The sequence below is a fragment of the Musca domestica genome, unplaced genomic scaffold (genome assembly GCF_030504385.1).
Source record: "Musca domestica strain aabys unplaced genomic scaffold, Musca_domestica.polishedcontigs.V.1.1 39, whole genome shotgun sequence".
In the NCBI taxonomy this organism is placed as follows: Eukaryota; Metazoa; Arthropoda; class Insecta; order Diptera; family Muscidae; genus Musca; species Musca domestica.
The window spans coordinates 8,038,898-8,183,076 of NW_026712326.1; positions in this window are offsets into that span (position 1 = coordinate 8,038,898).

The window sequence follows — 144,179 nt, forward strand, 5'->3', positions numbered from 1 at the left end:
ATAGTGCAAAAACGTGCAACCAAATTTGTACGTGTTTAAGTTTTCAAGTTATTGATTCCCCTTCTGACCCGATATGCCGATGCTTCAGCAATGACATAGATACATCCATACATAGGTTTTGTCTTCTTTAGCATTATTTGTCTCATGTAAGAACTATGGCGTTTGGTAGATGTTGTCTTATATTTATATTTCCATATGTGTATCTATGATTGTATTTTCGATAGTAGTCCGATACAGAGTTCGGCTAATGAATTGTGTAGACATTAATTTGTAAAGTAACAAAAATATACAAATCTGATCAGGTAAGGTAATTGGGACCTAAATGCTGGATGAGTAAGATAAGCATTTGAGGAAGGTGGTAAAGGTCTTAAAAAATATCCATTTTAAATATGTGGGAATTTTCTGTCAAAATAAGGCCGGATTTGTAAATTCCTGAAGAAAAGACAATCGAAATAGCAATGTTTATGTTATCTTACTCTCTTTTTTCAACTTGAAGTAGGAAACCAGTTCACGGAACTCTTTCAAAAGTCGGCAGTTTTCCATTAACATATTACAGTTGAGGGAAACAGTAGCGCATTTCACTCTTCTTAAAAAATGTAATGATAAACAATTAAAGGTATCGAATTAAAAAAAAAAAAAAAACCAGTAAGGAAAGCTCAAAAGTCGGGCGGGGCCGACTATATGATACCCTACACCACTATGCATATTTAGTAGAGCTCTCGTAAAAAGGTTTATACAGAGCATTTCAGAGCTCTATGAGATATTTGGTACAAAATCAAAATCTATCTAATTCTATCGTGCATTTTACGAACTATAGCTATATCTGAATCGATTTTCACCAAGTTTGATGTATTTGATTCTAGGCTGAATTCGGTCAGATTTGCCAAAACCCAGGACATTTGGGCTGATATTGGACATTTGGTGCGCAATCAACACGAAATTGGATGAAGATATATATAGGAGGTATATCCAAATCTGAACCGATATTTGTAAAACTGGAAAAGAAGATATTTCTTGGCTGCATCTGATACCAAATATTATTCTTGTATCGTACATTTTTCGAATTTGAGGGACTTAAAGTACAAATCGGATGAAAGGTATATATAGGAGCTATAGCTGTATCCGACCGATTTTCACTAAATTTGATGTACCAATATTAGCCATTTGCTGCACATTTAATCCGAAATCGGATGAAGATATATTTGGGAGCTATAGCTATATCTGAAACGACTTTTACTAAAATTGGTGTCCTTGCTTCTAGGCTGAATTTGGCCAGATATGCCAAAATTCATGCCATTTCGGTTGATATTGGCCATTTGTTGCACAATTAACTCGAAATCGAATGAAGATACATATGGGTGCTATATCCAAATCTGAACAGATTTTGAGAAAATTAAAAGCGACTACTTTTGGGCTTTATCTGATATCTGGTACCAAATATCATTCCTGCGAAGAGTATGCTATGCTATACTATATCCAAATCTGAACAGATTTTTATAAAATCAAAATCGACTATTTTGGGCTTTATCTGATATCTGGTACCAACTATCATTCCTGTGAGGAGTATATTACGAATGTAAGGGACTTAAAGAGCAAATCGGATGAAACATATATATGGAGCTAGAGCTATATCTGAACCGATTTTTACTAAAATGTGTGTACTTGCTTATAGGCTGGTTTCGGTCGGATTTGCCAAAATTCATGCCATTTGGGCTGATATTGGCCATTTGATGCACAATTAACACGAAATCGGATGAGGAGGCATATCCAAATGGGAGGCATATCCAAATCGGAACAGATTTTAATAAAATTAAAATCAACTATTTTTGGGCTTTATCTGATAACTGGTACCAAATATCATTTCTGTGGAGTGCATATTACGAATGTGAGGGATTTAAAGACGAAATCGGATGAAACATATATATGGGAGCTATAGCTATATCTGAACCGATTTTTACTAAAATTGGTGTACTTGCTTCTAAGCTGGTTTCGGTCGGATTTGCCAAAATTGATGCTATTACGGCCATTTGGTGGTCAATAACCCGAAATCGGATGAAGATATATATGGGAGCTATATCCAAATCTGAACCGATTTCGATAAAATTTAAAACAGCTATTCCTGTGCTCCATCTAATACCTGGTACCAAATATCACGGTTGTGGAGTGAACATTACGAATGTAAGGGACTAAAACACTAAATCGGATGAAACATATATATGGTTGCTATATCTATATCTGAACCGATTTTCACTAAATTTGATATACTTGCTTCTAGGCTGAATTTGGTCCGATGTACTAAAATTCAGTCCATTTGGGCTTATATCGGCCATTTGGAGCACAATTAACCCGAAATCGGATGAAGATATATATGGGAGCTATATCCAAATCTGAACCGATTATCTCCAAATTTGTTGTATTTACTTTAAGGCTAATCTCGGTCACATGTGCCAAAATTCGGGCCATTTGGGCTGATATTGGCCATTTGGTGGTCAATTAACCCGAAATCGGATGAAGATATATATGGGAGCTATGTCCAAATCTGAACCGATTTCGATAAAATTTAAAACAGCTATTTCTGTGCTCCATCTAATACCTGGTACCAAATATCACGGTTGTGGAGTGCATAGTAGGAATGTGAGGGACTTAAAGATCAAATCGGATGAAAGATATATATGGGAGCTATAGCTATATCTGAACCGATTTTCTCCAAATTTGATATACTTGCTTCTAGGCCGAACCCGGTTGGGTGTGCCAAAATTCAGGTCATTTGGACTGATAGTGGACATTTGGTGCTCATTTAACCCGAAATATATATATATATATATATGGGAGCTATATCTAAATTTGATCCGATTCTCACCAATTTCAATAGGGTTCGTCCTTGGGCCAAAAAAATATTGTTTGGAAAATTTCATCTCAATCGGATAATAAATGCGACCTGCATTTTGTTCACAAGAATACATGGACAGACGGACGGACATGCATAAATCGACTCAGAAAGTGATTCTATGAAGGTTCTCAAAAGTAACTATAGGTCTATCTCGTTTCCTTCTCCATGTTACAAACAAATGCACAAAGACATAATACCCTTACCACTATGTGGTGTAGGGTATAAATACAAAAACTACTTTTATAAGGAACATTCAACGAGTTTTTTATACCCTACGAAGCTATGTGTGGGGTTTATTATAGTTTGATTGGACCAAATATTATGTAACACTTAGAAATATTGGTCCAATACATAGGGTATTATATATGGATCTTCCTATCTCGCCGAGCTGAGTCGCGATTGTGGTCCGATCCTAACTAAATGCAGGTGGGGTTAAGGTCAAAATGGAAGCTTATTGTTCGTGGATCGCAAAATATTTAGGGGTTGAAATAGGCCAAAAACAAATTTGTTATACCTTACACCACATAATGGTAAGGGTTTTATGTCTTTGTGCATTTGTTTGTAACATGGAGAAGGAAGCGAGATAGACCCACAGTTACTTTTGAGGATCTCCATAGAATCACTTTCTAAGTTGATTTATGCATGTCAGTCCGTCTGTCCGTCCGTCCGTCTGTCCATGTATTCTTGTGAACAAAATGGAGGTCGCATTTATTATCCCACTGAGATGAAATTTTCCAAACAACATTTGTTTGGCCCAAGGACGAACCCTATTGAATTTGGAGATAATCGGTAAAAATTTAGATATAGCTCCCATATATATCTTCGTCCGATTTTCCTTTTATTGTGCACCAAACCATATATATTGTTCATCCGATTTGTTGTATTTTGTTACCCACAGTCCTTTGAACTGTAAATTATACTTATAATCATAGCATGTATTATTGAATTCTCCCATAAAAACTTTTAATTGTTATGTGGAGCTCAAGTAAATTAGCAAAGTGGTGTAGGGTATCACAAAATTGGCCCCGCCCGACTTTAGGACTTTCTTTACTGGTTTGTATTTTGCAGTTGCTCTAGATGACAGGATTATAGACCTCTTCACTCGGAACTTTGAATGGGGCTACAGTTTAGGGCAGGGCAGGAGCCTACCAACTTGGATAGAAGAAAGAATAAAATCTCACATAAGAAGATGTTAATAAAAATTACAATATTTTTCTGTTTATTTTTAATTTTTTTGTCATATTTTGGCAATATTCTTTAACGGATTTTGTTTTAAATTTTCCATTTCCTTCCATATGTTGGAGGTTATTAAAACTTCGTCCCGACCCAACTTACTTGTTAAAAAATGTCCCTTATAAAACGGGATATTAGTCCATGATTTATCTAAAGCTTTGCATATCCCTCACATGCGTATAATGCACTCCACAACAATGATTTTTGGTAACAGATATCAGATACCGGTCCGGTCGATCTTTAAGCTTTTTAATTGCTTTTTATGTATCTTTAAAAACAAAATATAAACCCGTACTTGTCGTTCCAATACTCTTACAAGTCTATACTTATATCAAGTCAATAGCGATGTTCGTCGATCCGTTTGTCTTTTATAATCACGCTATCTTTCGAACGAAATGAGATTTTACAATATTTGGTTAAGTTCGAAAATGGTCATGTCGGTCCACTTTTTTGTATAGCCGGAATTGTTCGCAATTTCGTATTGGAAGATTTGAATAGGTACCGAAACATATGACAAAAAATTACTTATGCAGTCCACTCCTTCCTATAGCCCCTATATAACAGTACCTCCCTATATACGTTGTTTTGATGAATTTTGACATTATTCACAGGAATTGTTTCAAATTTCGTATTTGAAAGTCCTAATGGGTACTAACGCCTATGACAAAAAATTGTGTATACCGGTCCACGTATTCGTATAAACACCACATTTGTAACATGGAGAAGGAAACGAGATAGACCCATAGTTACTTTTGAGAACCTTCATAGAATCACTTTCTGAGTCGATTTATGCATGTCCGTCCGTCTGTCCGTCCGTCCGTCCGTCTGTCCATGTATTCTTGTGAACAAAATGCAGGTCGCATTTATTATCCGATTGAGATGAAATTTTCCAAACAATATTTTTTTGTCCCAAGGACGAACCCTATTGAAATTGGTGAGAATCGGATAAAATTTAGATATAGCTCCCATATATATCTTCATCCGATTTCGGGTTAAATGAGCACCAAATGTCAACTATCAGTCCAAATTACCTGAATTTTGGCACACCCAACCGACTTCGGCCTAGAAGCAAGTATATCAAAATTTGAGAAAATCGGTTCAGATATAGCTATAGCTCCAATATATATCTTTCATCCGATTTGATCTTTAAGTCCCTCACATTCCTACTATGCACTCCACAACCGTGATATTTGGTACCAGGTATTAGATGGAGCACAGAAATAGCTGTTTTAAATTTTATCGAAATCGGTTCAGATTTGGATATAGCTCCCATATATATCTTCATCCGATTTCGGGTTAATTGACCACCAAATGGCCAATATCAGCCCAAATGGCCCGAATTTTGGCACATGTGACCGAGATTAGCCTTAAAGTAAATACAACAAATTTGGAGAAAATCGGTTCAGATTTGGATATAGCTCCCATATATATCTTCATCCGATTTCGGGTTAATTGTGCTCCAAATGGCCAATATCAGCCTAAATGGACTAAATTTTAGTACATCGGACCAAATTCAGCCTAGAAGCAAGTATATCAAATTTAGTGAAAATCGGTTCAGATATAGATATAGCAAGCATATATATGTTTCATCCGATTTAGTGTTTTAGTCCCTTACATTCGTAATGTTCACTCCACAACCGTGATATTTGGTACCAGATATAAGGTACAGCCCAGAAATAGCTGTTTGTAATTTTATCGAAATCGGTTCAGATTTGGATATAGCTCCCATATATATCTTCATCCGATTTCGGGTTAATTGTGCACCAAATGTCCGATATAAGTCCAAATGGACTGAATTTTAGTACATCGGACCAAATTCAGCCTAGAAGCAAGTATATCAAATTTAGTGAAAATCGGTTCAGATATAGATATAGCAACCATATATATGTTTCATCCGATTTAGTGTTTTAGTCCATTACATTCGTAATGTTCACTCCACAACCGTGATATTTGGTACCAGGTATTAGATGGAGCACAGGAATAGCTGTTTTAAATTTTATCGAAATCGGTTCAGATTTGGATATAGCTCCCATATATATCTTCGTCCGATTTCGGGTTATTGACCACCAAATGGCCGTAATAGCATCAATTTTGGCAAATCCGACCGAAACCAGCTTAGAAGCAAGTACACCAATTTTAGTAAAAATCGGTTCAGATATAGCTATAGTCCTCATATATATGTTTCATCCGATTTCGTCTTTAAATCCCTCACATTCGTAATATGCACTCCACAGAAATGATATTTGGTACTAGTTATCAGATAAAGCCCAAAAATAGTTGATTTTAATATTATTAAAATCTGTTCCGATTTGGATATGCCTCCCATATATATCTTCATCCGATTTCGTGATAATTGTGCATCAAATGGCCAATATCAGCCCAATTGGGATGAATTTTGGCAAATCCGACCGAAACCAGCCTATAGGCAAGTACACACATTTTAGTAAAAATCGGTTCAGATATAGCTCTAGCTCCATATATATGTTTCATCCGATTTGCTCTTTAAGTCCCTTACATTCGTAATATACTCTTCACAGGAATGATATTTGGTACCAGATATCAGATAAAGCCCAAAAATGGTCGATTTTGATTTTATAAAAATTGGTACATCAAATTTAGTGAAAATCGGTCGGATACAGCTATAGCTCCTATATATACCTTTCATCCGATTTGTACTTTAAGTCCCTCAAATTCGAAAAATGTACGATACAAGAATAATATTTGGTATCAGATGCAGCCAAGAAATATCTTCTTTTTCAGTTTTACAAATATCGGTTCAGATGTGGATATACCTCCTATATATATATCTTCATCCAATTTCGTGTTGATTGCGCACCAAATGTCCAATATCAGCCCAAATGTCCTGGGTTTTGGCAAATCTGACCGAATTCAGCCTAGAATCAAATACATCAATCTTGGTGAAAATCGGTTCAGATATAGCTATAGTTCGTAAAATGCACGATAGAATTAGATAGATTTTGATTTTGTACCAAATATCTCATAGAGCTCTGAAATGCTCTGTATAAACCTTTTACGAGAGCTCTACTAAATATGCATAGTGGTGTAGGGTATCATATAGTCGGCCCCGCCCGACTTTTGAGCTTTCCTTACTGGTTTTAGTATGGATTTCCACAAATATCACATTACCTAATATTTCGCACCAATAGTGGTCTACATGGAAACTTAAGAATTTTTATCAAAATAGGCATCGTTTCTAGTACATCGTTTAGTACGAATCTCCAAAAACGTCACCCTATCTAATGTCACGTATCAAGAATGATCTATATGCGAAATTATATTTCTAACTTTCATAAACATCGCCAAAATATCTCAGTCTGAAGATACAAAATATAATATTAACACAATTTCAATTCACCGGCCCTTTATCGTATGTCTCATCACCTTGTCAATCTATTTTTGGCATTTCTCAGTTGCTGTTTCTATTGAAACTGTTGCCACAGGTAGGAGGTCCATATTTTAACAAGTTGCATTTTTGCTGTTATTCAGTACTTGGTTCGAAAGGAAGGCGGAGGTGGTGGCGGTGGTGGTACATGTCATATTAGCGATGGTGCAAAGCCTCTTCTGACAAAACGAACATCATCTACATTTTTGCCATCATCAATGACTGGCGTTGTTGTTGCTGTTATTTTTGTATTCCTCATCGACACTACATGCTTTAATTTTACATTTAATATTCGACCTGTTGTCGAAGTCAACCGACATTAGTGCAACACCAGATTACAGGTACAACAAATAAGTTAGTCAAACATCAAATAAAATTCACAAAATGTGTTTATAATGGAGTTGGGCCAGTGTTGCTGCTTCTCGGTTGGTTGCCAAAAACAAAAAGAAAAAAACTCGGTCTAAGCATTGGCAGTATTTATTTGGTTGTTGCTTGGAATTTGTTGCATGATTTCAATTTGTTTAACTTGTTATTGTAAATTCGTTGTACTTGTGAAGACGATGGAATACTGGGTCTTCACTGGAACGTTATCTATCTAAGGAGGAAGTACCCTACAATTAACGACTGAGTTTTACAATTACATTTGCAATTTCATGGAAAAAATTAAAGAAAATTAAATAAATTCAATAGTGATAAATTAATATGAAGTAAAGAGACAAGACGGACTAAAATCAAACTAGCAGAAAAAGGCCAAAAGTCGGGCGGGTCCATAACCAAACAATTTTATATTGGGAATTTATGTGATGTAGATCATAGCAACTATAAACCAAATAAGAACATAAAGTCGGGCGGGATACTTCAAAAAGAATAATAAAACAATAAATCGTTCTCGATAAAATTTGACAAATTCATTTCCGAGCTCTATAAGATATCTGATACCAAACATCATTGTTGTCGAATGCCAATTACGAATGTGATGGACTTAAACACCAAATCGGATGAAACATTTATATGAGAGCTATAGCTATATCTGAATCAATTTTTAATGTACTTGCTTCTACACTGAATTCGGCCGGATGTATCAAAATTCAGGACTTTCTGACATTATTGGTCATTTGTTGAACAATTAACCCGAAATCGGCTAAAGAAATATATAAGAGCTATATCTTAATCTGAACCGATCTTGATAATATTTGGCAGAGGTATTTTTGGGATGTATCTGATATCTGGTACCAGAGATTATTGTTGAGCAGTACATATTATGCATGTGAGGGACTTCAACACCAAATCGGATAAAACATATATGGGAGCTACAGCTATATCGGAACCGATTTTCACAGGATGAGAAAAAACCAGTAAAGAAAGTCTTAAAGTCGGGCGGGGACCACTTTATGATACCCTACACCACTTTACTAATTTAGTAGAGCTCCGCATAACAATTAAAAGTTTTTATGGGAGAATTCAATAATACACGGTATGATTATAATTATAGTTTAAATTTCAAGGGACTAAATATGCCGAAGCATTTGTGTCTTTTAAATTCGGACTTGTATTGCCCATTTGGTGCTCAATTAATTTGAAATCGGATAAAGATATATATGGGAGCTATATCCAAATCGGAACCGATCTCGATAAAATTTAGCAAATATATTTCTAAGCTGTATTTGATATATTTCCCTGAATATCGTTGTTGCGGAGTGTATATTACGGCTGTGGGTAACAAATATAACAAATCGGATGAACAGTATATATGAGAGCTTTAGCTATATCTGAACCGATCTTCACCAAATTTGACATACCAGCTTCTAGACTCAATTCGGTCGTAAGTGCCATACTCCATCCCATTTAGACAAATATTAGACGTTTGGTGCACAATAAAAGGTAAATCGGACGAAGTTATATATGGGAGCTATATCCAAATCTGAACCGATCTCGATAAAATTTAGCAAAGATATTTCTGAGCTGTATTTTATATATTTCCCCAAATATTATTGTTACAGAGTGCATATTACGGCTGCGGAGGTCAGCTTTGCCGTATTTTGGACCATTCCCGGCGAAGCGCTTGCTTGATGTGATCGGCACTTTGGTATTTTTTAGTACCATCCTTGCTTTCCAAAATACTCCAGACACAATAGTCTAACGGATTGGTATCCGGCGATTTTGGTGGCCATTGTGCGCTGGAAATGAAGCGAGGGCCCTCATATTGTAACCATTCTTGGGTGGCGAGTGCTGAGTGCGATGGTACTGACTCCTGTTAGAATGTCCAAGGTCTGCGGTCAAAATGTTTGCGTGCCCAAGGCTTTAATACACCCTCCAGAATATTTTCGCGATAATATTCGGTATTTATTCTGATGCCACGGTCGATTAATACGAGCGGAGAGCTACCATCGGCTGTTATGGCGGCCCACACTATCACTATGGCCGGCGCTTGAGCTCTGGAGGCCAACCGAAAGTGCACATTTTCAGCTTACCTCTTTGACAAGTAAACACGATCATTTTGTTTGTTTACAAACTGCTGGACAACGAATGTTTTCTCATCGGAACAAAACCAAACTCGGCAGTTCACCACTTTCGGCCAAGCGAAGCAACTCTTTAACTCTTTGTTGCGGTGTAAGTTCTTGCACTTTTTGGAATATCAATAGCTGGTCATCTTTGGCACAAGCCATTTTTCGGCTACTGCGAGGCGGGTTTCTATCAAGGCGCTTCTTAACTTTTCGAACCATTTCTGCTGATGTTGTTGTTTTCTTCCATCCACATCCTTGACGTCGGGCTACGCTACCAGCATCGCGGTAACGATTGATGGTACGATACACCAAAGAGTTATTCACATTTAAATGCTGGAGTGCTCTAACGCTAGCCACTTGGGGTTTTCCAGCCAAATATAAGTGAATCACACTATTGCGCTTGAATTCCATCATGAATAACTTTTTTTCTGGAAAATTCTCCCCAAATTGCTTTTGTGCGCTTGTAAACAATATAATGAGCTGTCACTGGAATAATTTTAATAGCTGTCGGACGAGTGGCTTAGAAATGACAACAGTCTAAAGTTGGTTGCAGTGTTTTCATCTCACCCTGTATATGTGAGCTATAGCTTTATCTGAACCGGTTTTCAGCAAATTTGATGAATATACTTGTTTCTAGGATGAATTTGATGGGATATGCCAAATTTAGGTCATTTGGACTAATATTGGCCATTTGGTGTACAACTAACCCGAAAGCTGTTGAAAATATATGTGGGAGTTATATCTAATTTTCTAACGATTCTCGCCGATTTCAATATGGTACATCCTTGAACCAAACAAATATTGTTTGGAAAATTTCATCGTAGTTGGATAATAAATCGACTCAGAAAGTGATTCTATGAAGATCCTCAAAAGTATATATGGGTTTATCTCGCTTCCTTCTCATGGTACAAACAAATGCACTAATACATAATACTCTTACCACTATATCTTGTAGGGTATGAAAAGCTTAGGCGGTCATCATTGCCCACTGTGCCATAAAGTTCATGACTAGGAAGACAAAAATATTAAAAACTGTAATTTTTGTTATTATGGGGATGAGGTAGAAACTGACGACCAAATCTCTTGTTGTTATCTCCATCTTTTAAACAAGAGAAGAAGTATATAAGATCCTCCAGCCCTGAAAGATTTTCAAAAGCCTTCAATAGCTCTGCATTTCTTTTCTCTTACTCAGTTACTCAGGAGTTACTCACTCTTTAACAGTTTCTTTTAGTCTGCGATAACTGTTCCACTGGACCCTTTCACTATTTTTCTGTATATCAGAGCTACAGTTCCTTGCCTTGCAGATCCTCTTGATATACATACAGTAAAGCGTGAGCCTTTTTGTAACTATTAGAGACAAACTCGTAAGAATTGGTCATATATCCCTTATTTCCCTCGCTGCGAAGGGAATCAAACGTTCGACTAGTCCCGGACCTAAAACCAATTGTACTTGTTAGTTTTTCTTCTGAATTTTCCTGCTCATCATCATCATCGTAGTTGTCGTCGTCATCAATGAGGTTCGTCAATGCAATGTCTGCTCATGTCAGAACGTGTGCTTGTTTTGCATTTTGTTGTTGGTTTGTTTTTGTTTTGAATGTTTTGTTTTTCTGTAGCAGGAAAAACGATTTTTCAAATTCAAACATTTTGTTCATTTCAATTCATTTCGGTTTGTAATTCTGTTAAATTTGTTCGGTTGCCGTGGCTTATGGGGTGCACAATTGCGCCATCTTTCAGTAGTAGTTTGTAGCCGTTTTGTTTTCTGGTGTCGTACGAATTTTATTTATTTATTGGTAAGTTGTTGTTGTTATTGCTGATGTTGCGGCTGCTGCCGTTATTGTTGCTGTTCGTTTTGAACCTGTCGGGTCTTCATTTCAAAATTTGACATACATACATGCAGACGATGAACATATTCACGAGCATGTTTAAATATGTACATATGTTTGTAAGTATGTATGTAGGTCTGTCTGTCTGCCTGCCAGCCTGTGTGAAAGTATGTGCATGCATAAAATATATGCTCACTTTTGCTCAGCGGACAAATGGATGGATGCCTCGAGTCGTTTGGTGTTGCATGTTGCAATATTTGTTTATTTTTAAATAATTTTTTAAAACATTACAAACTGTGCCGTTTACGTGTTGCAACTCTGACAGGGATGTTGTTTCGTTTTTTTTTTAGGACAGAATTTCGAAATTTGCACAAAAACTAAGCGGTAGTTATAAGATTATTAATATATCCTATCAAATAATATGAAAAATACTTGAAAAATTCAATAGGAAACAAATTATATAAGGCACTGAAAAAGAATTGACAATTTAAGCTTGTTCAAGTACTTAATTTCGAAATCAGATGAAATATAAACTTTATTTCATGTAATTAGCGGAAGATGGAATTCAGTTGTGTGGTAAGAATTCAGAACAGATGAAGCATTAATCATTACGCGGGAGCTAAAAATGTCCTCTGTGGGGTATTAAACGAGCAGTAATAGCAAATGCTACCCAAATGCTATTCCTATCCTGCAATCACCATCGGTTAAATGTGCAACGGTCAGCAATTCCAGCCACATAATGTGGAATAATTCTTATTCCATTGTACCAACTGCATTTTGAAGAGTAGTTTGCAAGGAGTTTGGCGTTACAAGTGGCAGAAGAATATAACCAAGTACTATCTTCTAACGACCAAGCATTCGATCAAACCCTGATAGCTCTCAAAATTTCATTATGCTCGGTTTGATGTCACGGCTTGGATTTAGTTACCATTTACAAATGAACACTTTAAAAATTAAAAAACTGTAGGTTCAGACGGGCCGAACTTTGAATAACCTCCAACATTTGCAACGAATTTAACAATTTTCAAAAAAATAAAATCCGTTAAAAATTCTGTTAAAATCTTAAAAATACCGAATGTAGCCGTTATATAAGGGTCTATGCGACGATCATTACAATATTCAAATGCGAAACTTAAGAAACAATTTCGGTGAATGATGTAGCTAATGTCATCAAAATACCGAATATCGGGAGGTACCGTTATATGGGGGCTATATGAAAACGTGGACCAACATGGCCCATTTACGAACTTAACCTGCCTACTGGTAAACTATGCATGTATGAAAAATTTTAGCTTTCTATCTTAATTTGTTCGAAAGATAGCGTGATTACAACAGACAGACGAACAGAAAGGCGAATAGACATGCATCGCTTGACCGTCTTAGAATTTTACGCTGATCCGCTGGCTTTGTAGGGTCTATTTTGAATATTTCGAGGAATGACAAAGGTAATATACCCTCCATAATGGTGGAACGTATAGAAACGTAGGCTTTGTTCCTGTAATGATGGGAATCATTTTCGGATGGGAAAAAAAATCTATTACCCATTGATAAGGCACAAAATCTTCCTTGGTAAGTAGTTCTATATAAATAAAATTTCAAAGTCTATTCAGTAGCATCGCGGGTTTTTAAGTATTTGTTGTAGAACATCTCCCTTATTCTTCCCTTAGTAGTCCAAGCGATGTTGTGTACCCAAACATATGGGCTAAAGCTAGAATCTTGAAATTTTGCGCGAAAAACAGTCTTGGTGCATAGGCGTTTAAGAAAGCTGGCTTTTTGGAAATTCTTACTTAAAGGGATATGAAAAATACTATAATGTACTAAAAATAGAATACTTTTAACTATTGAACAAACGGAATGAGGTGGAATCGTGAAATTTGGAATGCGGGTCACTGATGGAGTGCAGGGTAGATGTACCAAATTGCTTTTGGAAATTAAGGGTTTGGAATAAATGGTACTAAACTTTTAAAATGGTACAGTTTGGTATTTTGTAAACGGTTAGAGCTGGAAGCATGCAATTTTGTAAGAAAATCAAGCTTGGAAAGGAAGTTTGATATATGAATGTGGCCTTGGAAATCTGTACTAAGTATGGTCCTAGATTTGAAACAGTTTAGTTTAGGGTGAACGGATGGAGTTGAAATTTTGAAATCTTGTATTGGTACTAAATTGGATATTGAGTGAAGGGATAAAGTTGGAATTCGGAAATTTAATCTTGATATAATTGTATGAGAAGTAATAAATTCGGTATTGGGTGAAGGAATAGAGCTGAAATACTGATATTTGATATGTATGTCACTGTTGGTGTCTGTGTTAAAATTAACCATTAAAGAAGGCCTTAAAGTCGGGCGGGGCCGACTTTATGATACCCTACACCACTTTGCTAATTTAGTAGAGCTGCGCATAACAATTAAAAATTTTTATGGAAGAATTCAATCATACACGCTATGATTATAATTATAATTTAAAGTTCAAAGGACTATATATGCCGAAGCATTTGTATCATTTAAATTCGGAATTGTATTGCCCATTTGGTGCACAATTAATTTAAAATCGGATAAATATATATATGGGAGCTATATCCAAATCTGAACCGATCTCAATAAAATTTAACAAAGATATTTCTGAGCTGTATTTGAAATATTTCCCTGCATATCGTTGTTACGGAGTGCATATTACGGCTGTGGGTAACAAATATGACAAATCTAATGAACAGTATATATGGGAGCTATAGCTATATAGCTAAATCCAAATCTGAACCGATTTCGATAAAATTTAAAACAGCTACTCCTGTGCTCCATCTAATACCTGGTACCAAATATCACGGTTGTGGAGTGAATATTACGAATGTAAGGGACTAAAACACTAAATCGGATGAAACATATATATGGTTGCTATATCTATATCTGAACCGATTTTCACTAAATTTGATATACTTGCTTCTAGGCTGAATTTGGTCCGAAGTACTAAAATTCAGTCCATTTGGACTTATATCGGCCATTTGGTGCACAATTAACCCGAAATCGGATGAAGATATATATGGGAGCTATATCCAAATCTGAACCGATTTCGATAAAATTTAAAACAGCTGTTTCTGTGCTCCATCTAATACCTGGTACCAAATATCACGGTTGTGGAGTGCATAGTAGGAATGTGAGGGACTTAAAGATCAAATCGGATGAAAGATATATATGGGAGCTATAGCTATATCTGAACCGATTTTCATTTGATATACTTGCTTCTAGGCCGAACTCGGTTGGGTGTGCCAAAATTCAGGTAATTTGGAGCTATATCTAAATTTGATCCGATTCCCACCAATTTCAATAGGGTTCGTCCTTGGGCCAAAAAAATATCGAAAAAATAATCGACTCAGAAAATGATTCTATGAAGGTTCTCAAAAGTAACTATGGGTCTATCTCGTTTCCTTCTCCATGTTACAAACAAATGCACAAAGACATAATACCCTTACCACTATGTGGTGTAGGGTATAAAAAGCTAAAATCCTAAATTTTGATATTGAGATTGATATATGAGGATTGTTTTTAAATGCGGACTTTTGAATTAGGTAATTTGATATTGAGATCAGAGTTGGCTTCTAGGGTCTGCATACAGTAACGTCAAAATACTTTTTGACAGAAAAAATTACATGCGGGTCCCAATGGTGCAATGGTTTTACTGAGCTTTCCAAAAAGAAAAAAACTTGAATTACTTCTACATTACATTACACCTTAAAAATCTGAAAATTTAACACGATGTATGGAGTCTTGATAAATAAAAATTGTGCCAAACAAAACAAATTATGAATTTTGAGTACTAACAAGTAAAAGCAGCTAAATTCGGCCGGGCCAAACTTTTTATACCCTTCAAAATTTGAAAGAAACTTGAAAGATTTCAAAAAAAATTCAGTCGGAAAATTTCTCTCAAATGAAAACTGTTATATGGGGGCTATGCTAAGACGTGGTCCTGCATAAATAATTTGTGTCAAAGGCTGTAGGTACTGCTCCGAACTTTATATACGAAAATTGAAACCATTCCGGTGAATAATGCCACAAAAATCATGAAAATATCGAATATCTGGAGTACCATAAAATAGGTGCTATATTTAACATGGAACTATTTATTTCAAAGTACTCACGAAGAACTTCTCGTGTAAATTTTCAGACAACTCCGTCGAAAAATGTGGCTGAAATGATCAAAATATCGTATATCGGGGTGTACCGTTTTATAAAAGGTATACGATATGGTGAATCTATATAGCCAGTCCTCTTCTAGGGAATAAAGTACTCACAAGAAACTCCTCTTTTTCACACAATTCAGTTGAAAAATGTGGCTAAAATCAGCAAAATACCGAATATAGGGGGGTACCGTTATATGGGGGCTATACGATATTGTGAACCGATTTAACTTCCTGTCTTAACTCGTTTTGACTGTAGAGCGATTACAACAGAAGGACAAGGCTAAATCGTTTTAGAATTTTACGCTTATCAAGAATATATATACTTTTTTGGGTCTAAAATTATTATTTCGGAATGACGAACTTAATATGCCCTCCATACTATGTATGAAGGAGGGTATTAAAATCCATAAAACGAAGTGTTGGAATTAATCTAAAATTTAAAGGTGGAGTTTTCGCTAACGACGTAGCCGGCAATTGCTAGTATGAGATATACTACTCATATATTCATTCGATTTTTATAACCTACACCATACAGTGGTAAGGGTATTATGTCTCTGTGTATTTGATTGTAACATGGAGAAGGAAGCGAGATAGACAATAGTTACTACGAGGATCTTCATAGAATCACTTTCTGAGTCAATTTATGCATGCCAGTCCGTCCGACCGTCGGTCCATGTAATCTTGTGAAGTTCAAATGACCTGAATTTTGGCACATCCAACCGAATTAATACAGAAGCAAGTACATCTTTTTTTTTTTGAAAATCGGTTCAGATATATCTATAGTCCCCATGTATATGCTTCATTCAATTTTGGATTTTAAGTCCCTCACATGCGTAATATACACCCCACAAGAATGAATTTTGGTACCATATGACCTATAGAGCTTAAAATACCTCTATCAAATGATAATGGTGATAATTGTAAATGTCTAATATCAGCCTAAATTGACTGAATTTGAATGGCAATTCGAACGGAATTCATCTCAGAAGCAAGCACTTCAATCGGCCAGATATAGCTATAGCATATATATGTTTCATCTGGTATGTTTCATTTGGTGTTTAAGTCCCTCACATTCGTAATATGCACCCCACAAGAATGATATTTGGTACCGAATAACTTACAGAGCTCAAAAATACTTCTATTAAATCTTATCGACATCTGGTCAGATTTGGATATAGACTATATACATGTTTATCCGACATCAGGTTTATTGTACACCAAATTGGCCAAATGGACTGAATTTTGGCTCAGATATAGCTCCCATATATATATTTTATCCGGTTTGGTGTTTAAGTCCCTCATAAGCGTAATATGCAATGCACAACAATTATATTCGATAGCGGACATCAGATGCAGCTCGAAAATACCTCTGCCAAATTATACATCTTCATCCGATTTTACTGTTATTTTTCACCATATATGTAATATCAGCCAAAATTGAATAGGTGTTTTCATTTTCAACCGATTTTTTTCATTTTGTGAAACTCGATCCGGTACATATATTTCTCCAATAAATATTTTTAATATAATTCTTATCGAACCAATTAAGGTTATCCATTAATTTAGGGGAAATTGTCATCCCAATAATTAATTGGTTGTAATCTGACATTTTGGATGAAAACATTTAACATTTAAAGAAATTATATTCCACATATCTTCAGTATTTTAACATATTGCCAATGTAATAGCTACCCAAAATATTTAGAATTTGGAGGCCAACAGAATAATCCATTTTTTATCCCATTCGATCTTATCGTCACTCTGCTTTGTTGAACATTAATTTCAATCCAATTATTCAGAAGTGCCCATACACAAATATATTGTGTAAAATATTAAAATTGAATTAAACTCAACACATAATGTCGTAAATGACTTTGTGTTGTAAATTGTTGAATACAACACCTAAAGCTTAAGCTCTTGATGTTGGCAAAACAACTAAATTAAAATAAAATGAAATGCAAACGTGGAGCCATGGCTGCATTGATTGATTATTTAAATTGACTTTGACGACAGCGTGGACGTCGTCGTGGAACTAGATCGTTCTCTTTCACCGCACAGCTATAGAAATTACATTGAGAAAAAAATAGAAACAGTAGCGTAGGCTGAGAAATAAAGTTGCAATGGGAAACTGGCACAGCCCACCTTTGCATTAGGAAAGAATCAGTAGATGCAGACGTCTCTATTTTTTTTCCTGAAGGATTAATGAAGATCATATGATAATAATGATGAATATACTTCAGATCCCAACAGAGTGATGAAAATTACCCACACCGACCTCTCTGACATTACTACTAACTCCATATTGATTATACCCGCCACAGCATATAGACTAGCATGATCTTTGTCTTTGCAAGCTAAGCTTTTGCATTAAGAGAACATGGCATCTTTTAAGGTTTCAATTTCAGGTTACCCGGTTAAAAGTAGTTTCTTTTAACAGCAACAATAATGCCAGCCAACATAGATTTTTGATGAATAAATTAGCAAAAATGACACAATAATTAGGCTGGCAATAAATCATCCCCAGGAAAGCAATAAATTATAAATACATTTAAATGTATATCTTATTGGATAGAAAATATCCACCGAAGGGATAGACAATGGGTGGCGTTTTCATTAGAGTATTATGCAAATCCTAAGAAAGTCTCTAGAGATTAAGAAATGAAAATTAAATCATTTTCATAGAATTCTTACGATTTTCTCTAAACTATTGGTTGATCTGTTCATGAATTAGTTGATCACGTGCAAAATGTGCTGAAGAGCATTTTATAGAGACAATATCCTCTAATTTGTTTGAAACACTCAAGGTGTTCAAGACATGGTCCTTTCGGCCGTATGTAACGATCTTTATCCATATGTCAGATTTCAGATATAGATTTTTAAGGCCCCCAAAGCCGTAATATGAGCTCCACAACAATGATATTCTCGCGCCAATTAAAAAAAAAGAAAATCTTCAAAAATTGAGGTTTTTTACTACAAAATTGAACTTTTTTTAACGTCATGACGATGGAGTGGAATTTTAGTATTGAGGGTATATTAAGTTTGCCATTCCGTTTGTAACACCTCGAAATATACGATTTAGCGATGTCAGTCCTTCTATCAATCTGTGGAAATCACTCCAGCTTTTGAACGAAATGAAGTAGGTTGATAAAATTTTACTCAAATGTGTATTGTCTGTAGGACTTTTGGAAATGGAAACTCCCGATATTCGGAATTTTGGTGATTTAAGCAACATTATTCACCGAAAACGTTTCAAATTTGGTATTTGAAGTTCGCAATGAATAGTACAGCCTAAGACAGAAAATTTTCTGTGCAGGTCTACGTCTTCGGTACCTCCCATATTCGGCACTTTGATGATTTTGGCGACAGTATTCACCGGAATTGTTTAAAATTTTTTTATTTTAAGTTCTCAATGAATAGTACAGCCTAAGACAGAAAATTTGTGAGTGCAGGTCTACGTCTTCGTACAAGCCCTAATATAACGGCTATATTTGGTATTTCTAAGATTTTAACACAATTTTTAACCGATTTTTTTTTTTTTTTTTTTTTTTTTTTTTGAAAATGCCTAAATTCGTTCCAAATTGTGGAGGGTATTCAAAGATCGGCCTGGCCGAACTTACAGCATTTTTCTTTGCTTTTATTTTTAACGATTTTTGTCAACTCTCACCCTTAATAAGAGTTTTAGTACATTTTTAGGAAAGGACCTAAAATATATATTTTTCTTGTTGCGATGTATATTTTTGCTTCTTGGAAAATGCTGTAAGATGTCGTCACGCCGGACTCCAGTAATTTGGAGCCGATCAAGAGGTATCCGTCCGTTCGTCTGTATGGCTGGTGCACATTGTGACTATCGAAGGGAGTATCCGAGTTCATGCAAACTAGGTACATCTTAATATTATTGTCAAACTTAGATAGAGTTTTGAGTCAGGCAATATCAGCTCACTCCTTCTGATGTCTCCCCGCAAAACGTATTTTCACGTATTTTTTACAGAAAATATTTAGCCTCATACAACAAGAAAAAAATTTTAATCAAATCAGGTGCAAACAAGTAAAAAAAAAACATTAAGTTCGGCCGGGCCAAACTTTTAATACCCTCCACTTTAGGGTAAAGGAAACATTAGAAGAAATGTGGCAAAAACCATCAAAATACCGAATATCGGGAGGTACCGTTATATGGGGGCTATATCAAATCATGGACCTATACATACAATGTTTCGCCAACGGAGCTAGAACCCATTATGACTACAAATACCAATTTTCAGACAAATCCGTGAAAAAAATGTGGCAAAAATCATCAAATTATAGAATGTCGGTAGGTACCGTTATATGGGGGCTAAACCAAAACGTGGACCTATAATTACAATGACTCGCCACACGAACTGGGACCCATTATGATCTACAACTACCAATTTTTAGACAAATCAGTGAAAAAATGTGGCAAAAAAATTAAAATACCGAATATCGGGAGGTACCTTTATATGGGGGCGATACCAAAACGTGGACCATAGATGCAATGTTTTGCCACACGCACTGGGACCCATTATGACCTACATGTACCAATTTTCAGACAAATCCATGAAAAAATGTGGCATAAATCATCAAAATACCGAATATCGGGAGGTACCGTTATATGGGGACTATACCAGAACGTGGACCGATATATCTCATTTTCAATACCAATCATCCTAGACACAATACAAATAGCTCTGCTAAATTTTGCTCTACGTCAAATAATGTGGACTGTATCGTGATTTCAACAGACAGACAGTCAGACGGGCAGACAGACAGACGGACATCGTTAAATCTACTTAGAATTTTATGCTGATTATGAATATATATACTTTATGGGGGAATGACAAAGTTAATATACACTCCTTTCCAAGGTGGAGTGTATAAAAATGAGCTCCATCCTGTAATATATTTTTAATAATTATAACTCTTATAATATGCGAGATAAGCATTCCATTCTCTTCAATTTTAGCACACTACAATACTTGTACTAACACAAGATCTGGTGAGAAGATGAAATACATCAGCCCCCTCCTTCTGGTACCTCCCCCACAAAGGAATCAACACTTCGAATAACAAAACTTCCATAAAATGCGAAATGAGCAACCGATTATTTTAAAACATGGGACATCCGAAAATTTCTGTCAACACAAGACTAGGTGTGAAGATTGAAAACTTATTCTGTTACCTGCCCCACAAATTTGTATAATTATATCTCTTATAAAATTCGAAATGAGCTTCAGATTATCTTCAAACTTCAGATTATCTTCGGTCCACTCCTTCGGGTACCTCCCCCACAAAGGGATCGATATTTTGATTCACTCTAAATTTGACAAAGTTTAATATTTTTTTTTACAGTATATGGTGTGAAGATCATAGATATCGGCCTACCTCCTCCATAAAATATCAATGTTCATACCTCTCATAACTTGGGAAACAAATCTGTGATTCTATTCAAATGGAATATCTAAATATGTCTCTCAACCAGAGATCTGATGTGCATGTGGAACTTTTCTGCCCACTTCTCCTGGTACTGCTAAAAGTTGCATTTTTATACACTCCACCATACTATGGAGAGTATATTAACTTTGTCATTCCGTTTGTAACTCCTAGAAATACTCATGTCAGACCCAACAAAGTATATATATTTTTGATCAGCGTAAAATTCTAAATTGATTTAGCCATGTCCGTCTGTCTGTTGTAATCACGCTATCTTTCGAACGAATCGAGATAGAAGGCTAAAATTTTGCACGCGTGTTTATTTTTCCAGCAGGCAGGTTAAGTTCGTGAATGGGCCACGTTTTCATATAGCCCCCATATAACGGTACCTTCCGATATTCGGTATTTTGATGATTTTAGTGACATTATTCACCGGAATTGTTTCAACTTTGGTATTTGAAGTTCGAAATAAATACTACAGCCTATGACAGAAAATGATATGGGCAGGTCCACGTCTTCGTATAGCCCCCATATAACTGTACCTCCCGATTTTCGGTATTTTGATGTTTCAAATTTGGTATTTGAGATTCGTAATGGATGCTACAGCCTGTGACAGAAAATTGTCTGTGCAGGTCCACGTCTTCGTATAGCCCACATATAACGGTACCTCCCAAAATTCGGTATTTTGATGATTTTAGCGCCATTTTTCACCGGAATTGTTTCAAATTACGTATTTAGAGTTCGTAATGGGAACTACAGTATCTGAAAAATATGTCTATGCAGGTCCAGGTCTTCGTGTAGGCCCCATATAAGGGTACCTCCCGATATTCGGTACAATACCCACCGAAATTGTTTGAGATATCGTATTTGACGTTAGTAATAGATGCTATAGCCTGTGACAGAAAATTGTCTATGCTGGTCCAGGTCTTCGCACAGCTCCGATATAATGGTACCTCCCTATATATACGATATTTTGGTGATTTTAGCTACATTATTCACCGTTTTACTCAAGTTTCGAATTTGAATATTGTAGTGGCTAGTATAGACCCCAATATAACGGCAATATGCGGTATTTTTAAAATTTAACAGAATTTTTTAAGGATTTATTTATTTTTTTTTTAATTTCCAAATTCGTTCCAAATGGTGGAGGGTGTTCAATGTTTGGCCCGGCCGAACTTACTGCTTTTTAACTTGTTATCTATATGAAATTCACAATTAACCCGAAATCGGTTGAAGATATATGTGAGAAACATCTAAATCTGATCCGATTATCACCAATTTCATTATGCTTGGTCCTTGCGCCAAACAAATATTGTTTGCAAAATTTCATCTCAGTCTGATAATAAATGCGACCTGCATTTTGTTCACAAGAATACATGGACGAACAGACGGACTGACATGCATAAATCGACTCAGAAAGTGATTCTATGAAGATCCTCAAAAGTAACAATGGGTCTATTTCGCTTCCTCCTTCATGTTACAAACAAATGCACGGAGACATAATACCCTTACTACTATGTGGTGTAGGATATAAAAATATAGTCTTCTGAAATCTTCCCTGAATCATTACGCGTAACCCAAAAGCTGTCACCTAAAGGTTGTCTTACGAGGAAACAATGTGGCAATTTGCCCTGGTATAGATATGATGCCCTCGAGTTTTGTACGCAATGCTCAAAGTATATGTAGCCAATTTATATACTATGGAAAACACTTCTTAATACTATCCAAAAAAATTGTCCAATAATGTATGAACCTCAAAATTCGTAGAAAGATTGGGTTACCATTAAAGCCGCTGGCATCAATTATTCCTAACTTTGTGATAATTTATCGCATCTGTTTAAGATTACGATCTCCATTTGATGCTACAATCTGTATGCAATTGCAAACATCTTTTTCCCTACTGCCTTACATTCAAAATCTTTCTTCCCTACTAATCCACTGAACCGTAGGAGACTTCACTAACTTTTTGAAACAAAGTAATAAAATTCTGTCTCTTCTTCTTCGGAAAACAAACATGTAATGTAAACAAAGTCAACCATGATCATGACACAATCTAGTTTCTTATTTTCCTGTAGTTGTCGTTTTTGTATTTTTTTCTCTGCTATCAAAAGAAAATTTATGAAGCCACGATTTGTTGACAAATTTTTAAAACATAATAAATCAACAATTAAACTGTGGTGACCTTTGGCGGGGAGTACTCCATATGAACTTCGTTTAGGTTAACGAAAACAACAAATGCAACACAATGCAATAAACATGATGAATGAAGAGAAATGGAATCATATATTTTTGTGTGGTTGTTGTTGTGTTTGCTTTCTTCACATGCCTTCACATGAATATAAGGATGATGACGATAGCTTCATGCCGATAATTACGTTGATGATTGTAATTCGGATGATGGTGTTTGCATCGGCTGCTGATGATTCAGTTATGCATGGGAAACACAGTGATGAGGTTAAAAATGTATATTCTCAGCCATATGGCTGTGTATATGGGAGGTAGATCAAGTTAGAAGATAGACTACTTTGTTTAATCTTCCTGATACCTCTTCAAAAATCTGGCTTGAAAAATCCAAATCATTATTTGGTTTGGTTTTGATGTGGCCTTAAACAAATCAGCCATCTCTAGTTGGCACTACCACACAAACTGTGGTTGAGATATTAACTCTCTTGGGAAAATTGGGCCTTTATAGTGTCCTGATGAGGTTTTCCATGACATATTCAAATATAAACACACAAATCGCATTAATATAACAATTGTGATTAACTTCATTTTTGACCACAGACATTCTTCAGTTATGACTCAGTATTGAAGGAGCGTCTCGATGTAGTGCTTATTCGAATCAGGTTTTATAATTATTTTAGTGATCAACTTAAAATTCTGATGAAAATTAGCAGCATTTGCATGTTATCGTATAGTCTCCATAAATCGGTACCTACCAAAAATAAATCTTTATTGTGACTTCCGATACAAATACACCAGGTCACACAAATATGCTTTGTCTTGTTTAGAACAACTGATTGCATGAAGTGAAAGCGAGAGAGAGTCAGTTCTAATTTAGAAAATTGACTTATTGGCTTGTTTCGGAAAAATTCGTCTACATGCTACCACAGATCAAAACGCAACAAAAGGCTCCGAACACGTGGTTTTAATTGAAAGCTTTCCCCTTTGTGTTTTGTTAAACTTAAAAGAAAACTAATTTTCTTAGTAGAATAAGAATCCTGTAACAAAAGATCAAATGTCGGACGAGGCGACCATATGATAACCTACACCAGAGCTCCTGTAATAAAAAAGTTTATATTGGGAATTTATTTGAAGAAGATCAGAAGAAGATTTCGATAAAATTTAGCAGAGACATTTTCTAGCAGTATATGATGCCTTGTGTCAAATATCATTGTTGTGGAGTGGATATTACGCATGTGAGGGACTTTAACATCAAATCAGATGAAACATATGGGAGATATGACTATATCTAAAGAGATTTTCACCAAAATTTAGTCCATTTGTGCTGATATTAGCAATTTGGGGCAATTTGGGGCAATTTAGGGAAAAAAAGATGTTATGAAGGAGGCGGGTGGTTTTTTAAAGGTGAAAGTTGTCCAAACTTGAAAAATTGTTCCAGAGCCATAGGCGTGGACTTTAAAAAGATTTTTTTCCAAGCGAATTCCTCATCCAATAGCGCGGATTTCAAAGGATTTTTTCTGAGAGACTCCCAGGGCCATAAACTTGGTTTTTTTTTTTTAAAAGATTTTTCTGAAGGACACCCAGGACTGTAAGCGAAGGTTTCTAAAGAACTTTTTTGAGAGACTCCAGGACCAATAGCGGGAATTTTCAAAGAAATTTTAAAAATAACATTTTTTTGGGGAACTCCAAGAGACATAAGCGTAGATTTTAAAGGATTTTCACTAAGAGACTTCCAAGGCTATAAGAGGACTATTAGCATGGATTTTTTAAGGATTGTTTTCTGAGACGCTCTTTGGACTATATGCGTGAATTTTTAAAGAATTATTGTGGTAGGCAGACCTATACACCTTGGTTTTTAAGGGAAATTTTCTGAGACCCTGTCAAACTAAGGGACTGCCAGGGTTATCAACTTGGACTTTTAACAGAATTTTTCTAAGCGACTTCCAAAGCTAAAATAGTGGATTTTCGCAACAGTTTTTCTGAGGGACTATTCAAATATCAAAAGTTTTTATTCTAAGAGACTCCTAGGGCTATAAGCATTTTTTTTAACGGATCATTCTGAGACATTTACAAAGCTATAAACTCGGGTCTCAATTTTTTTTTTTTTTTTTTTTTTTGTTTCTTTTTTCAGAAACTAATTTACATGGATTTTAAAGGAATTTTCCGAGGGACGGCCAGGTCTATCAATTTTAAATGTGGATTTTTCTGAGCAATTCAAAGAGCTATAAGAATAGACTTTGAATGAGTTTTTCTGAGGAACTTTCAAACATACAAAAACAACGTGTTCTATGTAATTCGCAAAACTATTCACGGCGAGAATTCGACTATATTCAATTCATCGCACACATTACATGTGTATGTATATTTCATTACAAAAATATAAGTAACAAGGCAGCTTAGTTAGGCTGGGCCGAACTTTTAATACCCTCCATCATTTTGAAGGAACTTGAAAGAATTAAAAAAAAACAGTCGAAAAAATTTGTCCGTCATATGGGGGCTACACGAAAACGTGGTTCTGCATATACAATTTTTTTCATAGGCTGTCCGTTAAAACATTTCTCTAATGTCAATAAATTGGAAACAAGTCCGGTGAACAATGCCGCTAATATCATCAAAATACCAACTAAAGGGAGGTGCCCATGTATTTAAGCTATTATATAAAATTTTATCAACCTACTTCCTTTCGTTTGGAATCTAGAGTGATTTCCACAGACAAATAGACGGATGGACACCGCTAAATCGACATAGAATTTTATGCTGATCAAGAATATATATCTAAAATGCATATTTCGAGATGTTACAAACGGAATGACAAACTTTAAATACCCTCCCTACTATGATGGAGGGAATAACAATTTAAAAAAAATCATCAAAATACCGAATATTGGGAGGTACCGTTGTATGGGGGCTATACGAAGACGAGGCCCTGCACAGACAATTTTCTGTCTTAGGCTGTAGTATCCCTTTGGAACTTCAAAAACCAAATTTAAATCACCAAAATACAGAAAATAGGTAGGTACAGTTATATGGGGGCTACATGATGACGTGGACCTGCACAGACAATTTCTGTCATAGGCTGTATTATCCCTTTGGAACTAATACCAAATACCAAATTTGAAACAATTTCGGTAAATAATGTCGCTAAAATCATCAAAATACCGAATATAGGGAGGTACCGTTATATGGGGGCTATATAAAAACGTGAACCTACATGGCCCATTTATGAACTTAACCTGCCTACTGGCAAAATAAACGTGTGTGCAAAATTATAGCCTTCTATCTCAATTCTTTCGAAAGATAGGGTGATTACAACAGACAGACAGAATTTTACGTTGATGAAGAATATATATACTTTGTTGGGTCTGACATGAGTAATTCGAGGAGTTACAAACCCTTCCATAGTATGGTGGAGGGTATTAAAATTAAAAAAAAAAAATTAAGATAAAAATGACCGATCGCAATCAATCGCGAACGCTCGTTGTCATTGGTGGGCGTTTGCCAGAAATTATATCAATCACCAACGCAATGAACGACCGTTGTTGTGAGTGGCGAACTTCGTTTTCTGAAGAATATATCGTGTTAAAATACAATCGCAACATGAGGTCAAGTTAGAAGATCGTATTTTTAATCTTTTTTTAATAGTTCGCGAGCGAAGTTTTGCACATCCTGATTTCTTAAGACTTTTTTCTAGAGATTCCTATATCCATAAGTGTGGATTTTTTAAGAAATTTTTAGATTTTTGGAGAAAATAGCTTGTTAAAATGTTGGACCATGTAGGGTCCATATAATATTTAATTTTCAAATAATTTTAAATGTTTAAATAGAAGGGCTACATTGTTTGAGCAAAATGTTTTTAACGGAATTGTCAAAAACCGGAAATCAGATTGAGTTCAACTTCCAGTGGAAAAACTTAGTATAAAGGTATAATGTTTTTAGGTTCGTGGTTCTTGCTTTCCTTAGGCCCCCATTTAACAACAAATCTCGATAGTCTCTATTGTGATCTTCATACCCACTGTTCGAATTTTTTTTTTTCGTCGAACACATAATAAAACTGTGATTAGTATCACGAACTTTAGGGTCGCCAATTCTCAAGCGACCCTAACAAGACTATATGCTATCAAATACATATTAACAACAATAACAACAACTACAAGTACCCACATAAAAAGTAAGTTATAGCTGAACTGGGATATATAGAAATCCTCCAAAAATAAATGTTGGGAAAAACGTGATTCTTCTGCTTGTCCTGTTCACAGGAGAGACAGAGAAGAAAACCAACAAGAAGTAAAAGAAGAAAACGTGAGTGAGTATGGCAACAAAAACGATATAGTGTCGTCGTTTATTAATTTTACTCTTGTGGCTGTTATTGATTTATATTGTATCACCATACAACAACAACAAAACTGACTCTACAGATACATAATTGATTGCAGATCCTTTAAATTCATTTACACAAAACCTTCAATCTTAATTTTGGCCAAAGCCATTGCCAAGCAATGCCACCACAATACGACACGAAGGTCATCCCAATCCACTCAGATTCGGATATCAACAGCCAGCCAGTCAGCCGGCCGAGGAATACAAGGAATGCATGTATTATGTTTCACGCTCACATATATTTCCGATAAAGGCACACATAAAAACGCATAAAATTCTTGACCTACTAACCACAATTACACGTTTTAGTTTGGGATTTTCTGGCACAGTATTTGGTATTTTGCGCAATGCCAGGGAATGAATGCTTTTTAGATGGGATGAAAACAAAAACTTTCTCTGGAAATGTTGATATCAACGAAAAAAAAATCGTTTACTCATACTCTGCCGAAGAATGCGTCGTCTGTTTTGCCGTTGTGGCAAAGTCTTTTGGCTTGTGATACCTCATGCCGCTTGTGCCGCCGCCGTCGGCGACGACTGTAATACATACATATGAGCAATCGTGCCTTCTGGCAAATAAATTGTGACTTAAGTTGGCAATAAAATTTTATTGGTGACATAAAATTAAAGGAACGCCAAAGTGGAATATTCTTCCCGAAGGAAATGCAAAATGATATGTACCAAGAGGTTATATGTGACGTGATTGAATACGACTTTGAAGTACTTTAAAAATCATTGGGTTTTTATAACAAATATATATGAGAACTCTCGATAAGAACTATATCGAATAATAGGCAAGGTTTATAAGTGATAAATGTATTTTCGAAATTTTTGAACTTTGGTAGGTTATCAGACATGAATCCTAAGGGAATCCAAGAAAACTATATGATGATTGAGAAGAGGCAGAGACGATTGAACGCCTAGTATGCAGATGTCCCATGTTATTCAACAGGAGATAGGCTATTTGGCGGGTGGGAGATAGAAACTCTAACGTTTTTTACTGAGATAAAGATTCCTTCATCATCTAAAAGTTTGTAAAGGCATTACCTGCGAAGCAGACCCACTTGGTAGATATATTTCTCTCCATAAACCCTCTCTTCTCGTTCTTTTCTATATCTTTCGTATCACAAAGAACTATTTTCTGGTCGTATCAAATGATATATATTCTCTAGAGGGGTAAGGCTTAGGGTAAAAAAATGTCCATACACACTGAGTAGATTTATAATGCTGCTTAGCGGTATTGACACATTTCACATTTTAATACGAAAAAATTCTTTATCAATTCTAGAAATTATATAACGGATCCTCGCAAAATACAAACATCCTTCGACTTTCATCCAAAATCTCAGGTAAAAGAATATCTTGAGATCACTAAATATGAAATTTAAAAGTAAAATTATATAAAATCATCAATATTCAGGATGAAGGCGAATCCAGTGAAGGCAGAATATTTTTGTTATTAAAGATTTAATTATTGGTTAATTAATCCAGATAGTTTGGAATATTCGTGCTATAAATATGAAAATTGCCTTATCTGTTTCCACCTCAATGATGCGTTTAGATTCTATGTGCTGCGTTTGGATAATTTGCTCATCACCAGCCTCTTATGTGTCAGTCGGAATAGCACTTTAGGAAGGTTTTTATTGAATTAATTGACAAATTATCGTCATCTCTCCTTATCTTATTCATGGCTTGATTTTAGTTATTATGTATGCTTTCAGGAATTTATTTTTACTTTATAGAAAATTTAAATTTTTTTGAAATATAATTTTCAATTTGAAAACATGCAGGATTTCGATTCAATGAAAACTTGATTCAAACTTTTCAAAATTAAAAATTTTAGAATACGGCCAGAGTAGTTTTCCTACTAATTGTTTAAAATTTATATTTAAGAAAACTACAGAATACAGATAAGTAAGCAAAGGCTATAGTCGTGCGGAGCCAACCATGTGATACCCTACAACACTACAATATGTTAGAAGCCCCCTTTTGTCCAAATCCATTTTTAAAGATCTCGCTTTTAAAATTATAACTCTCTTCTCAGGCGTGTCGATTGGCTTTAATTGTGTGATCAGGAAATTTTTTCTGTTTTTTGGTTTTTTGGCAAGAGGCCCCTCTGTACCTCTAAGTTTACACTCCCAATATTTAGCTATATTCGTCAACGAAATCAGCATAAAAAACCAGAAGTAAGCCTTTTGTGTATTTTGGATATCGCCTGTAAGTTATTTTCAGCGTTTCGGTATTTTTTCACACAAAAGTAGTGGTTCATTCTACCCGCTGTCCTAAACTCTAAATTTGTGCGAAATTTCGTGTCCTTTGGTTTCTATTTGTGACCTTCATAACGGCTAAATCAGGAACATTTTTAGTTGTTGGTCCATTTCAACTCCCAAATATATTGCGGACATCTTTGAAAACAATAGGCCTAGCCCTTCTGAGCCTAACCCTACCATCGTGAAAATTTTCGTGAGGATCCGATCAGTCAATAGGTCTATAATTGCGACCCGTAGAACAACTGCAAAATCATGAAATCTATTCTGGCTCTAGCCCCACCTCCATTTAAAATTTCTTGAAGATCGGGCCAATAGTGATTAAAAATTAACATACACAGACGAACTTACGGACATACATAGCTAGATCGACTCAGCTCGGCGAGATAGGAAGATCCGTATATACTTTCCTATGTGGAAAACCAATACTTCGAGGTATTACATAATTTTTGTCCCAATCAAACTTATAATACCCCTAACCAAAGTGTTGTGAAAAATTCATAAATTGTTATTGTTTTAAACTGAAACTTTCTTACAAGTCATTTTTAGGGTCCCGCTACCGAATATCACATAGCATAGTCTCACATCCTCCGAACCCTAAGTCTACCACCCCAAAGTCAACAGCATACAAACACGGACGAGTCAACAGTGATATCCCGAGTACTCTTCGTAGATTTTTAGTATTATTTGACGTACCACCTTCAATCTCAAACCTATATACTAAAAGTGATTTAAAATGCCAGATTTTAAGCATTAGCAATTTATTATATTCTTACACATTTCCGGAACAACCTCCGATATATCAACTTATACCAAATGTCAAAATTCTACATAAATTCATTCACATAATACCAAATGGTTTTTATATCCTCCACCATAGTATATTAACTTTGTCATGCCGTTTGTAGCACCTCGAAATATACATTTTATACCCCACAAAGTATATAAATTCTTGATCAGCATAAAATTCTATTTCGAATTAGCTATGGCTATCCTATCAGTCTGTAGAAATCACTCTAGCTTCCGAACGAAATTAAGGAAGTTGATAAAAATTTACTCAATTGTGTATTATGTTTACAGTACGCTTGGTATTGGGACATGTAGGTCCACGTCTTCCTATATGATATTTGAAATTCGTAATGGATACTACAGCATAAGAAAGAAAATGGGCAATGTGGGTCCACGTCTTCGTATAGCCCCCATATAACGGTAGCCCCCGATATTCGGTAATTTGATGATTTTAGCGACATTATTTACCGGAATTGTTTTAAATTCCGCATTTGAAGTTCGTAATGGATACTACAGCCTGTGACAGAAAATTGTCTGTGCAGGTCCATGTCTTCGTATAGCCCTCATATAACAGTAGCCCCCGATATTCAGTATTATTTACCGGAATTGTTTTAAATTCCACATTAAAAGTTCGTAATGGATACTACAGCCTATGACAGAAAATTATCTGTGTTGGTCCAATTCTTCGTATAACCCACATATAACGGTATCCCCGATATTCTGTATTTTAATGATTTTAGCGACATTATGTACCGGAATTTGGTATTTGAAGTTTGTAATGGATACTCCGCGTAAGACAGAAAATTGCCTGTGCAGGTCCACGTCTTCGTATAGCCCCCATATAACGGTACGTCCCGATATTAGTTATTTTGATGATTTTAGCTACATTATTCGCCGATATTTTTTAAGTTTCGTATTTGAATATTGTAATGGTTTATGACAAAAGTCTCCCATGCAGGTCCTTGTCGTCGTATAGGCTCCAATGTAACAGCTACATTCGGTATTTTTAAAATTTCAACAGAATTTTTAACAGATTTTATTGTTTTTGAGAATTGTTAAATTCTTTCCAAATGGTGGAGGGTATTCAAAGTTCGGCCCGGCCGAATTACAGCTTTTTTTACTTGTTTCTAATTTTTATTACACTTATGGTTCGATTTCAAGAAAAGCCTTTAGTACAACTTTTTAACACCTCATCAGGGACTTTTATTCCAAATTTTAGAATTCTAACTCCATCCGTTTGCCCAATCCAGTTTAGTACCTTTTGTACGAATTCTTACACTACAAATTTTCAAAATCACAGTCTTATCACACCCTTATTTACCAACATTGACTCAGGTCAAGAATCGAACTTCAGCAGTTTCGCTGGGCCTTGAATCAGTCATTTACTCATTGACTGCTATATTTTCAAATAATATGTTTCGAAATGAACACACCAAAATGCAAACCATGGTATGGACATCACTTTTCGTATTGAGTTTGCACATAGCACGTGAGGTGAATAACACATAGTACATAAATACCCACCCTCCTTTAAGGTTAAACATGTTGAAATATGAAATGTGAAATAAGAATCCGATTGTCTTCATTTTTTTTTATACTTAGTATTAAGATAGGACGGAAGGGACCACTCTGAATTTAGCTTGGAGTAGCACTGGTTGCCATGGTAGCTCAAAAAATAATTCTGCAGCTTTGATCTCGAAGTTACCTCAATTAACTTCCATTAACAAAACCCCCAACCTTAGGAATTTCAGGTGGCCTATTACGGTTACTTATAACAACCGCACCACTCGGAAACAAGCTGATCCCTTGTGTTCATCCCATTGGGCAAAAGGACAGAGACTTGACACAGTCTACAGTATTTAGTATCGTCGCCACCCTACATAGAAATCATGGCCCTTGTAACAGTGACTTGCGATTAATTCCACCACAAGTTTTAGGTCAGATTTCGCTTTGGAAATTACCTTGATCTTTTTTCAGAAATCATCGGCCAAATTTTCTTGGACGCATTGCAACCCCTTCCTTTTAGCCAGTTTTGTTGAAATCTTCCAGAGGTATATTTATGTATTACTCGGAAAAACGGATCCACCGGGCTCTCAACCTCCAGATCAACTGACTCGGATCCACGGCTTGCCAATTCATCTTCTGATTCATTGCCAGAGACGATCTTTGGCCATTTAATTCAGTCGTGGTTTAGTTTGAAGGATTTCCGGATATTCAGGTTTTCGAATAAGACACCAGGATCCGCTTCAATTTCCATCTTTGAACTATCGGTATATCGTATCGTCGCAACTATACCGTTGAAAACTGGGATGCTCTGGGTCCAGATATCCCTGCTAGGTATGTGGATGTCTACTATATAATCACCGGTTATAAACCGACCTTTTATGTTCTCCACATACTTTTAAATGACAGAATGTGCAAAGGACTTGTTGCGACACTGGCAAAGTTTTTTTGAGTTTCATGGTGCACCTAGGGTGTCCAGTGCAGATTGGGGTATGCTCCGAATGCACCTGTAATTAAGTCTTTGGACTTTATCAATGCTTCTGTTGAAGGAAGTTTTTCCTAGAGAATGCCACTAAACTAGCTCTCCATAAGTTAGAATTGGATGGACAATTGACTCATGTATCCATTCTGTGCAGTGTGTGCAAGAGTAGAGCGAGCTCCTTGATATTCCTCATCCAGTTTAATCGTTTGTTGAGGACAGCATCGAGATATTTGGCTTCCGAGGAAAGACTCAACGTGACTCCATCTAGCAAAGAACTCTGGGAGTTTCCGCATCCTCGTGAAGAGAACAAGCTCATTTTTAGAGCTTGTTCACGCAAAGTTCATTTCCGCGTGTCTTGATAGTTTTAAAAAAGATTCATGCATTAGGTCTGAAAGTGTAGGTAACGACTTTAGTTCCGTTTTGTTCAAGAGCTTTGAATAAATTATTTATCACCAAAAGCCAGAGTAGTGGTGACCAATGCTCTTCTTGCAGAGTACCCCTAGTAACTGAATACCTGACGGAGCACTCCCCGATTTTTAAACCCTCCACTATACTATGGAGGGTATATTAACTTTGTCATTCCGTTTGTAACTCCTCGAAGTACTCACGCCAGACCTAACAAGGTATATATATTCTTGATCAGCGTAAAATTCTAAGTCGACTTCGCGTTGTCCGTCTGTCTATTGTAATCAAGCTATCTTTCGAACGAATTGAGAAAGGAGGCTAAAATTTTGCACACATGTTTTTTTCAGTAGGCAGGTTAAGTTCGTAAATGGGCAATTTGGTATCTAAATTCACCGGAATTGTTTCAAATTACGTATTTGAAGTTCGTAATGGGAACTACAGTCTGTGACGGAAAATTGTCTATGCAGGCCCAGGTCTTATAATAGGCCCCGTATACCAGTACCTCCCTATATTCGGTATTTTGACGAGTTTAGGTACAATACCCACTGAAATTGTTTGAGATGTCGTATTTGAAGTTCGTAATGGATTATTTCAAGTTCCGTATTTGAATATGGTAATGACTTATGACAAAAAATGTCTATGTAGGTCCACGTCGTATATACCCCAATATAACGGCTATATTCCGTATTTTTAAAATTTTAACAAAATTTTTTAAGGATTTTATTTTTTAAAAATTTCCAAATTCGTTCAAATGGTGGTTGGTATTCAAAGTTCGGCCCGGAACTTACTACTTTTTAACTAGTTTTTATTCATTTTTCCTTTCAACAAATGCATGAACTTCGCATGCGATATCATCCTTGGCTTGTAGGGCACCCATAAACAATTTAGAAAATTTATTACTTTTAAAATGTACGATGATAAGTATCAAAAGAACACAAATAAATTTCTTCTCATTTCAAACACGGCTGGATAATAAAATTTAAACGATTTACAAAAAAAAAAAAACCGTATTCCATTTCCTGTTCAAAACGAACATATATTTTCGATGATAATGTTTCAGAAAAATGTTGTTTTATGTGGACACAAAACATAAGATGTTCGATTGCATGTTGTAAAACTATTTTTTGGGAAGCGAAACAAAATGCACGAGATGAAATGCTATACAGGCCAGATATACAGCTGCAGACACACAAACACATATACAAACAATATCCTCAGAGTGGCCAATTGTTTAATAACAATTATGTTGCCGTTGATGATGGGGTGTTAAAGGTCATTTCTTTGTTAAATGAAAATGGGATGCATTTTTTGGTAAATCCCTAAAAAAATTACCCTACAAGGCGCATTTTTTGAAATTATGGAAAAAATTAAAAAAAATTAATAAAATTTTTGGGAAAATCCAAATCAAAATACTGTTCAAATTTATGAATTAAATTAAAAAAAAAAAACAATAAATTCTTACAGGTTATGGAACGTTCCGATCCACATTGATAAATATTCAGACCACACCATAATTTAGGCTCATCTTCTCAGGCGAAAGTGTTCCCAGAAAAGCCATAAAGTAGGAAAATGATTTCCTTAAATAAAAAGCTTTTATAAACATTTTAATTCCTATGCAAATAACTCTTCCAAAAGAAAACCGCCATCATCGGCCATAACGTAATTGTTGTTAAGATCCATTGAATTTTTGGCATGTTGCATGTTTAAAATAAATAAATTGTTAAATTTCGGAATTGTTGCAGTAGTCGAAGAGTATGTCCCAACTGCAAACTGTTTGCATCTTCAGTAGCCTCTGTTGTTGTCTGTTTTTTTCTTTTTGTTTTTGAGTGTTGTTGGTGACTCAGTCACTTTTGCTTCCATGTCTGCCACAGATGGGATTTATAATTTATCCCATTGGGCATGCCAAAGTGGTGTCGGCATTTGTCTCTCTGTCTGTCTGTTGGTCTGCCTGTCTGTCTGTCTCCAGCGATTATTTGTTTAGATTACATTGGCAACTTTTATTGAAAGTGAAATTATTGACATAATAGGTTAATGAGAATTTATAGTTACGTTGTTATTATTAATTTTCCTTGAGATGGGATTTACGACGAGATTACGTTTGTGGGGATTGAGGACACGAAAAGGGCGAGTTCAGAAACATTGGATTGTTATGATTACTAATCGAGGAATTGGCTTCGACTGCTTCTTCCTCCTTCTTCGCGGAACTAAACTAATCCGGCTGGTTTTGATGGTAAATTCATCCAGAGACGGGATTAGACTGGATATATGAAAAAGAAGGCAGCCTAAAAAACTAGGTTAAAAATTTAAATTGAGTGGCAAATTAGATATTAAAAATTCTGAAAAAATAATATAAGATAAAGCGTAATTTAGTAAAATTCCTATTTCAAAGGCACGAAAAGTACTAAAAAGAAGGGCGTTCTTATTCAATGAACAGTAAAAGCGAGAAACTTGAGAGTTTGCAAGGCGACCATTCTTGATACTCATGCCGCACTTCAAATTAAGGAAAATACTAGAAGATAGATAATAGATACAGCTTCATTATTGGACAATCTTTAAGAATTATAACTTTGAAATTTGAAGCGATGTCAGCCTGTTTGACAGATAACTTTTAAAGGCAATATCCGAATTGGCTTAAACTTAATGCATCGTAATATTTTTACAAAATTTATATTGAAAGGTCCACTCACATAAAGCAAAACATTTTAATAATAACTCTGGAAATACATGATTCTAGATTTTCTTCTGTCTTCTATGGTATTGCATTTTCATGCCGATCTAAGTTTTTCTGAGAAGCTTCACATTGAGTAAAAAAATTACCAAACCGAATAAAACTACCAAGAAATTGTATTCCATGTTGAGGCATAGTCCCCATATAACCACACCCTCATATTTAAAGAAATTTTAAGATTTAAGGTATTTTAAAAGTTAAGTACCTTTTTATACCCTACACCACAAGATGGTCAGGGTATTATGTCTTTGGCATTTATTTGTAACAGGCAAAAGGAAACGAGATAGGCCCATAGTTCCTTTTAATGATTCCTTTTTGTAAACAAAGTACAGTTCGCATTTGTTTCCCTAACCAGATGAAATTTTGCACAAATCATTTGTTTGGCCCAGGGACGAACGCTATTGAAATTGGAAATAATCGGTCAAAATTTAGATATAGCTCCGATTTGTCCGATTTGTCTTTTATTGGGCACCTAACGTGTAATATCAGCACATACAACCAAATTAGGCCTGAAAATAAGTATGTCAAATTTGATCGAAATTGGTTCAGATATAGCTATAGCTCCCATATATATTGTTCATCCGATTTCTTTTTTTTTTGTCCTCTGCAGCCGCAAATACAGCTCAGAAATACCTTTGCTAAATTTTATCGAGATCGGTTCCGATTTGCATATAGCTCCCATATATATCTTTATCTGATTTCAAATTAATTGTGCACCAAATGGGCAATACAAGTCCGAATTTAAAAGATATAAATGCTTCGGCATATTTAGTCCTTTGAACTTTAAATTATAATTTTAATCAAAGCGTGTATGATTAAATTCTCCCATAAAAACTTTTAATTGTTATGCGGAGCTCTACTAACTTAGCAAAGTGGTGTAGGATATCATAAAGTCGGCCCGCCCGACTTTAAGACTTTCTTTACTGGTTTTGTATTAAAATTGACTTTAATTTGAAATATTTAGTTCTTAATTAGTACCTTATGTCCTTGCACCATAACGTTATTAAACAACTCGATATAGGTCCTAGGTAAACAACTCGATATAGGTCCCATAGAATCCAATCCTCGATTTTAATTCTTGGCGAGATTTTCACCAAATTTTTTAAATCGATTTATCTTAAATTATATTGAAAATTAAAAAGACAACATTGAACATGTTATGGATATAGCCTCCATTCAGCTGTAAGGAATTTTCATGATTTTGACCATTTTGGATTCTGAATATAAAAATTTCCATTGTTTGGCATGCCTCCCATATAAAGGTGCCTCCATATTTGCAGTAATTTAAAGGTATAAGTGGTAGTTTAAAACACGCGTAGGGACCATAAATGAAGATATATACAGCTAAAACAATTCTTTTCGCAATCTAAAGTTTAAATGTTGATATATGCGAAACTTGAAGTTTATCGAAATCCTATTTCAGTTATAATAATTCAGAATGTTGATCCAATGTCGGGGAGGTACACGATGGAGTGGGTCGATGTTGTCTATAAATAAAGATATTCGGATTTGCAAAGTTTGCACAAAACTTTATGACCCTTTCGAGTTCTACGAGGTTAATTATTTTCTGTGAAAATTTTGGAGGAGGCACCAGAATTTATGGAGGAGGCACCAGAAGGAGTGGATCGTTATTGCCCATCTTCGAACTCGATTTAAGTTTGATAATAATAGTATTACGATGTACCAAGGTTGGATCAAATCGGATACCCCCTTCGAGAGTTATCGCGCGTACCAGCCGGTCAAGCAGAGAAACGGACAACCCTATGTCAACTCCAAATGTCCTGAAACGGATTTGGTCTGAAACCGTTATTTCGATTAGGCTAATTTTGGTCGTATCAAATGATATAAGTACCTTCTTTAGCCATATGACTGAGGGTAGAAATAGGGAAATTAATGCCCGATTGTTTTACATCAAAGCTAGTCTGAACATGGAATACATGCGCAAAATCTATATGGTAAAATTAAAATATGTTGCAAAAGAATTAAAATGTAATTTGCCGAATGGAATATCCCGTGTAGTTCCAAATTTACGAAAATTAAGATATAAGTCAGAAACGGGCATTGAACAAACTTTGAGCAATCATTCTTCTTTAACCTTAAGCTATTCGTTGCGGAGATACATGCTTTCCATTTTTATATAACCTTTCACCCGCACAGATTAGTGGCCTGCCGATTCCTTTAATACAAATATAAATATAACTAAAAGATGTACCGAGGAGATATAAATCAGATTTACTTAAAAATTTGCACGTGCCAATACTTTCTTATACCCTTCACCACATTATGGACGCTGAATAATGCACCGCATATTCTTAAAAACCCCTAAAAAATTTCTCCCATACTCCCACTAGGGGTTATGTCCGATTTGGAAGGGGGGAGTGGGAAAATTGTCTTTGACTTAATTTGCAGATTTGCCATGCTTCCCCAAAGAAAAGTTTCTCGTTTTGTTATCTTCTCTGTAAAAATTTTGAAAAATTCTATTAACTGAAAATGTTCTTTAAACTCCTGGGAAATTGTAAATTCCCTTGGCATCTTTTTGATTTAATTATGGCACACCTAAAAAAATACAAAATAGACAACAAAACAAAATAAGAAGGAACTCACTTTTTATATTCTTGTCCATTAATGTCCCAATCGACTATTGTTGTTTTTATTTTTGCTAACTATAAATCTACACACATACATAAACTTCAAAAATATATCCTGACAAGATATTTTATTCACAACTCCTAAAATCACCCTGACCCTTACAACTTAATCATTTGGAAAATTTTCTTGATTGTTGATTTTTCATATTGTCACAGCTGCTGCCGTTGTTGCTTTGAATGTAACGCCGTTCGTTGCCAAAGTCATTTGTTTACATTCAACTTGAACTTAAGCGATCAGCGGGACCAACAAAAAAAAAATTAGATAATTTTTTTTCCACTTTAATGTCCATCGCATTATGTCAAATGGTGTACGAGTATTTGTCAATTCTCTATCAGGCAATGGTGGTGTCTCAAGGCTCTGCTGGACCAAGTCGCCGGTATCGGTGGCTTGCGGCTGACTGGCTGGCTGGCAAAAAAGATAACATTTGTAACCGTAAGACTATACTTTGTAATTAATGAAAATCCCCCGAAATGTGGACACAATAAGGTCAATACTGTGGTTGGGGTATTTTTGCAGTTGCTGCTGCTGCAGCGGCTACCATTACCAGTGGAGTAAACCAATCCAAGTCAAGCCAAAAGGAACAAACATGACGCGCAATGGAAAAGACAGCACACCTGGTTGCAAAATCATTTGTATATGGGGGTCTCTCGTGTTGTTGTTGTTATTATGTTTTCCTTGTGAGGGGCTCACACACACACAACGGCAAAGACTGAGTACCGAGTTTGAGTATTTTTTTTTTTTTTTTTGGAATCATGTTAAAGGCATTGTTTTACAAAACTGGTATCCGGCTGATGTTGCGGACTGGTGTTGTTGTAAAGTTTTTTTTTTCGATTTTTCCCCGACAGAATTTAGTAATAATTTATTTGTGCAACATACCTTAAATAAAGAAATTTATGGGTATTAATGAATCGAATATTGCACAAAATATGATTTAAATTCACATTTGTAGCCTATGAATATTTTCTTCATTTTGGCAATGCATTTTGTACAGAAAAACCAAAAAAAAAAAAATTCGTTCTGGACTTTTGGTCAACTAGTTGAGCCGGACATTTATGGACTCATCAGCCGACGAGTCGGACAATTTAACAACGCACTGTGACAACCAGCATAGATTCAGTGTTAAAAACGTTAATTAAAATTCCCAACATACAGCGTGGCAAGTTTGCCAATCATCAGCCTCATCATTGGTGGCTATCAATCAAAAATGGTTTTAATTAAATTCACGCAGATGACGGACGGCGCATCTTCAAACTCATTAAACACGTCAGAAAACATCAACGGCATACTTCATTCCACAAAAATGTCCATACATGATTTAGAGGCCTCCAATAGGCGTCTGTCAATGGTATTAGCTATCGGAAATAAGCGAATGTAATTATTTGCTAACATAGCCATTATCATGCGATCGGTGATAGTGCGTAGAAAAAAACAAACGAAAGACTTAAGAAACAAACGTAACAAGTAGTTACTTTGCAGACAAGGTTTGAAGATTCCTCAAACGGCAATATTGTGTGATGACAAATATTTTAATTATTTTTGTTATTACCTAACGTATAGGTAATGTGCAGCTTATTTCGAGAAGTATATTAACTTATAAGTGGGGATTACTATAACACAACAATCTCTAAGCAATGGTTAATTTTTTAAACAACAAAATTCAAAAATCTAGCTTCATTTTAAACACAAAGCTCTAGCTCTTTCCGATCACTTGACAAAAATGCCTCTAAGGTATGAGCTTGCAAAAATCCAGTCCTATTTTCCAAATTTGCAGCAAAGGTAACCCTCATGCAAAGCCTTCAAACTTGAAGTTTTCGCATGGAATATAATAAAGGAATGCCAGAGACGCGCTTGAAACCTGCCGTCAGTTTTCTTTATAATTTGATACTAATATGCCTATGCACTCTCACTTTTAGACAACAGAAAGAAAATAGGCTCAACAGAGCTAAAAAATTGCTTCGCTTGGCCGAAAGTGGTGGACTGCCGAATTTGATTTTTTCCGATGAGAAAACATTCGTTGTCCAACAGTTTGCAAACAAACAAATTGATCATGTTTACTTGCCAAAGAGGTCAGATGAAAAACTGCACCTTCGGTTGGTCACCAGAACTCAGGCACCGTCCATGGTGATGGTGTGGGCCGCCATAAGAGCCGATGGTCGGCCTTGAAAGCCTTGGGCACTCAAACATTTTGGCCGCAGCGTACAATGCCGTTTGAGGGCCATAATTCGTGCCAAAGGTAACCAATTCGAACAAATCTTTACTTTTTTCTAAAATTTTATGCTATTTCCGACATTTTTTGCTTCCATAAAGTAAAATTAAAACAAGTAAAAAAACATTAAGATCGGCCGGGCCAAACTTTTAATACCCTCCACCTTAGGGTAAAGGAAACATTAGAAGAAATGTGGCAAAATCCATTAAAATGCCGAATATCTGGAGGTACCGTTATATGGGGGTTATACCAAATCGTGGACCTACACATGCAATGTTTCGTCAAAGGAGCTAGAACCCATTATGACCTACAAATACCAATTTTCAGACAAATCCGTGAAAAAATGTGGCAAAAATCATCTAATTACCGAACATCGGGAGGTACCGTTATATGGGGGCTATACCAAAACGTGGACCTATAATTTCAATGACTCGCCACACTAACTGGGACCCATTATAATCTACATCTACCAATTTTCAGAGAAATTCTTGAAAAAATGTGGCATAAATCATCAAAATAACGAATATCGGGAGGTGCCGTTATATGGGAACTATACCAGAACGTGGAGCGATATGTTTTTTCAATACCAACCATCCTAGACACAATACAAATTGCTGTACTAAATTTTAGCGCTCTCATCAAAAAATGTGGGCTGTATCGTGATTTCAACAGACAGACAGACAGACAGACGGACCTCGTTAAATCGACTTAGAATTTTATACTGATTGGGAATATATATACTTTATAGGGGTCTACGACGAATATTTAAGGATGTTACAAACGGAATGACAAAGTTAATATATCCTCCTTTCCAAGGTGGAGGGTATAAAAATGTAAAAATTATGGCTTTTGACTTTGTTACAAATTTTTTTCTCACCCTGTATGCGGATACCGATTTCGTTCGAAGAGACCTAGAACCAAATTTCACACATCAAAATATTGTTGCTAACGCAGTATCTTTTATGAAGATGACATATATTTGCCAACCCCTTCCGGTACCTCACTCACAAAGGATCACAATTTCCAGTATATATCTATATCTATAAAAGAGGAAAATGTTTGTATGTTTGTTTGTTTGTTTGTTTGTAATTTATGGACTCGAAAACCGCTGAATAGATTTTCCTGAAAATCTCCATATATACTGCAACATCGCCTGAAAGTAACATAGGCTATACACATTTTTGAATTTCCACTTAGAACTGGAGATATAGCATCAGAATCGGAGGTACCTCCCAAAAATTTAGATTTTATATGCACATATCTATTGATCGGTTAAAGATACAGTCTCCAAATTTGGAATGCGTGACGGAATTTGGAACAAAAATAAGTTTGCTAAATTATATTGTAATCGGTTCAGATTTGGATATAGCTCCCATATATATTTTCGACCGATTTCGTTCATTTGATGCCTCAAACACAATATGAATGTTCGATTCCAATGAAATTTGGAATGTGTGACGGGATTTGATCCGAAAATAAATTTGTCAAATTATATTGAAATCGGTTCAGATTTGGATATAGCTCCCATATATATTTTCGGGCGATTTCAAGCATTTGATGCACCAAACACGCTATGAATCCCCAATGTTAATGAAATTTGAAACGTGTGATAGATTTTATCTAAAAAATTGATTTCCCAAATTATATTGAAATCGGTTCAGATTTGGATATAGCTCCCATATACATTTTCGGCCGATTTCATGTATTTGGTGGACCAAACACGATATGTATTTTCAATTTTAATGAAATTTAAAATAAGTAACGGAATTGGGAGCCAAAATGAATTTGTCAAATAAAATTGAAATCGGTTCATATTTAGATATAGCTCCCAAATATATTTTCGACCGATTTAAAGTATTTGATGCACCAAACACGCTATGTATCTCTAATTTCAATGAAATTTTGAATGTGTAGCGGAAATTAAAACAAATATACATTTGTCAAATTATATTAAAATCGGTTCAGATTTGGATATAGCTCTCATATATAGCATTTTCAGATTAAATGAAACCTTTTGCAATTCAAATGAAACTTTTTGCAGCGGAAATGAAACCTTTTGCAGTGGAATTGAAACCTTTTGCAGCGGGAATGAAACCTTTTGCAACCGAAATGAAACCTTTTGCAACCTTATGGAAGCTTTAAGAAAAAAATTTATAAAAACATAGATATTAATAATCAATAAAAATTCCTCTTTAACCATATATTAGTTATAATTAGTTGTTTCATTTCGGTTGCAAAAGGTTTCATTTCGGTTGCAAAGGGTTTCATTTCCGCTGCAAAAGGCTTCATTTCCACTGCAAAAGGTTTCATTTGAATTGAAAAAGGTTTCATTTAATCTGAAAATGCTATATATTTTCGACCGATTTCATGTATTTTATGCACCATACACGATATGTATATTCGATTCCGAAGAAATTTGGGATATGTAACGGGATTTTGATTAGAAAATAAATTAGTCAAATTATATTAAAATCGGTCCAGATTTGGATATAGCTCCCATATATATACTCAGCCGATTTCACATATTTGATGTATCCAAAGCGAGAGAGACGACACCAGAAAAAATTGCCAAATTATATTGAATTCGGATGAGATTTGGGTATAGCTAACATATATATTTCGGCCGATTTCATACATGTTATGCACCAAACATGATATATATGACCGATACCAATGAAATTCAGAATGTGTGGTGGAGTTTGGTTACAATAATAAATGTGACAAATTAATTGGAAATAAGTTAAGATTTGGATATAGCTCCCATATATATATTCTCGGCCGATTTCACATATTTGACGCACCAATTTAAATGAAATATGAAAGGTGTGGCGGAATTTGGTGTAAAAGTAATTTTTTTTTAAATTATATTTAAATCGGATCAGATCGGATCAGATCGGACCAGATGATTTTAATAAGAACCATTGACCCACAACGCCTTAGGCTAACACTAAAAAACAACACAACAATTAATTTGAAATACGCTTATTACGGCGAAGTATGTTGCTATCTCGAATTCACTAATTGCAATAGAAATGCCACTCAACTTCAAAAGATTGCAGTTTACTGCACGCTTGGTATTTGCTATGAAATAAATAAATCCGAAGGACAAACTCTTCGTGTATGTATGTCATGTTACTGCTTTTCTAATGGTTTTGTTTATTTACGCATTAAAGTAGTGCAATATTTTTTTTTTTTTTTTTAATTTTTAAATTTGTTTTTTGTTTTAACCAACATATATTCGTAAATAAAATTTTGAATGCATATAAAATCAAAAGGGGTAGCGAAGCGCACCGGGTTCAGCTAGTATCTGTATATAACTTACGAAACGAGTCGGCGATTCTTTATAACTTGCTTCGTGTAAATATTTCTCTTTACCAGAAATCTGATATGAATATGTAATTTATTGGAATTTCTGATTTCGCATAAAAGTGGGTATATATAGGAAATTCTGCACATACCAATATTTTTATTTGTATTAGGTGAAGTATGCAAAAGGAATACCTCGTTCCGCAATATCTGGTACCTTACGTATAATTCCACATTTCCAAAAAATTGCACATATCTCATATAAAGCCTGCCGGGGAATCGACTGACAATTTTACTTGTTCTCATTTGTTCAGTGACATGTGGGATGAAAAAACTGCAACCAAATTTAGACTGATGTCATTTCAAAGCCACTCGTCCGACAGCTGTTTAAATTATTCCAGTGACAGCTCATTATATTTTTTACAAGCGTACAAAATCATTTGTGTGAGAATTTTCAAGGAAGAAAGTTATTCGTGAAGGAATTCAAGCGTGATAGAGTCATTGCTTTATATTTGACTGGAAAACCACAAGTGGCTACCGTTAGAGCACTCTAGCATTTAAATGTAAATAAACCTTTCGGAAGAAAACAGCAACATCAACAGAAATGGTTCGAAAAGTAAAGAAGCGACTTGATCGAAACCCGCGTAGCAGTGGCCGAAAAATGGCTCCTGAGCTGAACATATTGCAATGTACCATTCGGCAAATATTGAAAAATGAGCTCGGGGTAAAGCCATTGAAATTCAAAAAAGGGCAAGGACTTACATTGCAACAGAAGGAAAATATACTCAAAAGAGCTAAAGAGTTGCTTCGCATGGCCGAAAGCGATGAAATGCCGAATTTGATTTTCTCAAGCATCGGCCATGGTGATGGTGTGGGCCCCCAATAACAGCCGATAGTCACTCTCCGCTCGTTTTAATCGACCATGGCATCAGAATAAATGCCGAATATTATCGCGAAAATATTCTGGAGGGTGTATTAAAGCCTTGCGCACACAAACGTTTGGGCCGCAAACCTTGGACATTCCAACAGTACTCAGCACCATCGCACCCAGTACGCGCCACCCAAGAATTGTTACAAAATGAGGTTCCTCGCTTCATTTCCAGCGCACAATGACGACTATTGTATCTCGAGTATTTTGAAATGCAATGTTGGCACTAAAACATACCAAAGTGTCGATCACCTCAAGCAAGCGCTTCGCCGGGAATGGGCCAAAATATCGCAGAGCAACATTCGGGCAGCGTGTGACGGTTTCATTGGCCGTTTGAAGGTCATAATTCGTGCCAAAGGTGACCAATTCGAACAAATCTAAACTTATTCTAAAGTTTGATGCCATTTTCGACATTTTTTGCTTTCATTCAGTAAAATTTAAAAAAGTCAAAATTATTGCGTTTGACTTTGTTGCAGTTTTTTTTTATCTCACCCTGTATATCATTTGATACGGCCAAAACGTGTCTCATCGAAATAATGATTTTAGAACATATCCGTTCAAGGACATTTGGGGTCGATCTAGCGATATCCGTCGGCTGGTGCGTACGGCTGGTGAGCACGGTAACTCTCGAAGGGAGTATCTGATTTGGTCGAAACTTCAAACATCGAGTTCGTAAATGGGCAATATCGGTCCAATTCTTCCGGTACCTCTCACAAAAAAGGTCAAAATTGTGAATAATTATACCTCGTATAAAATGTGATGTGAGAGTTCAAATGTTCTCAAAGCACACATATTACAATATTTTATTAACCCAAGGTCTGGCGTGAAGATGGAATATATCGGTCAACTCCTTCTGGTACCTCCTTCACAAAGGGTCAAAATTTTGAGTAACCATGAAGCTCACAAAACGCGAAATTAATATCCGATTCCATTCAGACTTGATACATCTCAATATATCCATCAAGACGAGCTCTGTTATAAAGATGTTAGCGATCGGGCTATTTCTTCTGGTACCTCCCCCACATTGGGTTCAAGATTTTGAAAAACAAAACCTTCAAAGAAAACAAAATGAGAAATTTCACACATCCAAATATTTTTTCTAACGCAAGATCTGTTGTAAGATGATATATATTGACATTTATATCAGCCTTAGGTCAGATGCGAATTGGTCAATATTGGCCCCATAAAGGGTCAACAGTTTGAGTAATCATAACTGAAGGCCGGGGGTATACATCTCTCGGAAAAAACCGACTGATACAATTTTACTTGTTCATATTTGTACATTTGTCAAAGTTTTTATAGCAATTTTACGTGTTTTAACTTTGTCATTCCGTTTGTAACTCCTCTAAATATTTATGTCAGACCCAACAAAGTATATATATTCTTCATCAGCATAAAATTCTAAGTAGATTTAGCGATCTCCGTCTGTCTGTTGTAATCACGCTATCTTTCTAACAAATTGAGATAGAAGGCTAAAATTTTGCACACATGTTTATTTTTCCAGTAGGCAGGTTAAGTTCGTAAATGGGCCATGTAGGTCCACGTTTTCATATAGCCCTCATATAACGGTACCTCCCGATATTCGGTATTTTGATGATTTTGGCGACATTATTCACCGGAATTTTTGGTACTTTTCACATTTGGTACTTGAAGTGCGAAAAGGATACTACAGCCTAAGACAGAAAATTGTCTGTGCGAGTCCCCGTCTTCGTATAGCCCCCATATAACTGTACCTGCCTGTATTCGGTATTTTGATGATTTTAGCGATATTATTAACCGGAATTGTTTCAAATTTGGTATTTGAATTTCGTAATGGATACTACAGCCTAAGACAGAAAATTGTCTGTGCAGCCACGCCTTCGCGTAGCCCTCGTATAACGGTACCTCCCTATATTCGGTATTTTGACGAGTTTAGTTACAATACCCACCGAAATTGTCTGAGATGTCGTATTTGAAGTTCGTAATGGATGCTACAGCCTATGACAGAAAATTGTCTATGCTGGTCCAGGTACCTCCCTATATACGATATTTTGTTGATGATTTTAGCTAAATTATTCGCCGTTTATTTCAGGTTTCGAATTTGAATATGAAAATGACTTATGACAAGCAATGCCTATGTAGGTCCACGTCGTATAGACACCAATTTAACGGCTATATTCGGTATTTTTAAAATTTTAAGAGATTTTTTTAAGGATTTTATTTCTAAATTCGTTCCAAATGATGGAGGGTCTTCAAAGTTCGGCCTGGCCGAACTTACTGCGTTTTAACTTGTTTCTTGCTGCTTTTTATACCCTCCGCCATACATAGTATATGGAGTATATTAAGCTTGTCATTCCGTTTGTAACTTATCGAAATAATCATTGCAGACCCAACGAAGCATATATTTTATGAATCACCGCAAAATTCTGTAGGTCATCGTTTTCCTCCCGATATTCATTATTTTGGTGATTTTAGCCACATTGTTTTATAGAATTGTCCAGGCGAACTGAGCTCCTTTTTTACTTGCATGTCTAATCTATTGGGATGAATTTTGGCATTTTAAATTCTCAGGAAACCGAAACATATTTTAGACAGCCTTTAGTCTCATCAAATGTAATTCTGGAACACAACGTTGGGTAAACTAAATTTTTATTTTATTGTGTGATACAAACATATGCACTGTGGCAGTGATTTTGAAAATAAACTGTCTTTAAACATGCACAGCCCGATAACAATTTGCTAATGACAATGAACTTTGGAAAAACAATGAATATTTTATAAATGCATGCCAGCAGCAGTGGCAACCAAATCTTGAAAATCTCTTAAATTTTGCAGAATTCCCTCCTTTTTACACTTCGCATGTAGAAACCAATTCAGCCGTTTGACATTAACATTTCGAAATAATGCAACTCTAAACTGATTGTCTACCGGGCAAACAGTTGTTTTTTTTTTCAACAAATTTCAATGAATGGGAGGGTGTATCAAACAATTGATAATGTATTCAAATTATCCGCTTTGATTTTACAAATGTAATGTGTGTTTGGTTCTCCTCTGCGAAAAAAAGAAAAATCATAGAAGTGTACAGTTCACACAATGCTCCACAATAAAGTATTGACAGCAGAGCGAAGGAAAAAATATTTTTTATTTTAAGAAATTTCTCTTAAGACTAGCTGAAACTGTGATTTCTTTTCTTCATTTTGTGTGGCTAAATTTTTTCTTTGTGGTTTATGTGAAAAGCAAGAGATATGCTGCCTCTCTTGTAGGCCAACATAAATTCCCCCGATATCTTAACTTTCAATCGCAACATTGTGTATTTTCATTTTCTTCATTGTAATATTTGGGTATTTTGGTTATTTTTTTGGGCATGTACATAAACTACTTATTCGTCTCAATGTTCAGAGCCTTAAAAGATTTGCTGAATGCAGTTTTTATTTTTGGGAGGGGATTTAACACTAACCACACCAACAACAACAACAAACGGCAACAAACTTTAAAACGTTGTAATATAATGACCGGTAAATAATGTCGACACACCCAAATCATTTTTGATATTCACTGATTTAGTGGCATTTTTCAGACGGTTGTATTATTGTAATTGAGATAGAATTTGAGTACGGGTTTTTTTGTGAGCGCTTAGCCAACTTGTACAGTTAGCTGTCTTATAAAGTTGTCATTTATGAAAATATTTTTTTTTTAATGCGAGTGAAAAAATCCTCAAATTGAATTAATACTTTTAGGATTTGGTTTGGTTTTAATGTGAAGAAAATATGACTCAAAAGTGGAAAAAACAAGTAAAAACCAGTAAAGAAAGTATTAAAGTCGGGCGCTGCCGACTTTATGATACCCTACACCACTTTGCTAATTTAGTAGAGCTCCACATAACAATTAAAATTTTTTTATGGGAGAATACAATCATACACGCTATGATTATAATTATAATTTAAAGTTCAAAGGACTAAATATGCAGAAGCATTTGTATCTTTTAAATTCGGAATTGTATTGCCCATTTGGTGCGAAATTAATTTGAAATCGGATAAAGAAATATATGGGAGCTATATCCAAATCTGAACCGACCTCGATAAAATTTGGCAAAGATATTTCCTAGCTGTATTTGATATAATTCCCTGAATATCGTTGGTACGGAGTGCATATTAAGCTTGTGGGTAACAAATATAAAAAATAGGATGAATAATATATATGGAAGCTATAGCTATATCTGAACCGATCTTTACCAAATTTGACATACTAGCTTCTAGACTCAATTCGGTAGTAAGTGCCAAATTACATCCCATTTGGACAAATATTAGACGTTTGGTGCACAATAAAAAGTAAATCGGACGAAGTTATATATGGGAGCTATATCCAAATCTGAACCGATCTCGATTAAATTGGGCAAAGACATTTCTGAGCTGTATTTGATATATTTCCCAAATATTGTTGTTGCAGAGTGCATATAACGGCGGCGGTGGACAAAAATAACAAATCGGATGAACAATATATATGGAAGCTATAGCTATATCTGAACCGATTTCGATCAAATTTGCACACATATTTTCAGGCCTAATTTGGGTGTATATGCAAAATTCCATACAATTCGGGCTGATATTACACGTTTGGTACACAATAAAAGGCAAATCGGACGAAGATATATATGGGAGCTATATATAAATTTTTACCGATTATCTCCAATTTCAATAGAGTTCGTCCTTGGGCCAAACAAATGATCTGTGCAAAATTTCATCTGGATCGTGCAATAAATGCGACCTGTACTTTGTTTACAAAAATACATGGACAGACTGACGGACAGACGGACGGAAATGCATAAATCGACTCAGAATGTGATTCTATGCAGATCATCAAAAGGAACTATGGGTCTATCTCGTTTCCTTTTGCCTGTTACAAACTAATGCACAAAGACATAATACCCTGACCACCTTGTGGTGTAGGGTATAACAATGTTATGTTCGACTAGGCTATGTTAAAATTTGTTTCATTGCCGAATCGGCTATCCTCAAATCCCCATGGGGGTTCTACTTATGCGGCATATTTTTATACCCTCCACCATAGTATGGAGGTTATATAAAGTTTGTCATTCCGTTGTAACACCTCGAAATATGAATTTTAGACCCCACAAAGTATATATTCATGATCAGAATAAAATTCTATGTCGATTTAGCAATGTCCGTCTGTATGTCCGTCTGTGAAAATCACTCTAGCTTCTGAACGAAATGAAGTAGGTTGATACAATTTTACTCAAATATGTATTAAGTCTGCAGAACTTTTGGTATTGAAAATGGGCCATGTAGGTCCACGTCTGCGTATAGCCCCCATATAACGGTACCTCACGATATTCGGTATTTTGATGATTTTAGCGACTTTATTTACCGGAATTGTTTTAAATTTGTTATTTGAAGTTCGTAATAGATACTTCTTCCTAAAACAGAAAATGAGCCATGTAGGTCTGCGTCTTCGTATAGCCCCCATATAACGGTACCACCCCGATATTCGGTATTTTGATGATTTTAGCGACTTTATTTTACCGGAATTGCTTCAAATTTGGTATTTTAAGTTCGTAATGGATACTTCTTTCTAAGACAGAAAATGAGCAATGTAGGTCCACGTCTTCGTATAGACCCCACATAACGGTAACCCCGATATTCGGTATTTATATGATTTTTGCCACATTATGTACCGGAATTTTTTCAAATTTTGTGTTTGAAGTTCGTAATGGATACTACAGCCTGTGCCAGAAAATTGTCTGTGCAGGTCCACGTTTTACAACCCCATGGTACCTCCCAATATTCGGTATTTTGATGATTTTAGCTAAATTATAAACAGATTTTTTTTCAAGTTTCGCATTAGAATATTGTAATAGATTGTGACAAAGGTTGCCTATTCAGGTCCACGCCGTCGTATAGACCCTAATATAGGGCTACATTTGGTATTTTGAAGAATTTAATAGAATTGTTGGCATAACATATATAACATTTTTTTTTTTTTTTTTGAAAATTTCCAAATTCGTTCCACATGGTGGAGGGTATTCAAAGTTCGGCCCGGCCAAACTTACAGCGTTTTTACTTGTTTTTCATTAAATTTGAAATTACTGGTGAAGTGGTTGAAAATTTGGGCGAAACCTTCAAAATACAGAATAACATTAAAGATGGTTATGTGAGGACTATACCAACAAAAGTACCTACTTTCAATAAATTAAACCTTGTTTAAATTGGAAACAAGTAAAATAGTATCCCCAGCCCTGACTTGTGAGTATTAAACCGATGACTCTTTAGGGGGAGGTTCTCAAACAGTTGGCCAATATTTACCAATTCGTATCTGACCTAAGACTGATATAAATATTACAACGTGACAGATTTGGACAATATCATCTACTTTCTGTACCTCATACGAGATATCTGCAAAATTTTGGAAAATGTGGTAATATGCGTGAGGTAACAGATGTAGCGGACCAAAGTATTCCGTTTTAATACTTCATCTAATACAGATAAAAATATTGATATGTGCAAAATGTGCAATCGAACATTTACATCCACTTTTATGCGAAATCATAAATTACGATAAATTAGATATAGGAAGTTATAAAGGATCGTCGATTGGTTTCGCAAGTTATGACAGATATACGTATTGGAAATTGTGACCCTTTGTGGGTGAGGTACCAGAAGGGGTTGGCAGAATATTATCTTCACAGCAGATCTTGTGTGAAAATTTGAGAAGATAGATGGATGCTTATTTCATTTTCTTTGAGCGTTTTGTTTTTCAAAATCTTGACCCCTTTGTGGGGGAGGTACCTTAAGAAATGGTGCGATATATACCATCTTTATAACAGATCTTGTGTTTATGGAAATATTGAGATGTAACAAGTCTGAATGGAATCAGATGTTAATTTCGTATTTTATGAGCTATAAGAATATTTAAAATTTTGGCCCTTTCTGGGGGAGGTACTAGAAGGAGTAGACCGATATATTCCATCTTCACACCAGACCTTGTATTATTAAAAATAATGACATTTTATAAGACTTAAAATTATTCCAATTTTTGATTGTTTGTGGGGGCGGTACTTGATGAAGTGAACCGATATTGTCCTGTCCTGACTTAGCACTGATGCAAATATTAAGATTTGCAAAATTGAAGCAAAATCGGTTTATCCTTTCTCTTTATGTGCAGTAGATTATTTTCTTTGAAAATGTTTACATTCTGTTGAGGAGGTACCAGAAGGAGCGGACTGATATTGCCCATCTCCGAACGTGATCTAAGCTTGACTATAATATTACGATGTACCAAGTTTGGACCAAATCGGATACTCCCTTCGAGAGTTATAGTGGGTCAGACAGACAGGCAGACGAACATAGCTAGATCGATTCCAAATGTCCTGCAACGGATTTGGTCCAAAGAGACCTTGGGTCTAAAACCGTTATTTCGATGAGGCACGTTTGGGCCGTATCAAATGATATATACCCTCTGAAGCCATATATCTGAGGGTATAAAAAGGTGTACTTTATTGCAAGGCCATTTTGAATGGTCATCTGAGAGTAATTAGGTGGTGAAATGGAACATAAATTGTTAAAACTGAAAGTCGTTTCCAGTTGAAATCCCAAAAAACATAAGACTGACAGTTCTGACAATTACATCGATGCTGATTTCAAATTTAATTTTTATTTAATTTTATACATCGATGTTTGGCCCGACTTTTTCAGATGCCCAATTATGCATTCCTACAGCAATTTTATACAACAATATAATGGTGTATGGTATCACATGGTCGATCGAGAACGACTAACGCCGTTCACAATTTGTATACCCTATACCTTGGAAATGAGGATCTACAGGGTGAGATAAAAAACTGCAACAAAGTTAAACGCTATAATATTTATTTATTTATTTTTTTAATTTTATTGAATGAAAGCAAAAAATGTCGGAAATACCATCAAATTTTAGAATAAGTTTACATTTGATCGAATTGGTCATCTTTGGCAGGAATTATGGTCTTCAAGCGGCCAATGAAACCGTCACACGCTGCCCGAATGTTGCTCTGCGTTATTTTGGCCCATTCCCCGCGAAGCGCTTGCTTGAGGTGATCGACACTTTGGTATTTTTTAGTGCCAACCTTGTTTTCCAAAATACTCCGGCCACACTAGTCCAACGGATTGGTATCCGGAGATTTTGGTGGCCTTTGTGCCGAATGGAATGTGGCAATATGTTCAGCTCACGAGCCATTTTTTGGCCACTGCGATGCGGGTTTCGATCAAATCGCTTCTTACATTTCGAACCATTTCTGCTGATATTGCAGTTTTCTTCCGCCCACTTCCTTGACGTCGGACTACGCCACCCGTATCACGGTAACGAGGGCTGGTACGAGACACAAAAGATGTATTCACATTTAAATGCTGGAGTGCTCTAACGATAGTCACTTGTGGTTTTCCAGCCAAATATAAAGAAATCACACTATCACGCATGAATTCCATCACGAATACCCTGTTTTCCGGAAAATTCTTTCCAAAATGCTTTTGTACGCTTGTAAGGAATATAATGAGCTGTCACTGGTCACCATTGAAAATTTATGAATTGGGATGAAAAAAAATAACAATCAATTAAAAATTAGTGTAACATTAAGAAATCTGAATGAAAACAAATGCAACAAAAGCTACTACATCGAGCTTATTTTTATTTCTTACAAGTTTTTCAATAAAATTTCGTTTAAATTGCATTGACATCAATTTCTCCCTTTAGAAGCACCACAGCTGACAACAGTCTGCCATAAAACTCACTTAATTCGGAAGCAATATAATTAACTCAAAAATTAAGTTCCATTTAATTATCGCAATAAATGTCAACGCTTTACTGCAGAATATCGTAAAAATGTCACACAAAACACCATTTTAGATCGGATGCCGAAATAAAAATGTGACCAGTTGTAGTTATAGGTAACACCGGTAATAATCGATAGATTTTCGAACAACAATAATTGTCATAAAATAAAATCTTAAAAATTGCTAACTAAAATTTAAAGTGCAACCTGGTTAAGTGCCTGGCAAAGTCATGCGGCTAAGACAACAACTTGCAATTCAAGTCAAAAAGGGTGTGGTAAACGGCCTCTCGGAGGCTAAGGCAAGAAAATACAAAAACCAAAAAAAAAAGAAAAAAAAAACGCCGATCAGTTTTTGGCATATCAATAAGTTTGTGGCATGAAAACAACATTTAAACGTCTTATCAAAAAATTTTTATAACCATTTTCCATTTAATGCAGCCAGCGACAGCAAAACAATTAAACTCCCTCCCCAAAAGCTGATATTCACTGCGAAACAGTGAGTTGAAAACTATTTTTTACTTACAAGTAAAACTTGTACATTTTTTAGAATCAACTGGAAGAAATTGTGGTTTTAATAGATCTTGCGAAAATACTTATAAAATGGACACATATAAGGTTATGTAAAAGCCTATCTAAAATATTTATACTCTGAATGGTCTTTTTATAATAAAACAAATAAAAAAGCAGTAAGTTCGGCCGGACAGAACTGTGAATACCCTCCACCATTTGGAACGAATTAGAAAAATTTCAAAAAATAAAATTCTGTTAAAATCTTTAAAATACCTAACATCGGAAGATGCCTACATATGGGGGTATATACGATATTGTGGACCTATATAGACAAAACTATGTCTGGGCGTAAAGAACTCCTTGTGTAGAATTTCTGACAATTCCGTTGAAAAATGTGGCTAAAATCATCAAAATACCGAACTGGGGAACTGTTATATGGGGGGTATACGATATCGTGGACCTATATAGATAATTATCTTCCAGGGGATAAAGTACTCAATATGAACTCCTTGTATGGATTTTCAGACAATACCATTGGAAAATGTGGCTAAAATTATCTAAATGCCGGATATAGGGGGGTGGGGGGGGGGGGTACCGTTGTATAGGGGTTTATACGATGTTGTGGACCTATATAGATAATTCCCTTTCAGGTGATAAAGTGCTCACAAAGAACCCGTTGTGTAGAATTTCAGACAATTCCATTGAAAAATGTGGCTAAAATCATCAAAATACCGAATATCGGGGGATACCGTTATATGGGAGATATACGATATCGTGGACCTACATACATAATTATCTTCCAAGGAATAAAGTACTCACAAGGAACTCCTTGTGTGAATTTTCAGACCATTCCATTGGGAAATGCGGCTCAAATCATCAAAATCCCGAATATCGGGGGGTACCGTTATATGGGGGCTGTACGATATCGTGGATCTATATAGACAATTCTCTTTCAGGGAGTAAAGTGCTCAAAAAGAACTCTTCGTGTGGATTTTCTGACTATGACCATATCGTTATGGAAATTGGAGTTAGAATCAGAACCAGGTTTAAAAATAAAAACAAATGCAATAGTAGGAGCTGAACAACAACAACAACATCTCAAAATTTGGCTCTAGCGAAAGCACATCCTGTGGTAAATTGGACAATAAGGACGATTATTCAAATATTTGACCGTTTGCAGGAGATACTGGAGGGAGATAATCTATATATTTAATAATCACACCTTATATTTGGATAGAAATGTTAGTACGTGAACAGTTTGGAGAAAATCGAAATCTAATTTCTCATTTTAAGAGAGCTTTTCAATATTATGACTTGCGGGAAAGTGGGACGATATTCTCATTTCTCAATGACCTAAGTTTGACATACATACGACACATGTCGGATCGAATCAGCTTCTCCCTTTGAAACTTCGTCAGAGAGACGAAGGGACGTACACGACTAAAAAAACTTCAAATGCCCTTAAATATGTATCATCCAAATAAAGGGGTATAGACAATTTGAAAAATGAGACACATAATATTAAAATTCTGCATATGTGGATGTATCGTTAGATGAAGGGCCTCCCGGAAAAAAACTGCGGATTAAAAAGTATCAGTCGGGTTACCGAAAGATGTATACCCCTAGCCAAAGTTTGCTTATTTTAATATTGTTATATCCTCCACCATTCAATGGAAGGTGTATTTGGTTTGTCATGCCGGTTGCAACTCCTCGAAATACTCATGTTAGACCCTACAAAATATATACAAGGTTAGATAAAAATGCAACAATGTCAAACGCCATAAAATATATATATATATATATATATATATATATATATATATATATATATATATATATATATATATATACTAGCTGAACCCGGTGCGCTTCGCTACCCCTTTTGATTTTATATGCATTCAAAATTTTATTTACGAATATATGTTGGTTAAAAAAACAAATTTAAAAATTAAAAAAAAAAAAAATTATTGCCCTACTTTAATGCGTAAATAAACAAAACCATTAGAAAAGCAGTAACATGACATACATACACGAAGGGTTTGTCCTTCGGATTTATTTATTTCATAGCAAATACCAAGCGTGCAGTAAACTGCAATCTTTTGCAGTTCGCCGTAATAAGCGTATTTCAAATTAATTGTTGTGTTGTTTTTATTGTTAGCCTAAGGCGTTGTGGGTCAAAAGTTCTTATTAAAATCATATCCCAATCTGATCCGATCTAAATATAATTTAAAAAAAAAAAAATACTTCTACGCCAAATTCCGCCACACTTTTCATATTTCATTGAAATTGGTGCGTCTAATATGTGAAATCGGCCGAAAATATATATATGGGAGCTATATCCAAATCTAAACTAATTTCCAATTAATTTGTCACATTTATTATTGTAACCAAATTCCGTCACGCATTCTGAATTTCATTGGTATCGGTCATATATATCATGTTTGGTGCATAACATGTATATATGTTAGTATATATGTTAGCTATACCCAAACCTCAACTGATGTCAATATAATTTGGCAATTTTTTTCTGGTGCCAGATTTCGTCTCTCTCGAAATCGGCTGAGTATATATATGGGAGCTATAATCAAATCTGAGCGTATTTGAATATAATTTGTTTGAATTCAAATACATGAAATCGGTCGAAAATATATATGGGAGCTATATCCAAATCTGAACCGATTTCAATTTAATTTGACAAATTCATTTTGGCTCCCAAATCCGTTACTTATTTTAAATTTCATTACAATTGGAAATACATATCGTGTTTGGTCCACCAAATACATGAAATCGGCCGAAAATGTGTATGGGAGCTATATCCAAATCTGAACCGATTTCAATATAATTTGGGAAATCAATTCTTTAGATAAAATCTATCACACGTTTCAAATTTCATTGAAATTGGGGATACATAGCGTGTTTGGTGCATCAAATGTTTGAAATCGGCCGAAAATATATATGGGAGCTATATCCAAATCTGAACCGATTACAATATAATTTGGCAAACTTATTTTTGTTCCAAATTCCGTTACGTATTTCAAATTTGGAGACTGTATCTTCAACCAATCAATAGATATGTGCATATAAAATCTAAATTTTTGGGAGGTACCTCCGATTCTGATGCTATATCTCCAGTTCCAAGTGGAAATTCAAAAATTTATATAGCCTATGTTACTTTCAGGCGATTTTGCAGTATATATGGAAATTTTGAGGAAAATCTATTCAGCGGTTTTCGAGTCCATAAATTACAAACAAACAAACAAACAAACGCGTTGTTGGCAGCGACGTCCAAATTATGCTTATTTCCCACAGGTGCATTATGCTGACGGTAGGCCTAGTGCACGAGTCCGATGACTGTGGGAACATATCATATTTCCGTTTCGCAACCGAATAGAAAGTGCTGACTTAGCGGCACGTGTAGGTATGATACGTCGCAGCACAGTGGTTTGGAGGTATTGAGGTGTGTTAACTCTTCCCCCTCTAAAAATCTGCGTCCCGCAGATCAGGATGTAAGGAGGCGTTTTGTTGTACTATTGGCAGGTTCAGTTTGGGTAGGTTTTTCTTCGTTGTTAACTTTCTCCAGATTATCCAAATAAGCACCATTAGTACGAATAGACCCAATGATCCTGACATCATGAACCACGTAGTTTTCTCCTTTAAATAGGCCAAAAGATGTATATTTGTCGAAGCCATTTCATGTACGAGATTCAGGTTAACGGATAGGCTCTTATTTGTGATAGTGGTCAGTACTGGTGGGAGAACTTGTACTCCAGAACTGGTCAAACTCCAATAAATTTTGTTGTTGATTCTTAATGATTCATTTTCCATTTGTAGAAGAAAGGATCCATCGAGATGATGGGAAGTTCCGTTTGACCAAATGCTACTGTTAAAGTTATCCAAGAATATTGTGTCATCTTTAAGTAATTCGACTTTTGATTCGGAACTGGTTACATAGCGGCAAGCTGTTTTGCCACCCTTCAAAAGTCTTGTAATGCAATCTTCCTCTGGCAGCTGATCAAGCATTTCCTTTTTACAGATCATAGCGTTGGTTAAACGAAGACACTTGTCTTTGACACCATAGGTTTCATCCTTGTTCATCAGTATTGTCCTATGAGTCACGTCCACTTTCTGACCTTCCTTTAAAACTGCTCGTACAATTAAGTGATTGAATTTGGTTTCCGCTACCTTCGGCATTGATAGTATGTAGAGTAGGTGGGTGCCATTAGTATATATAGAAGGCTCGCTGTATTCAATGGCTTCGATGATGTTACTGTAGGGAAGAACATCTAGTTCACCTATCAATTGGTTTACTTCTTCTTTGTTTAATAGGTTAGTGTTTACAACTTTCGCCTTGGCCATTTGACAAGCTCGAACTAATTCACCCACATCTTCCTTTAGTATCGTCACCTTATGCTGTATTTCTTGTGAGGACTTAGCTAGAATATTATATCCCAGTATATCATTTGTTGTAGTAATGATTCCATTTACGGTCCGCAAAAGTTCTTGGGTTTTCGTGGAAATTTCGGAGTTTATTTTGTATTGCAAATTGTTATTAGAAACTAATGAATCTTGGCTTCGCATAATTTCATTCCAATCTGTTGCATCTGGTGACCCAGCAATCCATTTCCAGGCTGATCCAATCCAGTTGATTGAACGTTTTAGTCTTGCTGTCTCAGGACCCTTCAGCTCATTAAGTTGAATGTGAATTTTTTCAAGCTCGTAGGCAATAATACCTTTTATAATAGTGGTCTCATTCATTTTGTTGTTCTCATCCTTCAGTCGATTTAGTATGTCTTGATAAAGTTGCAAATTTATATTATGGATTAATTTGAACTGTCCGTTCATCACCCAGCCATAGCCATCACGAATTGTTAAAATAGGGGAGTCCAAATTGAATATGACGTATGCTTGTGCGACTGCACAGAGGCAGATCCTAAGAAATAATTATAAACTATTGACTTAAATCTATCAAGTTATTTTTAAAGTAAAGTGTTAATTTTAAATAAGTAATCAAGAAGTCATTAAATAAAGCTTTTAAGATTCAATATTATTGACCGAAAATGTTAACAATTTTACATTCTATAAAATTTTGAAAAATATTAGAAATCATTAAGTAGTTTTGTAGTATTCAAATTGTTTACTAAAAGATACCTATATAGTTTTCTAAAAATATTATACCATACACGACTATTTTTAAATGCCAATATTTTTAATTTTTACTTTATAAAATTTTGAAAATAATTTTAAATGTAGTTTTCTTAACAAAATTAAAACAGTTTACCTATATAATTTTCTAAAAACATGACTATTTTTAATGCCAATATTTTTACATTTTTTGCTTTATAAAATTTTGAAAATAATTTTAAATGTAATTTCCTTAGCAAAATTAAAACAGAGAATAGTAAGTCAAAATTTTACAGCCGAAATTTTCACATTTTTTCTTATAATACAAAATTTTGAAAATGATTGGAAGATTCTTTAATATAAAAATGTCTCTATTCTAACGGTTAGTAGCAATTGATTAGTAGTAAGGAATGAGAGGAGTTCGGGAAGACGGAATACGTTTCTTTGGATCAATCGAATAAAAGGGAAGTGGGATATTTTATGTTTTATTAGTTTTGGTTTTAGTTTTCATTGTACCCTTATGGTTAGTTTTTCGTTTTTTTTTTTTTTTTTTTTTTTTTTTTTTTTTTTTTTTTTTTGATTTGTAATATTTGTGACCCTTATCTTGGGTAATTTTGTGATTGTGAACCCTGTTTGGGTTGTTATTTTTGTGGATAGTATTCATTTTCATTCTTATTTTTTTGTGACCCTTATTTTGGGTAGTTTTTGTAAGTAATATTCATTTTCATTCTTAATTTGTTTGTAATATTTATACACCAGGAGGGTGTTAATTAGCGATTATTTTCGGAATGCAGGCGTGAACTCAGATGACATAGGAAGGGTCATGTTAATCCCTTTTAGCTATAGCCTTTAGCCATTGCTACAGCCTACTCATGGCATGAACACCTTCACCGTCAATTAAAGCCATAGATTCTTGGTGGAGTTGAACCACTTCGAAGACCATCCCTCGGACCACCGAGAAAACTGGAATTGAACCAGTGTGATGTATCGAATACAAATATTGAACAATTTGCACCCAGACCGCCCGGGACCAGATATCTATGCATGAGCCATCTTACCTCTTGACCAATAATCGCGTTTTGTTATTAAACATTTTTTATGTCAGATTTGTGGAATTTCTTTCCACTCTGTGTAATTACAGTAACGTTTCTATCTTGAGAAACAATTTCTTTTTTGTATATTGGTTTTTCTTTGCTTTTAATTTGTTTGTTTGATATAAACATTTCGTCACCAATAGTGAAATCATGTGGGGGCGAGCGAGTTTTGTTGTTTCTAGCATTTCTAGTTTCTTGTTCATGTAGTAGAAGAGCCTTAATGTCGTCGTATGTGCGTTCCCTAAAGTTTGACAACTCTTGATAATTTATTCTGGCAGTTCTATTAAGAAAAATATCAGCAGGTTTTCGCTTCGTAACTGAATGTATGGTGTTGTTATACCTATCCACGGTTATGGCGACGCGTTCCTCAGGGGTCAGTCTAGGGAGCTCTTTACAAAGACAACGATAAATTTCGATTAAAGTGGAATGCAGCCTCTCAACCTGTCCGTTTACCTCACTACGTTGCGTTGGCGTTTGATATATTTCAATACCTAAGGACCGAATGTAGTTTATAACAAGGGGGGTCAAAAATCCACGCTCGTTGTCCATAACTAAAGCACGCGGAACAGTAAAATAATGGAGAGCAATAGTTAACATCATTTTTAGATGTGGAGATGACCTATTTTTAATTGGAAATAATTTTGCAAATTTAGTAAATTTGTCTATACAACTTAGGAATTTCTGTTTTTCTATATCAAAAATATCAATGTGAAGGATTTCGCAGGGATAATTCGGGATTGGAGTGGGTTGCATATGTGGTTTTGAAGGATGTCTATCATACTTGTTAACTTTACACGTTTCACATTGTTTAATGTATTCTCGAATTTGCCTTGACATAGCGGGAAAATAAAATTTCTCAAGAATTTGTTCCCTGTTCTCACGTGCGTTGCGATGGGCACGTTTATGTTCCTGTTCTATGATGTTGAAAATTCTATCGGTTAACGTAACATCCTCAACCATTCGTTGTGTTATACGGATCCTGTATCTATAAAAATGATTAGTATATACATCCTGTAATGAGGGAATCGAAGATTCCGGGATTTTAATACCGTTTATTACATTAGGATTTAAAATTCTTTTTAGCACATCAATTAGGGATGCACTATTTATTGTAGGTAATGTTATAAAAAATCTCTTGTAGCCTTCATGTGGCACCTCACTACACTCAAAACTCACCCCCTGTCGTAGAATTACTTGATTTCTAAATACGTTTATTGGTGACTCCACATGCGGTATTAGGTCTGAATTATCTTGTTCGGCCGAATGCATGGTACCCTCTGACGCAGTGTCTGTTTCGGATGCCGTGTCGGTTGTGGAGGATGCTGGTTGGGCTACGATGGAGTCAGTGAGTGCATTCACCTCCGTTCTAAGACGGGAGAGTGCATCAGCGACCACATTCGTTTTTCCCGGTTTGTAAATTAATTCGCAGTTATACTCTTCAATACGAGCCTTCCATCGCTTGAGCTTTGCGTTGTAGTTGCGATTACTTAATGAATATGTTAAGGGTTGGTGGTCGGTGTAAATTTTTATTTTCTTTGTACCATAGAGGTATGATCGCAAATTATCTAGTGCCCAAACGATGGCTAGGAGCTCTTTCTCATTGGTGGCATAATTTTCCTCTGATTTATTAAGTGACCTCGAGATGTAAGCGATGGGCCTGTCATCACCAATAGGCCCTTGTGACAGCACAGCTCCTATGGCATAGTCTGATGCGTCAGTAGTTAAATTGAATGGTTTTTCGTAGTCTGGGAAGGCCAAAACATCGGCAGAAACTAAGAGCTGTTTTAATTCTCTAAATGCTTTAAGAGACTCTTCATCCAATTCTATTTTGACTCTCTTTGAAGCATTAGCACGTATTCTCGCATTTTCACCTCTAGTTAAGTTAGTTAGTGGTTTTGCTATCTTGGCGTAATCTCTTATAAATTTTCTATAGTAAGAGGTCATACCAAGGAAACTTTTTAATTCTTTTAAATTTTGTGGAGGCAGAATAATTTTTATTGCTTCCACTTTTTTTAGATTGGCTCTTACCCCATCTGGGGTTATTATATAGCCAAGAAATTCAACTTCCCTCTCGAGGAAGCATGTTTTCTCCAGATTTACCTTTAGGTTGGCACTCCTGAGGCGGATGAACACCTTTTCCACATTGTCTAAATGTTCATCTAAACTTTTCCCAAAAACAATTATGTCGTCTATATACACATAACATATTTTTCCTATAAATTGTTTCAATACGTCATCAATCATTCGTTGAAATATAGCAGGCGCGTTCTTCAAGCCGAATGGTAAACGCAGATATTCATATTTTCCATTCATAGTGGAAAAAGCAGTTTTTGGTATGTCGGACTCTTTCATCGGTATTTGATGAAAACCCGATGTAAGGTCTATTGTTGTGAAGTAATTAGCCTGACCGAGACTACAAAGTGTAGCATTGATATCAGGGATGGGGTACGTGTCAGCGATTGTAATAGTATTCAACCTTTTGTAATCAATTACCATTCGATACTGCTTTTCTCCGTTTGGTTTTGATTTTTTTGGAACGATCCAAATTGGGGAGTTGTATGGACTCTTTGATGGGCGTATTATTCCAGCGTCAAGCAGTTCATTTACTTGTCTTTCGACTTCCTCTCTCATGCAAGCAGGATAAGGGTAACTTTTACTATAAATAGGTTCGGAGGTTGATGTCTTTATTTCCGCGCGTATGCTGGTATCGATCAATTCATTACCACTAAGTGGTTCAAAAAGTTTTGAGTATTTACCTAATAAAGAGTTAATTCTATCATGGATTCGATGAGGTAAATTCTCCCCTATAGTAAAGAATACATCTGACGAGAAACGTGCTTTTAGGGGAATTTCGTATTTGCCTACTATAAGAAGATCATTCTTTCTGTCTATTATTGCCCCAACTTTTCTTAAGGTATCATCACCGATTATACCCGAAAAATTACCCAAATTAGGTAATACGAAAAATTCAATTTTTGTTAAGTCCCCTATGCTATTAAATATTTTTAATTCTGATTTGTTCCGAATTGTCACGTTACCGCCGACTGAGGCAACATTAAATACCCTCTTAACAGGAATACACCCTTTGACTACCCCTTCTTTAATGTAATTTTTGTTTGCTCCAGTATCAATTAAGAATTCCAATACCCGACCATCCGCTAAGATATATTCTATATATGGTACGCTTGATGGCCGGATTCCAGAAAATCCTCAGAGTTTTGTTCATTTGGTGATTCCAGGTTACCTTCTTCAACTACATCTTGTTCCTCTTTCTTTTCAGAAAGAGTATGATATAGTCGTTGTTGCTTTCTAGAATAGTTTTCTGATCCATTACTTCGTTTGAATGGATTCGGTCTATTCATATAATTCACGTTTTTTGTTTGTATAGAAGGATCCACCTCCATTTTCTCCACCGGAAGATATGACATAGAATTTTGGTTTCCTTTCTGTAAATAACGATGATCCGCGGAATTTTGTTGACGATGATCTTGAGAACGCCAATGTGGTTTCGGTGGCAATTGTGGAGGCTTATTCTTAGTCTGGTGTGACGTAGTATTCAGCAGACTATTAATAGGTATTGAGACTCGATTGTTATAGGAGGGGTTATGAATCGAGGAATTCCGAAAATCAACATTTTGCATCTCCAGGCACGCTGAATAAGCTTCAGGTAAAGTTTTTGGACGCTGTATGAGCAACATCCGGGACATGTCTCCACTGAGACCCCGAATAAAAACATCCAATGCTCTGTTGCGATAAGTCTCTATAAGGACTCTCACTGTCTCTTCCGAGTAAGACTCGGTTTTTATTTTATTTAAGATTAATGAAAATTGATGATTAACTTTAGCGTAAAACTCATCAACCTTCATCCCTCTTTGGTTGAGACGGTGCAACTGGTGCTCCAGAGTACGTATGTCTCTCTTATCGGCATAGTGTAGTGACAGACATTCTTTAATTTTTGACCAGTTGCTGTCAAAAATATTATACGAAATAAGGGCAGAATCGGCTGCACCCCTGACCTTTTGTCTTATATGTTGGAGGATTGCTCGGTACAAGGGTTTATCCCTTACTACCGAAAAATCTGACAATATACTTTCAACAGAGTGGACCCATGACACATATTGTACTGGGTTTCCGTCGAATATCTGTAATTCTTTCACACAATCAGGCAGACGACTAATTTCCTTAATATCATCAAGGGTTGTGGGAGCCTGTGTCACTTCCTCGTCAACTGCATTTACGCGGTTGCTAGCCGAGGCCGCAGCTTCATTTAAGGCATCTAAATGTGACACTTTCCTCTCTAATATATTAATCTTTTCAAGTAGAGCATTCACTGCTCCAGTAATTTGAGTGACATTAGACCTCAGTTCTTCCATAGTTAATGTAAGGGAAAATAAAATGAATGACTTACGTGACAATTGGGCAAAAGTGCATGTGGCCCGATTTTGTTTCTGGATTTAAAAAAATTTTTTTTTATATATTGGACTTATTCTCTGACAACCGTAGTTATATTATCTTGATTATATTCTTTAAATACCACTTTTCCAATTATTAGAAATTTATTTCTTGTTACATGAAATTTGGATATCTTAATCCTTTTTTTTTATTTTTTTTTTTTTTTTCATTCACCAATTTTTTATAATGATAACACTTTTAAAAGTTAACTTCTTTGAAATATTTTCCTTTACACGTAGAAATCTTATTCTATCACTTTCATTTGTTTAATTCAAAAAAATTTTCCTTTTCCTTTTATATTTTATTAAATTGATCCACACTATTTTTCCTTTTCCTTTTTTTCTTTATCTTCTTTGAAATATTCTCATTTACACATAGGGATCTGTTTTCGATCACTTCCACTTGTTTATTTCAAAATGTTCTTTTTTTTTGTTTGTTATTAAATTGATCCACACTATTTTTCCCTTTTTTTTATTATAAGGACCTTCGTTTTTGTTTTTTGTTTATTGCAAGGACCTTCGTGAGGGTTGGTATGCTCGGGCGCCAGTTAAGGACTAACGTCCTGGTTTTAATAAAAAAAATCAACTCACAACAACAGTTGTGCCGAAAATTAAAATGCAAGAGTTATTACTTTAAATGCTTTTATTAATTATAGTTTTTAGATAAGATAACCGTTTTACTCCCGAACTCCAACTGATTTCTCGCTTTCATAGTTCTTGACTCCAAACCTCGCGTTGTTGGCAGCAACGTCCAAATTATGCTTATTTCCCACAGGTGCATTATGCTGACGGTAGGCCTAGTGCACGAGTCCGATGACTGTGGGAACATATCATATTTCCGTTTCGCAACCGAATAGAAAGTGCTGACTTAGCGGCACGTGTAGGTATGATACGTCGCAGCACAGTGGTTTGGAGGTATTGAGGTGTGTTAACTTATATATATATATATATATATATATATATATATATATATATATATATATATATATATATAGAATGAAAACAAGAGATGTCGGATGCCGTCACACGCTGCCCTGATGTTGGATCATTTGGATCATTCCCGGCGAAGCGCTGGCTTGAGGTGATCGACACTTTGGTATTTTTTAGTGGCAACCTTGCTTTCCAAAATACTCCAGACAGAATAGTCTAACGTGGCTAAGAATTAACGGAGGAATCTTAATTTGTAACCATTCTTAGGTGGCGCATGCTGAGTGCGATGGTGCTGAGACCTGTTGGAATGTCCAAGGTCTGTGGCCAAAATGTTTGCGTGCCCAAGGGTGTTAATACAACCTCCAGAATATTTTCGCGATAATATTCGGCATTTTTTCTGATGCCACGAATTGAGTATTGCGATATTTTCAGCTCACGAGGCATCCTTCGGACACTGCGACGCCGGTTTCGATCAAGTCGCTTTTTTACTTTTCGAACCATTTCTGCTGATGTTGATGTTTTCTTTCGTCCACTTCCTTGACGTCGGACTCCGCTAGCAGTATCACGGTAACCAGCGATGGTACGAGACACAAAAGATTTATTCACATTTAAATGCTGGAGTGCTTTAACGATAGCCACTTGTAGTTTTCAAGCCAAGTATAACGAAATCACGCTATCACGCTTAAATTCTATCACGAATAACTTTTTCTGGAAAATTCTCAACAATATGCTTTTGTACGTTTCCAAATTTCAAGATTCCAATACCTACATATTCCAATCCTACACTCCGACAGTAATCTTATTTCCAAATTTCAGAGTACCAGATCTCTTGGTTCACCCAAGTCGAAGCTGAACCAAATTTGGTACCATATAGTACACATATGAACAAATTTCAATAGCTACCTTTATCATATAATCCAATAGTAATCTCATTCCCATATTTCAGGATTCCAACTTTACCTGTTCTCCCAAAATTTAAATTGTGACATATCTAGTACACAAAACTTTAACAGTACCCTTTTTATTACGAATTTCTAAAACTACGTACTTACCTGAGTCCTGCAATGTAATAATAATCTTATTTTCAGTATTCCAGCTTTATCGGTTCACCCAAATCGAAATTGTACCAAATTTATTGTCATTTATTACTTTTTCCACAAAATTACTACTTTCGAAAACTACCTCCACATCCTAATCTTACTCCCCCAAGATCAAAATTACAGATCCATCCGTTTCTCCAAATCCAATTTGTAACAAATTGAGTAACGTTCGGTACTTTTCGTATTCTTGAGTACACACTTCCAAAACTACCTCCTTTCATCCTTTTTAGCTCTAACAGTTCACATGATCCGAAATGGTGCCAAAAATATTTCGTACACTTTTGTGCGAATTTAAAAAAAAGCTCTAGTATATCCATCAAACCCTCCACCAGTGACCCTCATTTCAAATTTAAGAGTTCTAGCTCTACTGCTTCTTCAAATACAAAGGGTACCAAAGGGTACTTAGTACCTTTAATGCTTTTCGTACCCTTCTAGTGCGAATTTTGGAGAATCCAGTCTTATCTGATACCTTCGGCCCAAGGGTAACCCCCGCCCAAAATTTCAAGATATTAGCTTCTGTCGACCCGAAGGATAAAGATGTTGACTTCTTCGATGGCGATTATTCGAAATTGACGATTGTTTACTACCTTACATATATATTACTGATTTTATCCACATTCATAACATTGTGACGGAGACGTTTATTTTCTCTCACCACTGTAAATACCAATCAATAATTGAAGTATCTATCTAAGTAGTCGAACATATTAGACAACTTTGAACAAAATATCAAAATAGACAATCAGTTTTGTATATAATAACATATACAAATGTATGTATAGCATTAGTTTGTACCTACACATGTCCTCTGACAACCTAACCATATTCAAACAGACACTTATGCAAAACTTCATAACAACAAACCTGGCAAACACACACAGCGACACCAAAGCCCACCAATAGGTGAAACCATGGAAAATGCTTAATTTATGTTTGGTGATTAGCAAAATGCTCAAATTTATGCATATTATGATAGAATAGGTGACAAAAGGTTACCAACCAGCAAGCAAGCCAGCCTGAGTCTGGTATTTGCCGCAGTCATTACAGCCAGTGGCAGTTGATTGTTGAAAGCCATCAACACCAATGTTTGGTTTGGCAACTGTGCTTTGTTGGAGTCTGTTTTTATTTTATTAATATGGATTCATGTAATGCCATTGATTGCAACAAATTGCAAATATGTTAATTTAGAAGAATCACCAAATTAATTTTTATAAAAAAAAAAATATATAAAAAATTAATTTGGAAAATGTATTTATGGCGAATTAATGGAGAGTTATTTGAATAATTTAAGAATACAAGATTATTTTGAAACTGAGGATGGAAATTCTACTTTTATATGGTATAAAGTGAGACTCCAAAAGCGGAAGGCATGGTCCAGAATTTTTAAGGCCCCTACCATGGAAAGAAGGGGTACTAATTTTGTCATTCCATTGGTGACACCTTTAAATATTTGTCATGATTAAAATAAAATTTTAAGACGATTTAACAAATCAAGGAACAGAAAAAGAGAGGCTGAAGGACATAGAACCCATATTGTTTGACCTAGGTTATCAAAATGTAACATTATAATTTGCATTGTGTGTAGGATGATTGGTATTGCAAATAAGCTGAATCTGTCATCTGCTTAATAGTACTTCCCGATATTCGATATTTTAATGAACCTGGCTACGTTTCCTAAATGATTTGTAAAATAGTCGGTATTTGTCGGGTAGCAGAGAAGATATTTTAACTTCTGTGGGGAGACAACTCAAAGAGTGGACCAATATATTCCGCTTTTAAACCCTCCACCAAAAAAAGGTATGGAGGGTATATTAAGTTCGTCATTCCGTTTGTAACTCATCGAAATAATCATTTTAGACCCAACAAAGTATATATATTCTATATATATTCTCGATTTAGCCCTGTCCGTCCGTCTGTCCGTCTGTTGTAATCACGCTACAGTCTAAACGAATTAAGAAGGGAAGCTAAAATTTTGCACAGATCTCTCTTTTGTCTGCAGGCAGGTCAAGTTCGAAGATGGACTATATCGGTCCACGATATCGTATAGCCCCCATATGACGGTACCCCCGATATTCGGTATTTTGATGATTTTACCCACATTTTTCAAAGGAATTGTCAGAAAATCCACACAAGGAGTACCTTGTGGGTACTTTATATCTCGGCAGAGAATTATCTATATAGGTCCACAATATCGTATAGGCCCCATATAACGGTACCCCCGATATTCGGTATTTTGATGTTTCACATAAGGAGTTCCTTGTGTTTACTTTATACCTCGGCAGAGAATCATCTTTATAGTTCCACAATATCGTATAGCCCCCATATAACTGTACCCCCCGATATTCGGTATTTTGATGATTTTACCCACATTTTCCAACGGAATTGTCTGAAAATCCACACAAGGAGTTCCTTGTGGGTACTTTATACCTCGGCAGAGAATTATCTATATAGGTCCACAATATCGTATAGCCCCCATGTAACTGTACCCCCGATATTCGGTATTTTGATGATTTTACCCACATTTTTCAACGGAATTGTCTGAAAATCCACACAAGGAGTTCCTTGTGGGTACTTTATACCTCGGTAGAGAATTGTCCATACAGGTCCACGATATCGTATAGCCCCCATGTAACGGTACCCCCACTGTTTTCGGTATTTTGATGGTTTTTGCCACATTTTTCAATGGAATTGTCTGAAATTCCACAAAAGGAGTCCCTCGCGGGCATTTTACCTCCTCAAAAAGAATTGTCTATATAGGTCCACGATATCGTATATGCCCCATATAACGGTACCCCCCGGGTACTTTATACCTCGGCAGAGAATTATCTATATAAGACCACAATATCGTATAGCCCCCATATAACGTTACCCCCCCCCCCCCCCCCCTGCGGATATTCGGTATTTTGATGATTTTACCCACATTTTTCAACGGAATTGTCTGAAAATCCACACAAGGAGTTCCTTGTGGGTACTTTATACCTCGGCAGAGAATCATCTATATAGGTCCATAATATCGTATAGCCCCCATATAACGGTACTCCCCTATATTCAGTATTTTGATGATTTTAGCCACTTTTTCCAATGGAATTATCTGAAAATCCATACAAGGAGTTCCTTGTGAGTACTTTACACGAAGACATAGATTTGTCTTTATAGGTCCACAATATCGTATATCCCCCATATATCGGCACCTTCCTATATTAGATATTTATACCCTACAACACTATGTGTTGGGGGTATTATAAGTTTGATTGGGCCAGAATGTATGTAACACCTCGAAATATTGGTTTCCCATATAGGAAAGTATATATGGATCTTCCCAGCTCGCCGAGCTGAGTCGATCTAGCTATGTATGTCCGTCCGTCCGTCTGTCCGTCTGTCCATGTTAATTTGTAATCACTCTACAGGTCGCAATTATGGCCCGATCTTCACGAAATTTAAAATACAGGTGGGGTTAAGGTCAGAATAGAACCCTATTTCTTTTGGAGATGATCGCCAAATGTTTAGGGGTTGAAATGGACCAAATACTGAAAAAATGTCGATTGATTTTGCAGTAGCTATACAGGTTGCAATTATAGACCAATCGACGCGGAATTTCGCATGTAGCTAGAGTTTAGGGCGGGGAAGAAGCCAACCAATTTGGGTGGTCATCGGATAATATTTAGCGGCTAAAATAGACCATATCTTTTTTGTTGAAAAATTCAAAATTTTTCATTAAACCGCGAATTTTTTAAATCCCGGCGAAATCACAAAGTCATGACAAGGTTACTTCTGATCTTTACATTGATGTTAAGATCCAACAAATCGAATATATAGCAAAATATCTGCGATATATATGTCTATCAAAGAAGATATGCTTGAAAGATCTATTTTATGTCGAGAACGGCTGAACTGATTTCGACAGTTCTCATTAATTCAGAATGGCCTCTTGGCAGGAAACAAAAAACGTCTAAAAAAATTGCATAAAATATCTCTCTAAAGATGAAAATATTGATTTTGTAACATTTTGTCATATTTTTTCAATTTTGTCATATTTTTGGCATATTTTCATTTTGAATTAAACATTTGGTAATATTTCTACAGCTAACAAAACTAAGTAGTTAGGATATCAGGATATCATATACAGATCGCATTTATGGCCCGATCCTAAATTTTGCATGGGGATAAGATGAATAGAAGCCTACTCTTTTTGGAGATGATCGCCGTATATTTAGGGGTTGAAATGGACCAAAAAACTGTAAAATTGTCGGCAGGTCGTAATTATCGCCCGATCCTCACGCACATTTGAATGGGGGTTACCGGACATTGCAAAAGCCAAGAAGTTTCGGATGGTCATCCAAAAATATTCAATGTGTGAAATAGTTTGCCAACTTTTGTAGACTAAATACGAAAATGTCTATTCCAGTGACTTTTTGGAGAATTCACAAATACAGGAAAGACGCACTTCTGACTACTTCGTTAACGCTGATTTCGTTGAAGAATATAGTCAAATGTCTGTATCTCATATAGATGCGTTTTAGTCAAAAACCAATAATAAATGTCAATCTTTTGCCACTTCTGAGAGATTATAGGTCTTTAGGAAATATTGGTTATAGATCTAGGAAGACCATTTAAGTGCAACATCTACCAATAAATTGGAAATGAGCAAATTAGTTTAAGCTGCTATTATTTGAACATTAGAGAACGAATCCTGATGGTTTTCTTTTATTATTTGTCACAATATCTTTCGAGTATCTCGCCTATATAAACTGTATCGTTTATTATAGTGTTGTAGGGTATTCAACGGTCGGCCCCGCTCGACTGTAGCCTTTGCTTACTTGTTTAAAGATTTTAAAAGAATTTTTACTGGATTTAATTTTTTTTGAAAATTTTCTAATTCGTTCAAAATGGTGGAGGGTATTCAAAGTTCGGCCCAAACTTACTGCTTTTTTACTTGTTTATACTCTCCACCTTGGAAAGGAGGGTATATAACTTTGTCATTTATATAACAGTACCTACCGATATTCGGTATTTTGATGATTTTTGCCACATTTTTTAAGGATTTGTCTGAAAATTGCTATTTGTAGGTCATAATGGGTCCTAGTTCGCGTGGCGAAACATTGTATGTATAGGCCCACGCTTTGGTCTAACTCCCATATAACGGTACCTACCGATATTCGGTATTTTAATGATTTTTGCCACATTATTTCACGGATTTGTCTAAAATTGGTATTTGTTGGTCATAATGGGTTCTAGCTCTGGTGGCGACACATTGTATGTATAGGTCCACGTGTTGGCATAGCTCCCATATAATGGTATATCCCGATATTTTTATTGATTGGTTTTTTTTTTTTTTTCAAAATTTTTCACCGATTTGTCTAAAAATTGATATTTGTTGGTCATAATCGGTTCTAGCTCCGATGGCGAAAAATTGTATGTGTAGGTCTACGTGTTTGTATAGTCCCATATAGCGGTACCTCCCCATAATCGGTTTTTTAAAAGAGTTTTGCCATAGTTTCCCACGAATATGTCTAAAAATAGGTATTTGTGGGTCATAATGGGTTTTAATGTTTCCTTTACCCCAGGTGGAACTTAATGTTTTTTACTTTTTATACTCTACGGCATACTGTTAGACAGGCCTCTGTGCATTTGTTTGTAACGTGTAGATGAAAACGAATAAGACACAATTCCTTCTGACAACATTCTGCGTCTTCTGTTTACTGTCCGATTGAGGAGATGTAATTTTTTACAAATCATTTGTTGAACGAAAACTATGGAATTTGATTAGAATCGTTTCAAATTGAGAAATAGCTCCCTTACATAAGTTTTTCCGATTTCAATTTCATTTTGCAGCATGGGTGTAGAATTCGTCCAAACAGAATGTATTTCGGTACATTCGACCAAATTCATCCTAGAAGCAGGTACAAAAATTAGTGAAAATCGGTTCAGATATACCTATAGCTCATATTTTTCATATGAACTGCACAACATTGATATAGTATAGGAGGGTATATTAAGTTTGTCATTCCGTTTGTAACATCTCGAAATATACATTTTAGACCCCACAGAGTATATATATTCTTGATCAGCATAAAATTCTATATCGATTTAGCGATGTCCGTCCGTCGGTCCGTCTATCCATCTCTCCGTCTGTTCGGCTGTGAAAATCACTCTAGCTTTTGAACGAAATGAAGTAGGTTGATAAAATTTTACTCAAATGTATACTATGTCTGCAGGACTTTTGATATTGAAAATGGACCTACGTTTTAGTATAACCCCCATATAATGGTACCTCCTTATTTTCGGTATTTTGATGATTTTAGCGGCATTATTCGCAGGAATTGTTTCAAATTTGGTACTTGAAGTTAATAATGGATACTACTGCCTAAGATAGAAAATTGTCTGTGCAGGTCCACGTTTTCGTATAGCCCCCATATAGCGGTACCTCCTGATATTCGGCATTTTGATGATTTTAGCGACGTTATTCACTGGAATTGTTTCAAATTTGGTATTTGAAGTTCGTAATGGATACTACAGCCTATTATAGAAAATTGTCTGTGCAGGTCCACGTTTTGGTATACCCCTCTTTAAAGGGTACCGCCCTATATTCGGTATTTTGATGATTTTAATTACATTATTCACCGATTTATTTTAGGTTTGGCATATGAATATTGTAATGGCTTATGACAAAATTGGCTATGCAGGTCCACGTCGTCGTATAGACCCTAATATAATGGCTACATTCGGTATTTTTTAGATTTCAACAGAATTTTTAAGGATTTTATTTTATTTATTTATATATTATTTTTATTTATTTATTTATTTATTTTTTTTTTTTTTTGAAAATTGTCAAATTTGTTCCAAATGGTGTTGACCTTTTGTGGGTAAGAAGGAAGGTAAGAAGGGGTGGACCGATATTGCCCGTTTTTCCTTTCTCCCTTCGAGAGTTATCGTGCGCACAAGCCAGTCAGCCACATGGAAGGAAGACTAACAAACCATGAGCGACTCCAAATATCCTGAAATGGATTTAGTCCCAAGAGACTCTGCTATGCATATTTAGTGGTGTAAGGTATCTTTTTCTTCTGAAAAACTTGAACATCTTTCAAAAAGATGTGCATTGTATGCGGAAATGTTATGCAGCAATCTTGGTGGGAGGAATTTTCTTTTCTCGATGTCAGACAAGCTTTTTTATTGTTGTTAGGAGAGATTGAGAGAGCCTTACAAAGGCGCGTAGTATACTTGAAAATATTTTCAGGTAATTTCGATCTTCTGTTTCAGAGAAATAACTTTCCCAATTCACCAGCATTTTAATAATAAATTTAAAAGGTATTTAAATATATGAAACAAAATGTAAAAACAATCCAAATAAAATTTACTCATTAATTCAAAATAATAAAAATAACTTTGTTAAAACAAACAATTGGTCTAGCACAAATAACACTTAACCAATTCATTTATTTTCAGTTTTTTAGGTGCGTTAATTTTTTACAGTATTTTACTCAGAAATTGACCATAAAAATGATAATACCAACTACAATCACGCCTTTTACACCGACGGAACCTTGGGTAATAACTCAGCTGGAATTGTACCAGAGGCCATAAATACACAGTCCATAAAACAAACCAACAAACAAACAGACAATCAAACTACATACATCCATATGTATATTGTTTGATATTGCCAATTTGGATCGATTGATCGTGTCTTATTTCCATTTGTTAGACTTATTTAGTTTCTATATTTCTTTCATAAGTAGATGGCTGGCTGGCTAGTCAGAATCACACAGCCTCAAATCAAACAAACCCCAAAGAATCGAGGCAGTGATACATGCTGAGTCGGAGTCACAAAAGCACGTGTTTAATTTTATGTTCTAAAATTGCGGACACAAATCTTTGCCATACTTTGGAAGGAAATCAACATTTTTGCCAATGTCTTTTGTCTGCAGAAATGAACGACGGACCGACCGAGCGACCAATCCTGAAATGAACAAACAATTGTTAATCACGAATTTAATGCCATAAACACCACTGCAACGAACCGGGCAAACAATTTTAATCAAGACAACTCCCCTAGTCGGAACCCCATCCCCTTTCGAATGTTTCCCATGCCATCACTTGTTCCATGGCTGCCATTATTTGGACTTTCAATGAATTCTACAATTATTCCATTCTACCGAAGCGCAGCCACAATGAACAGAACCCCACAAAAGAAGTGAGCAGAAGTAAATATTCATTAGTTGCCATTTTTCGATAATAACATAAATTGTTATAACAGTAACAACAAATTTAATTAGAACTTCAACGTATACCGACCTACCTACCCACCTACCACAACATGCATCTCGCCAATATTTCCAATCGATTTCGATTTAAATTTTGTTGGCCGGGGAGGAGGCTGGGATGTGGCATGGCATGGAATTGGTCGTCGTCATATGCAGAAAATTGCTTGAGACACTTCAAGCAATTGTTTTCGATGTTAGTGGCGTCTAAAATTACCGCTTTACTGGAGAACGAGAGTAGATTTGCTGACTGTTGTTGTTGCTGCTGTAGCTGTTGTTTCAACTTCAGTTACAGAAAAAGGCGTGTCATTAAAAATTATGTGTGGTTTGTTTGCTCAATTGGTTTCTATAAATATTTTATTTGTTTAACAATGATTTAATTTTTTTCAATAATTTTTCTTTAAGTATTGTTTTCGTTGGAGCGGGGATGAACAGTGGGTTATAGAATTCAAATTTTGAGTAAATGCAAAAAAGAGCACCAATGCCATGTGCGTTTTTCTATACTTTACGATTTGAAAGGTCAAAAGTCGGGTGGGACCGACTATATGATACCCTACACCAGTATGCGTATTTAGTAGAGTTCCCGTAACAAAATAAATTATATTGTGAATTTATGTGAAGTAGATCATATCAATTAAGAAAATTTATTTGAATTCATATCACGGCTCTGGAGAGGTCACAATTTGTGAAGTATATCCAAACCTTAATCGATTAAAAAAAAAAATAAGGAGACTTGAGTAAAATAGCATTGCTGTATAGTGCATGATATGACCTTGATGACCTTGAGTAAAAAAGCAATAAGTTGGGCCGGGCCGAAGGGAAATTTTCAAAAAAAAATAAAATAAAATCAATTAAAAATTCTGTTAAAATCTTAAGAATACCAAATATCGGAAGGTGCCGATATATGAGGGATAAACGATATTGTTCACCTATATAGACAATTCTATTTCAGGGGATAAAGTACTCACACGGATATACGATATCGGGGACCTGTATACACAATTCTCTATCAGGGGGTAAGGTACTCATAAAGAACTCCTTGTGTAAAATTTCCGACAATTCCATTGAAAGCAGTGGCTAAAATTATCAAAATACCGAATATCGGAGGGTGCGGTTATGTGGGGCTATACGATATCGTAGACCGATATAGCCCATCTTCGAACTTGACCTGCCTGCAAACCACAGACAGATCTTTGCAAAATTTTAGCTTCCTATCTTAATTCGTTTTGATTGTAGCGTGATTACAACAGACGGACGGACAGGGCTAAATCGACTTAGAATTTTACGCTGATCAAGAATATATCTACTTTGTTGGGTCTAAAATGATTATTTCGATGAGTTACAAACGGAATGACGCACGTAATATACCCTCTATACTATGTATGGTGGAGGGTATAAAAATATTTATTGGAGCAATAGATATTCCGGACCGAGTGTCGCCAAATGGAAAAATTCGGTTGAATATAAAAAAATCTATCCCAGTTGGGCTGTTTTACTTATATTGTGGGCAATAACCGCAAAATCGAAGGTACGTAAAAATTTCGATAAAAATTGGCTGAGGTATTTTCAGATATCTGGTGCCACAGATATCAGATACAGTTCAGATCATTGTTGTGGAGTGCATTTTACTCACGTGAGGGACTTAAAATTTCAAAATAGGATAAAACATTTATATGGGAGCTATAGCAATATCTGAACCGATTTTCACAAGAATTAGAAGTACTTGCTTTTAGGCTGAATTCCGTCGGAAGTGCCAAAATTCAGTCGATTTGGGCAGATATTAGCTATTTGGTGCACAAAAAACCTGAAATCGGATCAAAAGTAAGTATGGGTCTATCGCGCTTCCTTCTACATGTTACAAGCAAATGCACAAAGACATATTACCCCTACCACTATGTGGTGTTGAAAAATACCGCTTAAGGGAAAACATTGTATGACAAATCACAAGGCGTTGTTCTGTGACTTCCGGTGATACGCAAGGACTCGGAAACATGGAACAAAAATTCTTGCACAGGCTACATGTGGTTTTGTTGATTGGGGGGAATTATTGCGGACAATATCAGAACTAATGCTTTTATAAAACTATTAAGGTACACAGAGCCTATCCTCTTCCAGATAATGTCACAGTTATGGAGCTGTAGTTTGGCGGAGCTTGCTATTAAAATCATTCTTTATGCGCAAGTTCAAAGAGCCCCATCGTTAATGATTACAGCTGCATTTCGGAGCACACGTCAGAGTCAGATTTGCCCTTTAACTCAAAAAACGCTATTGGAATTGGTGGTAATCGGATCAGATTTGGATATATCTCTCATATAAAGCGTCGTCCGATTTCATAAGTATTGTACACCAAATGCGTAATACCAATCCGAATCAAATCAGTTTTAGTACAAACGGCCAGGTTCAGTTCAGAATTATGTCTGGCAATTTTGTGAATGTCGGTTCAGATTTAGATATAACTCCCATATATAATTCTTTCCGATTTTAATTTTATTGAGCACCACATGTTTAATATTCGTCCAAGTGGAATGGATTTTGGCACATTCGAGCGAATTCAGCCCAGAAGGGAGTACTTCAAATTTGCAGAAAATTGGTTCAGATATAGCTAGAGATCTTGTGTAAGCAAGAATATTTGTGTTGTGAAATTTAAAGAAAGAGTTGGTGCTTATTTCGCTTTCTTTGAGCGTTTAATTTTTCAAAAGCTTGAACCTTATGTGGGGGAGGTACCAAAAGAAATAGTCCGATCTCTGAAATACTTTTTACAGATCTTGTGTTGATGAAAATATTCAGATGTACTAAGTCTCAATAGAAACGGATGTTAATTCCGGTTTTATGAGCTTCATGGATATACAAAATTTTGACCCTTTGTGGGGTAGGTATCAGAAGGAGTGGACCGAAATATCCAATCTTAACACAAGACCTTGGGTTAATAAAAATATTGGTACTTCACATTTTATAAGAGTTATAATTATTTAAAATTTTGACCCTTTGTGGGGGAGGTACTTGATGGAGTGAAACGATATTGTCCATTTTCGCACCTGACCTAGCCCTGATGTAAATAGTAGGATTTGCAAAGTTGTAGCAAAATCGGATCATCGTTTATCTTTCTGTGCAATATAATATTTTATTTAAATTTTTCGACATTTTGTGTGGGAGGTACCAGAAGGAGTGTACCGATATTGCCCATCTCCGAACTCGATCTAAGTTTGACCAAAATATTACGATTTATTAAGTTTTAACTAAATCGGATACTCCCTTCGAGAGTTATCGTGCCCACCAGCCAGACAGACGGACGGACATAGGTAGATCGACTCCAAATGTCCTGAAACGGTTTTTGTCTAAGGAGACCAAGGGTCTAAAACCGTTATTTCAACTAGGCACGATTTGACCTATCAAATGATATATACCCTCTGTAGCTATATGGCTGAGGGTATAATATCATAACTAATGAGAATACTAAAGAGAATGAAATGAGAATACTAAAGAAGAAAGCAGAATAGGATAATACTGTAAAAGTGCGCAGTAAAGGACATTAGATCAAGGCTTAAAAGGTTTTAAGCCCACACTCTTTTTTGGAGACTGTGTTAATTTTGTATAATGCTCATGTTAAAATGAGTTCCATTCTGTTCTTAAACTAAACACTGTGCGTCGACTATAAATTGGAATACAAATTTGTTGATTTAGCAAATTTGTTTTTAATAAAAAAACAAACAAACAACAACATCAACTTGTCAAATAAAAATATAAACAAAGCTCATGTTAAGTCTTGAGTTGCCAACAATTCTGAGGTGTTTCCATAGTGGCATTATAACATGAAACAATTTTTTGCCAAATCGAGATTTATGATAATATCTGGCGCAAAGATGACAAAAAAAAAAAATAAAAACGAAAAATAAAACCGAAAAAACAAGCTCAACATGATTAGCCTTCTGCTTATTGTCGTCTAGAGCCATTAAAAGTAGAAAAAAAATAAAACAACGACCGAAATTATTTGGCGGCTTTTGTGGCATTTCGTTTGGCTGCGCCTGTTTTAGAAAAATATTTACAAGAAATTATTAATGAATTCTTGTGTTTTTATTCTTTAACAATTTTCATGACATTAAGTCCTATTTATGGTGGTAGTTTGTTTATGAAGTGTGCGTTTTTGCGGGTTTTTTGGGTAGTTGGTATTTCCTTTTCGTTTTTTGTCCAACCAGTGTGTAGTGTGGGAATGAGAACAAGTTTTCATATGTTTTTGACAAGTTTCAGTTTTTTTCGGGAGTAATTGTGTTTTCGAATAAAGTTTAATCGCCAGCTAGTATGCAGACTAATTGCACTAAGTTTTGTTTAAGGTGGTTTGAATTATGAGCTACAAAAACAAATGAAGTTTTAAGCCGTTGTCTTAACATTGTATATAGAAATATTTTTGAAAACGTATGACTACTTCAGTAATCTTTGTGCGGTGAGTATTTTGAAATGCTGCTGCAGTGTTCATATTATAATCTGAAGACCAACAAGTAAAAAAACATTAAGTTCGGCCGGACCAAACTTTTAATACCCTCCACCTTAGGGTAAAGGAAATATTAGAAGAAATGTGGCGAAAACCATCAAAATACCGAATATCGGGAGGTACCGTTATATGGGGGGTATATCAAATCATGGACCTATATATACAATGTTTCGCCAACGGAGCTAGAACCCATTTTGGCTACAAATACCAATTATCAGACAAATCCGTGAAAAAATGTGGCAAAAAATTAAAATACCTAATATTGGGAGGTACCTTTATATTGGGACTATACCAAAACGTGGACCCATACATACAATGTTTTGCCACACGCACAGGGACCCATTACGACCTACAAGTACCAATTTTTAGACAAATCCGTGAAAAAAAATGTGGCATAAATAATCAAAATACCGAATATCGGGAGGTACCGTTACATGGGGACTATACCAGAACGTGGACCGATATATCTCATTTTCAATACCAACCATCTTAGACACAATACAAATAGCTCTGCTAAATTTTGGCGCTCTACGTCAAATAATGTAGGCTGTATCGTGATTTCAACAGACAGACAGACGGACAGACAGACGGGCATCGTTAAATCGACTTAGAATTTTATGCTGATTATGAATTTATATACTTTATGGGGTCTACGACGAATATTTAAGGATGTTACAAACGGAGTGACAAAGTTAATATACCCTCCTTTCCAAGGTGGAGGGTATAAAAATGTCACAAAATCTGTCAAAACCATCAGTTGCCACATTACCAATAGACAAAACAAGTTACAAAATACAGATGTACACCCTTATCCAACGTCCGTAGATTTAAATACACTTTTACGTAGGTTATGATTAGGTTCAGGAGGTTTGGACCAATATAGTCCATTTTGTATTTGACCTAAGTTCGATACAAACACGACAACATGCAAGAGTTGGACTATATCGACTACTACCTACACTTGCATGAGGTACGGGATACAGTAGGCTGCAGTATTCCACTTCATCTAATATTTAAAATTTAAAGAAATCCGAGCAAGGTGAAATGAAAAACTGCAAGTGACAGCTCATTATATTGTTTACAAAAGTACAAAAGCATTTTGGTGAGAACTTTCCAGAAAAAAGTTATTTGTAATGGAATTCAAGCTTGATAGTGTGATTTCTTTATATTTGGCTGGAAACCCACAAGTGGCCATAGTTAGAGCAGTCCAGCATTTAAATGTGAATAAATCTTTTGTGTGTCATACCATCATACCATCGCTCGTAGCGTAGCCCGATGTGAAGGAAGTGGACCGAAGAAAACAGCAACATCAGCAGAAATGGCTCGAAAAGTAAAGGAACGACTTGATCGAAATCCGCGTCGCAATGGCCGAAAAATGGCTCGTGAGCTGAACATATCGCAATATTCCATTCGACAAATATTGAAAAATTAGCTCGGGGTAAAGATATTGAAATTGCAAAAATTGCGGTGCAAGAATTTACACCGCAACAGAAAGAAAATAGGCTCAAAAGAGTCAAAGAGTTGCTTCGCTTGGCCGAAACTGGTGATCTGCCGAATTTGGTCTTCTCCGATGAGAAAACATTCGTTGTCCAGCAGTTTGTAAACAAACAAAATGATCGAGTTTACTTGCCAAAGAGGTCAGCTGAAAATGTGCACCTACGCATGGCTACCAGAACTCAAGCGCCGACCATGGTGATGGTGTGAGCCTCCATAACAGCCGATGGTCTCTCTCCGCTCGTATTAATCGATCGTGGCATCAGAATAAATGCGGGAATATTATAGTGAAAATATTCTCGAGGGTGTATAAAGCTTTGGGAGGCAAACATTTTGGCCGCAGACCTTGGGCATTCCAACAGGACGCGCCACCCAAGAATGGTTATAAAATGAGGTTCCTCGCTTCATTTCCAGCGCACAATGACAACCAAAATCTGCGGATACCAATCCGTTGGACTACATCCCATTTTATGCGAGTTGTAATTATTCAAAATATTGACCATTTGGGGGGAGGAACTTGCTGGAGTGGACCGATATTATCCATTTTCACACCCGACCTAGTGCTGACGCGAATATTAGGATTTGCAAAGTTGGAGCAAAAATTGGTTATCGTTTCTCTTTCTGTGCGAAAAAAATATATTTTTGAAAATTTCGACCTTTTGTGGGGAAGGTACCAAAAAGAATGGACCTATATATTTCATCTTAACATAAATATTGATAAGTGTGAAATTTGAAGACAATCGGACTCTTACATCACATTTTAAGAGAGTTGTAATTATTCAAAGTTTGGACCATTTGTGGGGGAGGTACTTGATGGAGTGGACCGATATTATCCATTTTCACACCCGACCTAGTGCTGACGCGAATATTAGGATTTGCAAAGTTGTAGCAAAAATTGGTTATCGTTTTTCTTTCTGTGCGAAAAAAAAAATATATTTTTTGAAAATTTCGAACTTTTGTGGCGAAGGAGTGGACTGATATATTTCATCTTAACACCAGACCTTGGGTTAATATAAATATTGGGATGTGTGAAATTTGAAGACAATCGGACTCTTACATCACATTTTATTAGAGTTGTAATTATTCAAAGTTTGCACCATTTGTGGGGAGGTACTTGATGGAAAGGACCGATATTGTCCATTTTAAGACCTGGCCTAGTACTGACGCAAATATTAGGATTTGCAAAGTTGGAGCAAAATCGGATTATCGTGACTCTTCCAGTGTAAAAATATATAATTTTGAAAATGTCGACCTTTTGTGGAGTATGTACCAGAAGAAGTGGACCGGTATTGACCATCTCCGAACTCGATCTAAGTTTGACAAAAATGTACCAAATTTGGACCAATTTGGATACTCCCTTCGAGAGTTATCGTGCACACCAGCTAGATAGACAGACAGACGGACGCACGGACATCGCTACATCGACTCCAAATGTTCTATAACGGATTTGGTCCAAAGAGACATAGCCCGTTATTTCGACTAGGCAGATATAAATCCTCTGTAGCCACATGGCTGAGGGTATAAACAATTTAAAAATTATGGCTTTTGACTTTGTTGTTGTTGTGTCTTGTTCTAATAGCTTTTTAGACCCACTAACCTCCGGTCCTGAAAGGTCGCTCGAAACAATTTGTTTATTACCCGTACCACGTAGTAATTAGACAGCATCCAGTAAATGTCCAAATCTTGTTCATGTCACCAAAATAAAAAAATTGCCTAAAACCCATAGACATGATGTCATTTAATCCCAAAATGTTTGCTTCTGCTTAGCCAGGTTGTGGTCGGTTTACAAGTGAATCTTCCACCATACTCCTGAGCGTGCGTGCAGTGCCATCAGCTCCGAACCAACGAACCAATGTGTTTAAACAAACAACTTTTTAATTTTACGCAATCGCAACATTTAAACACATGTTTTCATTTCATGATGGAGTGCGTGATAAAAAAAGTCTGAACAAAAACCGAAAATGAAAACTTTACATGAAAAGCTAACAAAAAGAAGTAAAAAAGAGTAAACAAACGATGCGACATACAACAGTAACATCATCACAAAACCAAAATTTACTGACATCGTAACTAACCAGATAACTTTTACAACGGCAATCTTTGAGAAACACTCGTTTTCAATTATAATTTTGTAAAAATATATAATTTATGAGTATAATTGTTTTCCAAAACCCAAAAAAAAAAAAAATAAATAAATAAAGAAAAAAAAACGACGAAGACGCCAACAAACAAAAGTATGTGCCGCGCATGTGCCACCAAAAACAGCAACTATTTGACAAAACGACAAGGAAACTGTTTAGTGCCTTTGCAAGGAAATCCTAAAATTATATGCAATTAAAAACGTTAATTGGATAAACGCAGGAATGCTTAGTGTCGCCTACTGTAGTCTTGGATTGTCACTCAATTGCAGACCAAACATAAAATCCTCAATCGATCAGTCTTTGTCATCTCACACACCTGCTGCAGCAGCCGAGGGGTAGGAAGACACATGCTATTGCAATTGGTAAAAATTTGGTAAACTTAATTGACTTTAAATGACAATATTTGTCTAATTAATTCGATGATTTAAAATAAAGGGCTAATTAAACACAGCAGATAATTTGGTTTAAGCATGTATTTGTGATTTACACAAACAAAATGTTAGCTGGAGTTTTCATAACTTCAACCATATTATAGGCATAGGGCTTCCACAAGGCATAGCCATCTTACACGGTTTATTGCTGTTGTTTTCCGAAAGGATATATTAACCTTTTCATTCCATTTGTAACATCCCTAAATATTAGTCGTAGACCACATAAAGTATATATATGAATGATTAACATAAAATACAAAGTCTATTCAACGATGTCCGTTTTTCGGTCTGTCCGTCCCTCTGTCTGTTGAAATCACGATACAGCCCACATTATTTGTCGAAGAGCTTAGAAATTTGAGAAAACAATTTGCATTGTGTCTAGGATGGTTAGTATTGAAAATGAGACATATCGGTCCACGTTTTGGTATAGACCCCATACAAGGGTACCTCCCGATATTGGATATTTTGATGATTTTCCCACGGATTTGTCAAAAAAAAATGGTATTTGTAGTTTGTAATGGGTTATACCTAGCTTCAGTGGCGGAACATAGTATGTATAGATCCACGTTTTCGTATGGCCCCACATTTTTTTTGTCACATTTTACTTTAAATTGGAACACGTTCGAATTCAGATACTGTTATATAAAAATGTTTTCGGGAACAGTGTTGGCATGTTTGTTCGGGATACTGTAGTATTTATAAACTACACTACATTCTTTATTATTATTTATTATTCTTTTTGTGTATTTGTTTGTAATATGGTGAAGGAAGCCTGATAGACCCATAGTTACTTTTCAGGATCTTCATAGAATCACTTTCTGAGTCGATTTATGCATGTCAGTCCGTCCGTCTGTTCATGTATTTTTGTGAACAAAATGCATGTCGCATTTGTTATCCGATTGAGTTGAAATTTTCCAAACAATCTTGTTTTTTTGACTCAAGGACGAACCCTATTCAAATTTGTAAGAATCGGTTCAAACTTAGATATAGCTCCCATATATATCTTCAACCGATTTCGGCTTAATTGTGCACCAAATGGCCAATATCAGTCCAAATGACTTGCATTTTAGTCTAGAAGTAAGTACATCAAAAGAAAATCATTTCAGATTTAGCTATAGCTCCCATATATGTGTTTGATCTGATTTGGGGTTTAAGGTCACTCAGATGCGTAATATGCACTTCACAACAATGATATTTAATACTAGACATAAGATAGAGCTTGAAAACACATTTGCCAATTTTACTGAGAGCGGTTCAGATTTTAATATAGCTTCGATATACAATTTCATCCAATTTTACGGTTATTGCTCACCATACACATATATAATATCAGTCCAAATTGAATAGATTTTTTCATATTCAACCGAATTTTACCATTTGATGAAACTCCGTTCGGTATACCTATTGGTCCAATAAATATCTTCTGATATAATCTTATCGAAGGCATATAATGCACCATAGAGCAATGTTAGTTGGTTCATAGGTGGTAAGATCTACGTCACATTAATTCCCAATATACTCTACCAAATGCGCATAGTTGTGTAGGGTATCATATAGTCGGTCCCGCCCTACATTTGAACTGTTCCTTCCAGTTTTATTTTTATACCCTATACCACTAGGTGGTCATTATACCCTACACCACAAGGTGGTCAGGGTATTATGTCTTTGTGCATTTGTTTGTAACAGGCAAAAGGAAACGAAATAGACCCATAGTTCCTTTTGATGATCAGCATAGAATCACATTCTGAGTCGATTTATTCATGTCCGTCCGTCCGATTTACCTTTGATTGTGCACTAAACGTCTAATATATGCCCAAATTGGATGAAATTTGGCACATTCGACCGTATTGAGTCTAGAAGGTAGTATGCCAAATTTGGTGAAGATCGGTTCAGATATAGATATAGCTCCCATATATACTGTTCATCCGACTTGTCATATTTGTTACCCACAGCCGTAATATGCACTCCGTAACAACGATATTCAGGGAAATATATCAAATACAGCTCAGAAATATCTTTGCCAAATTTTATCGAGATCGGTTCCGATTTGGATATAGCTTCCATATATATTTTTATCTGATTTCAAATTAATTGTGCACCAAGTCCGAATTTAAATGATACAAAAGCTTCTGCATATTTAGTCCTTTGAATTTTAAATTTTAATTCTAATCATAGCGTGTATGATTGAATTCTCCCATAAAAACGTTTAATTGTTATGCGGAGCTCTACTAAGTTAGCAAAGTGGTGTAGGGTATCATAAAGTCGGCCCCACCCGGCTTTAAGACTTTCTTTACTGGTTTTTTATTATTATTGTGAATAGTAGGGCGGCAGAGGACATTCTTGTACATTACTTCTATTTGGTCTGACGTCTGAGTTCTCAACGATTGAAGAACAAAAATGTGGATTTAAAAACAATAACGGTAAGTAGTTAATTGAACTGTGTCAAATATTCCAACTGGTCATTGGAGGATCCATCCTCTCGCACAAGGAGATACCAAAATATACATGGACGTAAGAAGTCTCCTATCGGACGTCAGACCCAAAAGAGCGTATCGTATCCAAAATCAAGCTAAAATGGAAAAGTCAAAGACAAAGTTGAACCACATCAGTCGATTTTTTCGACAGAAATATACTGATAACAATATATATTTTGTATTGAATGACATTGGATGTTTATTTCCCGTTTTTAAGCTTCATGATTATTCAAAAGTTTGACACAGTGTGTTAGGAGCCACCCTTGCTCCGATATATACCAAAACACATTAGATCTTGTAATAGTGAAAATATATAAAAATATTGGAATATATATGCAGTTTAGAATGAAATGGGTGCTTATTATTTTGACCCGTAATGGGGATACCAGAAGGAGTGGTCCGATATATTCCTTATGTTGGTAGATATATTGGAAGTGTGAAAATTTAAAGGCAATGGGAATTTAATTTCACATTTTAAAAAGGTTATAATTTTTCCTTTTTTTTTTCTTTTTCGGAGGGGGATTACCCGAAGTGGACAAATACCAGGATTAACAAAGGATATTTTCTATGAAAATTTGACCTTCTGTGGGGGAGGTACCTGAAGGAGTGAACCTATGTTGCAATATTATTTTAAATTATTAATATTTGGCAATATTATTACGATGTATCAAGTTTGGGGAGTATCCGACCCCTCGAGAGTTATCATGTTCATCAACCAGCCAGCCAGACAGACGGATTTGGTCCAAAGAGTTCTAGGGTCTAATGTCAACAAAAAGTGACCCTAATACAAATTTTTTCTAATACCAAATTATGTTATGTCAACCCTACCTTTTTAAACCAAGTGATAAGAATTGTTGCTATTCGTTCACATAATACCAAATGATACCGAATAAATTGTTTTTTTACAACTTATAATACACTTATAGTTCGAAATTTCCAAACAAACCCTTAGGTTCAGCTATCCTACATCACATAAGTGACCCAATCCCCCGGCGGCCGGTTCTATGTACCGGATTGACTCGGAGGCACATTTCTCCGACCAGGGGCCGCCAACCCAGCAAATAAATGTTCGTGTTCGTCCATTTTTCTGATGTGGGAGCAACATTACCCGGAATTTTTGCACCGTATTCTCTTGTTCCGAGCCGGGATCGAGACCAACCCCGGACCATGGTTCTGCTCCGTTTGTCGTAATCGCATCCAGATCGGTTTCGGTGAGATGCAACGGATGCATGGAGTGGGTGCATTTCCGGAATTGTTCCGGCCTAAGCCGGATTCAGGAGTATAGCGATAGGGACTACATTGCTTCCTGCTGCGTCAATGTAGACCCCAGTGGGTCTTCATCTTCGGCGTCCTCATCGTCGTCGCAATATGAGACTCCCCCGCAATCTCCTCAACAGCAATCTACGCAGCAGTTGACGCCACACATTGCTGTTCAGGTTCCGGATAATGCATCATTTCTCCAATTTAATTGTGATGGTCTCAGAGGTAAGATTAACGAAATTGTAAGCTTTATGAGTCGGAAGAACATCAAGGTCGCAGCGATCCAGGAGACGAAACTGAGTACCACCTGCAGGCTTCAAAGTTGTGATGGATACAACGTACTGAGGAAGGATCGCTCCAGAGGTGGAGGTTGAGGATTAGCGTTCCTATTGCACCACTCTGTCCAGTACAGACCTATTTCACCTGAGCTTGACTCTAGTGACCCGTACATGGAATGTATGGGGGTAGCGGTCAAGTGTGGAACCGCCGAGGTAGAGGTGCTCAACGTGAACATTCCGCCGTTAAATAGCTGTGCCCCACGTTATATGCCTAATATCAGTTCACTACTGGTAGGCAATAACCGTCTGGTGCTAGGGGATTTCAATGCCCATCATGAATTATGGCATTCCGTCCTAGGTAATGACCAGAGAGGCATGGCGCTGGCTGAGCAAATCGATAGCTCCACGTTTTGCACAGTGAATGTCGTGTCCCCAGGTCTGACGAATGACGTAACTTGGCAATCGGTTAAGTCGCTTTCGAACCCTGGAAAAAGGGACGATCGGACATCTGTCTCATTTAACGGCGTAGAAGTGACAGATCCGGAGAGGTGCGCGTGTTATTTTAACTGGCAGTTTGTAGAGCACCCCGAGAGTGACAGGGCGAAGAGAAGGATACTACGCCGTGTATGATCCCTTCCAGCCGAGGACGTACCACCACAATTTACGTTGGCAGATGTTGCACAGGTCATCAGAAGCGCAAAGTCATCCAAAGCGCTTGGTCCTGACGGAATCTCAATGGTGATGTTGAAGCAACTGGATGAACCAGGAGTTGAGTATCTGACAAAGCTTCTCAATCTGTCGTTAGCCACCCTAGTAGTTCCCGATGCCTGGAAAATGGGCAGGGTTGTCCCGCTACTGAAGCCAGGCAAGGATGCCAGCAAAAGTAATTCATACAGGCCGATATCACTTTTGTCACCAGTAGCAAAGACGCTTAAGGCTTTACTCCACCCCAGCATAAGAGAGTGTTTCCCAGTAGCCGTTCATCAACACGGATTCCGGAAATTGCATAGCACAACAACAGCTTTACACGCCATTTCCACACATGTCAGTAGAGGTCTCAACCAGAACAGGCCGTGCGATAGAACAGTTATGGTGGCACTTGATTTATCAAAAGCCTTTGATACAGTCAATCATGCCACACTGTTCGAGGACATTGAACGCACCACCCTCCGGCCAAGTTTGAAACGTTGGATAGTAATCTACATGTGTGGACGCCAGTCGTACGTGGAATTCAGAAACAAGAAGTCGGGGGAGGGAGTTCCCCAAGGTGGGGTGATATCTCCGGAACTGTTTAACCTCTACCTTTTTGACATTCCACGCCCTCCAGACGGCATAGAGATTATAACGTACGCAGATAATTGTACGCTTGTAGCGTCCGGACCCATTATTGATGACATTTGCGATCGGTTAAACGCTTACCTTGTTGATCTTACCGCCTTTTTCACTGCGAAGAATATGAAGATATCCGCCACTAAGTCGACGGCCACACTTTTCACCACATGGACTGCGGAGATGGGGCTATCCTTGAATGTGCAGGTCGATGGTTCTAATATTCCGACCACCAACTACCCCAAGGTATTAGGGGTCACATTCGATAGCCTCTTTAAGTCGTCCGCGCATACCACAGCTATCTGCGACAAGATTAGAAGTAGGAACAAGGTCCTCAAGTCTCTGGCCGGCAGTACTTGGGGAGCTGATAAGGAAACCTTGTTGACCTCTAACAACGCGATAGGCCGGTCTGTGGTAAACTATGCGGCTCCAGTGTGGTCCGCTAACGTCAGTGGTACGCAGTGGAAAAATGTTCAGTCCTGCCAGAATGCCGCCCTTAGAACCGCAACAGGGTGCCTTCTCATGACACCTGTCGATCACCTACATGAGGAGGCGAAGGTCTTACCGGTGCGACAGCATAACAAAATGCTGTCAATGCAATACCTGCTTGGGTGTTATAGACAAAGCCATCCAAATCACCAACTTGTGGATAGGCAACCTCCGCCCAGGCACGTTAGGAAAGACCTTCATGATCTAGAGAGAGAGGTACAGAGGTATAAGAGAGAGCCTCTAGATCAACAGGCCTATCAAGCGTTACTGAATAGTATTCACTCTAATGCGGTCTCAGAAACCATTGAAGGATATAGAGTGCATACTGTGATAGGAGACCATCCCCCTCCCGTCGCAGCTGAAGAACGAGAGCTGCCCCGACAAACCCGAGTAGTCTTGGCTCAATTACGATCCGGATGGTGCACCCGCCTAAATTCTTACTGGGCCCGGATCAACGGCGACGTGCAGAACATCTGCCCAGCATGTGGCACAGGCCCACATGACACGCTGCACTTATTTCGCTGCCCAGCCAAGCCTACTCACCTAACTCCAGTCTCCTTATGGACACAACCCATACAGGTTGCATCCTTTTTGAGACTGGACTTAGAGGCAGAACCCGATTGAACTGAGTCAGCAAATGGAAACCGAACGAACACAGATGTATGAGCTGCTACAACAACAACATAAGATACCCTCACCCGAAATTTTAAACCAATACAATGAATTCAATTTTTAGTGTCATTATGTCCTTATCTCGTCCCTACACTACAATATTGACCTACTTGCAAAACAGCCATTCAGTCCTCGCACTATTCATTTACGTATATAAGAACAGCGTTTCCTAGCATTCGATTTAGGGTACAAAAACTCCATTCTGTCAATGTGGTAAACGAATTTTTACGTTCGTATTATCCTAATATAAGGGCTATATCATCACATACCAAATAATATGGTGCTCTTATTTTGGTCCAAACTTGGTACATCGTAATATTTTTGTCATATTAAGTACGAGTTTGGAGATGGGCAATATCGGTCCACTACTCTTGATACAAAAGGTCAAAAGGTTAGAGAAAATAATTTACATCATAGAAAGAGATAGGATCATCGAACTTTGAGGTCCTACTAGCTGCATAAGTGCTAGTTTAGGTATAAGAATTGAAAATATCGGACCACTCTTTTTAGTACCTACCTATCAGAAGGTCTGGTACCTCCACCACAACCATTTACAATTTTTAGTAACCATGGCGCTCATAAAACACAAAATGAGCATACAATTCTTTTCAAACTTGGCACAACCTTAAGTCCTACCAACACAAGATATGGTGTGAAGATGGCATTTATCCATCCACTCTATTATAATTTTTCTTACATATAACAATATATTTACGAATCTGAGATCCGATGTGAATATGGAATTTATCGGCATACAAAATTCAGCAATTATTTGAAACATTGTGTATCTCAAAATTTCTTCAAATTTTCTTTATTTAAACAACAGATCTAATGTAAATATGGGATATGTGGGTCTCCACAAAAGGCTAAAATTTTGATTGACAATTATTCGAATAAATTTGGAAATAAGTATACAATTTTCTTTTCAGTTTGGGCATCCCAATTTTTTTATATTAGTTTTACATGAAGTGTGAAAACGGAATATATCTGTTCAATGTTTCTGGTACCACCCGAACAAAAATTCAATAATTTCTAAAAAATGCACATATCTGATTTATTGTGGAGAAAGTAATCGATATAGTCGAATATTTTTATCAGACATAGGATAGATGCGAAATAAAAAATAATGGTCCACCTTTTTGTACCTCCCCCAAGGTCACAAGGACAAAATATACTAAAATAAAAGAACAAAGGGTGAGGGTATACATATGTTTGCAATACCGATTGAAACATTTTAACATGTCTAATATTTTTTAATTATTTTATTTGACTGAAAAAATAAATAAATCATATACAATTTTTTTTTTGGGGGGTAGAGCTCTATAACCAATTTTTTCTGGTTACTTCTATGACTTATTGGTGCAATTTAGACAGAAAGTTTATGTTTTTGACCTTTTAACATTATGTTCATTCATGCAGTAGAACAGAACAATCGTTCAAATAGAATTCATATTTGATCAGCGAATATTTTCGAATTAAAAATTCGCTACTGAACTAAACCAGAAACTAACCAAACATCACATGATTAATCAATATATGACACGTCATGTGAAACACAAGCCCCAACTCAAAAAGATAAATTTACGTCATATTGCTCCATAAATTGAACAGGCGTTGACTGAAAAATGACCGACCAACTTCAATCTAAATTAGGTAGGGTTTCTTTTTTTCCAAATTCTTTTTTGCTATTGTTGATTTCTTGACTAAGGATTGACTTTGAACTGATCTCGTTGATGTTGTTCTTGTTGCTGCTGCTGCTGTTGTGTTCAATTTTGTTTTGTTGAAAATTAATGCAAATTTAAATCCACACACCACAGTAGAGCAATTGGTGGTGGTATTTTGTCTTTTGTTTCCTAATTTTTATAAATTGTTATTTGCTTTTGTTTGTCTCAATTTGCCGTTAGACCTAATCAATCATTTTATGGTTCATTTCGGGCCACATTTGAGTTTATTGCAACAGTTTGAATCATTTGTACTTTATGTTGTTCAGATTTATTCATCGCCATGGTTGCCGTTGTTGTTAGTGCATAGTTGTGGTTTGCCGTTTTCAAAAAAAAAAAAAAAAAAAAAAAAGATATTTTATTTATTATTCAATTTATATGTATTTGGGTGGTGGAGGCGGTGGTAGGGTCTTTTTTTTTAAGAAATTCGTCCATGCCAAGAGACAATGTGTCGCCATTAGCAAGTAAAGTGTCAAATTTATAAACACTCGCACCCATGAATTCGATTTCAGTTCAATTGAATTCCGTTAGATGTTGAGATTTGTTGTTTCTATTTTCTTCAGTTCGTAGGAATTCAAAGCGACAATAACTTTGACATTACCATGTAGTTTGTTTTTTTTTCTTTGGGTAATGACTTATGTTTATTTGATTATAGTTTGTTTTTTTTTTTTTTTCTCCAAAAAGTTCATATCATAATTTACAACACTACAAAAATTGTATCCCAAAAAACCACTCCAAGGCATTTAGTAGTTAAATGTGGAGTCACATAAAAGCATTGATCGCATACAAAGACTTAAGACACAAACATGAAATCATTGTCCATTTAGTGTAAAATATTGTCGTTATAATTTTGGTACAAATAAATTTGTGTCATTTTTACGATTTCATATTCTTACTGATAGATGTTAATGTAATGGTGTGACGTATTAAAAAATAGGTAGTTTTCTGTAACAAATTTAACAATATAAGAGGAATTTTATGAAAACTTATTTAATTTAGATATTTTGGGGAACATGATGAAATTGTGCGAAGATTGTTATTATACTGCAGCAAAGTCAAGAGCCATAATGTTTACATTTTGTTTTTAAATTTTATTGAATGAAAGCAAAAAATGTCGGAAATAGCATCAAATTTTGGAATAAGTTTAGATTTGTTCGAATTGGTCACCTTTGGCACGAATTATGGCCTTCAAACGGCCAATGAAACCGTCACACGCTGACCGAATGCCGCTCTGCGGTATTTTGGCCATTCCCGGCGAAGCGCTTGCTTGAAGTGATCGACACTTTGGTATTTTTTCGTGCTTGCTTTCCAAAATACTACAGACACAATAGTCAGACAAATTGGTATCCGGAGATTTTGGTGGCCATTGTGCGCTGGAAATGAACCTCATTTTGTAACCATTCTTGGGTGGCCCGTCCTGTTGCAATGTCCAAGGTCTGCGGCCAAAATTTTAAAGTGCCCAAGACTTTAATACACCCTCCAGAATATTTTCGTGATAATATTCGGCATTTATTCCGATGCCACGGTCGATTAATACGAGCGGAGAGCGACCATCGGCTGTTATGACGGACCACAGCCGATGGTCAAATCAAATTCGGCAGTTCATCACTTTCGGTCAAGCGAAGCAACTCTTTAGCTCTTTTGAGTCTATTCCGACGCGGGTTTCGATCAAGTACCTTATATATATTTTGACGTAGGGCTACGCTACCAGTATCACGGTAACGAGCGAACGAGACACAAAAGCGATTGGAATTTTCATCTTCACAATATCAGAAGATGCTAATAACTATTGTTAAAAAACTTTAGAAATAATGTAAACTGACGAAACTTATATTTGAATTCGTGAGGTTACTTTTCCAATATAAGATTGCCGTAAGTCAAGTTGAAAGTATCAGCCGGTACGCAGTCAGATATATACTCTCCTATTACTACCTAAGAGAATTTCCCAATTCACCAACAAAAGAAAGCTCCTTTGTAACGCAGTTTTCTCGTCAGCTGTGGCAAGCTCAGGTGTACCCAAGGTCTCCATAAGGACCTACTAGACCCTATTAAATAAGATGACTAGATTTTTCCCTTTTCTGGGGATAAGTTGAATATGGAATACAGGAATTCGGGAATTCGACTTTAACGATGTCTCGTAGGCAAGCGGGTGAACGACATGTAGAAAATTTGAAACTACGGCTTGAATGTTATCAAGAAATACGGTGTTGGTGTTCGGAGTGACGACGACGTTCGGGATGTTGACAATTTGAGGAATAATTACCCGAGGCTCCTGCGGAACAACTAGCCGCGCCCTTTTTACGCTTGCTTTGTTTTTACTCTTGAAACAATGGGTGTGGTTGTATGTTCTGACACTTTCTCAATTTCAGAGCGAATAAGTTTATCTAAGATCAAACATAAACTATTTTTAAATTAATTCCCAGATTGAGTTTGAATATACAGTCCATCTTTCGACATTATCTATGTTTGGATATAAATATTACGATACATTCCTGAACTGGAATCGGAATTTTCGTTCGTCGGTTCTTCCTGCGGATTGGTGAGCACGATAACTGTCGAAGGATGTATTCTATTTTACAAACTTGGTAAATCGTAATATTTTTACCAAACTTAAATCAATTTCAGTATCCGTCCCTTCTTTCTGGTATATCCCCACAAAAGTTCAAAATTTTTCAAGAAAAAAGCAATTTAAAATGTTTAAAGTTGGGCAGAGCCGACTTATGATACCACTATGCATATTTAGTACAGATACAAATAAACGTTTATATTAGCAATTTATATTAAGTGGATCAAACCAGCTAAGAAATTTTTTTGAATCTGTATTCTGGCGTTTGAGCCGTTACAATTTGTAATAAAAGTGAACTAATATATGGGAGGTAATCTAACTCTGAATCGATTTCACCAAATGAAGAAGTGAAGAACGCAAAAACGTGGACTTTTGTCACCAATTATCGTCCAGAGTGTGCCTATTACGAACATCGAATGCCAAATTTGAGATAATACTGTATGTGGCTAATATTCTTAAAAATCCGAATATAACTACAACAAAACTTGGTCCGATGTAGACAAGTCTATGCAAGGATATTTCCAATGCCATGCTTCTTTCGGGATAAAATTGTTGCTAAAACAGCCAAAACACAACTTGGATCAATACCAAAAGTCCTGCAGGCATAAAATACATCTGAGTAAAATTTGAATAACACATTTCATTTCGTTCAAAAGCTAAAGTGATTTCCAACATTTTAACCTTTTGTGGGGGGTGTCCCGAAGGAGTGGATAAACATATCCCATATTAACAAACATGTCCCAATGATTGACAGAAATATTGAGATACATGAAATAGAAAATCTCCGATTTTTTCGCAAATTATGCTAGTTATAATTCTTCTTACTCTATCAAGGAGGAGTGGGTCGAAGCAAGGAGTGGGCCGAAGGAAAGAGCCGGCCGATAAATTTCATATTCACATCAGTTTTCCGGACAGATAGAGTTTTGATTAATCAGTATCGTAATATTATTATCAAACATAGATAGATCGGACATTTTCAAAGAAAACGATTTACCTCATTGAAAGAAAAAAGACCATTCGATTTATAATGTTTTTTTCATTACTTGGCGAGATACAAAAATTGACAATATCGCCCCGCACTAACGCATACCTCAACTTTTATAAAAAGCGAAATAAGAGTCCGATAGTCTTAAAGTTTCTCATATCCAAATATTTTCACCAACACCATATCTGGTGTGAAAATGGGATATATCGATTCATTCCTCTGGTACCTCCCCCACAACGGAGCAACATTTTTAATAGCCACGAAACTCGTAGAACATGAACATCCGATTCATTTGTAACTTGGTACATCCCAATATTTCTAAAAACACAACATTTCATGTGATGATGGTCGATATCGGCCCATTTCTTCTGGTACCTGCCCCACAAAGGGTAAACATTTTGTATAGCCAAAATGATCATAAAATGCGAATTAAGCATCCAATCCTCTTCACATCCCCCCCCCCCCCTCACAAGGGGTCAATATTTTGAACAATTATAACCATTATAACAGACTAAGCAAGTCAGCGATTTTCATCAATCTACGAGTATCTCAATATTTCTTTTAACCACAGATCTAATAGAAATTTAAAAGGAATAAAAGGAATATTTCGTGTATTTTTAAGAAGAATACCTACAGTCCAAGCTTTGTCTTGACACTCCGCATCAACCTTGTCTCTAATATAAAATTTCAGATTTTCACACCTATTTTCCTACTTTCACTATGGCCACATGTGAAATTTTTTCACATGTCTTTTATATGTGATCATTTCAAATATTTCGATCCCTCTTAAATATTTAAAACGGCACTAAGATTATTTGAAAAGCTTTTCTTAATAGTGGTTGCTGTAATTATTGTTTAGATGGAAATTACTAAAATAACTCTTTTCGTTTTTTGCATATTTTCCCAATAGCTAGCTGTGGGAACATTTTTGTAATTCAGAGTTGCGTATCTTTATTCAAACAAAAGAAGAAAGTATTCATTCAATGCGCTTGAAGATGTTTGATGATGCGGTTGCTATTTTGAAATTTAACTAATATCTTTTGGTTAGTATTTATGTTGGGGTATATTCTAAACAAATTGCAAGCAACTATCTGGAATATTATGCTAAAACGTATGTGAAAATTGTTACTCAGTGTTTTGTGGGATGGTGAAATTCAATTTGCTCAAATACCAAAATTGTTTAACTGTTAAAGAGTGGCCATCACTTAAAGCATGCTTATTGTTGGGAGAATATAATGAGCGGGTTTTCTTAGATTGGATTAACCCATGTAGGCACAACGTCTAACGTTATCGATATTAATAAAAGAGTAAAGTAGTGGACTGATTGATTGACTGACTTAACGATTCATCAACGCCCAAAAGAAACGACTGCAGCTATAATCTTGAAAGTTTTAATGAGAGTCACTCTTGGTCTGAAGGTGTCAGATAAGGCTGGGTTTTTGTAAATTCGTACTAGAACGGAACATAAATTATTAAAATGTATTAAATGTGGTATTCTTTGTAGCTGAGGAAGCAGTAGAACTAGAGCTAGCCTGTGTATGATAGATGTACCAAAATATTTTTGGAAATTATCACGAAAAGTACTAACATGTACAACATTTGGTACTATTTCGTATTATGTGAACGGTTTGAGCTAAATTTGAAGTGGGAATCATTGCTGAGGATTAAGGTCGATCTAAAGAGGTAGTTTTGGAAGTCTGCACTCATGAATACTAAAGGAACTAAAGGGTGCTAAAATTGGTACAATTCGAATTTGAGGAAGTGTAGGATTGGGATATGGGTGTAGTTTTTGAAATGTGTACGTATGTGCACGGAAATTACTAAATGGTACTAAATTTGTTGCAATTTCAATTTGGTTGTACCGAGAGAGCTGGAATGGTGAAATTTGGAAATAAGATTACTATTGCACTGTGGGTTTGGTCGTTTCATAACGTGAGTTTTAGAAATACGTACTAAAAATTACAAAAAGTACTAAATGATATTTACTTTGGTATTTGGGAAAGGAATAGAGCTGGAAATCTGAAATTTGGGGTGGGAGCCTTTGATGAGTGAGGTTCACTCTTGTTCCGAAGGGGTCAGATAAGGCTGGGTTTTAGGAAATTCGTACTAGAACGGCACGAAAAGTATTAAAATGTGTTAAATATGGTACCCTTTGTAGCTGAGGAAGCAGTAGAACTAGATCTAGCTAGTGTATGGAAGATGTACGAAAGGGTTTTTGGAAACTCGCACCATAGGTGTAGTGTAGGATTGGGATATGGATGTATGTGAACCGATAGAACTGGAATTCTTAAAAATGTAGGACTGAGGTATGTAGATAGTTTTGGAAATGTTTACTTATGTGTACTAATTGGTACTATGTGGTATATGTGGTACAATTTGTCTTTGGTTGAACGGATTGTGGATAGAGTTAATATAAAAATTGGGTTTAGAAATGCGTTAATGAGTCGTACGAAAGTTACTAAATTGTTCTTCATTTTAATTGCGTCGACGTATACTGCTTCAAATTTGGCATTATGATTACTTCATCTGTATAGGGTTAAGATTTAGAGGTGGTTTTGGAAATACGTACTAAAAATTACGAAAATTTTTAAATAGTATTAACTTTAGTATTTGGGGGAAGAATAGATCTGGAAATCTGAAATTTGGGATGAGAATCTTTGATATTGTGTAGGATATGCAAGATAAGGGTGTTTTTTAAAAATTTTAACTTTAAGTGCGCCAAAAAATTTGTGCCACTAAATTTGGTAAAATTTGAATTATATGATCGGATGAAAGTAAGTTTGATATAAGAAGTGGTTTTAAAAAGCGAACTATGCTTATACGAAAAGTACGAACTGGTACTAAATTGGGTGTAAGTATTGCTTTACTATTTATACCCCACACCACATAGTGGTAAGGGTATTATTATATGAAGAAGGAAGCGAGACCCATAGTTACTTTTGAGGATCTTCATAGAATCACTTTTTGAGTCGATTTATGCAGTCCGTCTGTACTTCTGTTCATGTATTTTTGAAAGTCGAATTTTTTTATTGAGATTGATATGAAATTTTCCAAACAATATATCTTTGGCCCAAGGACGAACCCCATTCAAATTGGTGAGAATCGATTCAAATTTAGATATAGCTCCCATATATACCTTCAACCGATTTCGGGATAATTTTGCCCCAAATGGCCAATATCAGTCCAAATGACCTGAATTGTGGCACATCCAACCCAATTCAGTCTAGAGGCACGTATATCAAATTAGGTGCAGATATAGCTAAAGCTGAGTATGTATATGTTTCATGCGATTTGGGGTTTTAAGTCCCTCACATGCGTAAAATGCAATCTAGAAGAATGATATTTAGTACAGAACATCGAATACTGATCGAAAATATCTCTTTCACATTTTATCGAAATCGGTTCAGAGTGTGAATTCTTTATATTTGGCTGGAAAACCACAAGTGGCTATCGTTAGAGCACTCCAGCATTTAAATGTGAATAAATCTATTGTGTCTCGTACCATCGGTTGTTACAGTGATACAGGTAGCTTAGCGTAGCCGTAGAAAGTGTGACGAAATAAAACAGCAACATCAGCAGAAATGGTTCGAAAAGTAAAGAAGCGACTTGGTCGAAACCTGCGTCGCAGTGGCCGAAAAAAGAATCGTGAGCTGAACATTCGCAATATTCCATTCGGCAACTATTGAAAATGGGCTCGTAGTAAAGCCATTGAGATTCCAAAAAATGCAAGAACTTACACCGCAACAAAAAGAAAATAGACTCAAAAGAGCTAAAGAGTTGCTTCGATGGCCGAAAGTGGTGAACTGCCGAATTTGGTTTTATGCGATAGAAAACATTCATTGTCCATCAGTTTGTAAACAAAAATGATCGTGTATACTTGCCAAAGAGGTCAGCTGAAAATGTGCAACTTCGGTTGGCCAGCAAAAATCATGTGCCGGCCATGGTGATGGTGTGGCTCGCCATAACAGACGATGGTCGCTCTACGCTCGTATTAATTGGCCGTGGCATCAGAATAAATGCCGAATATTATCGAGAAAATATTCTGGAGGGTGTATTAAAGCCTTGGACACGCATACATTTTGGCCACAGACCTTGGGCATTCCAACAGGTCTCAACACCATCGCACTCAGCACGTGCCATCCAAAAATGGTTAGAAAATGAGGTTCCTCGCTTCATTTCCAGCGCACAATGAGCACCAAAATCTGCGGATACCAATCCGTTGGACTGTTTTGTTTGGAGTATTTTTGAAAGTAAGATTGCCATTAAAAAATTCCAAAGTGTCGATCACCTCAAGCAAGCGTTTCGCCGGGAATGGGCCAAAATACCGCCGAGCAACATTCGGGCTGGATGTGACGCTTTCATTGGCCGTTTGAAGGCCATAATTCGTGCCAAAGGTGACCAATTTGAACAGATCTAAACTTATTCTAAATTTGATGATATTTTCGACATTTTTTGCTTTCATTCAATAAGATTTAAAAAATGTAAAAATTGTGGCGTTTGACATTGTTACAGTGTTTTTATCTCACCCTGTATATTCTCCAAAAATACTTAAATCCAGGAAAATACTGTGTAGAAGATACCAAAGACCGTTATTATCATTAAAATGTTTTAATTTTTGTACCAGAGAGAGTGGACGCATGTATACAACTTTGGAAATTGTTCTAATATAGACTAAGACATTGGGTTGCTCTAAATTTAAATTAAATCTGTCATTATTATCTGACGGACATGGCTAAATCTTATCCATATGTCCCGAAACGGACACCTAGGGTCTAACCGATTATTATATTCAGTGACGAATCTAAAATACCAAATAACACCGCTCAGAATTGTATTATATGTTGATACAATATCAACTCTTTTAACCACTTGCACCTCCAATAAAATGTGCAATACATCTGTTTGGAACTTATACTTCTAGATTTAATGGTTTGCCATTTTCCACTACAATTAACTCTTTCAGCCCGTTCTAAATGGGTTAATAATATTTCAGTTATTTTTTCGTTAAAATTTAATCAACTCAAAAATAGCAGTGGCCACAACCGTTGAAATGATTCAAAATCAAATTACTTTTCTGCCACCAACATCCACTGGGCCGAACTGTGAAAATTGTTCATGAAAATCTAACACATTTTCATAGAGTTTTCAGTAAGTATGTACTTCTATTCAACGCCCCTGTGAACAACTGTTAACTGGTCCATTATTGTGCACAGCACATAAAGACCTGGCTAACTAAGAGGGAGAAAAAGCCAAAATGTGTTTGCGATAAAATGAGTTTTAGTTTTTCATAGCTTCATTCCATCAATGATGTCTTTAACATTTGGCCCAGGTACTTTAACCATTGCTGCTCCACCCATTGAAATTAGCTGAGGCACCACTGGTGGTTATTTTGTTACCACTTGCCCTGGCACTTTAAGTCTTGTTGTGTTGTAGCGAGTAGCACGTTTCTACGGTTATTTGAAAACATGTCCATGAAACCCTTACTATCTTAAGCTCCTCCGCATAAGAGGAAATATTTAATTTAAAAAAAATTTTCTGCTTATAATTTTCTGGCCAAAGTATATATTACGATTTGCGGGCAATGAAAGTGTTAATCGATTTTTGTCAAGAAAATATTTTCTCTTTTTAGTGGGCACAAACTTTATTTGTACTGGAAGGAATTATTCTATATCAAATTAAATTGTGAATCTTTGAACAATAGTAAGTTGTGTACTTGATGTCTACCATAAGAATTGGCATTAGTTGTTATTAATAAACAAGTAAAAAAGCTGTAAGTTCGGCCGGGCCGAACTTTGAATACACTCCACCATTAGGAACGAATTTGGCAATTCTCACAAACAATAAAATGCATTAAAATCTTTAAAATACCGAATGTAGCTGTTATATTAGGCTCTATTCGACTACATGGACCTGCATAGGTAAATTTTGTCATAAGCCATTACAATATTCAAATGCGAAACTTAAACAGAAAGAAGTAAAAAAGCTGTAAGATCGGCCGGGCCGAACTTTGAATACCTTCCACCATTTGGTACAAATTGAACAATTTTCAAAAAAATAAAATCCGTTAAAAAATCTTAAAAATACCGAATGTAGCCATATATTAGGGTCTATACGACGACTTGGACCTGCATAGGCAACTTTTGTCACAAGCTATTACAATATTCAAATGCGTAACTTGAAAACAAATCTGTTTATAATGTAGCTAAAATCATCAAAATATATAGGGAGGTACCATGGGCGTTATAAATGGACCTGAAACAATTCCGGTAAATAATCTCGCTAAAATCATCAAAATACCGCATATCGGGAAGTACCGTTATATGGGGGCTATGCGAAGACGTGGACCTGCACAGACAATCTCCTGTAATAGGAAGTAGCATGTATTCCGATGAATATTGTCGCTATATATGGACTATACCGAAACATGGACCTACATGACTCATTTTCAATACCAAAAGTCCTGCAGACATTACATACATTTGAGGAAAATTTTAACAATTTACTTCAATTCGTTCAGGAGCTGGACTGATTTCCACAGACGGACGGAGATCTCTAAATCGACATAGAATTTTATGCTGATCAAGAATATATATACTTTGTGGCGTCTATAATGTATATTTCGAGGTGTTACAAACGGAATGACAAACTTAATATACCTTCCATACTTTGGTGGAGGGTACAAAAAGCTAATAAATTCACGGATTTCGAGGAATCTTAATCCCAAATTTTCCAAAAGTGTGGAACAAGGAGAACTTGACCTCTCTATTAAGCTTACTACATGTAAACTACTACTGTAAACTTTCAAAACGTCAATACATGTGACTTCTTTTTAGAGCTCTAATTTCATAATATCCTGAATTTTCCTATTAATTATTTAAGAAATTGAATTTTGTTGCAGAGTGTAATTATGTTCCATGTCTTTGTGCACTTGTAGAAGGAAACGTAAAATACACATAGTTCCTTTTGATGATTTGCATAGAATTATGAATATCGATTATGCATTTCGTATGTCAGTTGTCTGTGTGTGTTTTTATCGCATTTATGATCATAAAAATATGAGATGAAATTTTTCATAAATCATTTGTTTGTTCCAAAGCCTAACCCTATTGAAACTGATGTTAATTGGTACAAATTTAGATATGGCTTCTATATATATCATCTTTTGATTTCCATTTTTTTGTGCGGCTTTCGGCATAGAAATAATTGTGTCAAATTTGGTAAAAAGCTCTCATGCATATGTTTCGTTCGATATGATATTTAAATCCCCCACAGCCCTAATATGCATTCCATAACAATGATATTTGGTGCAAGATGAAAAATACAGCTCAGAATTACCTCTTCCAAATTTTGTCGAGATAGGTTAGATTTGGATATAGCTGCCATATATATCTTCCTCAGATTTAACGTTTTTTGTGCACCTAGAAGCAAATGCGTAAAATTTAGTTAAAATTTGTACTTATATAGCAATAGCTCTTATATTTGATATTAAAAACCCCACTGCCCTCCTATGCATTCCACAACAATGCTATAGATTGGGTATTCAGATTTGGGTATAACTCCTATATATTCTTCATCACTCTAGAATCAAGGCGTGTTCTATACTTATTTGGGCTTAGCTCTAGCTTTTTTTTTTTTTTTTGAAAATTTCTCCTAATTCCGGGAAAGTAGTAGTAGTAGTTTTTATTTGAGAGACGGAAATGGATGCCCCGATATTTGATCCGAAAGTCGAGGACAAAGACTCGGGTTAGACCCGAACCTACTACACCGACATCGACAATATATCATTTGAATGCTAATGAAAATAACTATCCAACAGTTGGTCACATGATGGGGTTATTAAAAACGGCTCGGGAGGTACATCAAAATGATTGATTCTTCGAACCCTACACCACATAGTGGCAATACCCTTGCCTTTGTGTATTTGTATGTAATATGGAGAAGGAAGCGAGAAAGACCCATAGATACTTTCGAAGATCTTCATAGAAAAACTTTCTGAGTTGATTTATGCGTGTAAGTCCGTCCATGTATTCTTGTGAAGACAACCAAATTGAAATTGGTGAGAATCGGTTCAAATTTAGATATAGCTCCCATATATATGCACTTCACACCAATGATTTTTAGTACCAGATATCAAATACAGCTCAGAAATAATCGCGTTGTCCAGATCAGTTAAGATTTGTATATAGCTTCCATATATATCGTTATCCGATTTCAGGTCTATTGTGCACAAACTTGGCAATCGCGGCCCAAAATAAAATGAATGTAGGTAATTCCGACTGAATTCATCCTAGAAACCAGTAAAGAAAGTCTTAAAGTCGGGCGGTGCCGACTTTATGATACCCTACACCAATTTGCTAATTTAGTAGAGATCCGCATAACAATTTAAAGTTTTTATAGAGAAATTAATCATTCACCCTATGATTATAAGTATAATTTAAAGTTAATTCGGACTTGCATTTCCCATTTGGTGCACAAATAATTTGAAATCATATAAAGATATATATGGGAGCTATATCCAAATCGGAACCGATCTCGATAAAATTTGGCAAAGATATTTCTGAGCTGTATTTGATACATTTTCCTGAATATCGTTGTTATGGAGTGCATATTACGGCTGTGGGTAACAAATATAACAAATCGGATGAACAGTGTATATGGGAGCTATAGCTTTATCTGAACCGATCTTCACAATTTTTGACATTTGACATACCAAAATTCCATCCCATTTGGACAAATTTTAGACGTTTGGTGCACAATAAAAGCTAATCGGACGAAGTTATATATGGGAGCTATATCCAAATCTGAACTGATCGCGATAAAATTTAGCAAATGTATTTCTGAGCTGTATTTGGTGAAACTCGGTCAAATATATGCATTGCTTCAATTAATATATTTTTTTTTAAATAATCCTTATCGAAGTCATATCATGCACTACACAGCAATATTATTTGGTACTAGAGGTACAAAAGCCTCCGTCAAATTTGTTGAAATTCGATCCAGAGTTGGATATAGTTCTCAAATTGTGACTATTCTAAAGCTCTGGTACACATTCAAATAAGCTTCATAGTTGGTACGATCCACTTCACGTAAATTCCCAACATAAACTTTTTATTGCGGGAGCTCTACAAAATATGCATTGTGGTGTAAGGTATCATATAGCCGGCCCGCCCAACTTTTGACCTTTCCTCACTGGTTCTAAATTTTACACTGTTTATATTGTCCATGTCGGTTTAGCCGGTAAGCAAAGTTCTCTACAGTGAAATTATAAGTTCTAGTACAGGCAGTGACACAAGAAATAGGTACTCAGCTGATAATCATGTTGTAAAAACAGAAGCAAATTTTAATATTTCATTTGCCTCGTATGCGATAATTTCAATGATCTTCCATGTTGAAAGCCAAAACCTTAACCACATATGTATTATTCTGACTTAGGCCTTCGCCTTGCCTACGATAGAATTTGCTCTTACGAACTATGTCCTGAACTTTATTTCTTCATTTAATTACAGCCAGTCGTAACTATAATATTCGAATATATAAGCCAAATCCTCTCTTATTTTCTCTTAGTTGAAGAAAAAAACGTGCCAGCAAACCTTAATTCTAGGATAAATACATTTCTCATATTTTCCATTTAATATAATTTACCTACTGGAATTTCCTCATAATTATGACCTCCTAAATTAAAGACAAAAACCAATAACTGTTTTTCTCCAACTATTCCTCAACTTAGCGCAATAAATTATAATTTTTAGCAATAACGCGATCACCTATTTTATTTTCCTTTTGTTTCTTTGTAGGACACAAGCCAATAACTTCGAACCTAAGCCAAATCATTGATAACAAGAGCCGTTAACAGCAAGGGCAATATTGGAAAAAAGAAAAACGGTTGTTAGTCCTATTCGAAGCTGAAAACAAGCTCGTCTGGTGTTATTGATTCGATTTATTTTAACACACAACTGTAAATCGCTCAACAACATCGATATGGCAATTTACAATATTGAGTTGAATGAAAATTTAGCTAAACATGCAATGTTTTGGCTACCACCACCGATCGACGAGGAGATGACAGAACTATCCAAAAAGTGATTACCCCATGTTTCTATTTAAACCTTAAACATTTTTCATCACTGACTACACGAATGGCTGAAAAGGATCGTATATATCGATCAAAATGCATTTACTAAAATAAAACAAAACTGAATACCAGGCGTAACGGCAGCAACCTGATCAATTTCAACCGCTTTTGGTAAACGAAATAACTGATTCACAAAACGACATTGCCTTTAACCATCATCAACGATGTAACGAACTTCGGTCATGTGGCGCTATAGGGCAGGGTGGTATTGACGATTATGTTGATCTTTTTGACATGGTGTTTGCTTTTATCTATGTAGGTTAGATGTAGAATCGCCGTATTCACTTTGATCAAATTATATTTTTTTTAATTCGACCCGTGTTATAATATAGTCTCCAAAAATTATTTGCGGTGGTATCCTTGGTAACCTTCGACTACATAATAAATTATTATTATTGGTGTAACATAAAGGATTAAAAACACTGTTCGACAAAATAAATTCTTTCCAATAATTACGGGGAAAATACAGCAGATTTCTGAAAGTAGAGCTAAGCAAAGAAGACACGCGTATCGGTGTTTTGAAAGTTTACATCCCAAAGTATTCCCATTTAAAATATGGTAAAAAAACTTCCTTTAAAAGCGACCTTAGCAAAGAGAAAATCTTTATTAATAAATGAGTAAAGTAAACGGCTGAGGCTATAATCTTGAATTTTTGGCTGATGTTCTCTCTTGTTCTGAAAGGGTCAGATAAGGCTAAGTTTTTGGCTGGGTCGTACTAGAACGGTACGAAAAGTATTAAAAGGTACTAAATATGGCACCATTTGTATGGCACAGTAGAGCAAAAAATTTGAAATGACTGTCACTGATGGGCCAAAGGGTTTTTGAAAATTCGCACTATATGTGTACGAAAAGTACTAAAATGTTCTACATTTGGTACCATTTCGTATTATGTTAACGGTTAGAGCTAAAAACTTCAAATTTGGATGGGAATCAAGGTTAAGGAGTAGAGTCGATGTAAGTAGGCAGTTTTAGAAGTATACGAAAAGTACTAAAGGGTACTAAATTTAGTGCAATTTGAATTTGGAGGAACGGATGGTGCTTAAATCCTGAAATTTGAAAATGAAATTACTGGCGAAATGTAGGATTAGAATATGGAGAAAGTTTTCGAAATTTGTACTCATGTGCACGAAAAGTACTAAGTGGCACTAAATTTTGGTACAATTTCGATTTAGGTGAACCGATAGAGCTGGTATCCAGTAATTTGTAAATAAGATTAATATTGCTTTGTAAGACTGAGGTATGCTGCTTGATTTATAAATTCGTACTTATGTATACTAAATAGTACTAAATTTGGTACCATTTAAATTTTAGGATAACAGGTAGAGTTGGAATCCTGAAATTTGGAAATAAGATTTCCGTTGTATTGTATGATGTAGGTTGTTTTGGAAATGTGTACTCATGTATACTAAATCTTGTACAATTTGGAACCAAAATAGAGCTGGTATCCTGAAATTTGTAAATAAGATTACTGTTGGAGTGTACGATAGGGATATGGAGGTAGTTTAGGAAATGTGTACTTCTGTGTATAAAATTTTACTAGATTTGGTACAATTTGTGTGTGAGCGAACCAACAGGGTGGGATCCTAAAATTTGGCATTGGGATTATTGTGGAAGTGTGGGATTGGAATATGTTGGAAAATTCAGAAATTCGTACTTATGTGTACTAAATGGTACTAAATTTTGTACAAATTGCAATTTTACTGACGTAGCTAAAATTATAAAATTTGGAATGAGAGTCACTGATGGAGTGCAGGATAGATAGGGTTTTTGAAAATTCGAACTTTATGGTTACGAAAAGTTCTGAAATGGTACTTTACTTCTAAAATGGTACCATTTGGTATTATGTAAGCGGATAAAGCTAAAACTTGCAATTTTGTACGAGAATTGAAAAGTAAGTTTGATATATGAATGTGGCAATGTGTACGAAGTGAGGGAACTGTACTAAATGGTACTAAATTTGGAACATTTTGGTTAAGTGTGAACGAATGAAGCTGAACATTTTGTATTGCAGTCCCTGTTGGTATTAGGTTCGTAATATGGAGGTGGTTTTAGAAATGTGTACTACAAGTGCGCGAAACGTAGTAAATAGTACTACGTTTGTTACCACTTGGCTTTGGGTACATAACAGTGCATAACATAACAAACAGTGCATAAAATCTGAAGTTTGGCATTAGGATGGTTGTTTATGTTTAGCCTGGACACCTGGAGGTGCTTTTGGAAATGTGTACTATAATTGTACGAAAAGTATGAAATGGTACTAATTTTGGTATTAGGTAAAGTAAAACCGAACCCGTGATATTTTACTCTGCGATAAATGTTGGTGGCTAGTTTTGATATACAGGACGTTTTTGCAAAATAAAGCAAAAAGTACCAAATAGTACTAAATTTGGTATTGAATGAAGGAATAGAGCTGGAATCTTCAAATTTCATATTGAGGTATCTGCTGGTATCTAGAATTCAGATATGAACATAGTTTCGATAAATCGTACTATAATTGTTCGAAAAGTACTTAATGTTATTAAATTTGGTATTAGGTATCTTCAAATTTGATATTGAGGTATCTGTTAGTATCTGGAATTCAGATACGGAGATTGTTTGGAGATGTGTATTACATTGTGCGAAAAGTACCAAATAGTACTAAATTTGGTATTGGGTTAAGAAATATAAAGACAATTAGAAATGTTTAAACATGGAAGATATTGGCAGGTATGTAAAGATGTTTCTAGATACTTACAAGTCCTTCCGAAAGCTTCTGTGACTTTACATAGATATCTCGAAAATAAGAGGTTTTATCGGAAAATTGACCAAAAATGTAAAAAAAAAAACTTACCAGAAATCACATATATCTAGTAATGTTAGTCATTGATTTTGGAAAACGTAACCATGGTACCTGATATGTCAGTTATTGTTGACTCGATCGATGTGCTTTTGAGCTGATAAAGATTTTAACCACCAAATGGTTTTTACTGCAGGAGCCCATTTACACTTCATTCTATTGGGCAAACATATTAAAATTATTTTTTGAAACTTCCGTGATCTTCCAAAGCCTCTCTTGCAAGAAGAAAATGGAGGCTTTTAACAATGTAAAAAACGGAGCTAAAGACGTTTTAAGGTTTGCCATGCCCAACCGGTTTAGAGTAGCCTATTCTTAGAAATATATGTATAAACTGCCGTTTCTATGACATAAACATAAGGGGCGTGCATAGAAACAGCGTGCGTAGAAACAGTAGTCTCTTAAGGACATTCTGGTATGGAGATTACGAAATAATACTTATTTACATGCAGCGTAACTCGCAATCAACCAATACCACTGAAATTCCAGACTGATTAATAGAACTTGTTATAGAAATTCTATTTCGCTGCGATTTATTGCTTGGCAGCCATCTCCTTGCCCTCAATCCATAGGATCAAGATCATAAATAGCAATAAGCTTTGTAGCAGTGATCTGCTTTTGTTTCGATTTTGTTTTTTTGCAGTTTATTTTCATTTGGCATGCTCAAGGAAGACAATGTCCGTTAACTGTTTGGAGCGATCAATCAATGGAATCTTTGAGCGCGCCACTAAAAAAGGCTTCACTTAGCAAGTCAAAGAATGAATAAAATAACACCACAACAGGAGCACAACAGCGATCACGATGATGATGATGATGACGGTGACGCTGACGGAGATGACGACAAGCAGACATTTAAAATCTGCTTAAGCGAATACAAAGAATATTTTTGTCGCTCTAGTGCAAGAACTCACATCTCCCCACCCTTGTCTTCCTTCTGCAGCACATTTTTGAAGCACAATAAATTCAGTTTTTAGACATCAGTCTAGTTTCTTTTCTTTTCCACATTCGTGATGAGATCAGGGCGATATAGGGAAGAAGAAGAAGTTGCCGGATGACGGGGAAAACGTGATCGATTGATTTAAGCGATCGCGCTTAGCTTGTCGGCGGCAGAGTTATGCTCAAGTTCAACTAGATCGACTGTTGACTAGATAATTGTTGTGCATAACAACAGCAACAACAACATTATCTATGGGCTTCTAGCCAACATTAAATGCGGCAGCAGAAACAACAGCAGCCAAAGCAATAAAAATAATAATAACAACAAAAACATCGGTAGTAGTGATCGATATTATTATTGCTGAAATTAAAGCATATCTCATATCGTCGTATTGCTAGTGTTGTTATAGGGTGAGGCAGAGTTTAAAAAAACTTGGAATAGTTTTTAAAAGTATTATATCCAGTTAAGATGATAATGAGAGACTTAACTCTACTTTAGTAAAAATTGTCCGATTTATTGCAAATTTATTGCAGAGGTGGGAGTTTTTACGCTGATAACTATTAGGTATTATTTCTTGGGAGACAGTTACCCTAATATTTCCTATTCAAAGCAAATGAAATTAGCTATACAACGAATGACCACATTATGGGCTTATCTGAACCTATTCGGGAGAGAAAAATTTTGACTTATAGGGTAAATGTACCAGTAGTCGGCACTTTTAGAGTTTCAATTTTTCAATCTTTCAACATTCTGAGTGAAATCTTTCAATTGCAGAAAAAAAAGTTGTTCAGATTCCAAATTTTGTTTACTTTTCGAAATAAAAAATTGCAATTTTACTAAAATTGTAGTTTGAGCCAGTAGTCGGCGCCATTTTCCAATGCTCGGCATGATTATTTGCCAGTAGTCGGCATATGGTATTTCAGTAAAAAAGTATTATTTTGTATATATTCTTTATTTCAAATAGTATAAAATAATGCTATATTACTAATTCACAGTTAAATCCAGAATTTGAAATTAATTACGTTTTTAAATTGTGTTTTATTTAATTATCATTCTAAACCAAATATAGGTAAAAAATCAAGAATAGTATGGTTACCTTCAGTAACGTATGGATTTTCAATTAAAATAAATAAAAAAGAAAAAAGTACCATTCTTATATTTGGAATTTGTGAATTGATCTTTTTCCTTTAGATAGCCAACATTTTTTTTTTTCAAAAATGCCACCGCTATCTAAAACGTCAAATAACTGATTAAAAAACTTACTTAATTTAGAAAAAAAAAAAAAATGGTGAAAAAGCATAAATAAAAGCAAGTACGAACTCAAAACTTTTTGTACTTGAGTAGTTATACCCTACAACACTATGTGTTGGGGGTATTATAAGTTTGATTGGGCCAAAAATTATGTAACACCACGAAATATTGATTTCCCACATAGGAATGTATATATGGATCTTCCTATCTCGCCGAGCTGAGTCGATCTAGCTATGTATGTCCGTCCGTCCGTCTGTCTATGTTAATTTGTAATCACTCTACAGGTCGCAATTATGGCCCGCTCTTCACGAAATTTAGAATGATGGTGGGGCTAGAGTCAGAATAGAACCCTATTTCTTTTGGAGATGATCGCATAATATTTAGGGGTTGAAATGGACCAAAAACTGGAAAAAATCCTGATTTTTCAGTTGCTCTACAGGTCGCAATTATAAACCAATTAACACGAAAATTAGCATGGAGCTAGAGCTTAGGGCTGGGCAGAAGCCTCCCAAATTTGATGGTCATCGGGTAATATTTAGTGGGTGAAATATACCATAACATTTGTGTTATATAAAAGCCAAATTTTCCACAAAACCGCGAATATTTTTAATCCCGGTGAAATCACAAACAGACGAACAGGTCAATTCTGACAGTTACGTAGATGTCGATAGTAAATATATAGGATATATATAGGGAAATATATAAAATGTGTATATTCAATGGAAGGGAATGTTAGCTAGAATGCTTATATATCAAGAATGGCTGGACCGATTTAACAAATTTAGTCAATTCAGAAAGACCTCTTGGCATAAAAGAATAAAATCCCAAAAAAATCGCCTGAGACGATGCAAATAATGATGTAAATATAGATTTTGTTTTTTTAATTTTTTTATCGCATGCGATTTCAATTTGACTTATAATATTGAAGTGTACATTTTGTAAAGTTTTTTCAACTTACAACATAGGTTGGGGATATTATATACAAATTGCAATTATCGTCCGATCCTCACGAAAATTTTCATAAGGGTAGTGTTAGGCTCAGAAGGTCTAGACCTATAGTTTTAATATCCCCAATATATTTAGGGGTTGAAATGGATCAACAACTAAAAATGTTCCTGATTTTGTACCCGTTATAAAGGTCATAAATAGAAACCAAAGGACCCGAAATCTCGCATAAAGTTAGAGTTTAGAACAACGGGTAGAGTAGACACATACCAACTTTTGTATGAAAAATGCCAACACTACCATTCTACAAAAACGCTGAAAATAACTTACCGGCGAAATCCAAAATACACAAAAGACGAACTTCTGGTTTTTTATGCTGATTTCGTTGTCGAATGTTGCCAATCATTGTAGACAAGCAAATCATATAGAAGAGACTAAATTTGGAGATAAAGAGGAGTCTCTTGCTTTTGGAGATGATCGCAAAATATTTAGGGGTTCAAAGGAACCAAACACAGAAAAATTTCCCTGATCACACAATTGAAACCATTCGACACGGAATTTAGCATGAGAAGAGAATTAAGGACATGGAAGAATTCTAGCATTTTGGATGACCATTGGATACTATTTAGCTGTAAAATGGACCAAAGAAACTAACAGCACGACGAAGTGCGTAAATATGGGGCAAATGTCCCTGGTCAAAAAGCTAAGGGTAATATCTGGGCAGTGTTCTATGACATAATTTCAAAATCGAAATCCAGCAAAATGACATAACATATTGTAGTGTTGTAGGGTATCACATGGTCGGCCCCGCTCGACTATAGCCTTTGCTTACTTGTTTTTAAATGTCATTGAATGAAAGCAAAAAAATGTCGGAAATAGCATCAAATTTTAGAATATGTTTAGATGTATTTGAATTCCTCACCTTTGGCACGAATTACGGCCTTCAAACCGCGGCCATTGTGCGCTGGAAATGAAGCGAGGAATCTCATTATGAAACCATTCTTGGGTGGCTCGTGCTGAGTGCGATGGTGCGGAGTCCTGTTGGAATGTCCAAGATCTGCGACCAAAATGTTTGGGTGCCCAAGGTTTCAATACACCATCCAGAATATTTTCGCGATAATATTCGTATTTTTTTTAGTCTGATGCAACGGTCGATTTATACGAGCGGGAAGCGACCATCGACTGTTATGGCGGCCCACACCTTCACCATGGCCGGCGCTTGAGTTCAAGTGGCCAACCGAAGGTGCACATTTTCAGCTGACCTCTTTGGCAAGTAAACACCATCATTTGGTTTGGTTACAAACTGCTGGACAACGAATGTTTTCTCATCGGAGAAAACCAAATTCGACAGTTCACCACTTTCGGCCAAGCGAAGCAACTCCAGAGCTCTTTTGAGTCTATTTTCTTTCTGTTGCGGTGTAAGTTCTTGCACCTTTTAGAAATTGTAATGGCTTTACCCCGAGCACATTTTTCAATATTTGCCGAATGGAATATTGGGATGTTTTCAGCTCACGAGCCATTTTTCGGCCAAGTCGCTTCTTTACTTTTCGAACCATTTCTGCTAATGTTGATGTTTTCTGCCGTCCACTTTCTTAACGTCGGACAACGCTACCAGTATCACGGTAACGAGCGATGGTACGAACACAAAAGATTTATTCATATTTAAATGCTGGAGTGTTCTAACGATAGCCTCTTGTGGGTTTCCAGTCAAATATAATCAAATCACACTATCACGCTTGAATTCCTTCACGAATAACTTATTTTCTGGAAAATTCTCACCAAAACGCTTTTGTACGCTTGTAAACAATATAATGAGCTGTCACTGGAATAAATTTAACAGCTGTCGGACGAGTGGCTTAGAAATGAAAGCAGTCTGAAGTTGGTTGCTGTTTTTTCATCTCACCCTGTATATATTTTTGATCTTCTAAGACGATTTAGACCTGCCCGTCCATCTGTCCATCTGTTGTGATCATGCTGGAGTGAAAACGGATAAAGAAGAAAAAGCTAAAATTTTGCACAGATCAGCCTTTTGTCTGCAGGCAGGTCACATTCATGGGCTATATGGGTCCACGATTTCATATAGTCCTCATACAACGGCACCCCCCGATATTCGGTATTTTGATGATTTTAGCCACATTTTTCAATGAAATCGTCTGAAAATAAACACAAGGAGTTCCTTTAAAGTACATAACCCCATGGAAGAGAAGTGTCTATATAGGTCTACGATATCATATAATCCCCATATAACGACACCCCCAATATTCGGTATTTTGATGATATTTTTCAATGGAATTGTCTAAAATAATATTTTTCACGACGAGAAATTGATCATAAGGTGTTGGGTATCTTTAATTTTACTTTCATTATAATCTTACCGCATCTTCTCTCATCATCTTAGAGATATTAAAAAAGAAACCGAAGTGTATCATTCCTTTGTCAATCACTTCAGTTTCAAATTGTTCTAAAACATATTTCAAAATTATAATGATTTTTCTTCCGCAAATGGTGGAACTTCTGCTGCATTTAATGCGACTTGCTGCCACACAACTGAGCCTAGTCAAAGCGTTCGGCAACAGTAACTATGGAAAGCCATCTTATTTAATTTCGGGCAATCTGTCAGACTGTCAGTCGTGTTTTTTTTTCTTCTTCATTGTATTTAATGGATTATTATTTGATTTTATTCTTTCATTGGTCGTCGTTTATACATCTGCTAATTCTCCGCAAAACTGCAGATCTTTTGAATGCCATGATAGATCATGTTATTCCAATTTAGATGTTGGCTAAAAACTTCATTCATTCATCCATTTAACTATTGGCGGTATTTAACATTTGATGATTGATGATGACTGGCTGAAATTTCTCCTAAGATCTATCATTGTTCTCTACATACATAAGTGTACACACACACGTACGTATTGTGAGTATGTGCATTTGTTAGGCGCTTTGAAATGGCGGCAATGGCCATCAGAAATATTGAATATCACAATCATGAAAAGAAAGAAAATTGAATCGCAACATTTTAATTCACATTACGATGATGATGATTAAATAAGTAATTGTTTAACGATTTTCCATCCCAGTTATGTTTTGTTCATTGGGAAAATCCAGTCAATAATGAAAACAATTTGATTTGATATGAACATCAGAATTCACAACGTGAAAACCACAATTTGTGGCCTGCTACAGTTGGAAGTTAATAAATGCACAAAAACGTATGGGAATAGGGTGTTGCAATTGGAGGAATGCAAATTTTGATATTTTATCAAATTAAACTAAGAGCGAAAATATATACAACATAGAAAAAGTGTTGTTAAAACTTACTCTTTTGACCACTATTTTTTTAGCTGACATAATTTTGTCCAGATTTCGGTTGATTGTGTTCATCCCAGGAAGAATAAAGTTGTTAGTTGTAGGAGAGATATAGAAGCGAGAAAGAAAACAAATAAAAAAACAGCTAAGTTTGGCAAGGTCGAACTTTTAATATCATCCACTATTTCGAAAGAACTTGAAAAATTTCAAAAAAAATTCCGAAAACTACCATTAAATGAAAATCGCATTAGGTTTTAGGGTTGCCATGCTAAGTGTAAAATAGACAAATATATGGGGGTTATACGAAGACGTGGACCTGCATACAAAAATTTTGGTCATAGGCTGCAGTACCCATTACGAACTTCAAATACGAAATTCGAAATAATTCCCGTAAATAATGTCTCCAAAATCATGAAAATACCGAATATCTGGAGGTAACGTTATATGGGGGCTATACGAAGACGTTGGCCAGCATACGAAATTTTGATGTTTTTAGATAATTTCTTCACCGGAATCGTTTCAAATTTGGTATTTGCAGTTCATAATGGATACTACAGCCTAAGACAGAAAATTGTCTGTGAAGGTCCACGTCTTCGTTGAGCTCCCATATAACGGTACCAGTCGATATTCGGTATTTTGATGATTTTAGTGAATTTATTCACCGGAATTGTTTGAAATTTGGTATTTAAAGTTCGTAATGGATACTACAGTCTACGACAGAAAATTGTCTGTGCAGATCCAGGTCTTCATATTGCCCCCACATAACGGTACCTACCGATATTCGGTATTTTGATTTTATCGACATTATAACCGATTTTTTATACCCTCCACCAAAAAAGGTATGGAGGGTATATTAATCTCGTCATTCCGTTTGTAACTCATCGAAATAATCATTTTAGACCCAACAAAATATATATATTTTTGATCAGCGTAAAATTCTAAGACGATTTAGCCCTGTCCGTCCGTCTGTCCGTCTGTTGTAATCACGCTACAGTCTAAACGAATTAAGATAGGAAGCTAAAATTTTGCACAGATCTCTCTTTTGTCTGCAGGCAGGTCAAGTTCGAAGATGGGCTATATCGGTCCACGATATCGTATAGCCCCCATGTAAGGGTACCCCCGATATTCGGTATTTTGATGATTTTACCCACATTTTTCAACGGAATTGTCTGAAAATCCACACAAGGAGTTCCTTGTGGGTACTTTATACCTCGGCAGAGAAATGTCCATACAGGTCCACGATATCGTATAGCCCCCATGTAACGGTACCCCCTCGGTATTTTGATGATTTTTGCCACATTTTTCAATGGAATTGTCTGAAATTCCACAAAAGGAGTCCCTTGTGGGCATTTTACCTCCTCAAAAAGAATTATCTATACAGGTCCACAATATCGTATAGCCCCCATGTAACGGTACCCCCGATATTCGGTATTTTGATGATTTTACCCACATTTTTCAACGGAATTGTCTGAAAATCCACACAAGGAGTTCTTTGTGGGTACTTTATACCTCGGCAGAGAAATGTCCATACAGGTCCACGATATCGTATAGGCCCCATTTAACGGTACCCCCACGGTATTCGGTATTTTGATGATTTTTGCCACATTTTTCAATGGAATTGTCTGAAATTCCACAAAAGGAGTCCCTTGTGGGCATTTTACCTCCTCAAAAAGAATTATCTATACAGGTCCACAATATCGTATAGCCCCCATGTAACGGTACCCCCGATATTCGGTATGTTGATGATTTTACCCACATTTTTCAACGGAATTGTCTGAAAATCCACACAAGGAGTTCCTTGTGGGTACTTTATACCTCGGCAGAGAATTTTCCATACAGGTCCACGATATCGTATAGCCCCCATGTAACTGTACCCCCACGGTATTCGGTATTTTGATGATTTTTGCCACATTTTTCAATGGAATTGTCTGAAATTCCACAAAAGGAGTCCCTTGTGGGCATTTTACCTCCTCAAAAAGAATTATCTATATAGGTCCACAATATCGTACATCCCCCATATAACGGTACCCCCCATATTCGGTATTTTGATGATTTTACCCACATTTTTCAACGGAATTGTCTGAAAATCCGCACAAGGAGTTACTTGTGTGTACTTTATACCTCGGCAGAGAATTATTTATATAGGTCAACAATATCGTATAGCCCCCATATAACGGTACCCCCGATATTCGGTATTTTGATGATTTTACCCACATTTTTCAACGGAATTTTCTGAAAATCCACACAAGGAGTTTCTTGTGGGTACTGTATACCTCGGCAGATTAATGTTCATACAGGTCCACGATATCGTATAGCCCCCATGTAACGGTACCCCCACGGTATTCGGTATTTTGATGATTTTTGCCACATTTTTCAATGGAATTGTCTGAAATTCCACAAAAGGAGTCCCTTGTGGGCATTTTACCTCCTCAAAAAGAATTATCTTTATAGGTCCACAATATCGTATAGCCCCCATGTAACGGTACCCCCGATATTCGGTATTTTGATGATTTTACCCACATTTTTCAACGGAATTTTCTGAAAATCCACACAAGGAGTTTCTGGTGGGTACTTTATACCTCGGCAGGGAATTTTCTATACAGGTCCACGATATCGCATAGCCCCCATGTAACGGTACCCCCGATATTCGGTGTTTTGACGATTTTACCCACATTTTTTCATGGAATTGCCTGAAATTCCACAAAAGGAGTCCCTTGTGGGCATTTTACCCCCTCAAAAAGAATTGTCTATATAGTTCTACGATATCGTATATCCCCCATATAACTGTAACCCCCGATATTCGGTATTTTGATGATGTTAGCCACGCTTTTCAATGGAATTGTCTTAAAATCAACACAAGTAGTTCCTTGTGAGTACTTCACCCCCTGAGAGAGAATTGTCTATACAGGTCCACGATAACGTATAGCTCCCATATAACGGTACCCCGCGATATTCGGTATTTTGATGATTTTAGCCACATTTTCCAATTGTATTGTCTGAAAATCCACACACGGAGTTCTTTGTGAGCACTTTACCCCTGAAACGGAATTGTCTATATAGGTCCACAATATCGTATATCCCCCGTATAACGGTACTCCCCTATATTCGGTATTTTGATGATTTTAGCCACTTTTCCATACAAGGAGTTCCTTGTGAGTACTTGACACGTAGACATAGATTTGTCTTTATAGGTCCACAATATCGTATATCCCCCCATATATCGGCACCTTCCTATATTAGATATTTTAAAGATTTTAAAAGAATTTTTATTGGATTTTATTTTTTTAGAAAATTTTCTAATTCGTTCCAAATGGTGGAGGGTTTTCAAAGTTCGGCCCGGCCGCTTTTTTTACTTGTTTAAGTTTCGCATTTGAATATTGTAATGGCTTATGACAAATGTTACCTATGCAGGTTCATGTCGTCGTATAGACCCTAATATAACAGCTACATTCGGTATTTTAAGATTTTAACAAAAGTTTTAACGGATTTTATTGTTTTTAAGAATCGCCAAATTCGTTCCAAATGGTGGAGGGTATTCAAAGTTCGGCCCGGCCGAACTTACTGCTTTTTTACTTGTTGCGTAATTTCTCGCTACCACCTGCATCCTTACAGCCGTGAAAATGGGAGCGTGATAGGAGTCAAAACCTCTAGACCACATTTGTTCCATGTACAATCACTTGGGGTTTCTTGACACTATTTTATGAAATCTGGCAGCGATATTTATTCCCTTTATAGACTCACAACAGATTTGAGGTAGATCGAGATGAGTTTCAGAGCATGTGACATAGTCTTTGAGTCTAGCTATAAAGCAATATATAAAATTCTAGTTTTGACGATCGGGTAAAATTAAATATCATGACGCAGTATTAAATAAAAGTTTCAAATTTACCCATATTTCTTCGCTGCACATTATCAGTGAACAAATGCAACCGAACCTCACTCCTTGCCTTATCATTTGGCTCTCACTCATCATTAATCTCCTTTTAAATTCAGTGTTTTGTCAATATTTCAGTACTATTTTCAACAATGCCAAAAAGACTTTTTCCATCACTCCAATTCCCGCACACCAACACACCCTTTTGACAGTTTATCATAAATATCAAATGATTCCAATTTAACAACCTATAAATATTTCTTCGTGCATTTAGTCATAGTTATCTCTATGACATTTCTAAACTCAATATTCCCAGTTCCGTATTGGTAACACCAACAATAAACGCAGCATTTAAGAAATTCAATTCGTTTCATTGGAATTCAGTGATAATAACAAAAGACAAGGTCTAGTTCATTGTTAACCGCCACCAGCTGTTTGGTCATTTGATCTGTTCGACGGATTAACCCACTCCGTACAACAATTATTTTTATGAGTAATTTTTTATTTGCCAACAACTATTTCACACTTCAGCATATGGTTTTTTGCAATTGACTTTGGATTTGAATCAAACCACATTGCCGGAACTTGAAAAAAGAAATTGATACTTGAAATGGGTTTCCCATAAGAAATATTAACAGGTATATGAACATGACGGACGAAAATAAACCGTTTCATAAATAGATATGATTTTTTCTCTAAGGCAAACGCATATTTGAGGAAAGGAAAGAAGTGTCGTTTTGTTATAATAACTATTTGATATTAGGGTCTACTTTATTGTAAAAATTGATTTATTCAGGAACATTATTTTTTTACTTCAAGTCATATACCTCTATGTACTATGCATAATAGAGGTACTAACATACGTTAGATTAAAGGACGTACATTTGACATATTTACAACTTCACTCCGAAGCCTACTTGACATTTGTGCTCATACTAGATTGAAAAGAGAAGAGAAACAAATAAAAAAAACACAGGACGCACTTTGAACTTTGAACACCCTCCACCGTTTGGAAAGAATTTGGAAATTTTCCAAAAAAAAAGTAATAAATAAAAAAGAATAAATAAATAAAATACTTTAAAAAATAACAGCATTTTTCATAAAAATACGGAACAAAGGGAGTTATCGTTAAAACTATACGAAGACGTGGACCTGCATATGCAAGTTTTATCATAGGCCACTAGGGCTACACGAAGACCTGAACAGGCATAGACAATTTTTTTATATTGTAGTACGCATTTGGAACTTCAAATACGAAATTTTAAACAATTCTGTTGAATAATGTTGCTGAAATCATAAAATTTCCGAATATAAGATGATAGCCATATATAGGGGCTATTCGGAAATCTGGACCTGCATAGACAATTTTCTGTCATAGATTGTAGTATCCATTAGGAACTTCAAATACGAAATTTAAAACAATTCTGGTAAATAATGTCGTTAAAATCATACAAATAACGGAAATGGATAGCTACAGACATATGGGAGCTGTGCGAAGACCTGGACCTGCATATACAATTTTCTATCACGGACTGTAGTACCTATTAGGAACTTCAAATACGATTTTAGACAAACACTTTTAAACAATTTGGTTGGAAATTGTGGCAGAAAACTTCAAAGCACCGAAAATTGGGAGGTACCGTTATATGGGGGCTATGCCAATTAGTGGATATGTAGCGAATATTTTTTTGTTCAGGGAGAGAACAGACCTACCGTTAACACCAATTGTTACGTTTCATCTAATTTGTTTAAAAATTGTGGCAGAAACCTTTAAAATACCGAAGATCGGAAGTTTTCGCTATACAGCTATACCAAAATGTGTACTAATAAAGCCCATTTTCAATGTCAATCAGCCTGCATATAATAATAAACAGAAGCGCTTTTGCCAAGCCACCTAATAATTTCTTTCTGCTCAGGAATCTACAGTGTGAGATAAAAAACTGCAACAAAGTCAAACGCCATAATTTTTAAATTTTATTAAAGCATCAAATTTTAGAATTTGTTCGAATTGGTCACCTTTGGCACGAATTATGGCCTACAAATGGCCAATGAAACCGTTACACGCTGACCGAATGCTGTTCTGCGGTATTTTGCCCATTCCCGGCGCTACCTCGCATTCAAAATTCATTAGTCCAACGGATTGGTATCCGGAGATTTTGGTGGCCATTGTGCTCTAGAAATGAACCTTCATTTTATAACCTTCTTGGTGGCGCGTGCTGAGTGCGATGGTGCTGAGTACTGTTGGAATGTCCAAGGTCTGCGGCTAAAATGTTTACGTGCCCAAGACTTTGATACACCCTCCATAATATTATCGCGATAATATTCGGCACTTATTCTGATGCCACGGCCGATTAATACGAGCGGAGAGCGACCATTGGCTGTTATGGCGGCCTACACCATCACCATGGCCGGCACTTGAGGTGCACATTTTCAGCTGACCTCTTTTGCAAGTAAACACGATCATTTTGTTTGTTTACAAACTACTGGACAACGAATGTTCTCATCGGAGTCTATTTTCTTTCGGTTGCGGTGTAAGTTCTTGCAATTTTTTCGAATTTAAATGGCTTTACCCCGAGCTCATTTTTCAATAATTGCCGAATGGAATATTGCGAAATGTTCAGTTCACGAGCCATTTTTCGACCACTGCCATGTGGTTTTCGATCAAGTCGCTTCTTTACTTTTCGCACCATTTCTAATGATGTTGCTGTTTTTGTCCGTCCACTTCCTTGACGTCAGGCTACACTACCAGTATCACGGTAACGAGCGATGGTACAAGACACAAAAGATTTATTCACATTTAAATTCTGGTGTGATCTCTGGAAAATTCTCACCAAATGCTTTTGTACGTTTGTAAACAATATAATGGTCTGTCACTGGAATAATTCTAACAGCAGTCGGACGAGTGGCTTCGAAATGACAGCAGTCTGAAGTTGGTTGCAGTTTTTTCATCTCACACTGTATATGATTCTTCCGATTTGGTGTTTAAGCCTTCAAATTCGTAATACGACTACACTAGAATTATATTTGGTACCAGATATCACATACAACCCAAAAATACCTATACCAAATTGTATCAAGATTCAGTTAGATTTGGATATAGCTCCCATACAAATCTTCGACCGATTTCATAGTCATTGTGCAGCAAATGGACTTAATTTTGGCACTTCCAACGGAATTCAGCCTAGAAGCCAGTACACCAAATTTTTGGCGAAAATCGGATCAGATAAATCTACACAACCAAAATGTATATATATATATATATATATATATATATATATATATATATATATATATTTATATATATATATACATTTTGGTTGTGTAGATTTATCTGATCCGATTTTCGCCAACAATTTGGTGTACATTTTGGTTGTGTAGATTTATCTGATCCGATTTTCGCCAAAAATTTGGTGTACTGGCTTCTAGGCTGAATTCCGTTGGAAGTGCCAAAATTAAGTCCATTTGCTGCACAATGACTATGAAATCGGTCGAAGATTTGTATGGGAGCTATATCCAAATCTAACTGAATCTTGATACAATTTGGTATAGGTATTTTTGGGTTGTATGTGATATCTGGTACCAAATATAATTCTTGTGTAGTCGTATTACGAATTTGAAGGCTTAAACACCAAATCGGAAGAATCATATACAGTGTGAGATGAAAAAACTGCAATATATATATATATATATATATATATTCCATCCGATTTGGTGTTTAAATCCCTCACATTTGTAATATGCTATCTAGTATTTGGTACCAGATATTAGATTCATCACACCAATACCTCTCCCCAATTATCAAAATACCGATTCCAGGTTTATTGTGATCCAATGGCTATAATCAATAGAAATAGACTGAATATTGGCACTTCCGACGGAATTCAGTCTAGGAAGAAATACCTCAAGTTTGGTGAAAATCGATTCAGATATAGCTAGGGCTCGCACATATATGTTTCATCCGATTTGGTGTTAAAGTCCCTCACATTCATAATGTGCACTCCACAACAATGATATTTGATACCGGACATCAGATGTAGCTGGAAAATACCTCCGCCAAGTTTTATTGAGAAAAGTTCAGATTATTTATACCTTCGATATACACATTCATCCGAGTTTACGGTTATTGTTCACCATATATGTAATATCAGCCCCAATTGAATAGATGTTTTCACATTTCAACCAATTTTCTCTTTGGTGGAACTCGGTTTGCTTAATATAATCCCTATTTGTGACTTCTCTAATCCCATGATAACCATTCAAATAAGTTCATAGCTGGTATGATCTACTTCACATAATTTCCCAATACTTTTTTTGGTTACGGAAGCTCTACTAAATACACACAGTGATGTGGCGTAGTCGGCTCCACCCGACTTCGGACCTTCCTTTCGGATTTTATATAAATAAGTAAAATTACAATTTGTGCTAAACATAATTGTGCCATTTCCATCACAATTTGGTATTAATTGTAAATTTTAATTTTATTTAATGAAAGCTAATATACACATACTTGCAATGCCACAGATACGTTTGCTGTGATTATAACCAATTGGAATTTATTAAAAAGGTTAAAAATTAAACTATGCTTACACCAACCCCACTCTTAGTTTGTGTTCAAGACTTGTTAGACATATTTGATATACTCTTTTCGACTTTGGTACTAAATTATGTTTAACTTCAAACAATCCAAATGCTTTATATTATAATAATTAAGATGTTTTTCTAAAAACAACATATAAATTCAATAATTCAAAATTAATAATGTTATGGGTGAACAACTCAAGTAAAACCCAGGTTAATTGAAATCATGCATATGCATGGCAAACAATTAATTTTTAAATCCCAAATATCGGTGTTGACAATGGACATCGTCGTGGAAATTATAATTTAAACCAAACCTATTTCATATCAAATCGTATTTATCTAATCGAAAGACTTAGACAACAAACATGATATCGAACCACTACTGGGTGACAACACCCCACCGAAACACCGAATCGAAACAAAACAAAATTGCAGCAATTATCTATTGTTGGCTAAAATTAAACGGGCGTAAAATGTCCAATAATGTTTTTTTTTTGCTCTCCCCATTGTTCACCTTTTAGCCTGGCGTTAGAGTAAATCCCTGAATTTTTAATTATCCACAAATATTGCTAATGGCAAAGTCACACCAGTACCGCACCATTACCTCTTATTATAACAATAATTCGTTTATATTTTACGATTTATTCCGCCTAATAAAGTCTTCGATTTGTAATTAAAATATTTAATAAGACATGACATTTAAAGTTGGCCCAGTCCACCACCGCCTCGACACGACTCTTCGGTTCATGTAATTAGCGGCAGCAGCAGCAGCAAACGAAATGAAAACATATCGATTTCCAAGAAATCTCCAGACAATACCAGACCTGGCAGAAACTGTAATTTGCTGCAAAAACCAAATGGAAAACCTTAACAAAACCGCTACAAATCGAGCGACAGAGGTGGTAATGATGGTGGCATTAGTAGTCAGTCGGTGGTGAATTGTCACAAAGCAAATGCGTCAACAATGCAATTAGTGTTCACAAAATGTTTGTTCGGAAACGAGCATTTGCGCAGCGGTTTGGAGCCCACAACCCATAATTAAGGTGCAGTGAGTGTTGCAGTCATTTTTTCTCCCGCAATATTGGTTGTTGTTCTTGTTGTTATTGTATTTTCCAGTAAATTGTATGTCTGTTTGGTGGTAATGTTTTGTGGTTCAGAACAAAATTTCAAATTGAATTACAATATTTAGTTGAAATTCCCAAACATTAACAACGTTGAGAAGAAAAATAAAAAAACACCAACGGAAACACACAGAAATGACATGAACAAATTGTGAATGTAATGCCAATTTGCAAAATGCCCAAGAAAAACCAGGCCTTATTAATAACAAATCGAGTTGTAATTAAATGACATAATTTTTGCTGGTTCATAGGGATTGGTACGGCATGATTGCCATTATAAAATATGAATAGTCATATTTGGCTCCTATAGTGGAAATACGGTTTGGGCACACACCCCTAAGGATATATGGTGACCGTCAAACTTATTTATTATGAGAACTCAGAAAGCATGTTTTTCGTGTCTTGTTTAAAATTGTCACAAATAAACTTACAACTGAGTTATATACCTCATTAAAACTCTGACTCACTTTGGCATATTTCTTCCTGGGAAGAAATGAGAAATTTGGGGATAGGAGCGATGTGAAGCGATAAGGAGAAAAAAACATTTATGGAGAGAAGTGTAGTTAGTAGGGTGGTCTGCCTATGCAGGGAATGACTTTGGCAAATTCATAAATGATGATATCCGAGAAGAACGTTAGAGTTTCAATCTTCCATCTACCCAATGGCGTATGTCTCTTGATGGATAGCATTGGACAAAGTAGATGTTCGATCGTCTCTACATTTTCTTCATCATCACAAAGTTCAGTAGTCAGGAACACTGTTTTCTCAGTGAGGTCAGGTCAGTGACCAGTCAGTATGCCCACGATGATTCATAGATCAGACCTGGTAAGTGATAGGAGAGAGCTTGTTCTTCTTCTCGAGATTACCGGCCAGATGGCCTTAGACACCTTGCAACCGATTTCCAAGTGCCATATTCTTCCGGCTTCTTATATGAGAGATTTTTTGAAACAGATAATGTAATAGTTTATTGGTAGTTTAACAGTCTCATCAATCGGCATATCAATCCACTGGGATCCGCCTGGAGCTCATTTCATTCCCAATGAGCCCACGTATTTCAAAGGGAGTGTTTTTGCGATTTATTTGACATGATAAATTTAAGGGACGCCTGACTATCGACATATATAGTCACAGGTCCTGTTTTTCTACTGTAGAGTCCATTTACCGCTTCGGCCGCCTCTCTGCAATTGTCATAAATATTATGCGAGTGTTTATACCCTACACCACATCTTACCACTAGTAAGGGTATTATGTCTTTGGACATTTTATTGTAACATGGAGAAGGATGATCTGCATAGAATCACCTTCTGAGTCGATTTATGGACGTTTGTTTGTTCGTCCGTCTGTCCATGTATTTTTGTAAACAAAGTACAGGTCGCATTTAGTGCCCGATTCAGATGAAATTTTGCGCAAATCATTGGTTTGGCCCAAGGACGAACCTTATTAAAATTGGAAATAATCGGTCAAAATTTAGAAATAGCTCCCATATATATCTTCGTCCGATTTTTTGAACAAAACTTTAATATCATTATTACCCATTTGATGCATATGCCCGAATTGAAGGATACAAATTCTTTAGCATATTTAATCCTTTGGACTTTAAACTTAATTATAGTCATAGATTGTATGATTTAATTATCCCATAAAAACTTTTATTTGTTATGTGAAGCTCCACTAAATATACAAAGTGTTGTAGGGTATCATAAAGTCGGCCCGCCTGACTCTAAGGCTTTCTTCACCGGTTTATAATTGGATTAATTCATCTTATAACCTGTGTCTGTATATGTAGCCAGACCGTCCAGATGAAGCTCGTCACCAGCCTCCCAAATCCTATTACCATCACCTATTATATTCCGACTAATTGGTTAGTCCAGAATTTGCGCATGACAAAAAACATTAAGATCTTCAGTTTGCCGTAGTCTTAACTCAATTCTTCCTGCTTGGAATTGAGCCAAAATATCCAGTTGCTCTTGAGAGCTCCGGTTGTTAGTAAGGATCTGTGGTTTATTTGGGCATGTGTGCTCTCGATTTAATCGCATGCCACCAGACGAGGCATTCATATGTCAGAAAAGGTAAGATTATAGTGACATTCTGTTAACTACTTGTGGTCTAAGCCCCCAGCTCTTTCCTATGGTGTTCCTTTATGAAAAGAGTAAATTCAGGCTCTTCGTAGTATGCTCCTCGATGTTATTCCAGTTTATACGGGGATACAAAATCGTACCGTGGTATTTGGTGCACAAGGGGGATTTCAGCAGCTCCATCCAGTACTGGTAGCGGAAATTGATATATTTTACCAGTTCTTCTATATATATGGAATTAGAAGTTATTTCTAAAAAGCATTCAACCCTGCCACGTTCCCCAACCACGTTCAAACCTGTTTTATGTATTTTGGAGGTTCTAATCAATTTTTCGTACCATAAAGGTTTTACATTTCATGTTGTCCCCATATAACTGTACGTTTCTATATCCTCAGCCATATGACTACAGAGGGTAAATATCACTTGATACGGCCAAAAAGTGCTTCATAGTAATAACGATTTCAGACCCAATATTTCTTTGGTCCAAATCCCTCGAAGGAAGTATCCGGATTGGTCATATCTTAATATTTTGTAATATTATTATTATAAGACCGAGTTCGTTGATGGGCAATATCGGACCATTCCTTCTCACACCTCCCACATAAATGGTCAAAAAATTTTTGAGTGAAGCTAAAATCTTAAAATTTCGCACGAAGGCGTGTGATAAGGCTGTGTTTGTGGAAATCCGTATTAAATGGTACAAAATATACTAAAATGTACTTATTATTGAATATTTTGTATTGGGCACCCGCAATGAGCTAGAATTCTGAAATTTTAAATAAGAGTTACTGATGAAGTGCAGGATGGATTTTTTTTTGGAAATTCGAATTTTAAGGTTACGACAAGTACTCAAATGTTACTAAACTTCTAAAATGATACCATTTGATATTATGTGAACGGGTAGAGCTAAAAACTTGAAAGTTGGTATGAGAATCAATCAGTTGGGAAATAAGTTTTATATATGAAGGTGGTGTTGGAAATGTTTTCTACAGTTCGTACGATTGTACTAAATTTGGAACAGTTTGGTTTAGGTTGAATGTGTTTAACTGAAATTATCTCTGCTGATGGTAGGTAAAGCGGTGGTTTTGGAAATGAATATTATAATTGTTCGAAAAGGTACTAAGTTGTACTAAATTGGGTATTGGGTGAAGAGAGAGAGAGAGAGCGACTTGGAGTCTCGAAATTTGATGTTGAAATCTATGTTGGTACCTGTGATTAAGATATGAAGGTGGTTTTGGAAATGTGTATTATAATTGTACGAAAACTACTAAATAGTACAATATTTTGTACCATTTAGTATTGGATGAATAGATAATGATTGGCATCTGAAATTTGATATTAGGGTCGCTGATCATGTGTATCATGTGGACATGTGGATATGGTTTTGGAAATATGTACTATAATTGTACAAATAGTATTTGGTATTGAGTGAAGGGATAGAAATAAAATTCTGAAATTCGATATTTAAATAACTGAAGTTACCTGTGTTTTAGATTTGGAGGTGGTTTGAAAAATGTATCCCATATCTAGACGAAAGTTCCAAATTGTACAATATTTTATTTTGTGGCCTCTGTTGGTATCTCTGTGGCCTCTGTTGGTATCTCTGATACCATGGAGATAAGGGGGTGATTTTGGAAATGTGTACCATAATTAAACGAAAACTGCTAAATAGTACTATATTTGGTATTGGGTTAAGGAATAGAGCAGAAATCCGAAATCTGATATTTGTTGTGGAAACGATTTTGGGAATAGTACACATTCCGAAGTTGTATGAAAAGAACTAAATGGCACTAATTTTGTGCATGGTTGTAGGGGTAGAGAAGATATTAAGATAACTGTTGGTATCTGAAATTGGGATATAAAAGCGACTTTCACTAAGTGATACTAACTCAATATTGGTTTCTAGGATGAAGGAATTTAGATTGCTTTGGAAATGCGTGCTAAATATTACTAAATTTGTTATTAGGTGAGGGGATAGAGCTGAAAGTGAATATTGAGGACACTGTCGGTATGTGTGGATACTAAATTTGGTAATGGGGACCCAAAAAGCCAAAAAAGGGACAGAGTTGAAATTCTGATATTTGATAGGGTTTCCATATGGACACGTAGAAAATGTTTGGACAGATAAATTGTACGTTGGTCTTTTGTCAACGGTTTTACAAATATCCTCCCCTGTTAAACTACAAAATGAAAGATTCAGAAGACATTTTTGTATTAAAGGTTAACATTTTCCTATTCTTCTTTCCGAAAACGAATATTGAAGGGAATTATAAAGCTTTCATTAAAACAAGTAAAAATATCTGGAGGTACCGTTATATGTTGGCTATACGAAGACTTGGATCTGCACAGACAATTTTCTATCTTAGGCTGTAGTATTCATCAAGAGCTTCAAATACAATTTACAATTTGAAACAATTCCGATGAATAATGTTGCTAAAATCATCAAAATACCGAATATCCGGAGGATATACCAAAACGTGGACTTACATGGCAAGGAAAAGTCCTACAGACATAACGTAAATTTTAGTAAAATATCAACATATTTATCAATCCACTTTTATTCGTTCGGAAGTTAGAGTGATTTCACAGACGGATAGACGGACGGATATCGCTGAATCGACATAGAATTTTATGCTGATCAAGAATATATATACTTTGTAGGGTCTAAAATGTATATTTCGAGGTGTTACAAACGGAATGACAAACCTAATATGCCCTCCATACTATGGTGGAGATATAAAAAGGCCACACACGAACTGTTAGAACGAATCTTCAGTTTTAAGATGGACTTTTCCTTGAGGAAGTAGTATATTTGTTAGTGTATATATAATTTATTTTTTTTTTTTTTTTGCCTTCTGAGAATGAAGAGTTTATGTTGGCGTCATTATAGGTAGTACTGAAAGCGGCACATGTTCCTACAATTTTTGTCAGGGATTTTGTAAGCTGAAGAATCCCACAACATGTGCTGTACCCCGCTAAAAATCCGGCCAATTTAAAAGTTATAACTACAGCCTTACAACTACGACCGGACCGAACTTTTAATACTCTCCACCATTTGGAAGGAGCTTGATAAAATGTGGACTGACATGGTCCACTTACGAACATAACCTGCATACTGGCAAAATATAATCTCTCAATTAGTACGAAAGATGGCGTGATTACAACAGATAGATGGACGTAGGGTCATGAGTATATCGAGGAGTAACAAACGGAATGACAAATTTAATATACCCTCCATAGAATGGTGGAGGGTATAAAAAGGTCTTAAAAACCGCATTTGAAACATTTCCATTTAAAAGTTTAGCTAAATCGGCAAAATACGAAATATGGGGAGTTCCTATATTTTTATTTAGAAACCAGATTTGAAAAATGTCTATTTAAAAGTTTAGCTATAATCAGCAAAATTCCAAATATGGGGAGATCCTATTTCCAATTTTGAGCCTACTTATAATATTTTGAGCCTACTTATAATATTTACCTCCTCATAATTTTAGTAGTTATATTTTCCATGGGGGAAAACTTTCTTTCATCAACAATATTAATACTTTAAGTTCTGTATAATTTTCTTACTTTGGACACTTCTGACAAAGATATCTGTGATATTTGCATAATTTAAAAGTTATTTCATAATTTCTATATTATGTTTGATCCCATTTTAATAATTCTCACAATTATTGTCATAAATATGGCACACATTTCTAGTGGCCAAAATGTTATTCAAAATACCTCCTCCTAGCTCACATTTTACTTACATGTCTTAAAACGGCCTTCACAAGTATTATATATGCATTCCTTTTCCATTTTATGCATTCGTTCGATTACATTAGCTCATATATTACACCCTCAAGCATTCATGATATGCCCGACTAATTAATGCTTTAATTACATCTGTTTGGCATAATAATAACATTTTGTCAAATTGTGCGTAATAACAACATTTCCAATTAAAACACAACAATGTAACATTAAACATATTTTTTAATCATTAAACAACAGCAACAACTCTTATGCTATGCCACAACATCAGACCAATGACGCTGACAGCAATGACAGCAACATCACTGAGAGCAACAGCAGCCGAAGTCAGCATCCACAGCAACAGCCAAAGAAGTAACTACAACAACAACAACTTGTACACAAATCTCCTGTCGGCGCCATCAATCAAGACTGGAGTAGGTATAACCCGCAAAATACGCAAAAAAAAATGAAACTACCACCAACCACTACCGCCCGTATAAAGCAACAAAGCAAGCAACAAAAGCAGAGACCGCAAATGTTGTTGCCATTTGGGCGATATATTTTTATATATCACCATAAATTAATCCGGTAAATCTAAGAAACAGGCATAGCATCAAAGTCAGACAAGGGGGACAAGACAGCCCAACCACAGTGTGGAATCATTATTGTCCATGTTGGTTACATTTCATTACGCGTGCCCTCATCACATTCGCCATGCCAAAATGGATGGTGAACAATGTTATGTATTAATTGTTAATAATATTAAATTCCCCGAATCGCAATGTTAAATTCTTTTAAAGGAAAAAATTAATTTTGGAAGAAGAGCTAAAACTAGAATACAAGTGTATCGGTATTTTAGAATTTTACATCGGAAAGCAGCCAAAATAAATGGGAATTTCCTCTGAATCGATGTATGCATGTCAGTCCGTCTGTCTATGTATTTATTGTTCGACTGAGATGAAATTTACTAAACAATGTTTGCTTAGGCTAAGAACAAACCCTATTGAAATTGGTGAGAATCGATTCAAATTTGTATATAGCTACCATATATATCTTCAACCGATTTCGGATTAATTGTACGCCAGATGGCTAATATCAGTCAAAATGACAAGAATTTGGCCACATCCGACAGATTTCAGTCTAGAAACAAGTACGTCAGATATGTATAAATATCAGATATAGGTATAGCTCCCATATATATATTCCATCCGATTTGGTGTTCAGATATAGCTATAGCTCCCATATATATGTTTCATCTGATTTGGTGTTTAAGTCCCTCACATTCGTTATATGCATTCGACAACAATGATATTTGGTACCAGTTATCAGATACAAGACCGGTTCAGATTTGGATATAAGTCCCATATATATCTTATTTGTCCAAAAGGCCTGAATTTTGGTACATCCAACCGAATTCAGTATAGAAGCAAGTGCGCCAAATTTTTTGAAAATCAGTTTAGTTTTTGAACTACAATGAGTTAAATATAATTATATCTCGGTTATAAGTGTTTCACCCGATTTCAATCCTCTTCAAAGTCATAATATGCACGGTATGTATACAACATGGAACCAGTAAATAGAGGTCAAAAGTCGTGTGAGTCCTACTATATGATAAACTACACCACTATTCAGCTACGCTTTAAAATAAAAAATATATATTGGGAACTTATGTGAAGAAGATCATACCAATTATATAGCTATGACTGTGGAGCAGTTACAATTTTAAATGTGAGGGAACTAATAAACAGGGTGAGATGAAAAAACTGCAAACCAACTTCAGACTGCAGTCATTTCTAAGCCACTCGTCCGAAAACAGTTAAAATTATTGCAGTGACAGCTCATTATAATGTTTACAGGCGTACAAAAGCATTTTGATGAGAATTTTCCAGAAAAAAAGTTATTCGTGATGGAGTTCAAGCGTGATAGTGGAATTTGGCTGGAAAACCACAAGTGGCTATCGTAAGGCCACTCCAGCATTTAAATGTGAGTAAATCTTTTGTGTCTCGTACCATCGCTCGTTACCCGAAGTCAAGGAAGTGTATGGGAAAAAACAGCAACATCAGCAGAAATGTTTGGAAAATAAAGAAGCTCGGGGTAAAGCCATTGAAATTCCAAAGAGTGCAAGAACGTACACCGCAACAGAATGAAAATAGACTCAAACGAGCTAAAGAGTTGCTTCGCTTGGCCGAAAGTGAAAAACATTCGTTGTCCAGCAGTATGTAAACAAACAAAATTATCGTGTTTACTTGCCACAGAGGTCAGCTGAAAATGTGGACTTTCGGTTTGCCACTAGAACTCAAGCGCCGGCCATGGTGATGGTGTGGGCCGCCATAACAGCCGATTGTTGCTCTCTGCTTGTATTAATCGACCGTGGCATCAGAATAAATGCCGAATATTATCGCGAAAATATTCTGGAGGGTGTATTAAAGCCTTGGGCCCGTAAACAATTTGGCCGCAGAGCTTGGACATTCCAACAGGAATCAGCACCATCGCACTCAGCACGCGCCACCCAAGAATGGTTACAAAATGAGTTTCTCCTCGCTTCATTTCCAGCGCACAATGACCACCAAGATATCCGGACATAAATCCGTAGGGCTATTGTGTCTGGAGTATTTTGGAAACAAGGTGACACTAAAAAATACCAAAGTGTCGATCAGCTCATACGAGCGCTTCGCGGGAATGGGCCAAAATATCGCCGAGCAACATTCGGGCAGCGCGTGACGCTTTCATTGGCCATTTGAAGGCCATAATTCGTACCAAAATAGACCATTTCGAACAACTTATTGGACTTATTCTAAAATATGATGCTATTTCCGACATTTTTTGTTTTCATTCAATAAAATTTAAAAAAAAAATGTAAAAATTATGGCGTTTGACTTTGTTGCTTTTTTTATCTCACCCGTTTCCACCAAATATAACGGTGTCAATTGTATTTTGCGTACCAAATAACGTTGCTGTAAGTGCGTTAGATGACTTCGAGAAGGAGAATATGAAGAAATATATATCGGAGCAATAGATATATGGGAACCGAGTTTTATCAAGTAGAAAAATTCAGTTTAATGTGGAAAAATCCATCCAATTCGGGCATGTAGCTGTAGCTGCATGGAAGCTGTATCCAAATCTGAACCGCTCTCGAAATTTAGCAGAGGTATTTCTGAGCTGTAGCTGATATTTGGTACCAAATATAATTGTTGTAGATTGCTTATTACGAAACTAAGAGACTTAAATACGAAAACGGTTGAATCATATATAAGGGAACTGTAGCCACATCTTATCCGATTTTCACAACGTTTACTTACTTCGAGAATAAATATGGCCTTATGTGCCAAAATCCACTCCAATTGAGCTAACATTAACCAATTTTCGCACAATGAACGTAAAATCGGATAGATACGTATGGGAGCTATATCCAGAACTGAACCGATCTCGAAAAAATTTGGCAGAGATATTTTTGAGCTATATCATTGTTTTGAATTGCATATTGCGAATATGAGAGACTTAAGAACAAAACCGGATGAACCATATAGCTATATCTAAACCGATTTTCACAAAACCACATTCTTCCAGGCTTAATTCGATTAAATATGCCTAAATACATTCTATTTCGACAGATATTACACATATGGCGCACAATAAAATTGAAATCGGACGAATATATCTATAGCCAAATTTGAATCGATTTTCACCAATTTTAATATGGTTCATTCTTAAGCCAAACAAATGATCTGTGGAAAATTGCATAGCAATCCGACAATAAATGCGACCTGTACTATTGTTATAAAAATTATTTTTATACCCTCCACCGTAGTAGTATGGAGGGTATATTAAGTTTGTCATTCCGTTTGTAACACCTCGAAATATACATTTTAGACCCCACAACGTATATATATTGTTGATCAGCATAAAATTCTATGTCAATTTATTTTGGATATTTGAATATTGTAATAGCTTGTGACAAAAGATGCCTATGCACCTCGTCGTATAGACCATAATATATGTCTACATTCGGTATTTTTAAGATTTTAACAGAATTTTTAACGGATTTCATTTTTTTGAAAATTGCCAAATTTGTACAAAATGGTGGAGGTATTCAAAGTTCGACCCGGCCGAACTTATAGCTTTTTTACTTTTTTTTGTTATAGACGATAGTATCCATTACGAACTTCAAATACTAAATTTGAAACAATTCACCGGAATTGTGATAGAAATCATCTAAATACCGAATATCTACAAGTAAAGGTATATGGGGGATATACCAACACTGTGACCTGGACCATGGTAAAACAACCAATAGACTTTAAATCTGTCGGTACAGTTATGCAGGAGCTATACCAAAACATGGGTTCATATAGCCCATTTGCAATACCAAAAGTCCGGCTGGTAGAAAATATATCTGAGTTAAATTTTATCAACCTAATCGTTCGGAAGATAGAGTGATTTCCATAGACGGGCGGAAATCCCTAAATCGGTATAGAATTTTATGATGATCGATATACATTTTAGGGTCTAAATTGTGTTAAAAACGGAATAAAAGGGTATAATTATTCAATCGTTGTTAATGGGTTAATTCATTGACCTATAATAGAAATACGTATATACAGGAAACATTTAAATAAAAAATATTTTGTCTGTGCTAAGGGCATGATATTTATAACACAGCCATTTTCTCTTTGCCCTCCCACCAAATGTATCATTTTTACTTTTCATTACTTCATATATCTTGAGGTGACCTATAAGCAAACTATTAGAATAAAATATTGCAAAAATATCCAAAGTACACCTCTGCTCTTGCAAAGAATCAATCATCTCTCATCATCATTCCAAGCTACGACTGGTTATAAACAAACAAAACCTAGCCGCCACAACTATTACAACCACCAGCATCAGCACCGGTGGCGGCAAACACCAATTCCAACACCACAAAGCCATTTTGTGGAGTACAACGCCACAATGCTATGTGTTGGTGGTTACGCTTCGCTTTTATTGGATGCCGATCGGTTTTGCTTGGAATTTCTACTTCTTCGGCGTCTTCTCCGCCTGTAGACTCTCCTATGGAGGTTGCTGCTCCATGAACGTTCATATATAATTTTTCAAACCGATTTAGCTCATCATCAACGACTCATCACCATCAAATAGATGCCGCATTTGCGTGTCGGCTTACATTACCAGCGAACACAAAAAAACAACAACACACAGGAGGTTAGAAATCTATGAGTGTGTGTGTGTCTTCTGCATGTACCGACAGCCACCCATCAATTCAGAATTTCATATTTTCCCCGTGGTAATTTATGAAAAAGATCAATTGTACCTACTTTATGTTGTTGTTGATGTACCGAGGAATTGGAAACCAAAACAAACAAATAAACTTTTATTGATGAATTATAACATCTCATCGTAAATAGCCGGAAAAGATATGTTAATGGCCTAGCACGTACATATGTATGAATGTAGTGCGGTAGATGGTGGATTAGTTAACAGCATGACATAGTGAACCATATGTTTAGGAAAGTAATTAGTCTGTGCAACTTTATAATATTAGTATTGAAACCTAAGTTGGAAATATAAAATACTAGCTGGCCCGGTCCGCGTTGCCGGCCCGTACTTTTAGTCTTTAATGCATAAATTTAAAGCCTAATAGAACACAGATCTGTATTTTGTAAGCCTCACAATTTTTATTATAAGTAAAATAACTCCATAGTAATTTCTAAATAGAAATAAACATTCATGGCAAAAATTATAATAGATAATCACCCACCGTCGGTTTTAGATATTTTGAATAGGCTGATCTTATTTTTCAGCCATAGGCTTTAATTGAGTGTTAAAAACCTATATGATATAGAACATCTATAATAGCCTTAATTGTTGGTATTGTAAAGAGCTTAGCAACATTTTTCATTCAAATGAGCTGTAATTTGGTATTTGTATTTACAAAGTTTAGAATACCGTGCTGTGTGGTATTTAGTTTTGTCCACTCCATAATTAGGGGCCGAATGGTTTCACAATAGTCAAAGATAATTACTCTTTTACACCCATTACCGTAAGAATGGAATTTATTTATTATACCCTCCACCATACTATGGAGAGTATATTCATTTTGTCATTCTGTTTGTAACTCATCGAAAAAATTATCTTAGACCCAACAAAGTATATATATTCTTGATCAGAGTAAAATTCTAAGATGGTTTAGCCATGTCCATCTGTCTGCTGTTGTAATCACGCTATCTTTCGAACGACTTGAGATAAAAGGCAAAAATTTGGCATACATGCTTATTTTGCCAGTAGGCATGTCCGGTTCTTGAGTTATAAGCGTAGTAACTAACACAACTTCCTTTCTATATATCTATATATATTTTTCTTTATTTCTAAGATAGGGTACATAGAGGTAATTGTGGAATTTTATACAAAAAGAGTCCAGAAGAAAAAGAGTCCTCAGGCCTCCTGCATCCAAATAATATGCGTAAAATATGTAAAAAACAAAGAAAATATCAGTTATGTACGACCGGACCGAATTTTGATACCCTTCACCACTGGAGAAATAATTCCATTTGTAGAGACTTGGAGAAAGTTGTTTGCTTGAAATTTTTAAAAAGTGTGGTGAAAGACTGCAATATTGGGAATCACCGTTATATGTTAGCTATTGATACGAACCCATTGCTAACAAACTCATTGAAATAATTAAGATACCGAATATCGGGCAGTTTTGAAGTTGTCCCTTTATAACAATACTTTGTAAAATAGCTTATTAAAAATCAGTTCCTCATCGTGCTACTACGGTAGCTCATGTAAGGTACGGATTTTGGATGTATTTGTAAAATATGTGTCGTGTTAGTTTTAATTTTATAAGTACGAAATTTTTATTTTTCTGTTCACCACCCCGGAAATGGTTTCAAAATGCATTTTGTGGGAAGTACACAGTGCAATGCAGCTCTAAAAAATACCGAGAAGCAATTTTAAAATTGAAACCTAAATATGACTATAGAAAACTACGATATGCATAGTGCGAACTATACCGTTGTTCCCTTCACTGAAAATCAGATTTTTAATGGCCTTTTTTGTTTGCGAACACATATGATTGTTATTTGGTATTGGGCATGGGATTAACGCCCTCTGGAAAGAGAGAAACATACTCTTCATATTTCATAAGGTTTAGTTTGTCCTTATGGATAGCTTACTTCAGCCGACAATAAAACTACGTTTTAAGAACCGGGTAGAGTGGACAACTTACAACCAAACTTGTTCTAATGTAATCACAAATGTATAAATTTAAAGAAATTATAATAATTTAACATTCCTACCGTTTGTGGTGGAGGAACAATAAGCACGGAAATAAAGGGTGATATAGGAGATCTCAAAGTTGTGGGGAAGTTTTCAAAGAAAACACATACAATTCAGGTAAAAACTGACATAAACTTGATTTAATACGGTCTATAAAGGGCGAGATTAAAAAACTGCAACTAACTTCAGACTGTCATTTCTAAGCCACTCGTCCGACATCTTTTAAAAATATTCCAGTGACAGCTCATTATATTGTTTACAAGCGTCCAAAAGCATTTTGGTAAGAATTTTCCAGAAAATAAGATATTCGTGATGGATTCTTTATATTTGGTTTTCTCCGATGAGAAAAGATTCGCGGTCCAGCAGTTTGTAAACAAACAAAATTAACGTGTTAACTTGCCACAGAGGTCAGCGAAAAATGTGCACCTTCGGTTGGCCACCATAACTCAAGCGCCGACCATGGTGATCATTTGGGCCGAAATAACAACCGATGGTCGTAATACGAGCATTGTTCGATAAAGAATAAATGCCGAATTTTCTGGAGGGTGTATTAAAGCCTTGGGCACGCAAACATTTTGGACGCAAACCTTGGACATTCCAACAGGACTCCGCAGCTTCGCACTCAGCACGCGCCACCCAAGAACGGATACAAAATGTGGTTCCTCGCTTCATTTCCAGCGCTCAATGGCCACCAAAATCTCCGGATACCAATCCATTGTACTGTTGTGTCTGGGGTATTTTGGAAAGCAAGATTGGCACTAAAAAAATTCCACAGTGTCGATCACCTCAGGCAAGTGCTTCGCCGGCAACATTCAAGCAGCGTGTGATTGTTTCATTGGCCGTTTGAAGGTCATAAATCGTGCCAAAGGTGATCAATTCGAACAAATCTGAACTCATTCAAAAAATTGATGCTATTTCCGAAAATTTTTGCTTTCATAAGGTGAGGATATGATTGAAGAAGCATTAACCCTTAACGCCTTTGCAATAGTATTAGTCTAGAAATAAACCAGTAAAGAATGTCTTAAAGTCGGGCGGGGCCGACTTTATGATACCCTACACTACTTTGCTAATTTAGTAGAGCTGCGCATAACAATTAAAAGTTTTTATGGAGGCATTCAGTCATACACGCTATGATTATAATTATAATTTAAAGTTCAAAGGGCTAAATATGCCGAGGCATTTGTATCTTTTAAATTCGGACTTGTATGGCCCATTTGGTGCACAATTAATTTGAAATCGGATACAGATATATATGGGAGCTATATCCAAATCGGAACCGATCTCGATAAAATTTGGCAAAGATATTTCTGAGCTGTATTTGATATATTTCCTTGAATATTATGTTACGGAGTGCATATTACGGCTGTGGGTAACAAATATGACAAATCGGATAAACAGTATATATGGGAGCTATAGCTATATCTGAACCGGTCGTAAGTGCAAAATTTTGTCCAATTTGGGCAAATATTAGACATTTGGTGCACAATCCAAGGTAAAACGGACGTAGTTATATATAGGAGCTATACCCAAATCTGAACCGATCTCGATAAAATTTAGCAAATTTACTTCTGAGCTGTATTTGATATATTTCCCCAAATATTGTTGCTACAGAGTGCATATTACGGCTGCGGAGGACAAAAATAACAAATCGGATGAACAATATATATGGGAGCTATAGCTATATCTGAACCGATTTCGATCAAATTTGGCATACTTTTTTTGAGGTCCAATCAGATCGTACGTGCAAAATTCCATACTATTCGGACACACGTTTGGTGCACAATAAAAAGCAAATCGTACGAAGATATATATGGGAGCTATAACTAAATTTTGACCGATTATCTCCAATTTCAATAGGGTTCATCCTTGGGCCAATCAAACGATTTGTGCAAAATTTCATCTGGATAGGGCAATAAATGCGAACTGTACTTTGTTTACAAAAATACATGGACAGACGGACAGACGGGCGGACAGATGGACGGACAGACAGACGGACGGACGGACGGACATGCATAAATCGACTCAGAATGTGATTCTATGCAGATCATCAAAAGGAACTATGGGTCTATCTCGTTTCCTTTTGCCTGTTGCAAACAAATGCAAATGCAATGTATGGTATAAAAACTTAACATTTGAGGATATGGTTATTACTTGGAAGTATGTTGCTACCTCGAATTCATAAATTGGAACATAAATGCCACTTAATCTATACGGTCTAAATTTGCCATGTTCCTGCTTTTCTCATGGTCAGCTGTTCCTGACATATTTTCTAGTGTTGGAAGTCCGATCTATTTCTTTGTTTACGCATTAAAGTATTACAATAAATATTTTAAACTTTAAAGTTTTTGAATTTGTTTTATTTTTATTTTTTTTAACCAACAAATATCCGTATATAAAATTTTGAGTGCATATAAAATCAAAAGGGGTAGCGAGGCGCATCGGGTTCAGCTAATTTATATATATAATACATTACGTTTGTAAACAAGTCTGATATGGTCCCTATAATATTCCATTGTATCTTCAAATTAAAAACCACCGTGATCAATTTCCTGTAATTTACCCCTTTTGTTTATTCGCAATAATTATTTCGAACTAACAATAGTATTTCACCTATTATTTATTTTGATTGCACAAAAGGACTTTGATTAAAGATCTTTTAATTTTTACTGTTACTCTGATGGATACCCTCAAAAATTGTTGGTTGCATGAAGTGTGGTGTCGAAAGATATCCAATAAATTTTCCTACATTCACTCTACCCACCATCATCATCCATGTACAATGGTGTTTCATTAAACACTTCTTTGTTTGTTTGTTTTATTTTCATCCAAACCGCACTTAGGCTTTTCAAATATGAGCATCATCAATATAACCAACACCACACATATTTCGTCGGCCATCTCTCGAAGGAATGCCCAAACGTGTAATTTGACAGCAATTAATCGATATTTACACCATCATTATCAAAATATAAAAAAAACCTATTTGCCCCCGCCATAACTTACCGTTCAAGTGAGCAGGCGGCGAACAGCATTATGGTCACACTACGTGTGCGTTCCACCGTTCAGAGGTGATGGGGTCACTAGAAAACGACCATCTTTATTGTTTATGTTGTCTTTCGGCCCCAAAAAAAATGAAACAGAGTTTCATATCTCCCCCCGCCATAAAAACAAAACGCGATAATGTGTTAAGGCATAAATACTGAATGTTTATCGTTTGGCCGATCAATCGATCGATGCGATCATCGATGAATCCATCGAACAAACGATAAAACGTTAGCCACGGACAAATTTTGTAACCTTAGAGCTAGGCATGGACACATGTTGATGGCCGAGGCAGTTTGCCGCAAGTCTTTGCTCTCAGTAGGTGTTATAGGTAGTATCATAAAGTAGCAACAACAAATGCAACTGCCGAAAATATAAATTATAATTTAGTTGTGTAGTTTAAAAGCCATAATTTCGCATTGAATATCAAATCAAATATGTATGAAAAGAAAATAATTAGAAAATAAATAAATAAAAAAAACAAGTTAAAAAGTACCAGTCGGTTTCGCCGACAGATATATACCCTCAGCCAATATTCGATTATTGAAATATATTTTGACTTGTGTTATGGGCCTCTATGGATTTGGTTCCGAAGGAATGGGCCAATATTGTCATTTTCGTATCGGTCCCAAATAAATATGATATTTTATAAAAACAACAATAAAGTTATTAAGCCTGACAAGCCAACACTGTTCTATAAATTTGATGTAAATGGATCGACGTCCCAGGTTTATACTGTATTGGTTACTTCCTTCACTTTGTATAAGATGTGTGATCATTTTTAGAAAATGTTAATATGTGCGTGAGGCACCAGATATAGTCGACCGAAGTATTCCATATTCGTATTACATTTAATACAGATAAAACCAGTAAAGAAAGTCTTAAAGTCGGCCGGGCCGACTTTATGATACCCTACACCACTTTGCTAATTTAATAGAGCTGCGCATAACAATTAAAAGTTTTTATGGGAGAATTCAATCATACACGCTATGATTATAATTATAATTTAAAGTTCAAAGGACTAAACATGCCGAAGCATTTGTATCTTTTAAATTCGGACTTGTGTTGACCATTTGGTGCACAATTAATTTGAAATCGGATAAATATATATATGGGAGCTATATCCAAATCTGAACCGATCTCGATAAAATTTGGCAAAGATATTTCTGAGCAGTATTTGATATATTTCCCTGAATATCGTTGTTACGGAGTGCATATGACGGTTGTGGGTAACAAATATAACAAATCGGATGAATAATATATATGGAGGCTATAGCTATATCTGAACCGATCTTCACCAAATTTGACATACTAGCTTCTAGACTCAATTCGGTCGTAAGTGTCAAATTCCATCCCATTTGGACAAATATTAGACGTTTGGTGCACAATAAAAGGTAAATCGGTCGAAGTTATATATGGGAGCTATATCCAAATCTGAACCGATGTCGATAAAATTTTGCAAATGTATTTCTGAGCTGTATTTGATATAATTCCTTAAATATTGTTGTTGCAGAGTGCATATTACGGCAGCGGTGGACAAAAATAACAAATCGGATGAACAATATATATGGGAGCTATAGCTATATCTGAACCGATTTCGATCAAATTTGGCATTCATATTTTCAGGCCTAATTTGGTTGTATGTGCAAAATTCCATACAATTCGGGCTGATATTACACGTTTGGTGCACAATAAAAGGCAAATCGGACGAAGATATATATGGGAGCTATATCTAAATTTTGACCGATTATCTCCAATTTCAATAGGGTTCGTCCTTGGGCCAAACAAATGATCTGTGCAAAATTTCATCTGGATCGGGCAATAAATGCGAACTGTACTTTGTTTAAAAAAATACATGGACAGACGGACGGACGGACATGCATAAATCGACTCAGAATGTGATTCTATGCAGATCATCAAAAGGAACTATGGGTCTATCTCGTTTCCTTTGCCTGTTACAAACAAATGCACAAAGACTTAATACCCTGACCACCTTGTGGTGTAGGGTATAAATAGTGGTATGTGCAAAATTTAAAGGAATCGAACGGAGCGTATTATCTTATTATAAATATTAAACCCTATGTTGGAAGGTACTAAAAGAAATGGTCCGATCACTACCATCTCTATAACAGATCTTGAGATGTACCAGAAATGTTGAGATGTACCACGTCTGAATGGCATCGGATGTTAATTTCGCGTTTTATGAGCTTCACGGATATTCAACATTTTTACCCTTTGTGGGACCGATATATTCTATTTTCGCAGCAGATCTTGCGTTAGTAGAAATATTGAGATGGTGAAATATGAAGAAACCCGGATGCTTATTTCGAATTTTATAATCATTATGATTATTCCAAACTTTGACCCTTTGTGGGGGAGGTGCCTGAAGTAATGATCCGATCTCTACCATCTTTATAACAAATCTTGTGTTGATGGAAATATTGATATGTACCAAGTCTGAATGGAATCAAATCTCAATTTCGTGTTTTATGAGCATAATGGATATGCAAAATTTTGTCCCTTTGAGGAGTGATACCAAAAGGGGTGGTACTTAATGGAGTGGACCGATATTTTCCATTTTCGCACCGGACCCAGCACTGATGTAAATATTAGGATTTGAAAAGTTGGCGCAAAACGGGATAATTTTTCCCTTTCTGTACAGTAAAATATCTTTTTTGAAAGAAAA